We start from the raw sequence: 144,179 nt of genomic DNA, 5'->3' as shown, positions 1-144,179 counted from the left end.
TCACATTAATGAGGGAAATGCTAACTTTTCATCCCTCCTCTTGTGCTATTTTGTCAAGGCTGTCTCACTGAGCTTGTATTATTTAGCTTTAGGTGGTTGGGTTGTGGCAGCTGAGTGACATGAACCCTCGGTGGCCCCTCTTAGAGAGGACATGCTGATTAGGTAATCACCTGTGTACACAAAGCCCGCGCACTCCTCTACCTCCATATCCTCTCTGACAGACACGAGGGGAAGACGCAGTTCTGCTTTCACACCCCTTTTCATCACAGTGCGGTTAACAGCTTTGCTGCAGTCTGCGAGATGGTAAAACATATTTCATGCTGTTTGCACAGAACCACCAGGTGAAGTCTGACACGGCCTATTGTCAAATCGGTGGGGGGAGGGGATGAGATGATGAAAAGTTAATCTTTTAATGCATGCCGGGTTGACGCTTATTACCGGTTTTACTCTGTCAGTTCAAGACGGGATTATGGATACTTGTGTTTTATGGAGTGCAAACACACAAGCTTGTCTTTCTTTCATCTTTTGGTATCGACGCAAGAAAACACGCCATAGCTCATTTATCATAAAGAAGAATTTATCATAGCTCCTGCACACAAGTGTTATCTCAGGGCTGCATGTTGGTCATCCTTAAGCTTACACAGCTAACGTTTGCGGCGGTTCGGTAGGACGACGAGGGTACTGCCTGGACCTGGAGACCTAACGCGGCCCGGACCCGTCACTGCTCTGCAAGTTGATTCAGCGGCATGCTCCTTGCCGAATGAAAGGAGCTGTGGGTGGGTGTGGGTGAGGGTGAGGGGTGCAGCGAGAGACCGGCGGTCCATTCATTAATCACCGAGGTAAACAGGCCATCCAGTGACACCTGGCCGGGTTAATGCCCGAGACCCCGGAGTAATTACCGTTCCCCTCCCCGGCCAGACCAGCCACTCACATGAAAGTTTGTGATTATGAAGGAAATGGGAATTAGCAGGAACATTTCAGGAAAAAAGGCAGTCCCCTGTTTGCTGGTAGCATGCAGGCCCTTCAAGAGAAAATGGAAAGAGGAGGAGAGAGAGAGAGAGAGAAGAAGAAAAGTCAGAGGCGACGGGGGCTGATTGGACTTTTCCCTATGGAGCATGAGGGGGACGGAGAGGCGGAGCGGCCACGGGGTGGGATGGCAGGGGGTCAGGCCCACACCAAATTAGTAGTGTCTGTTACTTGAAACCTTGCTTTCCCCAAATGCTGCAGCGCCCTTCTGGGTTCCCTGTTGAAAATTACCGAGAGGCCATGTCGCAATTAGTGGTTTGTTTCTTTTAGACTGAAATATGGCCATAATTCATAGCTTTCAACCTATTTCATTGGGAAGATGTATTGGTTGGCCAAAGCAAGGAGGTAATTGTAACACATGATATGGCAATTTGTTACCCCGTCGCAGCCATGTACACAAAAGCATTTGCATGGATATGCCGTGCTGGTATTTTAGGGAATAATGCCATTTGTTTCCAATCAGATTGGAAATGAAAACTGTTCCTGTTGGCGGGATTAAGCGTCTATTCATTAGGGAGCTGTAAGGCATAACACTCCGCTGCATTGCTCGGGGTCCAGTTTGGGCCTTTTTTGTATGAAAACGAGTCGGTCGGATCCGAAGTTTCCTCTCCGGCGGATGTTCTCCAGAGCTTTGGTGCAGTCGGGAGAACTGCCCCGCTTTCTGCAAAGTAAACACTTATCTGGAACTACGCACACAGATGTTCTTTTGCTCGGATGTCTTTTCTTTTTTGATGCGCGTCCTCCTTGGCTCTTTCTTTCTAAGAGATTAACAAACTAATCTTCCTGCAATGACTCATTACGCTCCGTATGCAATAATTACGACGTGAGGTAACGATCTAAATGCAAGTGTTTCCACTCATAATGACTCTTTCATTTTCCAGAACATTGACCTGGCTCGACAGCGAGTGGGTCTCTTGCCAAAGTGGATGCAGAACATTAAATCCTCTATTTCCTCCTGTCCCACCAACCCCTTCACCCCCGCCCCCCCCTCCACCTCCCCCCCAAAGCCCCAATCCTGTTCCATTGCTAAATTTACTGTAAAACTTCATACTCCCCACCAAGGTCAAACCTTCTCTCAAATACAGCTCTGGAAATAAGCGTGTTGCTTAACTTCGGCTCTGTGAAGAGACGTCACGTTGTCGATTCGAGTCTGTTGAAACCTGATGAGGGCCCGAAGGAGGCACTGACACTGGACTCCTCCACGTCCCTCTGCTGCATCGCAGCGACCATTACGCAAGCCTTTTAATGACCCTTAATGGTTTAATTGAGCAGGAATCGTGAAACGATACGTGACTTTTCCACGCGTTGACGCTCAGCAGGTCCAAATCCATACTGAGGGGCTTGCGTCCGTCGCCTCCCCTCTGTCGGTCTCACCTTCCAGGATGAACTTCCACGGGCTTCTCGGGTCATTTTGTTCTTCGTCATTTCAAACGGAGGACTTGTGGTGTGAAAAATGCCAACATGTGGTTTTCTAGTTAGTTTCAATGTAGACGTCAAAACTGGTTAGAAAATGTGAGAAAACGAGTTAAATTAAATCACTGATTCAGTCTGATCCAGTAGAAAACAACTCTTATATCTGAATGTGTTCCCAGTTATCAGTTTAGAATAATATTCATAATGATAATTTTATTCATGACGCCCTTTATGTCTCGAAATCTTAATTGTTTAGTCCCTTTTTTATTTTCTATATTTTTTTAATTTGTTGACAGACTATTTTTGTACGCCTTGAAATGTGCCTTTAAAAAATGCGGTATCACACTGGTCAACAGCCAAAAAATTGTTTTCGTATTTTCAACTGCTTTAGGGTCGTTTTGATTAGCAGAATCCAAAAATCTTGTTGGTTTTGCTCAATCAGGTCAACTTTCTGAACTATGGAGCAACATGAGTACCAAAATGCAGGACTTGTTCTAAACATTTGCTGTTTTTATTGTAATTATGTAAAGCACTTTGAAATGCCTTGCTGCTGAAATGTGCTATACAAATAACATTTGATTGATTGATTGATTGATTGATCTGGAGAATCTGATCAATGAGTGATGAGCAGGAGGAGAGACTCCATCAGGACAGAAAAGAGAGAATTTTACACAATGAAGACGGAATGTTCAATTTACATGTATTTATCCTCATAAATGTTTATTATTCACTTTACAGAAATCCAAGTTTGTAACATTTAATTAGTACACTGTATTAGGAAACTTTGTTTTTCTCCTAAAACATTTTTTTGATGAGAAATATTAACAGAAATTAACCGATAAAGTTACAAAAATGTCAGAAATTAGAATAAAAACCTGATTGAGAAAAATTGACTCACTTTTGTATTCAGCTGTGCAAAATAATCCTAACTCAACTCAAAACAGTTGAAAAAAACATAGACAACTTCCAAAAAATATTGAATATTGTTTTGTAACCCAGCGGTATTGTTATCATTATTATTATTATTATTATTATTATTATTGTTGAAATGGTGAGAAGATTAGCGAATATGTTCGTCACTGATTGAGAGTGATCTATTCCTGTGCTTTCTAACAGGCTGGTCTGGCCTGGCGAGCCGATCTGCCTGGCTTCAACCCAAACTTTTGATAAATGGAAAGCGAAGGATTAACGTCCACAATAGAGGGAGGCTTTTTATTTTCCTCCTGAACATGGGAAAAGCTGTGAGCGGTTTGCCTCAAGTGCATCTAAAGTATCAGCACATGTAAAAGTTTGTGCTAGTTTCTGTTGGAAAACACCAGAATCACCAGGCTTACAGTTCAAACATTGCAGAGACGCAGTCTGGGCCCTGGGTTACTCCAGGACAAGTGTCAAACTCGAGGCCCGGGGGCCAAATCTGGCCTGCCGTGGGGTTTGTATGTGGCCCTTGAGACTCTAAATCACATCTTTCTTTTTTCGAAAAACCCCTACAGCACATCTCCAAATTTTATTCTGATTTTTACCGCAATGTTCTTTCTCAAAATGGGCCAAAAACATTGGTTCTAAGTAACAGCTGCCTCAACCTCACTTGATGTCAAGTTATAGTCCGTGACTGAGTAATAAAAAGTCATCTTGTATTAGTGCAAATATTGTACAAGTTCCTTACAAATATTTCTAAATTAGCACCACAAAATCTGTGATTTTGATTGCAGAAAAAAAAAACTATCATAAAATTGGGGATGGTCTGACCAGTGTGAAAATATTTGATTTTAAGAAACACTTACTGAATTCTGAAACAAACAGCTTTTATTGATATTTTAACAGTCTAATTGGTTTTATCAATATATTCTGGCACAACCAGCCCTTTAAGAGCATTCAGATTTTTGATTTGGCCCAAGATGGAAATGTTAATTAAATCCAGCAGCTTGTGAACACATTCCAGATGCTAAAAAAATAAAAAAAGAAGCATGGACAGTGTTGAAGTTAATTTTTCTAATGTGCATACTTACTAAATACTGTGAGGAAAGAACTGCATGCATGTCAGGCCTGACAGGAAGCTGGAGTGAGACACGCTGCATATGAGTTTCATTACAAACTTCAACACCTGCTGAGCTTTTCATTTTGTTTAAAATGCATTAGCTGTACGAAACTGTGCAAAACTGTTTAACGACAATAATACTCAGCTAAATTAAAACTTAGTTTTGTGTGAATGACTAATTCATTCAGTTAGTCAAAATCTGTCTTCTATTTTTACTCGTCTCTGCTTCCTTCCAAAACAGCAACATTTATTTTCTGTCTTAATAGAAACTTAACCCAATAAGTTAAACTTCTAACCATTACGTTTCTCACATAATAGTTAGAAACCTGAGTTTCTAACTATTACGTTTTTACAATAGTTTTATAGTGCCCAGCTTTTAAAAAGTTACTAACTATTAAAGCATAATACAAACTTAATAGTTTCTAACTTTAAATTAGAAACTATCATTGCGATGTTTTCAGTGTCCATGTGATTTCCAACCCCCAACCAAAACATAACAGTCTATAAAGTTCAAATGAAGCTGTTGTGTGTTTCTGCTACACACAAAAACATAAAAAGCAAAAATAGAAATAAAACAATCGTCCGCCTGCAGCGCGGTCCGATGTTTTTAGGCAGGATGTAGCTCTATCTGAGCCAAACGAACTCAAAGCTGGGTGATCCAAAGCCTTTAACAGATATCTGACAGTAATGACGTTTAAATAAATGTCCGCTGTGAGAACAGAGTAATGTTGTGGTTCCTGCAGCACAGTTCTCCACACGCTGGAGGAATTCCCCCACGGCAAGCCGAGCTACTGACTCAGACAGCGGCGGGGCGGCAAAGACACAAGCAGGTGGAGGTGCTTAACACTTTGAATTTCAAATCCTCCTCCTTCTTTTTTTTTGGTTTTGCCATTTAGCATGTTTTTATTTGTTTACAGTTCTTGCTTCAATGACTTTCGGGAGATTTTGTTTGCCGCTAAGTATTTTTAACATGAGTTAATTTGGCATCTGGAACAAATCCCTCTCTCAGACCAACATGATTAAACAACAGAAACAGCTACGTTTACTCCGCATTTTTCTGCCTCCATGCTCCTTAGTTTCTTGTCCTGTTTGAATCTTGATACCACCAATTCAGCGCCTCATCATATTCTGGCCTCCGGTTTGATTTTTGCTTTGAATGCCGTCTCTCTCACTTAAAAAATTTTAAGTGCAACTATGTTCTCCTGTGAAAAGCGAAGCTCTTCATTTTGACGCATTTTACAATTATCTGTATTGTTTCTTTGATTCTTTTTTTTTTTTGAAGACAGATTGGATGACTTTTAAAGAGTCAACATGAAGATCAGATTCCTTAATGAAATACAGATTCAGATTTCATGCCACACAGAACACAATATTCCTGGTGTTTGTCGTTTCTACAGGAAGTGATTTACTCAGATGTGAAAATCAAAGCATCAGAATCACCTGGACGCTCAATCGTTTGTCCTACACGAACTTGATTTGATGTGCTCAGCTTCAGCGATGGCTCTGAAGCAGCGACTCTGCCTCAGAAACTGCACAGCCTTGTACAGCAAATTATCACGATTGTCAATCTTCCATGTCAGGAGAAGCCCTGAAGCGCGGGGTCAGAGGCTGCCACATGCAATCAAAGGAGATCACAAAGTCTCAGGGGGAAATGGAGACATTACCAATCCCAGATGGGATCACTCCGGCACGTGGGGCTAGTCATTACCTGAGCTGTTCGTAGGAGAAGCACAGCAGCAACAAACACGTTGTGAGACCTTCAATAAAAACTGATGTCTACAGTTATAAACAGAGGGGGACTAGAACTAAGGGTGTGCCTTTTGTAAAACTTAGGGATGCATGATATTGAATTTTTGGTCAATATCTGATATGCCAATACACTAAAACTCAACCGATACCAATATTTATTTTCCTATACCTACTTACTGAAACTATATGGCTTTCTCTACTGTGGAATTAAAAAACTGAATTACCTTTGTTAATTCAGCCTGCTGCCAAATGCAAAAGCTAAAAAGGAGGCTGAAAATGATGCAACACTTTGAACTTGCATTATGTTTAGTGTCAAATTTATTCATGACGTGCTCTCTCTAAGACAATGACAACACTCAAACAGTACAAATTTGATTCGGCAGGCGTCATCGTCACTGGTTTGTCATAAAAAAACGCCTTTTATATCGGTGAGTGATTTTGACGAAATGGCCGATGTGGGATATTAAATTTCATAGCTAATGCTGGCCGATACCGACACCATGCTGATAATATCATGCATCCCTAGTAAAAATAATTAAACTTCTTTTTAAAATCTTTGAATTTTATTTTATTTTGAATACCCCCTATCCCTCCCCGCCTTTTTTAAAAAAAAGCTTTTATTGGCTCTAGTGGCCATTTTGAACCCTTCTGATCCCCCCCATTTACCTCGTTATGTGCGCGAGGTGAAGGAGCGTAAGGCGCGCTGAAGTGTATGGGAAAACATCATCGGCGCGCCGCCCCCTCCAGACGGGGTTTTGACGCCCCCTCTGGTGCTGCGCCCCTATGCGTTGCATGCGCTGCATACCCACTTTTTGCGCCACTGTGCGTAGCGTAGTTGATTCTGTGTAGTATCTTGTGCAAAATAACAGGAAGGCAAAAGCTGATTTGGAGGCACGTTGGAAAGTAGTTTGAACTTAGAAAAGTTACATTCTACCAAAGTCAGAATCTGACTTTAGTAGGAATTTTAAAACTCTGATTTCTTGGTTCAGAGAAATGGACCATGTCTTACAGTCCCAACATCTTGTCTCTACTTCCACGATGCTCCACAGAGTATCTTGATACACTGACACCATAATAAAAACAGACACACCATGTTCTTTCGACAAAGCCTTTGAAGATGCCAAAAGCGAGGAATTATCATGTCTTACATTTCATTTCGGGGATCACACATCGATCTTAATGCTCTCCTAGAAGATCGCACTGAGACCACACAAAGACCAGACACATTCTGGTCAATGTTTCTGACGTTCTCTGATGGGTGAAGGGGATCTTAAACACTTAAAGAGATCATTCTCAATGCTGCTACCTGTCTAAATGCCCAAACCCTTTTCTTACTTCGAGAGTGTCAGGTTGTTCATTGTGCTGTAAAACTGTGTTTTGATTAGACTGTTCATTTCTATTGTGACAGGTCATTCAAGTTAAGAAGAATACACCTAATGAAAAGGTTCTATTGACTTGGCCGGGATCCTGGAGGCAGATAACGCACAGTCAGCTTCAGACTAATGGTGCTTGTGTAAAGCTAATGGCCCATGGCTCAGTTCAAACACAGACAGTATTTAAACTAGTTACAAGAAATATCATAAATCTCAGAGGCAGTGGTGGTGGTGCTCTACATTAAATTTATACACCCCTCCTCCCCCCTCATCCCCCAAAATATCTTGTTAGCATTCACCGTGGTAAGCAATTAGCTTGTTATTGGAGCTGTTTACAGAAGTGCTAATGTGAAGGAATTCCCCGGGAAATGGTGAGCACCGCCTGCTCTGGAAATCAGTCAAACGCCTCCTCCTGCTTAAGCAGTCATGTATGGGGCGACTTTTCATGTCGGGCTTGCGGTCTTTGCAGACCTGAAGACAGCGTGCCATGTGGCTTCAGACCGCCTGCTCTGTCCCACAGGGAGAACAGTAAACCAGTCACTGCAATTACAGCTGATCAAGAACATCAACATAAAAAATAGAGCCTGTTGTCCTAACCAAGCAGTGCCAGAAGTTATAGAGTTCCTAAGCTTAATTATGCAAACCACTACACTGTGAAACACACGATGACTAAGACTGGAGCTTTAAAAGGTGAAACATGCATTTGGTGTAAACATCTGCAGCATTGTACCTGCAGATCTGGTGGTATTCTTTGTTTATATATATATATATATATATATATCAGTGACGTGTGGTCAGGGGAGGCAGGTGAGGCAGAGCCTCACCTGTCATCATGGAAAAATAATATAATAAAATCATTTATAAAGATATTTTCACCCTGTGGTTTGTACTATAAAGTACCTATTTTTCATTTAACTTAACCAAATTTGATGATTTTTTTTCTTAAAATTAGCTGAATTTTCGCATTTTCCCATTCAAATGGTTAGAAGCGAAGCCGGTGAGGCAGCAGTGAACTGAGCCTCACCTGGGATTGCGCAACCTCTCGCTAACTACACCGGTTGCTATTCTATGAGAGCATGCTCCTCCTGTCTGTACGTTGCCAATAAATTGGTTAAAAACATTTAATGTATGAATTGATTTTCCATAATTTAGCTTATGTATTTAATGTACTGTGTTTTTATTGTCACCAACTGTGTGTGTATCGTGTTTCGTGTGCTGAGGAGCGATCAGAAACGGCAGAGAACAGATTCGAGGTGAGGCAGGCAGTTCTCTTGCCTCATCGCTGGGGGCGCTCATGATCCCAGACATTGTGACTCCACAACTGCAGAGTAAGACAGTAGCAGCGAGTTAGCCATACAGTAGCTGTGCTGATTCAGAGAGCGAGAATGACGTGGTTTTGAGTTGTACTTTAACTGTTTCTCCCTTTGCTGTTAAGCACAGCACGGAATTAATAATATCTACATGTCTAAGTTTGATTGAGATAACGGAATTATTCTGCGGCGGCGGCGTGGCTAAGCATCACATGTTAAAGAATAGTCTTTTTGCCCTCCAGCATTGTACGCATGCGCGAAATTTCCTTATGTAAACAATAACATGTAGGGGTCTAGATTTGTAAATCCGATTAAAATTAAGTCGGTGCCTCACCAGATATGAACCTCACCGCACGTCACTGGTATATATATATTATATATATATACACATATATCTGCTCTTTAATTCACATTTTTCTTTATTACAATAAAACAAATACACACAGAACTTGGGGCTCTGATTTACAGTATTGTAAAAAAATAACAATAGTACAAAATCTTAGACCTAATTATGCTTCCTTGTTCTTAAACGTAAACCATTACGTTTTCAACAAACCGGCGTTTGTTGAATGAGTGTACTTTCAAAGACATGCCAGCTTTTCCGTAGAATGAATCACCGGTAACACTTTAAATGACAGGGAGTGCATAAGACTGACATGACACTGTCATGAACATGAAGGAGCCTTTATGTCTATGACTGTAAATTGACATTCGCTAAATATTGACACTTTTAATGGAAAGTTGCTCTAAAAGTTGCATTGAAAGTCCATTAAAAGTGCCAACTTTGCTTACCCCTTAGACGCCAAATTACAAGTCCTTCCAGTTTTTCACAAATCTGCAAAATTCACACAAAATCAACAAATCTCCACAATTTGTTCTGATTTTACAGCAAATTTTCTTAAAATTGGTCAAAAACATTGAGTTTAAGTAACTGCTGCCTCAGCTTTACTTGACGTCAAGTTATAATTCATAAATGATATGGCGAGTAATGCAAAGTCACATTTAACGTCATACATTAGCGCAAACATTGTAAAAATTCCTGACAAGCATTTCTAAATTGGTACTACAAAATGTGACATTTTGATCGCAAAATCCATTAAAGCAATCACAAAATGCCGAAGGAACAGCTATTTATTTATATTTTAATAATTTAATTAGTTTTATTAATGTATTATGGCACAACCGGCCCTTTAAGATAAGGCCCAAAATGAAAATGAGTTGACACCCTTGAGCTAAACCATCAGAAATGTAATTTAACACAAATTAGCATTTTTACTACATTCTCTTTATAGAGGATGGAAGGTTCAGTCCTGCTTCTCAAGAATACCAGAACATAGTCCATAGTCATGGTCTGTAACTCAGATATGCGTAACAATATTTCAGCAATAATATTTCAACAACATGGAAGCCCTTGGTTTCCATTACACCTTCTGAAGCACCAGTGAAGAATGTTTTTTTTTCTTCTTTACTGTAACTTGTAAATGTTTTGAATTGTGAGGACAGTCTGCCGAGAAGACGGTTTGTCGAGAAGCCTCAGCATCTCGCGGTGCTTTCCTCTCCTGCTGGGTGGTCTCTCCCCGGCTCCATGCAGAAACTCCATTAGCGGCCGGGTAATTTTGCCCGCGAACTGGAAACATTCTTTACCTTCCAGAGATGTGCTTAATATAGAGCAGTAATAAAACACCTCCAGCCTCTGGCGTGTTGTTTTACCAAATAACATCTAACTGCCCATTACTCCCCATTAAGGCTAATGGCCACGCTAATTAGGATAATTCCATAAAAGGTTCTGTGTTTAGACCAAGCTATGTCTGGAATTAAGTCAATGACAGAAACTGACCACTCTCATATGGACCCAGTGTGGCCTTTCTTTTTTTAAACAAGGCAATTAGTCTGCAGCCTTTTGAATATTACAGTGTTGAGAAGTGCTCTCGCTGCGACTCGGCCTCCGGTTTAGCTGGTTAGGAGGTCATGTTACGCTTCATTTCTCTTCACAATGTAATGCTCAATTTAAAGTGGTTTTAAACAGTAATAATGTTTGTGTAAACAGCAGGAAGTCATGGCAGGCTCTTATTGACGTAATAGCGATGGGAACTCCCATAGCACCACATCGGTTTGTGTCTATTAAAGCTGCAATAATCAATTCTGATCACGGAAAGCCCAATTACAAAACGGACAAATAGACAAGTTTTTCTCGGCACCGGCTTTTCAACTTTTGAGATAATTGCTTGGTTTTCGTTGATTTAAATGTTATCGAATTAAAAGATGACTGCACAACAACACCAACACATGCATCATGAAATAGTTGTCGTGAGGGATTGCTGTAAAGTCAGTGACACAACCCAAGTGATTGCCGTCGCTGCGTGTTCGTACATGAGGAGTGAACGCTGCACTCCTCTGTGCAATCTGCTGGGTGTCCTGAGACAATACTTTAAGCTACGGTAATTTGAATAATTAACTGATCTTATTGCACTGAGATTGAGGATGAATTGGAATGTACAGATGAAACCAGAAGTTTACATACAGAAAGTAAAAAAGACACATCCACTTCTTTTTTCCTCACTTTCTGACGTATGACTGATTTGAAATGGGTTGTTCGTAAGGTGCCTCCAGGAGACATTTTGTTGTGAATTGGTGCTTTATAAATAAACTGAACATGTCCGTGGTGTCCAACACAGTTTCAGCCTGAACCGTTAATCGGCGGCCCGTATAGACGCTTCTCCTTAGCCAGAAGGAGAAGTTCAGACTGGCCCAAAATATCCATTGCGTTTACAGACTTAGGGGACAGATTCTTCACCCGTCTGTCCGAATCACTGCAAAGTATCGACTCTTAAGAGCATCCCTTGAAAGGGAAGAAATATGTATGCGTCGTTTTTTAATAGTGTATAAAAATACAAATTTATAATTCATAATGGCACATTTAAAAGACTCATTGTCGCATAATCTGTCATACTCACCTACCTGTTTTACTGACATTACTGAACGCTACAGCTAAGCTGCTTCAAAGGCCAAATCAGTATGTTGACCAGAAACAACTTTTCTATGAAACCTTGTTTCATACGGGGGGCGGGGACACGGGGATGGACATTATTTAATTAAATTTTTTTGAGGATCTTGACTTATAGCTAATTATATGTGTTTAGCCGCGTGTTTCTTTTAAACTTTCATTTTATTGGCCAAAACCATTTTAAAAAGTGTATGAATAGCCAATTAAGCCTAGTATGTTAATCAGCTCTGAGTCCGCCTGAATACAGCAAAAAAAGGCTCAGATTTAGTCTGTAAACAAGTTTACCCTTTTCTAACAAGAGAAACTGCTATTTACAGGACGGGGTGGTTTCTTCATCACTTCAACTAGTATATTTCGCAACAATAACAATAATAATAGTAATTTTCTCAGAAATTGGTCGTTTTTAATAGCGGCTTTTTGCTTCTTGCTCTGGTTCCCGGTTTTCGCCTGGTGCATCGCACATGCATATGATTTATTGTCTCTGTTGACGTCTAAAACCAATAGAAGGTTTCTGTTTACATCCTGGATAAATTAGTCTTATTACTATTGATTCTGGACAGATCAACTTAAAATGTTCTCCGGCTCTGTAACTAATTCCAAAGAAGTTGCTCTTTTTTTCTGAATGAATCAGAGGAGTAAAATTGGCAGAAGTGAGGCAAAAAAAAAAAAGAAAGCTGCTTAGATCTCCCCCTCCCCTCTTGTTTCATGTAGTTTCCATGAAAACTCTTTGAAATCCTTTAAGCAATCAGGACAATTTTTCTCTAGTTTTACCACACAGCCTCTCCCCAAATGTTTAGAGCAGTTTAACACGGTCCTATCAGGAGTCAGCATAGTGTATTAATTGTATTCTTGTGGGTACAGCTGATTGCCGGTCGGCCACAGCTGCTGATTAACAGCGGCCCGCTGTTGTCCCAGGTGCTCCGTGTTTGGAGAGGGAAGGCTTCCAAAATTAAATACTTCACAGAGGAAGTCTCTGCCTGGGCCAAGGTTGTACAGCCAGACCACATTGAAGCGTTTTCAGTGTGCTTTCACTTCCTCCGCTTTGTGTTGCTAAATGTTAGGATTTGTGTAATGGTGATCAGAGCGAGCAGGGGATACGGGGATGAAGTAATCAAATGAATTAGAGGGCCGGGGCCGGGTCTCTGAGCTGGAACCGGGACACCAGTCAGAACAATTAGCATTGTTGTTATCAGCGTCCGGTGTGGAGAGGGGGGGGACGGAGGGCAGTTTGTTTGGGATCGCCGCGTATTAGCTTTCAGCGAACGACAATAACCTGAACTGTTATCATCTGAGTGAATGGATTAGTGGCCCGTTGTTTAGACTGGATTTGTTGCACAGAACAGACAAAACAGCTGCCACGTGGCAACAGACCCCCATCCACAGAATAACATGGCCGACCGACAGACCGACCGGGAGGTTGTTTTTTTTTTTTAACACAATAATATGTACAAGTTACATAAACAGTAATGGCCGACCGGGAGTCGACGGCGAACGGATGATTTGTGTGACTCTTCAACGGCTATTGCAATCACTTTAAACGAGAAAATTGTTAAACGCTGCTGGCGCCACTCCAGTTAGCCTAATAAAATAAGTGTTATTATCTCTGACTGCAGTTTTGAACTGTGGAATGAGGTAAAAAGAAAAAAAAAAAAAAGCCCAGACCATGTGTGCGTGTATAAATATATGTGCATGTTCAGTAGACCCTAACTAGCCGTGGAGCAGCTAAACGGACTTGATTAGTGCAATTGGAGTATTCAAGAGTGCAGCAGCTGCTTCGATTTGGCCTGATTGCTGTTTGAAAGAAATAGCCAAGAGAGGCACTGTTCTGTCAGGAACTGTTTGGCAGACTCCAGATGCCCCTCCCTACACCTACAACACACTATCATGAGGACACACACACACACATACACACTCTCTCACTCTCTCTCTCTGTCTCTGCATGGACCTCCCACCCTCAAATTTGCACTTCATATTCCTCGGCCTCTTCTTTCAACTCCTGCCATCTGAATATTAGCAGTGTGTCAAACTAACCATGAAATAATGAGAGTAATGTCCCTGACATTAGCGCTATGAGTCATGCTGGCTCTGAGCAACTACAGCAACCAAAATGGCGCCCAGAGGAGGAGAAACTAAGCGGAGGCTTTCGGAGCAGGGATGTTGTTTAAAAAAAAAAAAAAAGAAGAATTAGAAGAAGAAAAAAAACAATAAAAACAATCTTTCCGTTTCAGACAGCAACAGGTATACCAACATTTGGATAAGAAACCTGGCACGGACTGCTTACGTCTCAGTGAGTGAAGCCTAGCTTTTCCCGCCGTTCTCCCGAATCAGTATTTCCCCATAAATTACCGTATTATAAAACGTTAATTAAAAATATAAATAAAAAATGTGCTGCTGTGCCTCTCCACTCTTTGTTCAACCACTAGCCTCGCGAGACGAGAACTGCCACCTGCAGCAGCCTGGGCGGTGGCTTGCTCAAAGTTAGCGCTGACAGCGGGAACGAGCAAGGTGTTGTGTTGAAAAGTGTTTCCTGAACGATGGTGGCATCCATGTTGGTCCTGCAACCAGCTGGTGGCCTGTTTGATTCCCGCTTTGTCTTTGTGACACTTCACCCGCCTGGGCTGCTGCTGGTTTTCAGAGGGCCCAGCAGGTGGCGCTGGTGCATGACAGCTTGGCCTCTGTCAGCCTGTGCAGGGTAGCTGTGGCTACCATCCAGTAGTTAGTCACCATCAGTGTGTGAATGTGTGTAAATGACTGAATGAAGTGTGAAGCGCTTTGTAGGGTTATTATAGTTGACTAAAAAGAAGCAAAATAACTCAAAATGAAATTAAGAAAAAAAAAAGTTAACTTAATTAAATGAAAACAATAATAAATGGGGAAAACTATTCCCAGACAAATTTCTCCTACGGAAGACTTAAGTTATCTCTAACTTAACGGGAACTATGTCATGGATTTACGAAAACACACCGAAAGTCATTACATTTATATTTATCTTCATTCATTTCCGGTGCAGCCTTATTTGAATTACTGTTCCAAGAATTCACACGAATAGTTTTTTTCAGATCCAGTGTTGTCATTTGGCAAAACAAATTCACAATACATTTTGATTATTTTTCTGTCAACCATCCGATTAGGTACATTTTAGGTTTAATAGTTGAGTAAGTAATCTGTAATACATGGAGCTGTGAAAAAGAACAACAAAAATTTGGGAAATTCTAAAAGTAAATGAGAAAAAGTTCAAACAAAATTATTTTAAGCATTTCTAGGTCAAGGCATCTCACGGAAGGCCAACTGTGTAACTTTCCACACCGATTTGTAGCATAATAATTATCTGAAAGTTACAGAACTCGTTGCATTTTACTGTCAGAAATTAGAGCAGTTTAGAGACCAGCAGTTAAAGGTACACGGTACAATTTTTTCTGGTTGGGAACTGTAAAAATCCGAAACTTGGAACTTTGAATTACGTCAAAGTGTAATTTAACAAAAACAGTATTAAAATTAGTCCACCATATGAAATTGTGATCAAATAAACTGTAATTTATGGTTCCAACGTCACAAAATTTGAAATAGTTCCAGTTAAATTCATGCTTTTTTTCCCACCTTTCTTCTTAACAGAGCCTGAAGCAGCTCAGGGCAGATTTCTCTCAGGAACAATCAAATGTCATTTATGCAGAAAGGTAACATAATAACATAAACAACAGTATTTTTGCAGTACTTTATTGACAATTTATTTTCTCACAAGGGAAAAAACCAATTTCACGCTTCAGAACTGACACTAATTCACATTCAGTAAATGCATTACATGTGCTGAGGCTCGTGAATCATACATGCTCATGTAGATTATTCTTGAAAGGAAAAACTCGTGAAAATGTGCAAAAAGGAAAACGGTCCATGTAAATATGAGGTCACTTACAACCTATTAACAGTGACAGGCACTTTTAAGAGGTTACACATTTCTTCCTCTACACTCATTACATACATGTCCAGCACAGGGGGACTTCCCTCCAAATTACATCACTGGAACAAAATTTATTGCATCCTTTCAGTAGTAGCAGTAACACTGCTTAGCAGGGAGAACGCAATGACTATACTTAAATACTTTACTGCTCACTAACAACACTGCAAAAACCAAAATGACTTGGTAAGCCTAGTTTCTACTACAAATATCTTTTACACTTGACATAAAACCAAACTAATTTAAAAGTAACTTTTCAGCAAGATATAGGTGCTTGTTTTAAGTAAATGATTCCTTAATATTAATGAAAAAGTGTTAATTCTGTTGGCAGATTATTTCACTTATAACAAGATGGTATACATAAAATAATCTACCAATTGAAAAATAACTTTTTAATCAATATAAAATAATTATTTGCCTAAAACAAACTCCTATATGTTCTGGAAAAGTTACACTTATATTTTATTTTTGACTTATTTGAGTGTACTAATACATTTCCATTAGAAACTAGTGCAAATGTTACTTGGTAAGTAAACTTGGATTTAATTACCAAGTAACATTTACTTAATTAAGAAAGTTAATCTACTTACTTAAGGAAGTAAATACTTAAATAAGTAAGATTTACTTTCTTACTTTCTTACTTAAATCTTACTTAAGTAAGTAAATCTTACTTAAGTAGTAGAATTACTTACTTAAGTAAATCTACTACTTAAGTAAGATTTAAGTAAGTAAATCATATTTAAGATTTACTTAAATTAAATCTTACTTACTGAAGTAAAATTTACTTACTCATGTAAGTAAGTAAATCTTACTTAAGTAGGTAGGAATTAAGTAAGTAAATTTTACTTAAGATTTACTTACTTAAAGATTGCCAAGTAAGATTTTGTGTTTTTGCAGTGAAGGGCTTGAACTGCCTTTGGCAGATTAAAATTTCCTGAATTTCATGAAGCGAGATAAATGAGAGGAAAATGAAACAAATTAAGCACCGTAGAGCAAAGCAGAAGCTGGCGTGTGGGTGTGAGCGGAAGGTAAACGGGGACAGGACTAAGCGATGTGTGGTGAAGGTTAGTAAAGGCAGAGCGGCGTTGGGAACATCTGAGAGCAATCCCACCCTGTGACACAACCCAGACATAACAGTCTGCTCCAGCACTTGTTACCAGCACATAAACACTTGCTTTCAGCGAGATAGCGGCAGAGGGTGGAGGTGGCGCGGGGCCTGGGACAATCTGTCATTTATCAACTGCTAATTAACTGTTAATTTGCCAACCTTTGGGTTCAAGCATGAAGCCAATTCATCACGGCCAACAAACGGCCGCTCCCATGGGGTGGTCTCGCTTCCTGCTCACACAAACCGTCTGACAGCACCTGCATGAATCATCTGCCTCCTCTTTTTTTGTCCCGACCCACTGTACTCTGGCCGTGAAAGGCGACCCGTCAGCTGGTTTCCCTGCTGAACACGTTCAGAAAATTGATGTTTTGTTTTTTTGGGGTTTTTTTTTAAGTGTGCTGATTATGTCATCATAAACAGTTCACAGATGGATCATGTCACTGTAAGCAAGGAGATAGTTGGCTACAAAACTGATGAGTTGTGCCTGTGCATTTATAAGACACATTTTTATGTTAATAGTTCGCCGCTTTGTGAAAGTATTGAAACTCTTTCACATTTCGGTCGCACTTCAACGTGAACGTGTCACGTATGGATTTTATGTGACGCACCGACACAAAGTAGAACAGGATGAATCGTTACAGCTCTGAAAAACAACTGAGTTCAATTTAAGCTGAAGTGACTTGAGTTCACTTACACTGCACAGCTATTATTGCTTCTGGTGAATTTTTGGTTAAAACATGTTTGTTCTTCATCCAATGGGTAGAGAATCCAGAAATTTTACTTAACCCTTGTGTTTACAAATGGGGTCCAACCGACCCCACACCCGTATCACTTGTATTATTTGCCTCAGTCCTCGCACGCACAAGGGTTAAGTAAAAGAAGCGACACTTCATAAAAAAAATGACTCAAGTAAAAGTAAAAAGTACAAAAGTGTTAGGAGGAAAATATTCCTAAAAGTACTTTTTCCCCAAAAACCCCAGCTCAGGTAAGTAAATGTAATTGAGCTAATTAACTAAACTCATTCCAGTCTGATTTTAGTTAACAATGGAGGGATGTGTGACCGCGTGCCTAACCAGGACATTAAAACAAACATGCACCGACCTTTGTGTGTGTGTGCGTGTGTGTGTTGACAGGATTGGCTGTTAATGGGCAAATGGAAGCGTCTGCCACACCGAGGTGACAGCACATGTCAGGACAGCACAGGAAATACTCTCATAAAGCATCTATGTTGACAACTGAGGCCCGACACCCAAACATGAAGCAGTGTGCCTGGTCAAGTCATGTCTGCTTACGTAAACACACACGCACACATGAATAAACCATGCTAACAGAGGGAAGTTCAACAGGTTTCACAAAAGTCTTCATTCTGCAGGACGGCTGCTGTTAGCAGTCCAAAGCGGGCCAACAGCAAGATCCTCGCAACAAGATGAGATAGATTACACGCAGGTTTGTTGTCCAAATGGCAAATAATTTCCAAAGATGAAACCAATTTTCCAAAGTAATCTGTTTCTGTGCATGCTTCAATTAAACCTAATTATTCCGAAACGGGGACCATAATCCGTTTAAAATACCGCAGTGCTCCAACTGTAAACCCCAGTAAGCCAGACCAACCCGAGGACGGCTAACTGAGATCCTAACTTCCTGACCCAATCACCTCTCGGAACGCTCGCTGGCATCAAGGAACGCCAACGGCAGGAGATAGTAAAGCCCCCAGCCGGGGTCTGCTGCCCCCCCGTCCCTTTTCGCCATCAACCACCTCCACATCGCCAATTAAGGTCAGCCAAGCATGGAAGTTGCAGCCTGGAGCCAAATGAGGTCCTTCTGCAGCAATTTGACTTTCCTGGCCAAAGTCTCCCTGAGGCCCCCCCCTTGAGAAAAGACAGACTGTTTACCAACAGTGTCTGATTGCACATGTGAGGGGAAGGAGCAGCACACCTGTCAGATAGCTCAGACACTGGAAGCCAGTGTGTTTGCTTCTAGGCTTGACTGACGGGGGAAAACCTGGCTGGATACAAAAAGAAACTTGGTGTTTTCATTTTAAAAAAAAGGTGAACTTTATTCCCCGCTGTTCCGGACCTCGCCCGCTTGATTAATGCTCAGCTGAGCAATTAATCCGTTGAATCACTGAAGATTTTCGCAATTGGTAAATAAGCCTTTTTTTTCCGCTTTAGTCAAAGCGGTCATTAAAGCAGGAAGGTTTAGCAGCAGTGAAAACACACAGCACAGCACTCTCATTAGCAAACTCATTTGGATTTTTTTTTTTTTTTGCCTGATTTTGTTCCTTTTTGTTACTTAAATTATTGTTATTTTGGTTCTTAAAACACCCAAATTTCCATTTAACTTTATATTTTGGTCCATCTGATGATGTAATTTTTAATTATTAAATGATTGATAATTTGATCAGTTATTCTGTACTTGAGTCAGATTTTTTGCCAAATAGTTTTTTAATTGGACGTCTACTTTTTACTTTTACTTGAGTGAAAAATATGTTGAAGTAGAGCTACTTTTTGGGTACTCTGCCCCCGTCTGGTAATAACTGCCCACTGTAAGTCTATCTATGGTGAGCTGGGTGCCACCACATATTTTGTAGATCCATACACTCAGATCCAAGACTTTGCTCTACCCATTATCATTTGCACACACAAAAACCTGAACTCCTCGCAAAACTGACAGGTAAAGAACCCAAGTGTACGTGCGTGCGTGCGTGCGTGCGTGCGTGCGTGTGTGTGTGTGTGTGTGTGTGGCCTGAATGATGTGGATTCAAAGTGAAAACGTCCTTATCCTCCTCCTTGATGTCTTCTGGCCTGTTTACAGAACCCCCCACTTTGCTTGGCGCTCACATTGACCCTAATCATAACTGAGCGCTCTGCTCCGCATTACTTTTCTCCAAGCGTTCAGAGCTTCAAATGCTAACTGTTGTAAACATCAAACCCATTAAAAGTTCTTTACATAATCTGAGGCAGGGCGACACGGAGGCAAATCCCTCTGAAGTTTATTTCCTGTAACACATCATTTAGGGCCGAGCGTTCCCAACAGGTCATTAGAATCCCTATAAAAGGACAAAATGCCAAATGTTTGTGCCGCAGGCTGGAAAAAACAGCTTTCAATCTGAGCGCTTTAATTTTAATCATTCGCGCTGCAGTCTTGGAGCCCACGCTCTGAAACCGAAGAAACAGAAAATAAACACGGAACTCTCGGAAAAGAAAACGCAGACAAATATACTCCCTCTTTGTCTCTCTGGCTGAGATTATCCCACGTCCAGTGTTGTGTCCTCAACAACTAACGCAAGAAAATCACACACAAACAGATGTTTGCGTGGCTATCTTTATGGGGACTTTCCATTGACTTCCATTAATTTCTACCACCTAAAACTTACCCTTATCCTAACCCTAACAATAAGCGAAACTAAATACACACCTTAGTCCTAAATCTAACCCCTGACCAAAAACAGCGTTTCCCCTTGTGGTGCCCAGGCTTAGGTCCCCACAAGGAGCAACGGATCCCCACAGCGTAGAATGTGTCAGGAAAATGGTCCCCACAAGGTATTACAAAAGTGCACACACGCACACGCATGCCCACACATACGCACACCACTCAGGTATTAAAAATAAACCAAGCCACATTTCATGTAGGCTTTTAGATGTGTAATACCAATGTTTGATTAGCTTTTTAAAAAGCAAAAACTAGCTAAATGAGCAAGTGCGTGGTTTCTAACTGGGACACTTACCAAACACTATCCGGGGTTTTTACACCTGATAGACCAGTAGACTCGGTTCAATTGGGGGAACAAAATGGCAACATTTGCTGAGCATGTATGTGTCCTCCGCCGTCACACTGCCCTGTGTGAAACAATCCAAACTGATTGAAAATCCAGTTCACCTCGTACTGAAGGAAACAACACAGAAACCTCCGAGCAAGACACAAACGCATCATCCTTTTTCACGAAGTGTAAATGAAAATGGAGTAGCATCCGTCAGATTTTAGCGGTTGTAGCATTTCTCTTCCGTCTGTGAAGCCATTTCTTTATGTAGTGCAAGACTCACTCATTTATTTTGGCTCTGTTGACCCAGAATACACTACGCTGTAGTCCACTTCCTGTTTTTAAGCACATATGTATTTGAACTGAACCAGAGTTCACGTCAACTGAACCGAGACCAAGGCTTGTAGACGGACTAAAGTTTGCTTCAGAGTCCGATTACGCATTTACACCTCCCCTAACAAACCGGGCCTTCTACACAAACAAACTACAGTTCGATTAAAGCGGCCTGGGCAGGGTTGGTGTGAATGCATCGCAAGAAACATGGTCAAACAGTGGAAGCGTGTGTTCTTATCAGCATCAAGAATAAAACAGAACATCTTAGTCTTACTCGTTTGGTAGTGACAAAGACTAATAATTATTCATTTTTATAGGAACAAACGTTCTGTACAGGATTGCGGCTAAATCCATTCTTTTTCTTGAACACAGCTGGATGGATCGAGAGTAGACTGTTGTTCCTGGGAATGTTCTGGATGTTTACAGGTTGTGAAAAGCATTTTTCCCTCCGTGGTCAGGTCTGCAGCGTGAGACATTTGCTGTGAGGGCAATGCGCGGACCCTGTGCAGTTCAGCCTGCACACACACTGTTCACCAGCAGCCCTCTGTGTGTGTGTGTGTGTGTGTGTGTGTGTGTGTGTGTGTGTGTGTGTGTGTGTGTGTGTGTGTTATTACAGCTGTAAGTGTGCCAGCCGGGGGAAATTTGTGTGCAGTTCACCTGAATTAGAAGCACTAACCCAGCCCTCCGTGCTGCATGGCGTAATGGTTTGTTTGTTTTTAGGGTTTTGCTTTTAGCAAATCATTCCTTATTTGTCATTTACTCATGGTCAGGCGGAGTCGCCCCAACAAAACAGAGGCTTGGTGAGGGGGAGAGAAGGGAGACGTCTGGTGTGTGTGTGTTTCTTGGGGAGAAGATTTGCTGAATTCATGGCACGCTCATTCATCAACTTGGATGATGGTAACACCTCCGTCCAGGTTCCCCCCGCTGCTCTCCACACCTTCTGTTTATCTGGCCTGTGTAAAAGCCCCAGCGACAACGGCCTTCAAACAAATGCTGCGGTCTCTCCAAATGAAAGATTTCAAATCCCCAAATATAGCCACCGCATGTAAAGCGTTTCTCCCCAAGCTCAAGTTCATGACAGCACATTGTTTCAGCTGCACACATCGCTCTGTAATCAGCGCTGGTACTCTTCGGCCGGCCACATAAACGAGGCCATGGAGAGGTCTTCAAAGCGTACAACAGGAGGCCTTAGCGCAACAATGTGGCGAACAGCTCTGAGTACTAACGCTGAACGCCTCATTCGACGTCGCAAACTAAAACGGGATATAGTTATTGTTCTTCAGTTTTTCGTTTTTCTGCTTGAAAACACGATTTACTTGTTTCTGTGAGCAACTTAAAACCATTGAAGGGGATCAGTGGAGGCAGAGAAGGTCAAATAAAAATGCTTGGATGTCTATAATTCCCCCAAAAGAGCAAGAAATAACATACCAATAACTGTATGGGGGTGCTATACAGGAGTAGCACTGAGGCCAGATATTGCTTGATGTGCAGCTATGTGAAAGTGATGACGTGTGTGTATGTGCGTGCGTGTGTGTGTGTGAACCGGGTTTTTATATCCTGGTGGGAACCTATTTCTGTCTACAATACGGGGTTGTGGGGACCACAGCTCTGTGTGGGGACGTTTTCTTGATCCCCATCAAGGAAAATGCTGTTTTTGGGATGGAATTTAGGTTTAGGGCTAAAATGTCAATTGACTTTTGGTTAGGTATAGGAATAGGCGTAAGGGTGGGGTAAGCGATAGGCTGTAGAAAATGAGTGGACGTAAAGTCCCTACAAAATACAAAAACACAACTGTGTGTGTGTGCGCATGTGTGGGTTTGGGGGGTACGTTTCTTGTTGGTTTTAAAGGTTTACATAGAGCTGGGCAGCTTCACTGCTCTAAATCAGCCAGTCACACCCCACTGCCTCCCTGTCAGAGGCCTATCTGCTACCACTTACTCAGAAATGCAACAAATTTACTTCTAATTACTTTAAATTTTGTCGTGCTTGTAAACACTTGTGCTCTGACAGTTCATTTATTTTATTTGATTGCTGTCAACTATTTATAGTGGAGGGCAGGGCGGCCTGCATGCAGTTTCTATGTATCATCTGGACTGCGCTGATAAAAAAAAAAGTGACTGCGATGATTATCCTCTGGTTTTAGGGTGTTTATTTACTCACTGAGGTCAAGGAGAATTATGCTGTAATTGACATGCACTCAAGCTTGGGACAGCGTTCCCCACGCTCTATACAACAGGCGATGGAAGGAAACTCTGACTCTTGCTTTAAAACTGTTTGCATCACTGATGAGCGTCTAAAGCCTGTGTCACCATTCTTGATGGTGCCATATGCAAACACACATTGCATGTATGAGACATGTGTCACAAACACACCGCCATGTCCTTCACTGACTAAAAGACAGATGGCGAGTCTGTGGGAGGACAAACTCTCAGCAGACTAGCAGGTTTGTTGTTTCCCCGAGAGTGAATGTCTTAGGAGAAATTCCCAAACACTCTGTTAAATTAGGCCCCTACTTGGAACAAACTGCTTGGAGCACATTTTATTTAGTGGCACCAGAGTAGATAGGGAGCAGAACACAAATCCATTACACACTTTTCAGACAGGTTTTGAAAACCATGCAACCTTTCCCTGCTCCGTCCTCTTCGAATGGTCTGAACCACATGCAAATGTTAACAACAACCTGTGTGATAAGATAAACAAAAAATTAATAAAACAATGATGATTGTTGTATTCATGAAAATTGCCAAACAGCAAAATGAGAGAGAAAATAAAGGTAGTCAAAATTACAAAAACATTGTCAGAGTTTTGATGTCAACGAAATATGAATCAAACTGATGTGAAAAATGTTTTCATGTCAGTAGAATAATTTATAAAAGATATGCAAGCTAAAATTAGCTTAAAAGGTAAAGCTAACAAAAATACTAATGACAGCATTTAGGCTAGCATTAGCATGTTGACCTAAAGTGACATACTTGCAGTGTGGAAAAAACCCCTTGTAAAAGCTGAAATTAGCTAAAATGCTAATGCTAGCTAAAAATGTTATCATTAGCATCTAGGCTAGCACTAGCATGTTGACCATCTGTAACAAATTCCTCATAGTGTGAAAAGAAATATGTACTTAGTAATTTGAAGTTAAATTTAGCAAAAATTAGCTTAAAAATTAATAATTAGATGTAGGCAATCACTAGCATGTGCAGTAGGACACTATGATGTGAAAACAAAAAAAATTAAACAAAACTGATGTATTTGTGACATCAAATGTTTTAAACAATGTGACGTGGAGACAGACATTTTTTCAGTTCAAACCTTCCTGTCACTCAAAATGTAATAATTTTTTTTATATAGATCTGTTATAATTTTGCCATAAATTTGGTCTGTTTGAGATGCATGTCACTTTATCTCAAAATCCTCTTTTTTAAGAAAACAGGCAATGTCAGACGTTTTTTTAATTACATCTCAAGCATATTTCTACATGGTCACAGCTCAGAAACAGATAAATGTACATGCATGAAACAAGGCAAGAGGCATGATTAAAAATATAAATAAAATGACAACAAATTTCTGAAAGCAGATATTAAATAAGTTTTTTGCTTGTATATATCGAGTACAACCAAAATGAAGCTAGACTGATGGCAAGAATGGCTCTTTTAATTGTAAAAGTTGCAGACTGCTGGTCTAGAAGGTGATATATGGTGGCCTGCAAGCTGTAATATCTGCAATGATCAGTGTGAAACAGGTTTGTTTGCCATTTAGCTGAGCTAGAAGAAAGCATTACAGCCAGCAGGCATTTTGACCGCATAATTTCAGCCAGAGAGGCCTACGCTTCCTCTGCTTGCTGTCATTATGCCCTCAGTAAGCCACATAAAGACCCGGCCATCATGTGGAGATCACCGCTCTCCTCGGCGCTCGGCCTGATTGGCAATTATCGAAATAAACCAATGTTCTATATCAGGACTTTTGACTACATAACTACCCTGTTAATATCGGGAGGAAGTGCTGGAGGTCAGGGAGCTCTCAGCCGCTTGACCCCGGGGTCGCAGGAACCTGAGCTACAGAGTGGCACATGGCAGTGAATGAGCGCTAATGGTTTAGATGGTATCTGTTTCACAGGCGGAGAAAGCCAATCTCCCGGGGCAATCTGGAGCGGGGAGGAAAAGCAGAGGCCTGAAAATAAACCCCCACTTGTTTCAGAGGAGCGTGATGCCGTTGCCCGGTTAGTGGGACTGTTGTGCAGGATGATGAATAATCACACCCAGATGACCGTGCCGCAGCTTCAGACGTGCCGTTCGTCCCCTGCACTGCCAGGCACAGAACCGTTTGAAGGAACGAGCTCGAGAATGATTAGGATTGTTTGTTTGGACAGCGCTCCAGCGGCGGCGGTCCGTCACAGGAGCCTCTCCAAACGATTAGGTGAGCGTTTGCTGCAGGCGAGCTAAAAACGGAGCCCCTCATGCGGCCGCTGAGACGTTTGTCGATGCGTGACATGGCTTCTTGTTTCCTTTGAAATACCTCGGTAAACATCGGGCACATCCACGGCAACGACTCCGTGAGTCCACGGAGCGCTTTCAAATGTAATTTCCCTCCTTTTCCAACCAGAGTAAACAGAGTAATTGCACTTGGGAGACTCCCAGTGCTGGCAGACCAGGGTTCATTTTCGCATCCAAAATGAAACCCAAGTCACTTTAACATTAACACAATTCTGCTGCTTATACTAATATGTTTATTGCTTTCCCGCAATTTGCCTGTTAAACAAAAAGGGACATTTTCACTTGGGTGTTTTCATAGCACCATGTATACCACCACAGGTGGGTGGTAACTGATTACATTCACTCAGTTAAATCAAAGGCAACCGGCCTTTTCTTCAGTTTTTTGACGTTTTGAGACATTTACCCAACCTTTGTCATCTTGGAGGATTGTAGTTGAGATAAAATAGGAGAAGATAATCCTCCATTAGTACCCCAAGTGTGAAATTTAAACTGTCATGACAGAAAGTGGACAGTACAAAATAAGAGTAACAGAAATAATAAGCTAAAAAAACAGAATACAAAACAGTACGGTGTAGAAAAGACACCATTAAAGCTAAGCTAGAAATATAAATGCAAAAAAAATTTTATGCAGAAATTAGGGCTGTCAGTATCAACGTGTTAGCACATGCAATTACTTTGAAAATTTTATTTGTTAATATTACATAATGCAGATTAATCCAGCTACCTATCTTCACCTAAAAACATCTCTCCCACAGAGGGTTTCCTAGTTCACAGCGTCTCGTTACGACTCGACACACGGAGAGCAACGAAAGACAGCAAGGCGAAAGTTTTCCACTGGAGCCGACAGCGACAAAGTTTGACATTTTTCCACCTGCTAGCCCGCATCTGCACATCTATGTGTACGAGCTCAAAATTTCACACACACAAATTATGCCGGTTGCTCGGACTGTCGTCTCATCACACAATTTTCATTGGGAAATGGAAGGAGAGCGACGTTACTAAATTAACGATTTAAGCAAATATTACTTTCTGAATATAAAACTCATTTTAAAATTTTTTTTAAATGGGTGGAGAGTTTGCTGCAGGTGCTGCCATAACTTTACCAGATGAGTCAACGTGCTTTATGAAGAGGACAGGTCTGAACTGGAAAGACTGGGAAGAATAAAGGTGCTCCAGTCCCTAGGATGATGGTGACGCGAAAAGGGGAAAATGCGAGTTTGCAGGGCCACACAAGACAAAGCCGGAGCTGACATTCCTGAGTAATTCAGACATCTGTCACATGGCCCGTTTCTCCTTGCCACCTGAGACTCGTTCAAAGCGGACCGGGGCGGCCCGCCCACATCTGTGAATGCTAAGGCGGCCCTGAACGCAGTTAGACTGTAACACTCCGCAGGCATTGTTGTTCAAACTCTGACGTTTAAATTGTGACCCCACTTGGCCTTTGAAGGACCAGAAATGGGGAGAGAAGACGATGAAGTGCTCAGGGAGCAAAAGAATATCTTTGTCTTACAGCAGAGCGTCAGGGAGGAGGCGTTCTCCCAGGCCGAGTTTTTATATCAACCAGCGACACGTTAGTTGTGTTCCCATGTTTTACTCAACCTCAGTGAGCTCATTCAAGATAAATAACAGATTACACACTAATTATAATAAAATAACATCATAACTACTGATAATAATTAGGGAGGTACCGATAAGAAAATTTGGGCCGATATCGATATCCAATATTAACATTGTTGTTTTGGCTGATAACTGATATTTACAGATATTGTATATAAAACTCTGGAATAAATCAAGAAAACACTTAATCTGAACAGTTTCTCTGATTTTATGTTTTATAGGTATATGTTTGAGTAAAATGAACCTTATTCTTTTATTATATGAATTGCTGACAACATGTCTCTGAAATTCCAAGCAACAATTTGGTATTTATTTGCAGAAAATGAGAAATGGTCAAAATAACAAAAAAGATGCAGCGCTTCCAGACCTCAAATACTCCAAAGAAAACAAGTTTGTATTCATTTAGAAACAACAATACTGATGTTTTACCTCAGGAAGAGTTCAGAGATCAATATTTGGTGGGATAACCAGGAGGTTTTCAGTGAGTTCAGTGCAGTGGGCTCTTCATTATTTCCAGAGCTGTATTTCTCAACTGTTTTGACATCTATGGAAAGAAAAAATACCAGAAACAGACGGCAACAAGATAGAAATAATTATCGGTTGTTAATGTTGGCCCAGTTGTATTTATCCGGTTGATACCGATATGTTAAAAATGACTAATATCAGTGAATGCCAATATATCGTGCATCGGTAATAATAATAATTATAAAAAGACTATAAAAAGTTAAATGAAAGATCAACCATACTTTTGTGCATCATTTTTGAAAATTATTCTAATTTAATTCAGTTTATTTACCAATTAACATTTAATGTCATGTCAAGGCACTTTATGAAACAAAAATAATCCAATCACAGAGACAGATTGAAAGTCAAGTACATCTATTCAAATACGATACTAGGTATTAAACATTGCAGTCAAGTTCAATTTATCATTAAATAAACGGAACTGAACTGAAATTGAATGTCTGAGGTTCTTTATTATATCAACAAAGGCCAAACTCAAATACACATAGACTTGTCCTGTACCATTTTATTTTGTTGTGCGTGTGCGTGTGTGTGTGTGTGTGTGTGTGTGTGTGTGTGTGTGTGTGTGTATGCGTGTGTGCGTGTGTGGGTGTGTGGGTGTGTGTGTGTGTGTGTGTGCTTTTGTCTGTAAGACCTTGTGGGGACCATTTTCCTGACACATACTATGTTGTGGGGACCCACTGCTCCTTGTGGGGACTGAAGCCTGGGCACCACAAAGGGAAACACTGTTTTTGGGTCAGATTTAGGACTAAGGTGTGAATTGAGTTTTGGTTACGTTTAGGGTTAGGTATGTAATGGATAGGGTTAGAATAAGGGTAAGGTATAGGCTGTAGAAATGAATGGAAGTCAATGATACAAAGACAGCCACACAAATGTGTGTGTGTGTGTGTGTGTGTGTGTGTGTGTGTGTGTGTGTGTGTGTGTGTGCACACCCATGCTTTTGCTTCATATGATAACGTGTTCAGTGTGACTCGTCCTCAGCACCGGAACACGTTCTGGTGTTGACAGTTAGCTAACAACGACGACCCACTTTGATGCCAAGCACAGTGGAAGCAGGGTCATGACCTTTAGCGGCCTTGCTGCGTCACACACACTCACGCAAATAGACACACGCACGATCATGGAGAAATCTAAATTCCCATGAAGATCACTGCCTGCTTTATTTTTGCGCCATCAACTGTGTCCAGATGTGTTATTAGTGTGGAATTAAAAGGCAGCACCGTGATGAATGCAAGAAATAACTTCCCTATTAGTGTAATGCATCTTAAATTACACAAATGGGGAGTTAATTGACTTATTTAGGTTGGAGATTCAAATTTGAGTCGTTGTGCTGTTCCTAATTTTCTTCCACTCCACGAAGTTATTTCAACATCTGCTGCTAAAACTTTTTCTTCCATCCCAGAGATTAAAACCTGGATGTAATCATGAAGGAAATATAAGAAACGATCAGAATGTCTTTTAAAAGTGTTAGAGGGTGAAAACACAACGGGGCTGTGAGCTGGTTTTATATTTAGAAAAGTTTCTTACTTTGAAAAAAAAAAAAAAGGACTAAGCTTTGTCTTTTCTTAATTTACTTTTACACAGATACAGTCTGGATGGTGGGTTGTGATTTTACAGTCATATTCAATAAAGTAGAGCTTTTGTTCTGTTCAGGATCGATTTTGAGATTTTTGAGACAGTAGTTGTTCCTCAATGTTTTTTAAATTGAGAAATATTGAAAATACCTCAGATTGACACACACCGAAGTAACTTTTTTTTTTTCTTTCCACAATGAAACTGCAAACACCTCTTTAATAACGTGATTGAGCTGCAGTGCTCAAAGTGGTTTATTTATGCCTTTAACAGGCTTTGCTCAAATATTTCTTGGGCTCCATCTAGTGGCCGAGAGTTCTGCCTGTCTGAATTCATGATTGAATTAGGCCAATAGCTTGAGAAATTCTTAGATGATGCGCCATAACAGACATTAGTCTAATAGGGTTACAGTTTTGTTTTGCAACTACCATATATATATAGAGAGAGCTGAAACAATTTTTTTATACAGTGCATTAAAGGACACAATCATATTTTTGCACTGTCTGATGTTAGAAATAATTTTGAAGGAACTACATCAGGAAAGCTCTCATCTATTTACTTAAGTACTAAGTAACTGATCAAATTATCAATCATTTAAAGTTAATTACGTTAACAGATGGACGGAAATATAAAGTTAAGTGGAAATTCTGGTATTTTAAGGACCAAAATGACAATAATTCAAATAAAAATTAAAAATAAAAAAAAAATCAGGGAAAATGAAATTTTTACAAATCAATTTCTTTAAATAAAAAAACAGAATTTTTGGTTAAAACATGTTTGTTCTTCATTCAGTGGGTAGCGAATCCAGACATTTTACTAAAGTTAGAGTATCGATACTTCATGATAAAATTTCTCAAGTAAAAGTACAGCACTGTAAAAATACCCCTAAAAATACTTTTTTCCCCACAAAAAGGCTAATCAAGTAAATATAATTGAGTAAATGTAACTAGTTATTACCCAACTCTGGTTTCTGCCACTCACAGTTTACTGGAACTTTGCCCTTCACAGGTGGGATGGTGTTGCCAGGATTACAAACTTCCCTTGTTTTCCCGCTCAGTGTAACTTATTGCCAGACTAACATTTAATCAGAACACGACCTCAACAGCACAAGGTGTGAGTCTCTGAATCCACTCATAGTCTATGAATCCTACTTTACTCTGTAGGAGAATACCTTCTTCCTCCCCGAGTGACCTTTCACCCCTCGTGGGTACAGGACTTGTTTCACTTTGGATAACGACTCCGTCTTTTCATTTCCAGCTGGCATCTTCAGAAGGTCTTCATCTTTTGTTCTGTTGTTTATTTAGACATTTCACGTCAAAACCCGTTCGTCTCCAGCACACAGAGCCCGTCTCCTTCCTGGACAGTATGATGGATGGATATTCCCATGCTGCTCATCGCTGCCTGTAGCCACGACCTTCAGACATCTGGAAATCGGACTCAGGGACGAACCAGACCTGAAGATCTTTGTAGTTCTGTTATCTTAGCTGATTTCTGCTGACCAAGATGAACCGGTTGTCTCTCCTTCCCGTTTAAATATTGTCACCTTCCTATTTCTTCATCAAGTAGTGATTTAGGGTATTATTTTAGGAAGGTGACAATATGATGTCATCAAACCTGGTATTAAGAAAAACATTTTGAACTCCTCTCAGCTAATTAATTACAGGCCTGTTTCTAAGTTACAGCTATTTAAAAACATCTTACAAAGAACCCCCCCACCCCCTAATTTCTTCAAGATCAATGCAAAATGTTTGGTAAAAACCAATCTGGTTTTCATAAAATGCATTCAACAGATTCCTTTAGCTTTGCTTAAAGGACCCAGTGACACCATGACGGCTGCAATCACTGTGAAAGTTACTGTTTGAGTCTCATTAGGTATTTTAGAAGCCTTTGACATCGTCAGTCCACCGTCTTAATCAGCATACTGTATAGTTTAGTCGAGATCTTTGGAACCATTTTAAGAGCCTTCAGGTTCCATGCAAACCAGATTTAAAAGTAACTTTTTTCTTAAATCCAAGTCAAATCTCAAGAATTTGATCCTAAGTCAGAGTCAAGCTTCAAGTCATTTATTTTGGTGATTTCATTGCGAGTTAGAGACTCTTTTATAAACCACCACGTCAGACTCCAACAGGTCTAACACGTGAGGGAACTCATGGCGGTCTTCCGGGCCCACTTGGAATATCTTCAGAATATCTCCTTAACTTTTATGCAGATGACATCCAGCTGTTCCTTCAACAATTCTCTCAAGTATCTTGCAAAGAAAACAAATTACTCGTCAACTGAACTCTGGGAATACTTAGCATCCGACCACGACCTTTTAGAAAACAGTTCCTGTGATCAGGCAACAGTTCTGACCTCTGAACTAGGGATGCACCGATTTACCTGTGCCGATTTCCTTAATTTTGGAAGATCGGTCGATACTTACGCGTGAAGCCGATCTTATCTACCTCAACAAAGGTCTAAAAATGAACTATATCCTCTTCTGTTCTCTCATTAGAGGTCTGACTGACAGATCGGCTCACCAGGTCATGTCTGCACGTTGGCAGTTATCAATAGTCGCCCCACTGTTGACAACTTTCTTGCTACATTTAACGGCATTTCAGACAAAAAAAAATTGGTATCAGCCAAAATCGGAATCGGCAGGTCAGGGTTTTTAAAGATCGGTAATCATCGATTATCCAGAAAACTGCAATCGGTGACCCACTAGTCGTATGGGAGAATGACATGTCACCAAGTGGCAACAATGTCACTCAGCAACATGTGTGTAAGCTCCTGGAGTTTGAAAATATTCCACATCTTGGGAAAGTGAAGCTCCAAACTCAAACAGAAAATATCAAAATACAAAAAACTTCAAGTAAAAAAAAAAAACAAGAAAAAAACACCTGTAACAGTACTGAGGTGAAACAGCAATAAAGACAGCAAGAACAAGTATGATTCACTGCTGGGGCACAGTGGATGCATTTAATGAGTCAGACATACAAAAATAAATCACGACAAAGCAACACATGTACTGTACAAATTAAAAACCTGAAAGGAAAACAAAAAAAAAGTAATTGCTGAGAGGACGAGAGGAGAGAACGTCCCGGTGGAGACGCGATGGACGCCGCTGCAGGAACACGTGACACGTCTGACGGGACGGGGCGGAGGGCGACCGGCGAGCTCTAAGTGCGACGCCTCCGACACGATCCCCAACATGGAGAAAAAAAATTGTAAAAATTAAAGGTCGTTTCACAACTTTGATGATATATATCCAAAAGCAAAACCTCTTAAGAATTGTACAAGTATAAAAAAGCTACAAACATTAATAAATTACATCACTGACACAGAAACACTTCACAAGGTGCTAGTAAAATAATTCTGAAACCTTCAGGATACTAGAAGTCGGACAAGTGGCTGGTCATAGAAACTTTGTGGGGTATTTTTTTTGTGTGTTTTTTTTTCTCTTTTCTACAGTTTTCTTCTCCTCAAAGCTTCACTTCTCGCTCAAACAGAATCACAATACAGTTAGCTTTGTGTATGTAAGGCCATATGACGATAAACATGTTGGCTAATTCCTTCTGTTGTTTCCCCAGGCAGCACTGATGACCGGAGAGATGGAAAAGGAGGACAATATCGGAAATTCATATACACACATAGATACTTTTCAAATTAAATTATTAAAAAAAAAAAAAAGTTAAAATGTAGAATTAAGTGGGAGGCAAAAAAAAAAAGATACAAAAAGTTAAAAGGCTATGTACAAAGCTACATTCTATACAGTGGAGCCATAAAAAAACAACAACAACACAGAAACAAGTGGGAAGTGTGCTGTGCTGCCTGTGGAAGCAAAGGAAGAGAGAAAGTATCCCCGTGTGACTGCGTCTCTGTCAGGGATGAGGCTTATCGTCGTGTTCCCGCGTCGCGTCCCTGCTCCTCCGCTTCCCCCCCCCCCCCCTCCCTGGTTTCCCTGGTCCGGTCCGGTCCGGTCCGCCGATGTGCATCGTCCTACGTTCACATTGGAGAAACGTCCGGACTCGGTGTGCTTTGTGCTTTACAGTCGTTTTTTTCCGTTATTCTATCTAACGACTCGAACTAGAATAAATAAGTGGCGGCGCTGATAGTGCTCTGCGAACGTTAAGTGTGGACGTGAAGGCATAAATGCTGCTTGGGGTTGGTGCTGATCTGATCCGATCCGATCCGACGCTCCAGGAAGATTCCGTCTCAGTCTGACAATGATAAGCTGCATCCGTGGGTAGGAGCCACCCCCCTCCCCCCTCCCCCAACCCCCCGCATCCCCCAGAAACCCTTCTACCCCGCCGACCCGAAGCACGCATGCAACTCATACACATGCAGGGGATACTTTCGCAAATCTTGGAATGACTGCAACGTACTTCTATTGAGCAACCCCTGATAAAATGACAGCTGTAGTAAAATGAGACATGTTCTCTTAAAAAATATTTATAATAGCTTCTGTACACTTTAATATCTGAAAGTTATAAAGTATAAGTAGAGGCAAAAACCTATCTGAGTGATGTTCTTCTTAGAAATTGAAAAATGCATGATTTTCCTCCGCTCCCGCGTCTTTTCAGTTTGTTTTTGTTTCTTTTTTTCTTAACTCTCCTCTTGTTGGCGTTTTGTTAGCGAGCAGGTTACGAGTCTGGGACGGGGCCCAGTCGGTCAACCGGCCCAGTCTGTCAACGGCCTGCTGCTGCTGCGTGCTACAGGAGGAGCTTTCCATTTCGATGGATCTTTAGGATCTTTCCTAGTCTCTGTTTGGCCGTCGCCATGCCTTTCTTTAGCCGCTTCGCTGTGGAGAGAAGGAGAAACGATGGGAAATGAGTTTGGATCTCCAACAGAATCTTACCAAGTATTTTTAGTCCAGTTTCTAGTGCAAATATCTTAGTGCACTTGAAATAAGAGAAAACTAACTTACAAGTAACTTTTCAACAAGGTTTTAAGTAAATAGTTCCTCAATATTGATGAAAAAAAGTACTAGTTCCATTGGCAGATTAGTTTGTATAACAACATGGGGAAATTGTCTTATAATAAGTGAGATCATCTTGATTTTAGGAGCCAGAACCACCATGGATCGGGTCCGGTTTGAAATCCGCAGCAAACGGAGAATCCAACCTTGACTGAATTCCTCTTCATTTCATTTCTTTTCTGCCTGCAGCTGATAAGATTTTACAATGAACAACTCTGAGTAACTTGCATCTAATTTTCTCTGCACTCATTCGTAGATTATTTACAGATTAATATATTTGCATGTGCATGCTTGTTATTTTATTTATTTATATACAGTAAAAACTGAACATCGCTGTTAGGTATATAAGGTAGATATATATCTATATATGCAGATAATCTGACGCAGGACAGAAAAAGGTTTCGGTGCGGACCTTTGGCGTCTGCGGGGCCCAGTCGGTCCGCCCTGGCGGCGCTGCTGCTGTTGGTGCTCGTGGAGTTGGTGCTGTTGTTGGGAGAGGACACGGACGGCCGCCTCTGGCTGAGGAAGATTCCCGGCGCCATGGGCTGCGGCCCGCCCGGGGACTTGGCGGTGCCGGTGGTGAACTCGTGGTCGGTCAGGCTGCCGTCCTGCGAGTCGGCGTTGTGGTCCGGGGAGCTGCTGTCCTGAGAGTGTTTCGGCTGCTCCTCCACCGCCGCGCTCTTCTTCTTGCTGCTTTTCTTTTTCTTCTTGGTTCTCTGCTGCTCCTCCTGCAGGACACATGACACACGGTTACCGGGGCGACGAGCGTCCGCCTGCTCCGGCGCTCCGGGGTGCCTACCTGGTGAGACAGCTTGGCTGCGGCGGCGGCCAGCCCCGTTTCGATCGAAGCCACGCGGGCTCCTTCTCTCGCCGGTCGCTCGTGCCGAGGAACCGAGGGTCCGACCCGCGCTGCAACCACAGCGCTTTTAGGATTCGGGAGCATGAGTGAGAAGAGTGACTCAGCGCGACGGCGCGGCGCTTACCTGTCGGGCTGTACGGAGTGTCATCGCTGCTTTTCCGCTTTTTGGATCTCGATTTGAAAACGGGATTGTCCTCTTCAGACTCCAACGACGGGTAAACTGAAACCCAAACAGGTCAGCGTGTGACTGGCAGGACAAGCGTGATTCTCTGCTGACGGGACGCCAGCTAAGGTCCGGTCAGTTAATCTTTTAACTAAAAAGTTTACTTTATTTTAAGTTTTCTACACCTCCGTTCTGTTTTTTCTCTACCAATTAGTGCACACAGAACCAACATTACAGACCAGCAACGTAACATTGGTTTGCAACATTACGTTGTTACAGGCCCATGTGATGTTACGTTTGTCAAGACAACAACATCAGCAAACAAAGGAAAAGAAAAAGAAGAACAACAAAAAACAAGACGGTTCCTCGTTCGGTTGTGTTTTCTAACATGGGAGATATTTCCAGCGGTGGCCTGCAGGACAGCTGTTGGCCAGCTGTTGGCCGCTTTCCGCTCTCAGTCAGCTCACGGCACGATCATCCCAATCTAGACTTAAATATCTGATAACTGGTGATCAAGATAAAGAATGGCCTGTTTACAGAGGCAGAGCAGACTGCAGCTCCGGCCCGGCCCCGGGATTACACGGCAGGAATGTTCGTGCTACGAACAACTAATTAGACTCTAATTAGGAGTTCAAAAAGCAAGTAAAACAACAGTTCGCAACGAGTGTTAATGGCTTCTTAACAAGCGCGCTCGGTTCAAACAGCTGCGCTTGGACGGGCTTCACAAAGAAAGCCGGGCGACGCGATGGAGAACATTTGGAAACAACACACAGAAGAATAAACATTAGCTCCCATCATCCACTGCAAATGAAACGTTCTCCGGCTACAAGAGGTAAGAAGTAAAAGAGTCGGGGACCCATTCGTCAGCATCAGCAAAAAAAGAAATAAAAAATTCAACCAGGGAATGTAATTATTTGACCATTTTGCTGTGAAATATCAATTTGACGTCAGAGCTGCTGTCATTCGCTCCACAAACAACACACTGTAAAAACACTAAATCTTACCAAGTCAGTTTTCTCCAGTTGATAGTGCAGATATCTTAGTACACTTGAAATAAGATGAAACTAACAGGTTATTTTTCAGGAAGATATCAGAGTTTGTTTTAAGTCTCTAAGTCTGCGTACACACTGCAGCCTGAAGTGACCCAAGTCCGATTTTTGTCAAATCTTTTTTTTTTTTTGCCGTGGCCGTTTGTACTTCCAAACATATGCGACCTGTATGTGATCTCCAGTGTGAACAGGGCAAACGACCTGAAAGTGTCCTGCATGCGCAGTAAAAGGGAGCAATAACGTCAGTCAGCATTCTCAGTGTTTTGTTAACCGCTATAAAAAGAAGAAGTGCTCAGTGTTTGCAGAAGTAAACATGGATTCTAACAGTGGAGGATCTTATGATTTTGAAGTTGTTGTCCGACCTGAGCAGCTTATTAGCAACTTAACCCCCATTACAGTCAGTCATGATTGTTGGTTTTCTTCCCGTTTGCTCGTATCAGGAAGCAGAATAATGACATTTGTCGAGTATCAGTGATGTTCAGGTCGGATGAATGCGTCCTGGACTTTAGGTCGCATTTGAATCGGACACCCAAGTGGCCTGGGTTGCATTCGAAAAAAAAACTCCAAATCCGACTTGTGTGAGTTGTGTTGTTCAGACTGTCATGAAGAGATCAGATACAGGTTGCATTAAGGCAAAAAAATTGGAATTGGGTCACTTCAGGCTACAGTGTGAACGCAGCCAAATTCCTTAAAATTGATGAAAAAAATTCTAGTTCCATTGACAGATTATTTGACTAAAAAGGTCATTCTTTCAATGTTATAAGTTAGTTTTGTCTCATTTCAAGTGCATTAAAATAGTTGCATTAGAAACTAGACCAAAAATTAGATTTTGTGTTTTTGCAGTGTTTCCTCTCCCTCTACTTCAAACCGTCGTCTCTGGTTTTTCTTCACTCGTGAGAGCAGCGCAGCGCACAGTAGCCAGAGCGGAGTTGATTTTTTTAAAATAAAGCCAACATTTCACCATATTTCAAACTATTTCAGTGAAAAGATGGACATTTTTCTTCTGCTTACCATAGTCTGAATCCTTGAAACACGCATCCATGTGATCCTGCTCGTCGTCGTCGTAGTCCAGGCTCTCGATGCTGCTGCTTTTTCGGGGTTTCTTCGGGAGCCTCTTGGTGGGCCGCTTGCTGTTGCTGCTCCCACCGGCTCCCGCGCCGCTCTTCTTGTACGCCTGCGAGCCGTGTGAGTTGCTCTTCGACTGGCTGTTGCTCCACGGCTGCTCCAGGGTCTCCGAGGAGGACAGGTTGGCCATGGACAGCATGCCCTGGATGGCCTCCTGTGTGCTGGGAGACGCAGGCGGCTGGCTGCAGGGGAATGAGCGCCGAACAGAACAACCCGTTACATGTCAACTGGCATCAAGAAAAATGTCATCTGAAACCAGATGTACACTGTACAAAAAGACAGGCAACCTTCTTTCTTATCGTACATCATAAAATTTGATTAAACTGCCCCCATTTTAGATCTATTACCACGTTTGTTTCTGTTTGTCAAATAGGAGAATAATGAGAGAGAGAGAGAGAGAGAGAGAGAGAGAGAGAGAGAGAGAGAGAGAGAGAGAGAGAGACATGTTTGGTAGATTAAACTGTGATTTGGGTCCAGTGTTGTGGGTTTCCTTTAACAGGCTTGTCACTGTAGTTTGCTGGAATTTTGTCCCATTCCTCCTGATCGGAGTCAGAACTAGCTACTTTCACTCAGTTACATTTATTTGAGTAACTTTATTTGAAAAAAAACACACAAAAAAAACTTTTTGCTTTTACTTGAGTAATTTTATTATGAAGTATTTCTTCTCTTACTTGAGTACAATTTATTTATTCTCTACTCACTGAATGAAAAACAAACATGTTTTAACCAAAAATTCACCAGACACAGACACACGGCACAGCTGCAGTTTTTGTTAAAGTTTCATAAGTTTTATATTGATAGAAACTGATTTAGAAAAAACATAATTCTGCCTGATTTTGTTATTGTTTGTTACTTATATGAATTATTGTCATTTTGGTCCTTAAAATACCATAATATCCACAAAACTTTATATTTTGGTCTGTCTGATGAGGTCATTTTTAAGTATTAAATAATTGATCATTTGAACAGTTACTTGAATAGACTTAATTTTTACTCTTACTTGAAAAATTTCTTAGATGGCTACCTTTTACATTTGCTTGAGTAAAAATATGTTGAAGTAGTGCTAATCTTACTTGAGTACAATTTTTTGGTCCTCTGCCCACCTGTGGTCCCGACGAGGAACCAGAGCAGCACTTTAGGTGTGTAGGCTTCCTCACGCACACACATGCTTGTGTGGCTATCTTTGTGGGGACATTCCATTGACTTCCATTCATTTCTACCCTTACCCTAACCTGGCCGAACAGCTGTACACTAAGACAGAAACATGTAAAAAAATAAAATAACCTACAACCATATAAAACGTACGTGATACGTGTGTTTTACGGTGCCATGCAAGATGGCAGTCTGTCTCTCTTGTTTTGGCAAATAGATTTTTTTCTCATTCTAATGGAACTAGAACAAAAAACCCTTAGTCATAACGGTTACACGTCTTTTTATGCACTGCGTGTAAATATGCGGTTTGAACATGAAGTTGGAATCTGAACATAAACGAAACGGCTTAAGAGGAAAGCCAGTCAGCGACCCACATGACAAATCCACTATCAAACATCCCGATTATACCCGGTAATCGCTTCAGCCCCTGTTCAAAGCACTGAAACTTTCCGAAAAATGAACATATTTCAACAATGTTTTGTTTCTCTCTTTCATTCCTCATTTGTAGCTTTCAGTGTGGTGGAAATAGACCATCAAGAGGTGAAGGGAAACAGCAAACAGAGTGAGGCAGAAGGAAGCGCCTGGAGCCATGGAGGCCTTGATAGATTAGTGTGGGACGGGATGCAAACACTGATTTAACACAAACTGCTGACGGAGTATTTGTAAACCCCCTGTTGCCTTTCAGCTCTGAGAAAAAATGAGAAAACTCAACTTTTTTATTCGATCACAGAGCGGATCGTTTGTTTGTCAGAGACTCGGCCCATTAAAGAGGTCAGAAATTCATTTGCTGAGAAGAAAGCGGGTCTCAGGGGGTCCATTAAGAGATTAATGCCGTGCATGTGATACTGCCCAGGAGAAGGGCGGGGCAAAGGGGGCTTCATGTGAACCTGAGTGAAGCTGCCCCCCAACCCATTCCGCCACCTTCTTGTTGTCAAATATTTGTGCTTCAAAAGGCACAAACATCTTAAAGATATTAATAAATGTTTCCAGAGAAAAATGTTTCTTTGTTGCACAAACGTAGCACAAATGTTTGACATAAAATCTTGTTTGATTTAAGCAAAGATTGGGGGAGGGGGGATTGTTGATCTTTAAACTTTCTTTAATACCTTCAACGCCAAAGTGGCACAAATGAAAATGTTTGCTGCGTAAACGTAGTCGAGTTGATTGACACCAATGTTGTCTGATTTGAAGAAGGTGGGGGAGGAGGCTGGTTGACCTTTCATGACCTCTAGAAACATTTATTGATATCTTTAAAATGACAGCGGCACAAACTTTTGACACCAAATTTGTTTGAAGCTGTGGGAGCATGGAGGAGGGGGGGGGGGATTTCACTAAGGTTAACGAAATTGGTGTCAAACATTTGTGTGGCGTTTGTGCTGTCTTGTGCAGCAAAACTTTTTGTTTGTGCCTCTACAATTTTAAAGATTAATGATAAATGTTTTCAGAGGTCATGAAATGTCACCATATCTTTACGATGATAGCGGACAAACAAAAATCTTTGTTGCACAAACCAGCACAAACGTTTGACACCAATTTTGTTAGATCTGAAGAAGGCGACGGCGCTAGCTTCACTCGGGTTTCATGTGGTCTGTCCTACCTGTTGGTGTTGTAGTCGATCCCGCCCACTTGTTTGCTGGCCTGCAGCAGGTCCAGGATCCCTGCGGCACTTCCGCTCTTCTTCTTCACCTTAGAGTTGCGACTCTTGACCTCAGGCTTGGCCTCCGTGTCTATGTGCAGGGTCTCTTCGTCTGAGGAGTCCACGCTCTGCTGGCGGAGGAAGTGACACAAAGAAGAAACATGTTTACGAGAGAGTTTAACAGGAAGCAGCCCGAGGCAAAAACATGCATTCTGTCTGCCTTTCACAGTAATTGAAGTCTTGTAGGTATCAGAAGAATTGAAGCCAGGGTTTCTGTTTCAGTGAGGTAACTCCGGCTTTTTAAGGACAATCAGCACCAAAACGTCCAGAATCCATGTCCCAACTCAAACGTTCTGAATCAGCCCTAGGATGTCCTTCAACAGATTACTGCTGAGTCCCACTAAAGCGTTAAAGTGGTTTTGCACCCACCAAAGCTTCAGTACCTCTTCTGACATTTGGTCGAAAGCGTCATTCCTGGTGCTGGATGTTCCAGACTGTAAGTCACTCTGGAGTATCAGTTGCACCAGATGATTGCTGATTTGAGCCTTTTAAGGCCAAAAACTGAAATATTCAGACCCCATATAAACCCTGAAAAACCCAGGATGAACTTACATTTTCATCCTGTTCATCCTTTATCTGTTATTCTATCCAGATACAGAGTGAAATATGGGAACATCAGAACTAATTCCTCCATTCAGACCAAACCTACTTCCCCTCAGCGATCCCCACCAAACAGATATTTCACCTTTGAATTGCTCTGGAAGAATTTCTCACACTTTTAATAACATGTTTGCAATCAAGTCACAGATTCTTACATATCAGATGACAGAGATGAGCAGCAGGGGTGTTTTGCAGAAGCAGTTTCAGGTTCTGGTCAGGCATACGTACCTTAGTCACTAAGGGTTGGGACTTTGCCTTTTTGGCTGGCTGAAGGGGTTCTCTGATGTCCGATAAGACTGGGCAAGAAAGAAGAGTTTATTCAGAAATGTCAGAGTAGAACAGGTTCTGATAAACGGTAACACATGTTATTAAACCGTCATAATCAATGCATAACAGACGGGAACGCACTGAAGTCAATGAAGAAAATTTCCACACAGTTTTGTATGAAGTGTCAGAGCACCTTTACTGCACTTTACCTCAATTCCCAGATATTCAAAGGAATTTACGTAATCTGTCTTGAAAGGCCTTTTTACAGTTTAGTGACTCGTGAAATATTATAGCAACCCCTCCTGGTGATTCGTTATTGTTTCTGTCAGCATCATAACACCCATATTCTGCTCAGTGATGAAATCATTAACAAATAGTCCTTTTGCCGATAGTGGTCCTATGTTGAGCAGAGGCAGTTTAAGTGGCTTGCGGGCAGATAGTTCATGAATTTGAGGTTGGCTTTAGACAGGAGATGAATCCGAGGTTTGATTTCTGATCACTGAATTTCTTGTTTTACTGTTTCTTGTTGGTTTTTTGTTGGTGATCCAAACAGGTACTGTCCCATATCGTACTGCTGGAGGAAGGCAGGTGTAGAGCTAAAGTCTGGACCCTGGTCTTAGACCTCTGTTACGCAGAGTGGTGGGTGCTCTGGGAAATCAGAGTCAGGTGGTTTTGATGAAGTTTTGAGCACTAAGGAGAAAAGTAGCAAGCAGAACTCGGTTGTTCATTTTATCCATGAAACACGTTTTTTTTGGGTCGTTAAGGAGAGAAGTACGTAGAGAAAACTGACGATCCATTTCCTCACAAAAGATAAGAAACGTCAGTTCAGGTGACAAAATTTCTGACGAGCCGCCTTGCGTTGATGAGACGAGGCCTCCGATAAAGAATCTTGGCTCTCATTGGGTGCTGAAGGGAGTTGGACGATTTGAGGCCTCAGCAGCTTTGTTTCCAGACATATCAGTATGTTTGGGGACAGTGTGTGTCTGCTGAATTTGTGCTTGTCCTTCTACAATCTGTGCTGGGACAGGGATCTTGTTGTTTGCATTGTCCTGTGGTTGAGATCTTACTGATAATCAAGTCCAGAGTGCGTCCTCTGGACTTGATTACGGTCCTGCTGTTGAATCTTTCCAGCAATGTTGGAAAGTCTTTTCCCTGCTTAACATCGTTCCTGCTAGAAGAGTATTCTTTAAAAAGCCATTTTTACTGGTGAGCAGTCTGCTGTCATTCTCTGCTCCACATCAAGAACTGGTCCACTGACAAAAACGTTTGTTTTCAGCTTTTCAATTGTGCTCATATGATGTTGGAAGTCATTTTTCAGAATTTGTCATTTCTGTTTGGCCAGATGATTAGCTCCAGTGTGTATGATTAGACTAGAATAACATTTCTTCTTTTCCATTTCATAACATTCCCCGAAAATATATGAACGTATGAACCATAAAACATTCTAAGAACTGGTCATATGAGCAGACAGGAGTTTAACTGAGGATAATGGATGATGGGCTAAAACTGGTTCAAGAAAAGCTTTTAAACGTTCACTCACTTTCTGCTTTAACTAGAGTTGGATAGTACATAGTTACATTTAATAGATTACATTTACTTGAGTAACTTTTTTGGAAAAAAAAATAAAAATGAAGGTACTGTTAAGAGTATTTTTACTACGCTGTACTTTTTACTTTTACTTGAAGTATTTCTGCTCTTACTTGAGTAAAATGTCTGGATTCTCTACCCACTAAATGAAGAACAAAAATATTTTAACCAACAATTCATCAGACATAGACACACACCTGATGTTTTTTTTTTATCAAAAGAAACTGATTTAGAAAAATGTTTTGTTGCCTTTTTAAAAAAATTTCTTTTACTGATATGAATTGTCATTTTTATTTCTTAAAATACCCAAATTTCCACTTAACTTTATATTTTGGTCCATCTGATTATGGCATTAAAAAAAACCCTAAATGGTTGATAATTTGATCAGTTACTCTTACCAAATACTTTTTACTATTTGGTAAAAAAGTACTTTTTTTACTCTTACTTGAGTCATTTCTTGGATGGCTACTTTTTACTTTTACTTGAGTGAAAACATGTTGAAGTAGTTCTACTCTTACTTGAGTACAATCTTTGGGAGCTCCTCAAAGCCACCTCTGGCTTTGACTAAGCAATGTCAAGCTGCAGTCAAAGGAACTTTAACTTGCATCAAATTAAGTTTAAGGTACTTAAAGCTGATGCTGTGAAGTGCATTTGTACCCACTATGGTTATTGGCTTAAACAAAAGTGAAACACTACACGCTTAATCTGAAAACACTCACAGGAAAGATCTCTCTTAACGGTGTTCTTTTTCCGCCTGATGGGGAACTCATCTATCTTCAGCTCGCCCTCATCCGAGACGTACTCGTACTCATCTCTCACTGGCTTGGTTTTGTCCTCTTTTAGGTTTTGTAACGATCCGAAAATACTTGAGTTGGTCTGAGGTTTCAGCGTCTTGGAGCTGGAACAGAAACCGCAGGAGAATAAGCTGAGCGAGGCACTGACAGTGAGAAACCCTCCAGTTAGCTTTAATGGATATCGTGCTGATTGCCACATAGCTCCATAATCACCATAATAGACCACATCAGAAGGCCTGACTCTTCAAGCCTAACATAAAGTATTTATTTGGCAGTGGAGGCAACGCCATACGTACCTGGCTAGTTTCCTGTGAGACATAGTAAAGCTGAATCTGTCTTTATTGCCTGACAGCGGTATTCTGTCAAACTTGCACTCCTCCTCCATTTTCAGCAAGGAATCCGGCTTACTGTTCTGTAATGGTCCAATCAAAGTAATACTTAGGGAAGCAGAAGTAATGCAAGTGTACGGTATCAAGTGATAAGACATTCACAGAACGTAACAGCACCAAGTCATTACAGGAACAGCAGTCCAATAAGCTGGGAGGTTTTCTTTACACATTTAAAACAAATTTTAAATCAGAAAATAGTGACCGTTTTAAAAAGTAAGGTAGGGTGCAGCGATTTATGGACGTTGATTTTGGAAGATTGGTGACCGATGCTTAAACGTGAAGCCGATCTTATCTACCTCAGCAAAGGTCTAAAGATCAGCCACTGTCCTCTTCTACTCTCCTGTAAAAGAGGTTTGACTGTTAGCCCCGCCCACCAGGTCATGTCTGCATGTTTGCAGTTAACAACAGTCACCCCACTGTTGCCAACTCGGCAACGTTTTAGCTATATTTAGCAACAATTCGGACAAAAAAAAAAAAATTGGTATCGGCCAAAATAGGAATAGGCAGGTCAGGATTTTTAAAAATTGGTAATCAGCGATCGGCCAGAAAACTGCAATCAGTGCACCGCTACTACTGAGGTATCAGAACTACTTTCAATTCAATTTTATTCAGTTCAAAAATTCAGTTTCACAAAGTTAATTTTCCAAGAAAAAAAATTTTATGTAACGCATTCAATTTGAGAAAACAAATATCCTTTATTACTCCACAGTGGGGAAATTTCTGAAAGTCAAGAGATGAGCAGAATGTCATGTAGGTGAAAAAAAACAGAAACACGAACCAGAACATGGGAGATTATTCCCATCGTTACCATCCCAATATGAAAAGTCCGTGTTTTCTGATATTTTGCTCTCCCTATTCAGGCTGAGATGGTTATTAGGATCAACTGTCTAATTGTCAGTGAAAACAAGCTAACCGCTAACGGTCAGAGTGCTAATGTTCCCAGATGATACATTCAGAACCTTCTGACCTGCTTTGTGCCAATCCAGATGTAGAATGGCAAATCCAAAATGGCAGCCATAAAAAGCTGAGCAGACTCTGTAATCAAGCATCCGCCACCGAGTGTTTAAAACATTAAACATTTCTGCTTCTTTAATTAAAGGCGTGTGACAGCATTGTGTATGCTGAGATTGTAATTCAGGATGCCTTTCTTTCTAATCAGCCCTAACATTCTGGAGACAATTAATAGCTAGCACAAGACGTACACAGGGGCTGTGTCTTTGTTTCTTTGACTTTTTTTTTTTTAACGCGAGTTAAAAGGAAAAGGGTTCTGCAGTAACCTTGGTGAAGACCTAGCGATGATCTCCTCTCCATCTGTAAATGCTTGGCCTGATGCGAAGCAGCGGAGCGGCTAGTGGAGAGGCTGCGAACATTCCTCAGCAGTCTGGCATTACATTTTCCGTGAAACCGAAGCTCTCTAATGTCTTCTGTTTGACGAAATTATACTTTTGTTCCCCCCAAAAAGCTTCCTCCAATTATTCAGCGATGATCACACAACACTTTTTTTTTTTCCATGTGTAAGCACTTAAATGGAAGGTGTTTGGATGTGGACATGGCTTAATTCCATTAAGTAAACTCCGAGAGGGCGGATGATGGACTGCAGAGATGAAATGTAAGACTTGGCTGTATCATCGTTGTTAATTCCTGCTTTGAAGTTTGCAAATTGCTTTTAGATGATTCAGGGTTTTTTCTTTTTTTTTGTCAGTTCATCCTATCGGCTTGCGACTTTTTGGACAAACGTTTGGTTCAGCTTAGAACGAACGGAGATGCTTTTTTACGTTGGCATGGGAAAAGCAGAAATGATAACAAAACATACCTTGTACTTCCATTTGGCTTCCGTCTTGTTTTTGTTTTGTTCTCTGATTTCGAACTTGTCCATGTTGTTCTGCTTTGACGTTTCCTTCTCGGACACACTCAGGACATTTTTAACAACCTGGGAGTTTAAAGCAGAGACACAAAGTTTAACAAAAGTCTCTGCCTTTGGGCAGAGAGCCGGGGTCTCAAACTCATTTTTATATTGGGCCATATCAAAAATCTGAATGTTCTTACAGGGATGGTTGTGCCAGAATGTACTGATAAAACCCATTAATCTGTTAAAATATTAACAAATAGTTGTATTCAGGAATGCTTAAACAAAGCATTCCAGGTTCTTAAATTTAGGTTTGTTTAGACCAGGGGTGTCCAAAGTGCAGCCGATGACCCACACTTTTTAGATATTGCCTGTTTTCTTTAATTAAGGCAATGGTCCGACGCCCTTTTTAGGTTTTGGATATTTAATGATATACATGTTTCATAAAATTTTATTGTTGAGCAGGTAAAACTAAAATATTTTTTGTTGTTGTTTTTGCCAGTTTTGGCCACTTGGGGGGGGAAAAGTTTGGACACCACTGGTTTAGGTTGGAGCTTGAATTTGGAAAAGCAGTTGCAGAGATAGGTCTTCCTGTTACTTCCTGTTAATGCCTGGTATACAGAAGCTCTCTCGGTTTATCGGGGGGGGGGGGGGGGGGGGGGGGGTTATGGCAACAAAGTATCTAAATGCAATCACATTTTTTTTACTCTAAATGTGCTCACCTTTGGCTTCTTTTGCTGGTCCATTTGACTCAAGATCTCCTTGGCGTGAGACTCGAGGGCGGCAAAGCTGGAAGGCTTTGGAGGCGGCGACAGCTCCTTTATCTTTTTCACTTTCTTCTTCTCCCCGTCTTTGACCTTCGAGGGTTTCGGGGCCTTCGGCGCCTTTGGAGGCTTCTGGGATTTGGGGGCTTTTTTCTTGGGTTTTTCTCTGCTGGGAGACGGGATGGTTGCCGGGGAAACGGGCTCGTCGGGCTCGGAGTGGGTAAATGCTGGTTCCTCCACGGGTGCCTTGATGCTCGGCTCGCTTTTAATGGCTTTTGTTGCGTTCTGGGAGAGAGAGTAGAGATACTAAGAGAACTTTGCTGAAGTCAGCAACAACATCTCAGACGTGTTCATCTTACAATCCTTTCGGTTGATGAACACGTCTTTCAGAACAACACAAACTGGGATTAAACATTATTTTTATAGTATTTGTTGACTCAAAGATATTTACGTTTGTCTCAATGAATGAATTAATCTCATGATATATTAAAATGAATTCAATAATTTTCATTTCTTATTCAAGTCTTCAGTCTGGTGCTTTGGTCTCGACCAGCTCTTATTTTGAAGGACAGTTTTGTTCCCAGAGACTTCACAATTCATTTTATATGTTGTTTTGTTTCTTTATTTTGGACAATTAAAATGTCTTCCAGTTGCAGTTTTTAAATGTTCATTAGAATGTAAAGTTTATTGCTCTCTGAGAACGTGTTCCTGCGTTATATTACCTGAAAATGGTCTCCAAACAACAATATTATTCTTTATAAATTCTGGTACAATTTGTCATCCGGCAAAATTTGATACTAAGACCGGCCTAGCGATGTTGCTAAGCAGCAGCAGCCTTTTTCACCACAGGACTTCACAGAAGTAACGTTATAATGTTTGATTTTGATGTGTTAAAGGAGTTTGAGAAGAATGTTTCAGTTTCCTCACTAAAGCCTTGTGTTGCATGCGAAATGAGGCAGAGCGCAGCTAAAGTAAAGACTTCAAATCTTCCCTGATGTCACTCTCTCTCTATAAAGTCAAAGTTACCTCTGACAGCCTGATCTCTTTGGCGAGGTCCTTGATGAGCTGGGAAGGTTTCATGTTCTCTGGTAGCTCATCTTCGTGTTCCAGGAGAGCCTGTTACGAGCAGAAACAAGCAGAGTTGCGGTGACGTGGGAACGCCGGGAACGCCACAAGAGGCCGATGTTTCACTCTCCATACCTGCTTTTTAGTCCACGCTCTGAAGGCTCCGTTGATGATTTTGGCACCATGTATCAGGTACGGAGCTGGCTGCTTATTGGCTTTGTGTAAACCTGTAGATTAAGAACATCATGGTGGGTATGAGGGACTGATACACCAAGTATGTCCCGGAGGACCGAATGCTGCAGATAGAAACTTATTTTATTTTACCAGATGAATGATAAACCCAAACATAACAGATTGTTTATTGTTGATTGGATCAAATAGGATGCACTTTACTTGGAATCTGTCTGTGTGATTAGACTGAATTAACTTTTTTGTAATGTTGTATAGAGCCATGAGAAAGAAAGAAAGCCATCGAGTAACAGAACTTGAACCTCAGAAGATCTATGCAGCACCATCACATTGACTGTAAAGCTATGTTCCAACTGCACTTTAATGCTCGATTCCGATTTTTTTGTGAAATAGGATTTTTTTTTTGGTGCTTCCAGTATATGCGACTTGTATGTGATGTCCAGTGTGAACTGTAAAACAACCTGAAAGTGTAACACACTTTCAGGTAGAGGGCGCAATAACATCACACGTAGAGAGCGTGCTCAACGGTTTGCCAACCACCACAAAGATGGAGCTAATGATTGGGGCGCATCAATTTATCGACACCCGTTTCCTTAATTTTGCAAGATTGGTGATCTACCAGTACTTACATATGAAGCCGATCTTATCCTCCGATTGCATCTACCTCAGCAAAGATCTAAAAATCATCCATTGCCCTCTTCTGCTCTTCCATGAGAGAAGTTAGACCTTCAGCCCCGTGCATGTTTGCACATTTGCAGCATATTTGCAGCTAACTTTTTTGCTATATTTAGTGACATTTAAGACAAAAAAAAAATGGTTTTGGCCAAAATCGGAATCGGCAGGTCAGGCTTTTTAAAGACTGGTGATCGGCCAAAAACTGCAATCAGTGCATCCCTAATTCAAACTTCTCCAGAGGTTTCTCTGTGGCGAAAAAGCTAACCCCATGAGGCTAAAATGAATGACGGTGTGCTAACAGCACAGCTTTGTGGGGTAAAAGTGTCGTGCAGGACCCAGAGAAGCAGCGGAGCTTCGATAAACAGGAAGTCATTACCCCGACAAGGCTGCAAGCATAAACAGTTGGTCCAGGCCAGCTGAGGGGAGCTGGAACACTGGCTTGCAATGAAGCAAGCCATTCTAACAGGGGCCAGGCCTTTTGAAGCTAATCATCTGCTCTCTCTCCCATCCACCGATTTAATGACTGAAACAATATTAGAGCATCCAGCTCGTCATCTGCACAGCAGACACAACGCCATGCTCTGAAAGAAAAACAAAAAGAGCCAAAGAGCCTTTTCCTGACTGTTTGCGTTTTTCTCTGCTTCATGCATTCTTTTGGAAACTTCAAGAGAAAAGAAGCTTTTCTACGAACATGGCCACAAGCTGCTGTAAAAAAAACAAAAAAAAACTACTTCCTGCAGTGATCAAGAGCTCACCTTTGAACCGCTCCAATAAGTGGCGCCCCACATACCAGCACGCCGTCTCAAAGTTGGGGAACGGGGTGAGAGTCTTGACCTTCAACCTCTTCTCGACTTCATACGCTCTGAGGAGAGTAAAGCATGTCTTAACTAAACACCACGCAGGTTATATGCATTAAGCAACAACAACTGCGGGAGGCCAAAGGGAAACTACCAAATGGGGGTAATGCAAAGATGTCTTTTTTTTTTACTCGTGGAAATGATTGTGATGTGGGCTAGTTTCTGGTGCAAACAACTCAGGCAAAACTAACTTATAAGTAACTTTTCAGCAGGATATAGGAGCTTGTTTTAAGTACATAATTCCTTAATATTGATGAAAAAGTGAAAAAAATTACACTGGCAGATTATTTCACTTACAACAAGAAATTTTTCCCATGTTAGATGGAGAAAGAAAATAATCAAACACTTTCTTGGAGGTTCTATGAGGGGGTTATGATTTCTTTAGGGGGTGCAACAGCACCCTCTAGTGCCTCCGTGGCGTCACCACAGGACAGCTGTCAGCTAATCTAAACAAATGCAGCAGTAAGGAGGGAGATATGAAGAGTTCTTGTGTTTTAATCTGACATCAGAATTTTGGGACTATCTACAGGCCGTGTCTTCAGTTCCTCATGAACATGAAGCTGTAATGACACATTGTTCACACTTTTACTGTCAAGAGAGTCAAAAAGCAATTCCACCTCCTTGGCTCTAGAGTCGTCTCAGACCAAACAAACAAATGTTGGCCTTGTTCATAAGCTTTATGTCATGTCTGTGTTGAGCGTGCGGCGTAAGACAGAACGCCAAACCTCATCTGCATCTCCACACTCAGGTTGTGGACGAAGTGTCCGGAGAAAGCCAGGCAGTCGACTGGAGTCAGCACCGCATTGATCCATCCTGAAGAAACGACACAATCAATCAGACATTTCTAAAGACTGAGCCCGGTACCGGTGATGAGAACAAAAGAATACGCCTGCTTGGATTTAATTTACTGTCAAATAGTCAAAGAATGAATCTTTTGGGGATGTACAATATTGGATTTTTGATCGATATCCGATATGCCAATATATTAAAACTCATTTGGCCAATGACCTTTAACCAATGCTGATATTTTTTCCCAGACCTACTTACTGAAACTATATGGCTTTCTCTACTGTGGAATTAAAATACTGAATTATCTTTGTCAATTTAACCTGATGCAAATGCAAAAGCTAAAAAGGAGGCTGAAAATGATGTAACACTTTGAACTTACATTATGTTTAATGTCAAATTTATTCATGACATCTGCTCTCTCTGAGACAATGACATCACTCAAACAGTGCAAATTTGTAAATCTTCACAAAAACTAAACTCAAGCTGTTCACAAGCAACAAGTGAAAAGCACATCAGTCATGCATTAATACTTATGATGCACGACGTTCTGCTGTGCTGCAGACATCCTGTCACTGATTTGTCATACAAGAACAATGCCTTTTATATCGGTGAATTATTTTGACAGAATGGCTGATATCCGATATAGTTTACAGCTAATATCAGGCGATACCGATAATCTCGTGCACCCCTGGAATCTTCTTGAGCATATTTCATGATTCTGAAGCAAGTTTTTAGAAGGGGTTTCAGCACATGTGCTATTAAAGTTACTCCACACCAGTTCTTCTCACTTCCTGAGCGGAGTGAGATGGACTCTGACCTGACGGGACGAACAGCGTCTGTCCTTGCTTCAGGGTGCATTTGTAACACTTGTCCACCTGGTCGGCGAAGAACATCTCTCCGTGATTGGACGACGACCTCCAGCGCTCGTACAGAGACAGGTTGGCCGAGGTGGGCTTGATGAGGAAGAAGATCTTCTCTCCCTGCGGACATGAGTACGTTTTCAGCATCATGGGCTGTGGTTGCACTGAGGAAGGGTTGAGTGACCGCTCCACGGCCCGACCGCCACCCACCTTCAGGACGTGGTACCACACCGAGGCTCCGCCACATTCGATGTGGAAGTCGGTGTAGCTGTCTTTGACGCAGATGAGGCAGTATTTGGTGACCTTCGGCTTCCCGAGCAGGGCGTCGTCAGGCCAGTAGTTTTCTACCCAGGACAGCCGCCGTACAATCTGCGGGCTCTCCACTACGGAGCTCATTCTGGGTGGAGAGGGGGAGGGAAAAAATGGCTTTCAATTTGGAAGACAACGTTTCCTGTTTTCAAACGTCTCAGTCGAGACAGCGAGCCGTTACCTGGTGTCTGAGAACTCGAGGTTGATGACGTTCAAAACCTTCTTCCTGTTTGTGCTGTAGTAATAGTCAACAAACTCTTTGAGCTTCATCTGGCTGTCGGTCTGTTTGGTGACGTCCACCACGTCCACGGGGACGTCTGGACCTGAGACAGCAGGACAGGACGCGATAAAACACAGAACCTTCAGATGAGGTCAACATGTCATGAAGTCAGTGTAGCCGAACGCATCTCTGTCGGGATTCTGTCACTACCACCCAAACAAATGCTCCCCCTGTTGGAGAACACATGACACTGCATGCAGGTCAGATTCCCAGCTCCGTGTTTGGAACTTTTGCTTTCCTTCATTGGTTTTATCCATACTCCTGCTGCTCTGTAAACAATTCAACTTTATATAGTTTCCAAAAGCAAGCAAAAAAAAAACTAACGTTTCATTTGACAGTTCAGCAGAATGAACACATACGAATAAGTCATTCAGATAACTATTGTTGTTATAGATACATCTGAATCAGCAGAATAAAATTCTGCTTTAAAGTTAAATGAATAATGTTATAATTACTCATGCACCTCTATGGCATAATTCTATCATTAAATATTGTTACAGTTATTTAAAATAAAAATGTAACTCTTACATGAACTCCAGAGGCACATGGAGTTTATGTGCCTCTGGACACATGAACTTAATTTAATTTGTCCTGTTAAATTAATTGTATGTGTCATGTGAAACATGTTGCTAATAAGACAGCAGAATTTCACTAAGTTGTTTCAAATTATGTCAACAGGTGGTGGTAGCCATGTTTGGAACTAAACATGAGGAAATAATAAATAAATAAATAAAATAATAATAATAATAGAAATCCATACATTTACAGCCAGAGAGTCACATACACTGCACTAAAAGGAAAGAATCAACTTTTTATATCTATTTTTAGGTTGTATAATAAAGAAGGACAGAAAAATTTTCTTCTATGGGATGTCAATATTTGTGGAAAATTATATAATAAAGTACATGATTTCCAACCTTATGAAATGAAAAAATGGATCTAAAATAGTATTATTGGTACTTTTAGTATCATTCTGAGCATTCAATGTAATTATTTAATATATAAAAAAGCAACTAGAAATCAAAAATGTGCATTTGCTGTTAAATCCAGATTTAAAAACAGTGGCTTATTCTTTATCATATTTAGCTGATGTTATTATCATGGAAGGTCTAAAGAGCCACATTGGCCCCAGAGCCGCAGCGTGAAGAGCCCTGGTTTAAAGTAAGTACATATTAAAATTGAACAGATTATGTGTTGTACCATCTTAATGGTAAAATATTGAGTTCCTATCAGGTGCTTTTACATTTCCTCACAGGCCAGTGGCGGTGCTGGCGCTACCGGGGACCTTTAGTTAGGCTGTTGGAATTTCTTCCTACCAACGTATTTCTCCACATCGCTGATGTAAAAGGTTGGGGGAGGCATGGACATGCCCAGACCGTCCTTCTTTTGAACCAGGATGGGTTCGTTGAAGCCGTTCTCCTCCAGGTAGTCCAGGGTCAGCTGACTGCTGCTCAGTTTCACCACGATGTCGTCAGCACTGGAAGAGAGAGGAGCTTGGTTTTACTGTGACCAGCTGGACCCAGATTGGCACCATAACAACGCCACAGCAGGGCCTGAAGGGTGGACCACAGCACCCCCATGTGGAGGCAGCTGGAAGTGGTGAGACACATGCTGAAAAATGACCATCTATCCATATCCATTAATTCATCCTTGTGTGGTTTCTCCATGCAGATATCTCTACAACAACAACAGATATCTCCAATTGTTCTGTCTGCAGAAGTTCTTCAGAGAACAACCAGCATCATGGAGACCCATGAACCCAGACCAAGGACTGCAGGATCGTTCCCACCAGTCTTGTTCAGTCCTCTTCACTAGTTTGTTTGTCTGGAAGGTCCGGTTCATTTGGGGAGGTGTGAATGTGTAATCAAAATCTGATTTGTATATAAAAAAAAAACTCTTGTCTGCCTAAACTCTTTGGTCTCAGTTTGGATGAAGCAAACTGTGGTGTGGTTCGAATGCATATGTGAACGCCAAGCGGACCGGAGACCGCTCCAAAAGCAAAACGCAAACTACAGTGCCAGGGCATTGTGGGTAAAATACAACCAAAACAAACAAGCTAGTCTGGCACTAGCTGAACAAATGGCTCTTGGTCTTCAGCCAACAACAAAAGAGACATTCTTCAACCTAAAATCTAGGTCATATAAAAAATCTTAATGTTCTTAAAGGGCCAGTTGTGCTAGAAAGTATTAATAAAACCCCTTAAACTGTTAAAATATCAATAAGTAGCTGTTTGTTTCAGCAATCAGTAGTTGTTTCTTAAACTTAAATAATACTGAACATTTTTTCACCCTGGTCAATCCATCCAGGATTTCATGATTTATTTTGGTGGGGGTTTTTTTTACTATCAAAATCACAAATTTTGTGATTCTAATTTACAAATATTTGTAAGAAAGTTTTACTATATTTGCGCTAATGTGTGACATTACATGCAACTTTTTATTTAAAAACAGTCACGGACTATAACTTGACTATAACTTGGCTGAGGCAACAGCCACTTAAATCCAATGTTTATGTCAAATTTGGAGAAACATTTTCAGTAAAAAATCCTTTTAAAAATGTGGGAATTTGTTGATTTTGCGGATTTGTGAAAAACTGGAGGGATTTATTGATGTAATTTGGAGTTTAAAAAGCTACAGCGTTCCAGATTTGGCTCCCGGGCCCCCGGTGTTTTACACATGTGCTGTAGATGTTCAAAGTTGGTGAAGTGGAACCCCAAATGACCTGCAGTCCTTGCGGCTCTACAGGTGGGTTCTACTGACCCAGCAGGCCTGGATACACACTGACCGTCCCACCTGTCAGACTTTCATTTGTAAGATCCATTAAAGTTTCAAAGTATGAAAACATCTGCAGGGAACTACGTATGATGGTTGTGCTCATTAGGAACCCGCTTCCCCCAAATAGCAACCCTCAACTCAGTGTGATATACAGCTTCACGCTAGCATTTCCAGTGAGGTTTTCTTGAAATTCGCCACCAAACATCAAAAACAGTCGTTCAGTGTTAAGGTGGAGCGAACATTGAGTGACCTGTTCTCGAAACCAATCAACGGGACGGAGAGGTTTTCACCTGGGGAACGTTCGACTGCGCAGCTCCTTGATGAAAACCTGGCTGCCGTTCTGAACCGCCCGGATGTCTGTGCTTTGCCCCGTGTCGTGTTTGCTCCAGTTCTTTTTCTTTTTCACTGAAAAGTCAGAAGCAAGAAGAAATAATAAAGACTGCACGATGTGTATACATTTAAAAAAGCATTTTCTCATTTTTAGTCTTAAAACGTCGAGTCAATAAACGCCTGTCTTATTAAAAGTTTAAAGCCATTAAAACGGAGGCCCACAGTGCCACCCAGTGGCCTACCGAATCAGTGCTGTTACTCACATGTGGATTTGCCGTGGGTCTTCTCACAGTTTGGGCAGTGATAGATGTCGATGTCCGGAGCATCGTCTTCATCCACCCCAACACAGCTGAAAGCAGAACGGCGGCATGGCTTATTGTCAACAAACACAGACGACAGCAGAGACACTCTGACCTCTGCCATGTGTGTTGTAGCTTCCAGTTGGTGGAACAAGCAGGACATGTTGAGTTACAGCAGCAGCAGCAGAAAATAACAGCGATAGGTCCAAGTATTAGACAGCAGGGCTCTTGTTTGTTGAAGATGTAATGGCTGCCGTGTCGTCATGGCCCTGGATATTCACTGGAGGTGGTACAAACTCCAAATAAAAACAAACAACCCCCCGCCCCCCAATCAAAACCGGGGAAGCACAGCACCAACCTTTTTTACTACTCCTTCTCAACTGACATAATCTAAATGTTCTCTCCACTAGAGGGCGCTGATGAGCGGCAGCAGATTCACATAGTTACCAAACTCAACTAGTCACATAACAGATGTGGGCAGAGTGCCCATAAATTGTACTCAAGTAAGAATAGCACTACTTCAGAGTATTTTACTCAAGTAAAAGTAAAAAGCAGCCATCCAAATAATAAAAAGTTATTTGATAACAAGAACTGAGTAACTGATCAAATTATGAATCATTTAATATTTAAAAATTACATCATCACATGGACCAAAACATTAAGTGGAAATTTTGGAATTTTAAGTACAAAAATGACAATAATTCACATGAATAACAAAAAATAACAAAATCAGGCTTTTTTTTTTCCAAATCAGTTTTTTTTTCTCCAATAGAAAACTTATGGAACTTTAACAAAAACTGCAGCTGTGTTCACCAGACACTTTCTGTGTCTGGTGAATTTTTGGTTAAAACATGTTTGTTTTTCATTCAGTGAGTAGAGCATCCAGAAATTTTACTCAAGTAGGAGTAGAAATACTTCATAATAAAACATCAAATGTACAGCGCAGTAAAAACACTCCCAAAAATTATTATTTTTTAATTACTCAAGTAAATGTAATTGAGTAAATGTAACTGGTTACTACACAAATCTGCAGGGTTGAAGTTCTTCTGGACGAAGCAGCTCAAACTGGACCAGTCGGTCAGAGTGCTAACAGCGGCTAACTGAACGATGTTTTCTGTCCGGCTTGATTTAAACTGATGGAGTCGATGAAAAGAGCAGCGCATCTGACCACCATCCTGGACTGACCTCATTTCCCCCAAGGTCACGGTGAGAAGACTTCTTCCAACCACAGGTCAGGAAACTCTTCCTGATCCCAACCTCACTGAAAGTCACTTCAAACCATTCTAATCTACCTTTCAGGGTGTCAGAGTAAATAATACCCCACTACCTGTCATCCAATGTATGGAAACTTATCAACTTTCAATTATTACTGATTATTTGCGTGAATAATTGACGTATTAATCATGCTGTTTATGTTGAAGTTGTCTCCACAAATCCTGAAAACGTTTGTTTTGTAGACCTTAGCTCACTCGTTCTGTTTCTTCCAATAATTTGACTGTTGTTAATGGAGCATGGAGGATTCTACGCAGCCAGCAGGAGAAAAGTGTCATCTGACAGATTATTAGGTAATCCAGAAACTAACTGAGTTTATTACCACAGCTGATTTAAAGTGAAGTCATTCCTTCAGGCGCTCCTCTGCTTCTCTTTCTGCCGGCGCCACCATACTGCATGTCAGAGACTCTAAGCAGATTTTACCACTTGTTCATCTCATCGGCCGAACAAAAGAGTTTTCTATAAATTGGGCAAAGGAAAAATAAATTTTTCAGAGACGGACTGATCACGTTCAGCTCTTAATCACACGTGTTAGAGTTAGGAATTAAACTCCAGGAAACAGAATCAAACACACTCAAATTTCTTGTCACAATTTTTTGGTTGTTGTTGTTTCTTGGAAGTGTGTGTGTGTGTGTGTGGGGGGACGAAAAAGTCAAACTTTTACTGATATGGACCTCATTATTTAATTTTCCTTTGGCATCAATAAACTACTTTTAGAATTTGATTTAAGTATGAATCAGTTTGATAACTCTGCACCAGTACAGCACACTGAATCACACCGACAGCTTCACAAGCTCGGTCAAACACGTAAAAACTATTTTCATTTGCTCAGTCAGTGCAATTAGGAGTAGAACAGCCAACGTACAATAAACAATAAAGAAACTGAAACTGACAAATATTGTTTGACAAATGCTTCCAAAGAATTTCTCTGTAGAGAATTTTTTGTAAGTTTGCAGACGGTGATGCAGTGAGGTTTTCAGGCCACGGACTTCCCATTAGAGAGGCACCAATCTGATAATAATATACTTTTTCAGTAGCTATCCGATATTTTAAAAATTCCAGATCGGTTACCAGTGACAACCTGCCTGATGCATAAGGACAGACCTGTTGAATCTTTTGCTATTCTTTGTGCTTTATTATTTATCCCACGTTATATTTAGAATTCTTAATTGCACTTTCTGAGCGATTGGAAAAAATTTATTTGCACATGTTTGCCCAAGGTAATCAAGCTATTGTTTATGCTGAAAGAACACAAACGAAATTTTCCAGCAAAATACATTTGTAGCAAACAATCTGCTAGTGGGGTGCGAAGTACGACCCAATCAGACGCCTGTAAACACACAGAGATCCTCTCAGACAGCGGCAAAGGCCAGAATCTCAACATAAACTTCATATTCTCTGTTTTAAAACAACTATGAAAACATGTTTCTCTGTCCGAGGAGTGAAAATGTGAAACAATCTCAGCGGAAGTCCAAACATAACTCAGTTTAAAAAGTTTAGATATTTCACTGGAACTATATTTAGCTCAGACTCTTGACTTATTTAGAGGCCATGTGTTTTGTAATGTATTTTTTAAATGCATGTATTTGAACACTAACATATCTTTGTCTCTACTCTCTCAGCTATTCCTCAATCTGCGTCCTGCAAACGCACCGGAGGACGGACACAACGGACAGGATTACTACCCAGCTTTAAAATCGAATTGTTACAGAATGTTTCCAGTAGTGATGTGCTGATTCTGAAATATCAAGACCTTTATGCTTTACGATCAATTCTCAAATCCAAGTATCAACACTTTCAACACTTAATGTAGCCGAACAAGAGCACGTTAGAAAGTGACTAAATTATTGAGATCTTGCCTAAATGACACAGGGTTGATGGGGAACTACTTTTTCTTCCGCCTGGTAAAAGTGTAGTACATAAGGACATAATGTCAGTTCTTAAAAATTACACAAGGATTTATATCAGTAGGGTTATTACTTTACTAATTTTTCTCTTTTTTTTGAGTTTGCAACAACATTTTCACATATGTTGCAAAAATCTTGTCTGATTTTTGCTGTAGTTAAAATAGCAGCTTCAGGAAATGGCCCTGCTATCTCAATGTACTAGACTAAAATGAATAAATTAGAGTGAAGACTTGTGCTCTTCTTAGGAAGCTATGACTTGAAATAATTTTTTTTTTCTTTAGATATAAAAGGCAAGTTAAATGTTTTAGCACAAAGTATCGGATCGGATCGATATCGCTGATACCAAGGTTAATTTTTCTCAGTATTGGATCGGAAAGGAAATTGATGGACTCGAACGACACTAGTTTCTGGTGTTTTGTGGTCAACAAGCCTGACGCCTGTAAGCATGTTGACCAAAGCTGACTGGTCGCACAAAGGGAAGTCTGAACAACGCAGGAGTCACACCGTCTCTGGTCTAACAGCGACGACACGAACAAACTCAAAGACTTAATAGAAATCAGACATGATGACTTCGAGACGTGATGTTTTAGTGCATGCCTGAAGGAAATGCAAAGCTCTCCGTCCTGTTGGCAACAAGTCGTTTCGCGCCATCCTGCACCTCGAAACTTGACCGAGACAACATGAGGAAAGGAAGGAAGGAGAGGAGGCTGGAATCAGGCGGCCTCCTCCACGCATGACCTCATCCAAATAAAACAAGAAAACCAGACGCTCGCTACATCATCATAAAGAGAGCGTTACCACATCTCAACGTAATAAAAAAAACATTCACAGATCCCTGCTAGCACCAATTTGTTTTCCACTGAGCTGGGTTACCACTACTCCCTTCACTCTGTCCTGGTGAACCGGCTGTCTGCTGACGGACATTTTCCTGCCTTTCTTTTCCCGCAGCACCTTTAACAAACGAACATAGCAAACCATTTCTTTTGAAAGGGAGTTGATCTGCAACACCAAAAGTCAGTGGCAGACAACAGAGGCGACATTCTTTCACCAGCATCAGACGTCTTCCTGTGTTTGTGGCTGAAGTCAAAGGCGGTAATCATTCTGTCTTGTGTCCAGGGTTTGTAAATATGATATTACACTTTAAAAAAAAAAAAAAAAGAAGAAACAAACTACTCACAAAAATGACCTACAATATCTGTCCAAGAACCACATCATTACCAGACCTATAATAAATCAAAAGACAGAAAAAAAAAAAAGATGAATGGAGGGACCGAAGAAGCGAAGTGACTTTTTGTGTTGGTTTAGTTTAGTGTTTCTAGTAGGTGAACTCTTCCCAAATCAGGCAAATGTTCCTTTATGCGCTGCTTTACAGCCTGTCTTCACTCACAGGCAGCTGACACATTAGAAAACCGAGCCAGCATCTCAGTTACAAGCTTATTTACTAATTACTAGGATAATGATAAGCTGCCTCCAGCTACGGATTTATTTCGCTTCTGTTCTATATAAAATACCAACAGAAACGTTCACGCTTTGGACCGTTTAATTTTTCAGTCTCCGTGCAGCGAAACCCACATGTCCTTAGAGGAACTTGAAGTCCTGGAAGCCGGGACACTCTGAGGTCCAGTTGTAGCTCAGAGCGTCACAGTCTGACCTCAGACTATCTGAGAAGATTCCTAAACTGTTTTTAATATTTGCCTTCTATAAATAAAAACCCCTCAATATCTCTAACCATTAGCTGAGGCATCCTTAACTTGAACCTAGATAAACAATTGATTAGAATAAGGAGTCAATACGTCAGACCACGCCCACTTTATGTCTGGCTGGATCGGCAGCAGACTGAACTTTTACAGCACAGAGGAACCGCTTCAAACTCTGTTCATGTTCGCATGTTTCTTATCTAAAGTAGATACACAGAAAATAAGCCTTCCAGGTGGAAAGCAGGTTGCAGTACTTGGCAGGAACACAGGGACAAACAAGCAAGACATGCAGGGCCGACACAAAGCTATATGGGGGCCTTGGGCAGAATTTGATTTAGGGGCCCCACTTCCCGCTAAGAACATCAGCGATTAGGTGGAATCTCCCAGATTCCACTAAATCTCAGCCATTTTAATTGGCCGAGCTTCAAAGTGACCAATAATTATTGTAGTTTGCTGAGGTATATTTGTGAACAAACTAAGCTTAAACACAAAGATTAAACTCATAGAATTAGATTTGCACTTTTACAAAGTAAAATTGTCAACTTCTTTCGATCTTAAAGTTACATGTTAAACAATTTAAAATACTTCAATGTATCCATACTGAAACCATTAAATCAAGTTTAACAGCACTGACAGTGACAATAAACAACTGTTAAAATTCTAGATCGATGGTCTGTGTTTTTAAATCTACATTTTAACGCAGCATGCTAATGTGCTAATGGTTGAGCCAAACTGATTAAATCAGTTCTCGTGATGAAAATTGCGCCGTTTTGTTTCCGGCCTCATGTGATCTGACACACTGGCTAACTTTTCGCACCCCCCTCTCCATACTATTATGTTATTGGTCTGAATTTCATTGGTGTGTTTATTTATGTGGAAAACCTCATTACTCAACTTCCATGAGCTGCTGTTCAGACTGACAGTGGCATGCTGGGCCGACCGCGTAGGGCCCTTTAACATGGTGTGGCCCCCCGTTCTTACCACCAGGTTTAATGACACTCACAGCAGGAAAGCTTATAGTTCAATTATGAATGCTGTTAATTATAATGAAATATACTTTTGAATCAGATTTCTTTTTAAGTGATCAACAAGTTAGAGCAGGGGTGTCGAACTCGTTTTTATTTTGAGCCATATCAAAAATCTGGATGTTCTTAAAGGGCCGGTTGAGCCAGAATGTACTGACAAAACCCTTAAACTGCTAAAATATCGACATATAGTTGTTTGTTTCAACATTCAGTGTTTCTTAAAATGAAATATTATTGGACATCTTTTCACACTGATCAGTCCATCCAGGATTTTGTGATTGTTTTTGTGTTGTTGTTTTTTGCAATCAAAATTACTGATTTTGTGGCGCTAATTTAGAAACATCCATCCATCCATCCATCCATCCATCCATCCATCCTTCCTTCCTTCCTTCCTTCCTTCCTTCCTTCCTTCCTTCCTTCCTTCCTTCCTTCCTTCCTTCCTTCCTTCCTTCCTTCCTTCCTTCCTTCCTTCCTTCCTTCCTTCCTTCCTTCCTTCCTTCCTTCCTTCCTTCCTTCCTTCCTTCCTTCCTTCCTTCCTTCCTTCCTTCCTTCCTTCCTTCCTTCCTTCTTAGTGGGGTCTGGAGGTGCTGGTGCCTATCTCCAGCTAACATTCCAGGCGAGAGGCGGAGTCACCCTGGTCTGTCGCATAATTTTGAAATATCCGTAAGGAATTTTTTTTACCATATTTGCGCTAATGTATGACGTTAATGTGACTTTTAATTCATCGCGTATCGGTCACGGATTATAAATTGACATCAAGCAAGGCTGAGGCAGCTGCCACTTAGATCCAATGTTTTGAGAAAAAAAAACTAAATCAGAAACAAATGTGAGAATCTGTTGATTTTGTGTGAATTTTGAACATTTGTGATAAAACTGGAGGGACTTATTGATGTAATTTGCAGTTTAGAGGGGTCACAAAAAAGAGCTACTCTTTCTGTATTTTTCTTTTACTTCACTTTGGGTATATCTTTGTTTAATACATGATATTTGAAGGAATCTTTGTTTTCTTGTAGTTCACTTTAAACACATTCTCTAATCAGACAACGTGTGCTGTAACGCCCATAGATCTGACAGAGGGTGTACTTTCTTTTGACCGTGACAACATGCTAAGGGACTTTAGCATCAGGATAATGTTACAAACAAGCTTGGTTCAGACAAAACTACTCTGTTAAAGCCAGTATTACTAGTAGGATGTAATTGAGTTGAAGAGAAATATCAACATTGCTGTCCAAGCGCATTTTCTGCGTAGGCCAATCTTCTCCGGCCCAAACAAACAAACGTGGAGGCGTGGCGGTTTTTTTCAATGCGAGATTGTGGGTTTTGGAATGACTTCGGATGGCTTTAATCTAAAAATATTCTTACTTTTACCTAAATAGACAACATACAGCTCTGGAAAAAATTAAGAGACATTTTAAAATGATCAGTTTCTCTGATTTTACTTTTTTTAGGTAACTGTTTGAGTAAAATGAACATTGTTCTTTTATTACTGACAACATGTCTCCAAAATTCCAAGCAAAAAAATGTGCATTTATTTGCAGAAAACGAGAAATGGTCTTTCACACCTCAAGTAATAGAAAGAAAACAAGTTTATGTTCATTTAGAAACAACAATACTGATGTTTTAACTCAGGAAGAGTTCAGAAATCAAGATTTGGTGGAATAACCAGGAGGTTTTTAGTGGGTTCAGGGCGGTGGGCTCTTCATTTTTTCCAGAGTTGCATATTATTGATTGGGATGAGTCACACACTCAATTACAAATCACAATAGATGCATTTATTCTCAATGGAGAATGTAGTAATTATAAATGTCTAGCCGTGTAACAAGAGTCACTAGGGTGGCTGCTGCCTCGCGAGTACAATCCCATTAAATTAAATCCAATTACCTTTATGTTAAATATGTCAATTGCTTGGTTTACTTCAGTAGCTCCTTTATTGTTTACTGTATTTTAGTCTAAATATTCAAGTGTCTCTGTTGGGGTTTTTTATCACTACTTGACTGCGTTTCTCACTGGCTGTTGGAAACACGTTTGTAGCTGGGTCAATGATCAGTTCTCACTACCTGTCCAGATCCAACTCAAACAACCCTGACTGAGAAAGGCCAAGGCTGAGCTCTCGAAATTTTTTTGGGGGGGCCAATCACTGTCAAGTCACAGAGTTTGGAAAGTAGCAACATGCGACTCAGATCTAAATATACGATGGATGGAGCAGAACGCAGCCCATCAGAGGAACAGGTGACCCTATCAGTGCAGCAGCCATATTGAATTTTGAGGTTTGGGTTTGGAGGGAAATCCCTGACTTGCTGAGCCAAAATTCAGACTTTGTTACATTAAAACCGAGTCATAAATCCAGAATTCTGACTACTGAATAAAAATATGTATCCTTCCTTTGGATGAACTGAAACTGAAATGTCGTTCAAATTGATTGCGATGACAGAAATAGTTATTGAGAACCGTCATCTGTTATCAACAACAGCATTGACACTCAAAATGTCTATAAACTGTTTTTTTTCTTAACTATTAAAAACAACAAAAGAAGTTTTTTTAAAAAGCAGCAGCTTTATGAAGAAATACTCAGTCTGTTTGAAAAGATGTAATCCAGCAAAAAAAAAAACACCTGTTTCCCCCAAAATACTCCGACTTTATTCCCTCTGACAATAGGCTAATACTGTCAGAGTGTGTTTAACAATGTCATATTGCATATTTAGTTTATTTTGTCCAACTGTCCTAAACCTGATGTTACAGGCTATATAATAAAGCAGTATATGCTTATAACACCACCATATGAGTGCATAGATTTTGTGTTAGATAGGTGTTAGTTTCCAGTCAAGGTGAGGTTTGTTCCTTTTAAACTCTACGCTTTTTCAGAATAACACACTGGTTCCCTGTGGATTGTGTTCTTATGCTGCTGGAGCTGTGGATCCACTCACAGTGACTAAAAACACACAAATCTCTAAAGGGCTCATGTACAGTATGCTAGCTTCTAACATACTGTATTTGAATGGGCATTATAACACAGGTTTGCTGGAAACATGAGCATTCAGTTTTTTTCATAACCTGCATCTAATTTATATCTCAGCATGATTCCTCTGAATGCAGGTACTTGTTGAGTTTCTGCTGATGCCTGACTGCAGGTCATGGCTCTTCCTCTGCGTTTAACTCACAGATGAAGCCCCAGGCATGCAGGCAGCCCAGCGAGTCAGGGAAGCATTAAGGGGTTAACATTCAGGCGCGTAAATACTGTCCATCGCTCCGTAGGGCTTCTTCACTCAAACAAACGCTTTTAACAAATGATCTAATTAAAGTAAGACGCCCCAGACTGTAGCCGAACGGTGTGAATTACACGCAGACCACCGCTGACGTTCGGACGGGGCAGCTTGTGAATATAAAAAAAGAAGTGAGGCAAATAAAGCCATATGTTGACAAGGATTCTGCGGAGATCGTAGCGACTCCTGGTACAACGGAAGATGAGCGTAGGATCCGATTTGCGCTCCACTCGGTCAGGCAGCGCGGCGGCCAGCCATAAGCCCACAGTACCGGAGGCTCCAGCCGCTTCCATTACTGTTAACAACAACTGCACTTTCTCTCCCTGCTGACGGGTCAGAATTCCATAAACATGGGCTATTGTCAGCCATGGCTGGCGCCTGGCAGGAAGACTCTGCTGCGGGGCTCTGAGCTCGGTCTCGGGTCGTGATTTCCAAACCACGCTCCGCTTGAACAGCGAGTGAAAACCGACAGACCGCTCCATATGTGGCAGCATTTAACAACAATATGGCTGATAAATAAAAAGGGAGTGTGGTAGCGGCGGAGGGAAAAGTGGAAAACGAGACCCACAAGAACGGCGACTCCGCCGAGGCTTCCTCCGCTGCTGTCCGCTCCTGACAAGGGGAAGGCAGAGTTTAGTTTGGGGATACGGGAGGATGTCAAACAGCTCACGGGAGACATGAGCAGACGAAGCCCCTCACTCCATAATATTATTTTCCGAAGTATGTTTTTGATTCCCGGGAATCCGTTTCGTTATATTTTGCGAAAAAATGTCACAACCCCGGTCGGCTATATTTAACTCCGCCTTCTTCTTCTTCTCCAAGCGGCCTCTCTTCAGATGTAGACGGGCGACTGAGAGCCACAAAGCTGTCAAAACGCAGCCGAGTCTTCGCCATTTTTGTTTGTTCCCCCCATAAAATGCAAACCGCCACAGAAAGCAGCTCGACGAGCAATCTGGCCTTACCTGCCGTGAAACCAGTCCTTGCAAGCATCGCACTCGATCATAAACTGGGTCACGTCGTAAGGTAATCTGCAGATGCAATACACTGGTACAGTCGCCATGTTCAATTCACAACTACGTCGGGATAGACTGGGGGGGCTGCAGGAGGAACAACGTCCTGCAAACAATATGATCCAATATGATCTTCCCCAGAAAAAAAGCCAGGGGCAGTCCCGCCGGACACATGAAGCTAAGCTCGCTGCTCCATCACCGCCGCAGCCGTGTTTGCGTTTGCGGAGCGGGCGGGCGAAGCGACGGAGGCTCGTCTTAGGTGGTTTTCCTGAAATGCATTCTTTTTATTATTATTATAACTATATGTGCATGCCCCCTGCTGACTGCGCGGCACCGAGGCGCTCGCAGCGGGAGCCGGAGGGGGAGAAAAAAAATGTAGGCTCGGCGTCTTTGCGCGGAGTTAAATAAATAAGTGGGAAAGTTACGTCAGAAAAGCGGTTCTGGATTTGATGAATGAGTTTTAGGATCAATCAGCAGGAGCAGAAAGGCTGAAGGAGCGCAGAGGACATTGATGCTCGGCGGCGGCGCCCAGCTGCTAATCTTTGGTCATTAAATGAAATATGGAAAATTGAGGGCAAATAAATTACATTTGTCTTAATTTTCTAAAACAAATGAAAATGGTCTTTGAATTATATAATCCAATTACACGTTGTATATATACATCTATGTGTATATATAGATAGATTTATACATATGTAATATAATATGTATATTACATATAATATAAATTACATATTATACATATATATATATATATATAAACGGGTGGCAGAAGAGAGGGGAAATGGTACAGGGGTTGAGGGAGAGTACACACACTGGTTGACTTGGAATCGTAACACTCACAAATAACTAGACATGAGGAACATAATAACATAAGAAATGACTGAAGCAAAGGAAAACATAAAACACTGCTGATCTACTCAAAGAATATAAACCAAGGAAGACAGAACTAATAAACAAAACCAAAACACACGAACAACCCAAGTTACTGACAGTTTTCAAGTGTGTGTGTGTGTGTGTGTGTTCCTGTGTGTGTGTGTAGGTATGTGTAGGTATGTGTGTGTGTCGGAAGGGGATACGTAGGAAATTCTTTGCAGATTTCTGATGCGGTCTTCAAGTTCACATTGTTTGTGTTCTCCACATATTCCATACTGCTGAGCTAGCTTGTTAGCTGGTTGGAAGAGTTCTTCATCCCTCTGCTTTGAATTTATTGCCATCAACCGTAGTCGAGGTATTGTATGAAGACTTTGAAAGTGTGTTGAACAGGAATGGTTGCTTTGAATGTATCTGGCGGTATCAGGTACAATTGTTCAATGTCTGGTATGTCATGTGTCGTTGAGGTCCTCAATAGAGGATAGTAGGTCCTCTATTGATGGGACTATTTTTTTCATCAGGTTTTTAGCGTGTTGTTGAACTTGACTGCATATGCTGACAATTCAATGTTCAATCAGGAAGATGTAAACAGTTTCCATGAATTCCTCTAACCTCTATGTGGTTTCCACATTGCTGCTTACACTCTGGTCACGTCGACACACCTGTTATATCAGGTCGCCACGCCTCCCCTTCACCAGGTTTGTTGAGAAATCTAAAAATTCAAAGCATAATAATCCCCTAGCTGCATACAGGTTTCTGTGAGGCAAAGCAAATCAATGCGATTATTACCCATCAGATCATTATCAAATAAAGTCTCTAAAGAGAGAGGCCTTCAGAAAACCCTATTTAATTTCTCTATTGTGTTGTTCAGAAAAATCTTTTTTGGGATATTTGATTTTGTCAAGGGGTAACAGGTGGAAAACAGCACAGATGTTCCTTCCTGGGTTTTCGGTGCTTCTCTATATAAATTCAGTCAGATTCTTAGAAAGAGGAGCTGCTCCATCCAGAGCAAATACCAGACCAGGTGTCTGCCAATGATCTTATCTATAATCTACGGATAGAGAAAGAAAGTACTGAGAAATCCTCTCTTAGAAATTCCAGCTTTCGTGGAATGATGAAGTTGTGCATCATTAACGGTAGGGGGCAGCATTTCCTCATTAAACTGACGTACGTGAGGCGCAGTGCTGTGAGGGGCTGCGTAATGCTGCGAACCTGACCACCTGTTGATGGAGTGGTGTCTCACCGGTATTGTGTCCAGTCATGCTAAAACCTTTTTTTTTCTAAGTTTATTTGAAAGTGATAAGACAGGAAAGTAGATAGAGAGAGAAGACGTGCAACTAAGGTCACCAGGGAAATGAACCTGCAATGACCAGGTCAAGGACTAAGGTCTCCCTCTGCGGAATGTACTTAACCTCTCGGCCACCACAGCACCCTAGTAATGTGCACACCTTATATATATTTATGTATTTATTTATTTATTTATTTAACATTTGTCTACTTGTATTCCAAGTAGATTTTGAATTCGTTTTGTTAGTAAATGAATTCACAATCTTAAGAATTATTATTTCCACTGCTGACTGTTAAACTTTGTAATGTCTGTCCTCTGCTCTGACAGAATATCAGCTTCTAGCCCAGATTCTGCCAGACGGTTCCTCTTTTCTTAGAGCTGCCAGTTCATCACAGATCACAGGATTTTGTTTCTCCGCCCGCTTTCAGACAGCAGCCAACAGGTTGTCACTGCAATTCAGATCCACAAACCTTATCGATACACAAATCTGCCTGTGTGATTACACAGTAGCTATATGCTGCTGGATGTAGAAACTGGATCCGTTTGTCTTGAAGTGATATTTTGTTGATGACTGGCACTGTGCAAGTAATAGAATCGATTCTAATGGTTTTACTGTTGTTTTTGAGCTGAAGCTACAACAGAAGCAGGTTTTCATGCTAGGTCTAAGGTTCGGTGTGTTAAAAAGGACAAAATGATTCATAAGTTTGACTTGTTATGGAAAGGTTAGCATTTGTGGACTGTTAGGATGCCGAGTCAAAACATCATGAAAATGCCACAGAAAACTGATGTCACTTTGTGTCTTTTGGGAAAGACACTTCACCCGCCTTGCCTGCTGCTGGTCTTTAGAGGGTTTTTAGAGGCCAGGCTGGTGCATGTCAGCCTGGCCTCTGTCAGACTGCCAGGACAATGTGTGTGTGAATGGCTGAATGTAGTGTGAAGTGTTTTGGGGTCTTCTGGACTTCACAAAATCCTGAAGACCCCAACATTAAAGCTGACTAACATTAGGTTTTCAGTGTTCAGTCATAACGTCAGTGAAAATTAAACGTATTTCAGTTTTTGACATTAAACTTTATGAATGTCGAAGGTGTTTTGCACAGAAAATTTACAGAAGGCAGGATGTATCAAACATTTACCTCGGAGATGACATTTTCTTCAAATAGAAATAATAAAAAAAGAATACACAAAAACCGACAAAGCACATTCACAGAAGAAAAAAATGAATTAGAATAGCAAAACCAAATTTTAACCCTATACTGAAATTGCATTTGAAAATCAGAGACATCACATTCCAGTACGCCAAATGTGCAACAAAGTTATCCGTGCTCATTACAAAGATAACTTCTTCACTCGTCCATGTTTAATATTGGAAACGCCTGCATTTGTGATTAAACCCAACATTTATCAAAAGCTGTCTAGGCAGTCACTGAAATGGAAACAAACACGGGCTGGCGGACAATACGTTTGCCTTTGCTCTACAAACAAATTAGTTTGGAGCCCCCGCTCAGAGGTCGAGCGATATCCGATATTGCTGTGCTATCTGGGCTAGTTCCTTAGCAAAGTCTTGGACTTCCAGCAGGGCCTGCTTTTCTGGGTAGTGCACAGCGGCCTTCTTGGTGGCCACGGCCAGCTGCTTCAGGAGAGCACACAGGTGGTTGCTCTTACACAGGAGGCTTTTGCAGGACCCTCGACGTTGGGCCTCCCTGCAAAGAGTGTCCAACAGTCTCTGGCCCACCATGATGACCAGCTTACTTTGTGAGATGAACTTCTCCGGCGGCTGGTTATTTTGAAGGCTTTCCACAAACCCTCCAATAGCCTTTTGAAGAGCTCCAAAGTAAAGCCGGCAGTGCTCCGACAAGGAGGCTGGCTGCTGTTCTTCTGTGCTGCTGCTGGAGTCAGACAAGTTACGCATATCCTCAACCTGAGAAGAAAAGACGTATATTTTTCTCATATTTCTTTAACATTCACATAAGAGCATTTTTTTCTTATTTCCAACTTTGGTCCGGCAAAAGGTATGGCCTTTTGACTGAAAAATTAATAATCAGCTATAAAATAGGAAATAAACCATCCATCTATTATCCAACACTCTTCCCTTGTTGGGTTAGGAGGGGGGCGATTGCCAATGGGAGAGAGGCAGGGTACGACATCGCAGGGCTACAGAGAAACAAGCAATCATACACACACACCTGAGGAGAATTTAGAGAGACCAATCAACCCGACAGTCATGTTTTAGGACTGTGGGAAGAAACCGGAGTACCCACAGAAAACCCATGCATGCACAGGGAGAACATGCAAACTCCATGCACTAAGACCCCGGGCTAGCACGGCACCAGTGCTACCAACTGCACAGCCCGGAAAAAAGCTATATAAACCAGTGATTCTTGAGAATAAGGACAAAACAGGTCCTATGGATAAAGCACAACATTTGAATAAAATATACACAAAATATAATTTTTTCAAATATCTGACTAAACTAACCTGGGTCGTGTGAGCACAACAATGTATATTTTCCAGGTATTTGCTGAATATTTTTTTATTTTAAACATTGTAGTCAGTGGATGATGCCTGTAAAAGCCCTTGTCCAGGAGTAGAACTCATTATAATAGTTTAAAACAAAGAAATACTAAAATTATATATTATGACAATTAAGTATAAGTAGTCACATAAATAATTATAAAGGTATCAATAAATTGGATTAAAAATCTTTTTTATATATTTTCCAACTCCATTGAAATTTGTCCCTAGTTTTTGTCAAACTAGGGACAAATTAAAAGAATGTAAAAAAAAAAATCAAGCATTATTGGGGGGCACCAGAACTTCTGACGACCCCATGACCACTTCCTTTCTCTTCCTTTGCTAAGAGGGCTACTTAGCTCTGGTTAGCTTAAGTTATTCTTTAATTTTTTCTTCTTTTTATTCCTAAGTTGCTTGTCACAACCATGATGTGTCAACACCATAACTGACAATTTACAAAACCTATGACATTTTGTGAAATAAAGGCTTAATTTTGGTATACTGTAAAGATTTCATGGACCTGATGAGCTACAACATGGCCTCCTTCAGAATAAAATCATATAAATTGAGGTAGTTTGGCTTTTTGTCAACTCCGTCAGATGTCAACTCCAGAGTTTTTGTGACTCTTTCAGTGAAATTGTTGACAAATCTCACTTAAATGTGCAATTAATTCATTTTAATGTATTCTACATACATTGCATTACTTCACATGTACCAAGTTTTTCATTTTACTCACTAGTTTGTCACCACCTTCAGTTCTGTGTCAATTCCGTCATGCGGTGTCAACTCCGTCAGATGGACTTTTGTTGTTTTTTGTTTTAAATAATACTTATTTTGTTTCTTGAGAAGCATTTGTCTGCAAAATGAGTAAAAATATCACTATTAGGGTCATTAAAAATTTGTTTTTATTTATTTTTGTCAGATGGTGATGACAAAGTTCTAGGTCAGGTCGATTAAAAATGTTTTTGCTTTTTTTATTTAAATGTTGCAATTGGGAGCCTGTACCTTACCATCTTTACATTTCCAAAATATTATTTGTCATATTTGCATACATAAGGTTGAGAAATAACAAAAAAAATAAATTATGGGAAAATTAAAACCCATTTTGTCCCTATTCTCAAGAATCACTGAAACACAATAATAAGTAACATCTGCAGTCAAAGAAAAGATGATGGGTGGGCAGTTTTAAGAACAATTGAAAGCTTAGTGTTAAAGTTTGAGTAAGGTTTGGGAACCTATGTTGTTGGGGCATCTGCCTCCAGCCAATTCGTCTTGGAAGAGGGGAAGAACAAAGAGCGAGTCAAACACTTTAATGAATGGCGGACCACATGAAATAGCTAACTTTGTGAGACCAGGAGCCAGGTCTGAGTGGAGCTCATAGAGTAATGACAGGAGGTTTAGTTGGCTCTTAGGATGAGAAGGTTTCAGGTCTGAAAAGCAATAGGAAGCCCTTCCTACTTTACCCTTCTCACATAGGTGATATGTGAGTGAGGTGGCAGGCGAGGGTGCGGGCCTGGGCTCGCCATTTCCCCAAATGAAAATCTGCCTCTAGAGCCGTCACTGGCAAGTTAAGGAGCTGTGAGCGGAGCTGGAATCAACACCTGGGAATCAAACTGGGAACAACTGTGTTGAGGAGGACATCTGTGTACAATGTGCCTGCTCTGCCACTGAGCCATGTGATGCTCCATGTGCAAAGCATTTTTATTCAAACCTCTGTGCTTGGCATAGGATGTACCTGAGAAATACCATTTTCAAGCACAAACGGTGTTCAAAAGTATAATGAATGTCAAAGATCAATTTGGTTGATCACATAAATTATCAAAAAAATGCATTGGAGTTTGTGTTTGTGATTTTAGAAAATATGGGGAAAAAAAGTGAGATATAAACTTTTCTAAGGCATAGTGCTATTCATTAAACTTATCTTGTACACAAGTTGTAGGCAGGCATCTGATAAAAGATGAAATGCATAAAACAAAAAGAGTTGCTTCGTCACATACCTGTTTAGAGGCTGGTGAGATGTTTTCTTTTGGATCTTGAAGTATTTCTTCTGGCTTCCTTTCTTCAATTTTTCTCTAAGAAAAATGGAAAAAGTATTTACTCGAGCAATTGTACTTTGAGTTTTCCTTGAAAATTTATGACGTTGAACAGCCATAACCAGCTTTGTATTATGTGCATTGACAAAAAGAAAAAACTTAGAATTTTTCACCTGTAGCTCTACGTAGTCATTGTCCTCTTCTTGCGATTCTTGTCTTTCTTCTGTTTTGTCAGGACTTTTCTTGGTCTGTGGTGGACTTCTGTTACTCACAGGTTCTTGGTCTTTTTGAGGAGTTTTAAAAAGAAGCTTACTGTTCGCATAGATGATGGACACTAGGCGCTTGACGTCGTCAGGTACAGTGCGTGCCACCATCACGAAACGATCAAGCTGGTCAGGGTTCTGAGTCTGGCCTGCGTCCTGACAGAGTGTATCGAGGGGCCAGCCAGCTGTGTTCAGAGAGCTCGCCGTTTGTTGTAGGATCACACCAGAATCTTCTACAATGGACAGCTGTTTGTAGAGCCTGGTTTGCAGGTTAATATCAGTTAAACGATAAGCATTGCCCTTAATATCAAGGGCAAAGTTGAGAAAGCATGTCACAGTTGATACGATTGTCTCTGTTGCTTCCTTGATTTCTTTCAGGTGTTTCTCCAAATGGTTTTTACACCTCCAGTTGCTGCTTACGAAGTCCATGAGCTGGGGCATAGCCCCGCAAACAGAATCTTGAAGCTCAAGGAGTTTTCGGCAAGCTTCTTCCTGGCTGAGTGTCACTTCTCGAAGAGGCTCAGGGGACGATGAGCTTAAGGCTAGAGAGTCACAAGAGCTGTTGGAAGAGCTGGAGGCCGTGCTGATTCTTTGATTAAGTACTGCAGAGAGACTTGATCTGAATTGCTCGTTTTCTGGTACCATTGCCTTCCTGCTTCCCGGGAGGTCATGAAAAGTCGTACAAGCCAAAAAGTTCCTCATCCGCTGTAGACGCACCCTTTTCAGTTCCAGAATATTGTTTGGGTCACCCCTTCTCTCAAGGGATTTATGATCTCCTAGAGGATCACACACCACTTGAGGGAGAGGGTCTTCTTTGGGTGGAACATCATATAATGACTCCTCTGTTGGCTGCTGAGTTGGAGGTTTGTTTGAGAGTGGGGTACGGCGGAATGTTTTAGGGGGACATGGCTTGTCAGCAATGCTGGGTTTTGGCGTATCATAAATTGAGGAGTTTGGATTTGTTTTTGGAGCAGGTATAGTGTCATAGAGCTGCCTGCAAGTAGCTCTGGGTGGCAAGGTGTCATAAGTGCCTTGGGGAAAACTTTGCTTCTCAGAACCTGCCGGTACGTCATAGATCCACTCATGTTTGGGGGGATGAGGAAGAGTGCTGAATCCACTGGGAATTTTATGTTGGTATTCTGTGCCTGAGGGAATAGGGAAGTCATAGTTTGGGTCCTGAGCCAGAGGTGGTGGAACTGCATACACCTTTAATAAAAACAACAACAACAATTTAAGTGGTGACTGTAGCTTTGTGGGTAGAGTAATCGTCTTGTGATTGGAAGGTTGTAGGTTTGATTCTAGCTTCCTCCTGCCATGTCGATGTGCCCCTGGCATTGCCTACCGATCTACGTATCTGTGTATAAACGTGAGTGAATGTGACTAGTGGTCAAAATGATTGGAAAAGTGCTATACAAGTTCAGTCCATTTACCATTCAGAGCATTTCTTTGCCAATCAGAACACATTGTCCAAACTATAGTCTATTTACATGCAGGCATATGAGAACGGAAAAGTTGCATGTTGATCTGATTACCAAAGGCACTCCCATCAATTGGTCAGAATTAAGAACAACTATCTCATACAATTTGAAATTGTGAACCTACAAGAGATGAACTCATAAGTGAAACTTCTTGAACGTGACTGATGGTGAGATAGCATTTCAACGACGGAACACTGCTAAAAAAGAATCTTGTTTTAATCATTTCTGAAGACATTTGAAACTTACATAAGAGTCTGTTTGACTGTTGCTCCTTAAACTCTCTGGGGTGTCGGAAATGTTCTCCGGCTCTGAAACTGAAGCAAGAAAGTTTGTCTTTGGGATTTGGCTTGGAGGTGATGATTTCTGAAAAGGAAAGATCATAAGCCCATTATGTTATCTGACTGAACCTCACCCAGATGACAATATTTTAAAAAAAGAGAGAGAGAGGAAAAAAAAGACCAATTTTGATCAATGAGTGTGCTTACAACTAAAAGAGAAGTTTGTCTTGCTTGGGACGGCACATCGTAGAGTTCCCTTTTTGGGCTGGAAGCGAGGCTGGAGAATGGAGGCTGCAGACATAATGGCATGTCTTTAGTGCAGAGCAAGAGTGCCTTGATCAAAGCTGCAGCTACCTCACTGACCTCTGCATTAAACACATTTATGGGGACAGTGTTTTTCTCTGAAGCCTGTTGAGAAGCCCATTATGCATACACTTGGCCAATTAACGCAGCTTTGTAATAGAAACCATGCTGCTCAGTGGATATTAGGTGGCTACTGTCGAGGGGAACACCACTACCCTGAAGCAGAAGAGGAAATCATGAACACATGGGTGTATTTCTTCCCAATAACCTGCACCCGTACAAATTTGTGTGTGTTTCTGAGGTCCCAGGCAGTAGGGATTGCTGTTTGCAGTTAAAAGTGTCTGAAGTTCATGTCTGTTTGTCTTTTATAGGCCCATAAAGACCATGTTGCTGCATGCCTGTCCTGACAGCGTGCCCCTTGGTCCCCCATATGTAAGCTCTTTTGACAGCAGGAGTTTTCACAGCTTTGCATTTCTCCCCAACAGTGTACATTTCCAATTATGCAGGTTTTACTCTCCCAGAGGAGGACAAGGTTTGATTTTACACCAAAATACCTCGTACAACGGTTGACTCCTTATTTAAACTGCACAAAAATGAAAAGTCTGTACCTTCTTCAGGCCCGGTCCGTTTGTCTCCTGCCTCGATGCTGACGGGATTTGGCCGCGTGAAGCTACTGAAGGCGAAGACGGGACTTTGCCGATCATGTCCATACGTTCGTAGGTGATGGTGCTTATGGGTCGGGGTGGGCTCGGGATCTGGTAGATGTTTTGGACGTTGACGTGACTTTTAGCTTTATTCATAGCAAGGTTTTCCACGTCGTGCCTTAGGGGCCCTGCCGCAGTCGCGGTCTGTGGCAGGAGCTCCAGTCGGTTTGCGGGGGCCAGCCCACATCGGCCAGACAGGGAACACTTCCACCATCCGCTGGTGTCTGACACATTTTGCTCCATCACCATGACGATGTCGCCCTTTCTGAAGGCAAGTTCGTCCGCACACTCCGCGACGTTGTCGTACAGAGCCTTGGCAAATTTACTCTGGAACGCAGAACAGAGAGTTTGGAGATGAGGACGATAAATCAGACAGTATGTTAAAAATATACAACCCACTGTCAAAAGCAAAATGGTTCTCTCTCTTGCAAAACGTAAGATTTCACTTGTGTTAGTCATCACAGGATAATGAAAGGTGTTTCTTGTCACTATGGAGATAGATCTTTAGGAAGGGATTTGTCAGTATGATAAATCATACTGATATATGCTCCAGTCTGTATCTACATTCTTCAGAAGATTCTTCTATAAAATACGGAAAAATAGTCAACTGAAAGTCTGTTGAGGCTAAAAGACAAAGTAGCTTCCACTATGCAGGAGGACTGGAATGTTTTTACTCTGCCGGAGTGCTGGATATTTAGTAAATATTAAATTGGGATATAATTGTTAAATATTGCAATGCAAATATAGACTACATTTAATCCTTTTTTTATTATTATTTTTTAATCACGGTAACAATACCACCATGTTGAGCTTTGGCATCTATGGTCACCAATAGATGCCAAAGCTCAACATGGTGGTATTGTTACCGTGATAAAAATAATAAAATAATTATTAATTATAAAAATAATTATAAATAATTATAAATTATAAATAATTATAATAATTATAATTATAATATATTATAATATATTATATATATTATAATTATAAATAATTATAAATTATAAAAATAATTATTCACGTGGGTAAAAGACAGTGAAAGTCTCTCCGACTGGACAAATACAGGTTAGCAGAGTTTGAATGTATTGCACCTAAAATATGAAGCGTCAATACTTTGTGAATAATGGTAGACTAAAATTGCAGGTTAGCCACAGGATTATGGGAATTACCAGAGATGGGTAGTAATTAGTTATATTTACTCAATTACATTTACTCGAGTAACGTTTTTGAAAATAAATAAATAAAAAATAATAACTTTCAGGAGTATTTTTATTATGCTTTTTAAAGTTTTTTATTGAATGAAACTGATTTGGAAAAAATGTCTTTTGCCTAATTTTGTTATTTGTTACTTATTTGAATTATTGTCATTTTGGTCCTTCAAATACCAAAATTTTCACTTAAGTTTATATTTTGGTCTGTCTGATGATGTAATTCCTTAATATTAAATGATTTATAATTTGGCCAGTTACTCAGTACTTGTTACCAAATACTTTTTTACTCTTCCTTCAGTAATTTATTGGACAGCTAATTTTTTTTACTTTTACTTGAGTAAAAATGACGTAGGCGTAGTGCTTCTCTAACTTAAGTACAACTTTTTGGGTCCTCTGCCCACATGTCTCATGTGGTCTGCTGCACCCCAATGTGCTTCCTGGCATGACAAGTCCCACTTCACAGCTTTCATGACCAAAAAGTGCAGCACCTCACGTCATCTACACCTTTTCACTGCTACCAACACTTCGCCCTGAATCTGAAGACGGCACCACTCACAACAGAGGATTTGTACCTTTTTTAACCCTCAGGGGTCTTTCCATCATCTACAACAGTAAACACCACAAGAGACCCCATATCGGGACCCTGTTGAGACCATATACCAGATGTTGTTGTAAATGAAATACTTTTGGTTTTAAATGACCCAACGTTCTCTGTATTTTCACTTCCTGTTTGTGCTTTCTACAGAAAGATAAATGAAAACCACGTTTCTGTACAGTTCCTCTGGCAAGCTGTGCAAAGCGGGAGCCCGTTTTGCTCATCGTGTCCCAAGCCCAAGGCGAACCGCCGCTGCTTTGTCAGAATGCATCCCTTCCTCGCCCACTGCGCTCCCCCGTCATGCTACGCGCCCATGCCACATCCTGCGCATAGGAAATTGAACCCTGACCAGGCAACAGGAAGTGTAGCAACGGTGACATCCTCTTTTGCTGTGATGGCTCTTGTGGTGAGAAAGCTGTGAGGGAGACAAAGCTTTTGTGGGGGGAAGATAACATATTTCTAAACTAAAACCACAAAGCCTGATGAGTTCACAAGCCAACACTCGGCGGTCAGATGTGTTGCATGGGTGTATGCGCTGCTAGCCTTACTGATTCACACCGACGTATCAGCGTAGTCGAATCTTAGCGAGCATTTCTGTGAAGATGTGTGCGATAAAACATTTTAGTTTTTCGCAATCAAAATGTCATCCTGCACGGTGGCTGGTTCCATTGAGTGTAGGTGGTTAATGAAAGTACCCTGCAAGCATGCGGTGGCAACTACCTTTGAGCAAGGTCTTGCCCGCAGCAGAGTTTGACTCCGACGATAAGACAATGGGTGCAGGCCGTCTTCCTGTGTGGACGTTGAGAAAATGGAGGGATAAATTCTAAATACTCGACAAATCGAGAAGGTGTAGAGTCTACAAAGGGACGTTTTCACATGTTGCAGGGAAGTATTTGAGACATACAATGTTTAAAACCGTAACAATCTGTTGTTGGTTAGTTTGACGCACAAAGACAGCGAAACACACATCTAAGAAATCCACACGCTTCCAGACGCAGCAGTCACAAAATCTCATCGAGTATCTTTGGTCCACTTTCCAGTGCAAACATCTTGGTAAACTTGAAATAAGACAAAATAACTTATGAGTAACTTTTCGGGAAGATATAGGAGCTTGTTTTCTGTAAATAATTGTTTAGTATTGATGGAAACGTTCCAGTTTCATTGGCAGATTATTTCACTTACAACATGGAAAATATCTTGCTATGAAGTCAAATAATCTGCCAGTGGAACTAGAAATTTTCCATCAATGTTGAGGAAGTGTTGACTTACAACAAGCTCTGAGAAATTATTTGTTTTGTCTTATTTAAAGTTTACCAAGATATTTGCGCTAGAAACTAGACCAAAATTATTAGGTAAGATTTTTGTGTCTTTGCAGTGCGTGGATAATCCTGGAATCAACTACAAACAGATTGGTTTACCAGAAAGGCCTTTATTACAGCCAACCAAACCCATCTGTAGAAAAATTGATGTTAAACTGATTAATAACTCACTTCAAATTTATGACTTGAACCATGCAGTGGTACGGGCATTTCTATATTGCCCACTGGTGGCCAACTAGAAATGCCACCAGTGGGCGGCATCAGTAGGGCTTAAATGTCACAGTTTATCAGCTGGATCTGACACTCCCACACCTTTTCAACCCACCTCGCTCTATCTGTCTGTTATTGAGTGGTCAGCCTCACACATGTGAAGAAGTGTGACACGGAGCCAGGGATAAATAAAGGCAGCAGGCCTCACCCGGCCCTTCCTGCAACAAAGAGGCCTTTCACCATCAGACATCGACACACTCGGCACCTGTTGCGATGCCAGCCTGCGCAGCGCGCTCACCACATCAGACCTCGATGCAAAACACACACACGCACACACACACCCACACTGGCTTTCTAATCCTTTGGGTTATGCTACAGACATGCAGAGATGACCGGCCCTTTAAGGCTTCCCTTCTACCTTCACTCTGGAAAACAGATTGTTGGTCGTTCCGTGACCGTTACGTGCTTTCGCTACATCCTCATTGTCTGATGGTTATGCTATTTGCGACCCGTTCTGTCATGGTACATGTGTGTATAGAAAACAATAAAATAGGTAGTTTCATTCATAGCACTTCCACCATTGCCTGGTCTTCTGTTTGCCAATTGAATTCCTCATTTCAAAATCGTTCAAACCACATGCTGACCTTTGAAATGCTCGGAGTTCAGCTGGATTGTCCTGAGGACACTCCTCCCTCCCCCCACACGGCCTTGTGTTGGCCGTGTGTCTGTGCGCTGACCACTGCTTTTCAGTAACAATGTCAGCTTCAGCTGTGACTCTGGGATTCCTGCACGCGCCTGCCTGTTCGGATCAGCCGCACAGACAGCTGGGCCCAGAGCCCCTCACAGGCCCAGCTGCCTCTGCCCGTCCCCCTGCCGGACCTAAGACAGTGTTCGAAGGTGGAGTTCGTTCCGTTTGTCCATTCAACCTGTTGAAAGCTCACAGAAATCAGCAGCACAACTAACAGGCCTTAAACACCGACTGACAGAGGCTTCAACATGAAAGATTTCCCCCGTCTACAACTTATCTGCTGTGACTTTCGAGTAGTCTGACACGACAGGTTAAGTGAACAAGTTTTGCTCCAAATGTTGCTAAATTTATTAGCCAAATTTAGCAACATTTGAGTAGAGCAAGGAATTGATTGGACGAGAGGAAAGGATCTTTTAGCAATATATTCAGAAAAAAAGAGACTGCAGCAGGGCTATACACTGCAAAAACACAAAATCTTACCAAGTATTTTTGGTCTAGTTTCTAGTGCAAACGTCTTAATACACTTGGAATAAGATAAAACCACTTACAAGTAGCTTCTCAGCAAGATATAGGAGCTTGTTTTAATTTAGTAAGTCTTTTATATTGATGAGAAAGTTCTAGTTCCATTGGCTGATTATTTCACTTATATCACGGGGAAAAATGTCTTGTTTTAAGTGAAATAATCTGCCAAAGGAACTAGTACTTTCTCATAAATATAAAAGACTTCTTAAATTAAAACAAGCACTAAAATCAAGAGAAAAATCCCTGGCAATATTTTGTGTTTTTGCAGTGTGATACCTTGCATCGTCATCATTAGAAATATGACCTGGTTCCTGGATTAGAAAATACCACAAGAAATGTTGAGAGCAACCAGTCTCCAAACTTTTCTGTAGCATGAAATTCAAGTTTTCCCTCTCTGTAAATTAGAGAGTAACAAACTCGACAATGAATCAGTGTCTTTGATCTTTTCTGTTTCAGCTGCGGCTCCAGCAGAGCTGAGCGAAGACAAATGTCCGCCGCGGCGGACCGGCTGCTCAACTGCTCACAAGCCGCCGGGACCAATTCATCTATGACTTAATACTGACCCAAAGTTAACACACGTCACCCATGAGTTTGGCAACGCCGCCTTTGAGTCACGTAGCACTGCACAAACACGGTTGTAGAACTCTGACAGAAGTGAGGAACGGAGCAGTCATTGTTTCTGAACGTGAGAGAAGATGCGTAAAGCCAAAGGGAAACGATTTGTCAAGTTTCTTGTGTTCTTAAGTTGCAGGTTGATTTATGGTTATGATTAGCGCTGCTTAAAAATGTTGCATTATGTGATGTGATGCGGCGTTGTTGAGTAGTACCAGCTCAACAACAATATGGATGCTGCTGTCGAGGGGTTCTGTTGTCATGTGTCCTCCATCTCTACCGGTTTCCTGTCTGATTTCTGGGAATTATGAAGGAACCATGTCGAGAGGATCCATCTGAGAATATTGAAGAAATTTTTTTTCATAAAAAAATTAAAAAAAGAAAGCGCTATTTTAGCGTTTTCTATTTTACGCACGTCGGCCCTATTTTTATATTAGGCTCTATCTCAGGAAACATTTCAAATGTTTCCATTCCTAGGGAGCAGGACGATCACTGGTGGCGCAGCCCCTCCAACCTCCACTTCCTGTGTGATCAGGAAGTCATCAGCGTTCTGTGTAAGTTAATGCAAACATGAGAGCAGCTTACAGGTTCTGAAAACAGCGTTGGCCCAAACTGCAGCTGCGTTGTTTGTTGCTGCTTTTTACGGTTCTTAAAAGTCTCACTTGAGGAATTCTGAACCGTCCCTTTAAATTATATGATGGCATTCCCGGTTGCCATGACAAATGAACCAAAATACCTGAACCCTCAGGGTCAGCCTTCTATTTAAACAGAGGCGCTAACGTCAGACCAGGCCACGGTGTGGGAACAACACCTTCTTCTCTCTGACCTTTGGTCCTTTGACAGACAAGTCGCGACCCCGGCGTCGGGTCAGCACCTCATCCATCATCCCTCCAGACGTTCAACAGAGGCTGAACAATGGAGACCACTTCCTGTCTGAGTGAACGATGACTGGAACATAGGGATTCAGCGATCCTCCCGGCCAAAGGTGAAACATTAGATTTCCCATAATTCTATGGGGGACAAAGCTCTGGTCAAAAACACAGAAACGGTTTTGTTTGAAGCGCAGGGAATCCGTTTCTCCTCCACATTTCACAACAGACATCACCCCAGCTTTCACGGGAACGATGTTTGTCAACGTTCTCCCCTGACCCCCCGAACTCAAACGGTGGACGAGCGACTCACTCGTGTTGCTCCGGCATTTCCTGTGTGTTGGAGTTCGTGGGAACAAAGTGAAAGACATAAACCCGGGACCATCTCTGCTTGGAAAATCCTCCTGGAAGCTTTCGATGGACTGTCGACATTCCACAGTGAGAGCCATCATCCCGCAGACAGAACATCCTGACTGTTTCCTCTGTGCCTCCAGTAGCTCACGTCAAGATTGGTTCGTCTTGGAAAACGTACGGCAACGTTTACCGTAGGCCGACTGGCTCGTGTCCAATTCAGGGAGACGCAGTTTTGCGTCTTTGAGATGGACGACTTCAACCTAAACCCGGTTGAGCTTCAATCCTTTGGTGTAGTTTAGCTTAAGACTGAAACGGAGTGAAACCATTTGAGACACGCAGCTAAAACATCCTTTAACCAGTTCAGGATGTTTGGAATGTATTCGTACATAAATATCCAAAGCTAACAGTGGCAGCAATGAGAATCTGTACACCGTTCCGATGATTAAGCAACATACATCTTTGCAGGAGTTTTAAGAACAAAGGTATTGGCTACAATCACTGGAGGAGACTTCACCTCAAACCAGCGGCTAAGTGGCTGAGTCTTGGGTACAGCTGGATGCATCAAAAAAACACTCAAAATTGGTTTTGGAGTTGTTGAGAATAAATAATTTTGTGTTTTCCGTCTACCTCTTTCAGCTAGTTGCTAAGCTAAACCTAAAGGATATGACATGTTAGGAAATGCAAATGAGAGCTAAGGGTAAAGGATGACACACTAAACGCTCTCTTTAGGCTTAGCTTAGATAGAGGCGAACGAAGCAGGTCACAAACTGTTCTTGGTTGCCATTTTGTCCTGCTAACTCCAAAAGGAAGCACGAGAAATGGACCAGCTGTATTTTGGTATTAATAAATGGAATTCATGAATTTCAACCTCATACATCAACAACTCAGCATGGAGAACAGATAATTCTCCACAGAGTGAATAAAAAAAGGTTTCTAGAACAAGCAGCTTGACAGGAAACCAGATAAAGCTGACACTTAAATCACCACGCATGATGTTAGAAGCGTACGTCCAGCAGCAGCAGCAGCGGTCAGAGTGAGCAGAAATAACGCAGTACGCGACGCAACAAGTGGGACAAGCTGGGGACACCCTAGGGGGGGACACTCAGGACACTCTGCGGGACGCCTGAGGTGTTGGACCGCCTGAGCTCTTCCAAACAGCGGCGCGGCTGCTGCTTATCTCACTGCTCACACTCCGGCTTCTTTTCACCCGTCATTTCCTCACACTCGTCCTGCGCGCTTGAGTTGTCATGGAGAACACAGCAGAAGACGCAGCTGCTGCTATGTTGTCATTTCACGTGCGTCGTTCACACAACACTCGTCATTCCTCCTTCGGATCATTTTGGGGGGGGGGGATGAGTTCAAGCCGCTTCGCTCTTTTTCATGCACTGTAAAAGCACAACATTTCTCCAAGTATTTTTGCTCTAGTTTCTAGTGCAAATATCTTAGTACACTTGCAATAAAACAAAAATAACTTGCAAATGTAACTTTTCAAGAAGATATACTGTAGGAGCTTGTTTTAAGTAAATAATGCCTTAATATTGATGAAAAGGTTTTAGTTCCTTTGGCAGATTGTCAAGTTAAAACAAGACATTTTTCCCATGATAAAAGTTAAATAAACTGCCAATGGAACTTGCACATTTTTATAAAATCAATATTAATTTAATCAATTAGTGACTTAAAACAAGTTACTATATTTTGCTGAGAAGTTGCTTATAAAAATACTTGTTTTTGTGTTTTTGCAATGTGATTTGGTCTTCCAGTACACACACACACACACACACACACACACACACACACACACACACACACACACACACACACACACACACACACACACACACACACACACACACACACACACACACGCACAGGTGGCTTCACTGCAGTTCACTAATAAATGGGCTGATGAGACATGAGTAAAATAAAAAAATAAAAAGATGAATATGTGGATGCAAACTTCACAGCAGCTACTAAAATCTGCTGCTTCTGCATCGCAGCACCCTGCGCGCATAAAGCTTGAGAGAGAAAAGGTATATATTTCACTTTGCATCATTCTTCATAAAGTCAGCCAACTAATGAATAATCATGAATAGTAGCAGTAGCAAACAAAGGACGTGAGCATAAAGATCAATCTGATGGATAAGAGAGAAAAATAAAAAAAACAGCAGATCCAAAAGTTAAGAAGTTCTGATGTTCGGTTCCACGTTCTTGGTATTTATCAGTGAACAGCCAGGTGCCCGTCAGGCTGAACGCTGCTGGATCTCTGCTCCCACTGTCCTTTACTTGTGCCTCAGTTTGCCGAAAGCAAACTGACAAACAAATTGAAGAAGCGCAGCGGCAAACTGAAGATGAGCAGCATTAATAATAACTGCATACATGGATCAGAGGTTCACACCTCCAGAAAAGATATGAACACATTAGTGTTTATGTCCTTCACTGATCTACCAAACAAGGGAGAGACTCTTCACGACGGATGGCTCGCCTCCTCCTCCTCCTCATTGGTTAAAGGAAGTCAAACTTTCATATTGTAAAATTAATCACTTTTTTAAAAATGTCGCCATTACCGGGGATGATATAGAGCAGGGTAGTTGAATTCATCTTCATTTTGGATCAAATCAAAGATCTGAATGTTATTAATGTGCCAGAATGTATTATAAAACCCATTAAACTGTCAAAATATCAATAAATAATTTCTTTTTTTTTTTCTTGCCGTCTGTATCAAGCCTGACCGTTATTGAACTGGATCTTGAACCGAATTTAGAGCCAAGTCAACTTTGCTCATTAGTTGTGAAAAAAAAAACCCAACAAAACAGCAGGCGACTCCATTATAAGGAAGAGGGTTAGGGCCACTGGAAAAAAATAAATAAAATAAGATAAAAATAAAACAGTTCTGACTTTAATCTCAGAATTCTGAGATTAAAGTCAGAACTGTTTTATTTTTATTTTTTTACAGTGGCCCTATTCCTCTTCCGTACCATTATCTTAACGCAGAGATCATGGAGTTAAAAACCGTCATGATGCTGCCATGACCAGCTTCTGCTACCGGACAGTTCAGGCAGCAGCAGCACATGAGACTTCCTGAAATAGTCCTCATGAAACTGAAAAAAGACCGACTCCGATTCCAAATAACCCTCAGAACGGAAGTTCCATCAGTTCAGTCAAGTTACTCATCAGCCAAAGCAGTCTATTTTCATAGAGTGGGTGATGATGATGATGATGTTAAGTTCGGTTGAATAGAGAGGCTCGGCAAAGGGGAATTATCAGAGTGATGCATTTCCTTTTCGCACTACAGTGAGATCACAGCGCTTCACGTTAACTGGGATATTTAGGAACGGATCCTTCAGTTCTGGAACCACGGATCACTTCTTCTCTTACTGGGGGGGGGAACTTTGAATTCTTCTCCCAGATGTTGCCGACTGCCCAGCTCCTCCTGGGACCTGCCGTCCGACCTCAGAAATATTAAAAACTGTTTTCATTTCTGCAATTTCTAACGAATGGAAGCTGAAGCAGCGGTTCATAGAAACACGCTGACTAGATATCAGAGGGGCTGCCTGCAGATTTTCAGTCGTATATTAGGAGTTCAACCTAAAAAGAAAAAGAGGGAAGACAGGCTGACAGGAACAGAACCCGCAGCCGGTGAGGAACCGGAAGGTTTGGACCGCCGGTTCTGATCCGGGATCAGCCGCTGTCGGGTTTCAGCCTTGCACGCAGAAAACACACACCAAGTCCCAGCAGCTCAGTCCAACATCCCAGCAACAACACACCAAGTTCTGGACCCAGCAAACACATCCTCCCGGCTAAAGCTGCACCAGACCGCCTCAGGGTGAGGAAAAAGAAAAAGCCCTGCAGGACTCACCATGGTTGATCTGCAGTGTGTCTGTCCACAGAGCGTCTTCACTGGACCATCTCAGCAGGACGGAGTGAGCTGCCTGGCGGAGCTCCTCGTTGGGTCTGAGCTGTCAGAGCCCGGCTGGGGCGGAGCTCCTGTCACAGAGCCAGACCATTTCCTGCAGCTCCAATTGGTCACGCAGCAACTCCTCCCTCCGCTCCCCCCCTCCCCCCACTTAATGGGGGAGAGGAGGAGGTGGGGACTTTCTACCCTGGACTTCAGAGAAGCTTTGTTAAGGAGAACTATGCTAATTTCTACAAGTTTACTTTTCCAACTAACTCCAGAAATGTTTTTTTTTTTTTGTCAGTTTCTCAAATTCTTCCCAAGGTGTGACGGATTTCTGAAGATACTGAATACGGGTGGAGGTGGTGGGTGGGCTGTTTGTAGCTGAACATTCTTGTTGGTTTTCTCAGGGTTGCCAGGACAACGTGGACGTAGCGTCTGGGAGAACTGGGCTGCTGGTTGGAGGGATGAAAAATAATAATCGCACTGTAAACAAAAAAAACTAAATCTTGCCAAGTAATTTTGTTCTACTTTCAAGAGCAAATATTTTAGTATGCTTGAAATAAGACAAAACTAACTTACAAGTAACTTTTCAACAAATAAAGGAACTCGTTTTGAGTAAATAGTTCCTTAATGCTGATGAATAAGTGCTAGTTCCATTGGCAGATTATTTAAGACATTCACTTAAGACATTTAAGGAATGACCTTAAAACAAGTTCCTGTATCTTGTTGAAAGGTTATTTTAAAGTTAGTTTTATTTCAAGTGTACCAAGATATTTACACTACAAACAGGACCAAAGTTACTTGGTAAGGTTTTGTTTTCACAGTGCAGAGCATTCTCCAAAGTGCTCCTCATATTTTAAGAAACTAAATCCTTTTAGAGCAGGCAGGTCACTCAAGTGAGTGAGTGGTGTGTGTGTGTGTGTGTGTGTGTGTGTGTGTGTATTGTGTGTTTTGGTGCACACTTTTTGCAGCAACTGTGTTCTTAAAATATCTGCAGGATATCACTATAGCTGTGGTTAGGAGCTCTAAACTGACTTTTTAACCAACAAACTGATAAGCAGAACTTCTTGATTTTTTTGTTTTGTTTTTATTTTAAAAAAATCAAAATTACAAACAAAATTAAGTAAAATACATTTAAAAAACAGAAAAGAAAGTGAAGCAAATGTACAGGTCATCGGGCAAACAAAAACATTGACACAGCTGATGTTTCCTGCTTCCTACTTTCAGTTTAAACGCCGACGCTCAGCGGATCGCTCTGTAGGGAAGCGGTGGCCAGTCGTTTTACTCTTGAGGTTTAGCGATTACGAATGCTGCCGCTTTTCTCTAGAAATGTTCCAACAAAGGCCACTCCCCGTTTTTCAAATGAACTCTAAGTGAAATAGTTGGCAGCTCGGAGCACCGGGCACCGCCGAGGCTCAGTCTGTGGTGGCGCGGCGGTACCAGAAGCGGGCCCTGAAGTCGTCGCTGCAGGTCATGAAGCCCGGGTTGGTGGGCGAATGGACAATGCAGCGGACGATGTTGTTGTGGCCCAGGGAGAGCAGGTTCTTCCTCTCCGCTGTTCTAGAGTCCCAGCAGCAGAGACTGATGGTCCGCTCGTCGGGCAGCAGCACGTAATCCTCTGTGTGGTTGAACACACCTTGCGTGCGATGCATCTGACGACCGCTCAGCCCCGCCCCTGAAACACAAAACGCCACACGTACCCATCAGGCGCCATTCTGGCTAAATCCAGGGCTCAAGTCCGTCCAGTCCAGTTCACCGCAGGGTTTCCCCCAGTGTATCATCAGCCTGGCGGGCCTCCAGGCTTAACTTGTGTCCCCACCAGGCTAAGCAATGTTTGACTAAGACTTTATAGTTGGTGTTTAGTTAATAAAGTAGTTTAGTTAATAAATTCTTCCAATAACACGCAATTACCTAAAGGTAAAGGTAATTTTCTTTATATATGACATTTCGACCAACAAGGCAATACAAAGTGCTTTACAGGAATTAAAAGGAAGAACGAACAAAATAAACCAAAGGAAAGGGCAAAAGAAGAAAAAGAATCTAATGTTGATCTATAGTATGTAACCTTTCTTCGCTTCAGACGTTAGTAGAGTTGCCAAAGAACTGTTTCCCGTAGACCAACCACACGCGTCAAGTTCGAGAAACAAAAAACAGGTAATCACATCGTTTCCCAATTTTAAAGGCTAGGAAATATCATCTAATCCTTCCTAAAAGACTAGGAATTTAAATTTAATTCACAAAGCTGGATTTAGAAATGTTGACAGTCTTTTGCAAATATCTCAGTTGAACAAAGGGTCTAAATCCTCAAAAACATAAAAGATGCTAAATACAATTCCAAGTGTGAACTTATATCTATAGACTTCTGTAGAAGTCAATAAATAGCATTATACTACACACTTCAATATGGTGAAACAGAAAATGTTGAACCTTTTCATTTTTTTTTAACAGTTCTTGTATGCCGATGACTCACTACTCTATTGTTGTTCTTCCTTTTTTGCCCACAGCCTAAGTTCAGGACTTTAGACCCAGAGAACTGCTACAAAGAACCAATGAATATTAATTATTTGATACCAATTATTAAGTGTGTAAATTTGCCAAAATTTTACAACTCAGTCCATTCATGTTTATTACATTGTTCCGTAAACAAGATGTCTGAACAAAACAGTCCAAATGTCTCCTGGATGAATATATTGGACAGCATAACTTGTTGGACTGACGCATTTCAGATGAGAAAATGTTGCATGTTACCCGACCTCAATAGAAAGCCATTATTGTATGTCCAACATTTTACATCTAAATGCTGATACAGGTGAAATTTTGATGGTCTGAATTTATTTGACTGCATGTTTTATTTCTGTCAAGTCATGCTAAATAAAAAGTACATTAATTAATCATGTGCATAATTGCATTTGGTTAAATTCTTAAAGTAATCATATTTTTACTCATGCACCATGTTAGAGTTCGTTTCTACTATTTGCAGCATTCTGAGATTGTCCTCCCTATCCAAGTAAAATTAGTACTGCATGATGTCCTTAAAATCAATTAAACTGAATGCAATCGGACCCGTCAGAATCTAATCGATTCAAGTCCGGTACTCTTTTTCTCTCGGTTTTGCTTAAATTTCCAAATTTGAACGCTAAATGAGGCCTGGAGAGTCTGAGATTGAACTTGCATTTTTAGTTTCTCAGAGCATTAACCAAATACTTGAATTTAATTCAATTGTCTATATATATATATATATATATATATATATATATATATATATATATATATATAAGCACCTGTCCACAAAATTCTCAAGGCTTCTCCAGATTTCATTTTATGCAACCTAATACAAGTTAAAATAAATTTCAATTAGGTAAAAACAAAAAAGTTAAAAACTTTTCAATTCAGAATCCCTGTTTCTGCTAAAAGTAGAGCCTGTAAAGGTTTCAGTTGTGTACCTAAAACAACTTCATTTGGACTTTTATGAATGTATAGTAAATATACATTGACAGGAGCATGTCAGATTAAGGTCACCACATGTTTAGCGTATTCATTTGCCTGCAGCCTAGTATAGAGGTTACATTACAAGCTTTACAAAAGCAAAGCTAAGAAAACTAGATCTGCAATACCAAGTGCCTGAATTCAGAAATTTCTGTTTTACATATTAAAGAATTTTAAATAGGCCAGAACAGACAAGAGGAAGTGTTCACTTGAGAAAAAAAAATGTGTGGGCATACAGTGGCCTCAGTAAATAAGAAAAGATTTACTGAGGGTTGGTTTATCAATAAGCTAAACCAACCCCGGGATTCAGATCTGCCATTAGATCTGAAATTTATTTCCAATATCAACGTCTTTTTAAACGCATGCTGTAGTTCCGTCTCTTCTTGTCTAGATACATTTGTTTTAAACCCAAGAGAATGGATTTTTTTTGGTAAAGTGATTTTTCATCAATTCATAGCTAAGAAAGAGTAGAAGGTAAAGTTTCAGTTTGACTTTTCTCTAGTGTATAAATAAAACACACAGAAACCATGATAATCTCGCAACTACGAGGTCTGAAATGATTTTACCGTCATCTGCTGCAAGTGGTTACAGACCTTCACTCCACATAAAACATCACCACCAATGTACTCTTCTGCGAAAACAACACACACATCCTGTGTGTGTGACTGCTAGTCAGAGGTGGGCACAGTACCCAAAAAGAGTAGCACTACTTCAACATATTTTTAATCCGTCCGAGAAATGACTCAAATGTAGAAAAGTATTTGGTGAAAAGTCTACTCAGGTAAAGAGTAACTGATCAAATTATCAATCATTTAATATTCAAAAATTACATCATCAGACGGACAAAATATAAAGTTGAGTGGAAATGTTATTCTGAGAATGAAAATGTCAATTTATACAAGTAACAAAAAAGAACAAAATCGGGCAAACTTAACTTTTTCCAAATCAGTTTCTTTCAACAAAAAAACTTCTGAAACTAACAAAATCATCAGCTGTGTGTGTGTGTCTGGTTAATTTTTGGTTAAAACATGTTTGTTGTTCAACTAAGACAGAGATACTTCATAATAAAATTACTCAAGTAAAAATATTTCCACATGCAGCGTGAAGTGAACTCAGTGCAGTGATCGGACTCTCCCATTATCAATGCATAATCTTGGTGAAAATGAAAGCGACGAAGGATGGAAATAAATCTTTGACATTGCGGAGGCTTCAGGGAATGAATGATGTAAGCAACGTTCTAGACCATGTGACCTTATTTTTGGTGGCAACCTTTTTTTTTTGAGCCAGGCAGTTATTGTTATTCATGTAAATCATTTGGTTTCTGATGTAAAAAAGACATTTAATTCAAACAAAACGGCATGGCAAAATTGATTGATCTACACCTAAATAAAAGACAAAACTATTGGCGTAGTTCCTCAAAAAAGAACATAGAAATGAACAAATTCTGTTTTTTGTTGTTTTTTTTTTGTTTTTTTGAAATCGGGAAGAGAACATTTTTTTATTTTGTCAATATGATCAAAACCGTAGATAAAAAACAACTGTGGAATTCTGCTTAAAAAGTGTACATGTACTGTAATATTGTGTAAAAAAGGGCTGAACTTTAAAACTTCCATAAAATCAATCAGAATACTACAGGCTTTTCAAAATCTATTTAATAGAACTAAAAGGGCTAAAATGACCTGGTTTTGGGGCTGGAATAATAAATCAATAATATACAGGTCCTTCTCAAAAAATTAGCATATTGTGATAAAGTTCATTATTTTCCATAATGTAATGATAAAAATGTAACTGTCATATATTTTAGATTCATTGCACACCAACTGAAACATTTCAGGTCTTTTATTGTTTTAATACTGGTGATTTTGGCATACAGCTCATGAAAACCCAAAATCCCTGTCTCAAAAAATTAGCATATTTCATCCGACCAATAAAAGAAATGAGTTTTAATACCAAAAATGTCAACCTTCAAATAATTATGTTCAGTTATGCACTCAATACTTGGTCAGGAATCCTTTTGCAGCCTTCAAGGTGGCATGGAGGCCATCAGCCTGTGGCTCTGCTGAGGTGTTATGGAGCCCAGGATGTTTCGATGGCGGCTTTAAGCTCATCCAGAGTTTTGGGTCTTGTGTGTCTCAACTTTCTCTTCACAATATCCCACAGATTCTCTATGGGGTTCAGGTCAGGAGAGTTGGCAGGCCAATTGAGCACAGTAACACCATGGTCAGTAATACCAGTGGTTTTCTCACTGTGAGCAGGTTCCAGGTTGTGCTGAAAAATGAAATCTTCATCTCCATAAAGGTTTTCAGCAGATGGAAGCATGAAGTTCTCCAAAACCTCCTGATAGCTGCTGCATTGACCCTGCCCTTGATAAAACACAGTGGACCAACACCAGCAGCTGACATGGCTCCCCAGACCATCACTGACTGTGGCTACTCGACACTGGACTTCTGGCATTTTGGCATTTCCTTCTCCCCAGTCTTCCTCCAGACTCTGGCACCTTGATTTCTGAATGACATGCAAAATTTGCTTTCATCCGAAAAAAGTACTTTGGACCACTGAGCAACAGTCCAGTGCTGCTTCTCTGTAGCCCAGGTCAGGCGCTTCTGCCGCCGTTTCTGGTTCAAAAGTGGCTTGACCTTTGACCTGGGGAATGCAGCACCTGTAGCCCATTTCCTGCACATGCCTGTGCACGGTGGCTCTGGATGTTTCTACTCCAGACTCAGTCCACTGCTTCTGCAGGTCCCCAAGGTCTGGAATCAGCCCTTCTCCTCAATCCTCCTCAGGGTCCGGTCACCTCTTCTCGTTGTGCAGCGTTTTCTGCCACACTTTTTCCTTCCCACTGAGGTGCCTTGATACAGCACTCTGAAAACAGCCTATTCGTTCAGAAATTTCTTTCTATGTCTTACCCTCTTGCTTGAGGGTGTCAATGATGGCCTTCTGGACAGCAGTCAGGTCGGCAGTCTTACCCATGATTGCGGTTTTGAGTAATGAACCAGGCTGGGAGTTTTTAAAAGCCCCAGGAATCTTTTGCAGGTGTTTAGAGTTACTTTGTTGATTCAGATGATTGCTGCTTGTACAGAGAACCTTTTTATGATATGCAAATTTTTTGAGACAGGGATTTTGGGTTTTCATGAGCTGTATGCCAAAATCATCAGTATTAAAACAATAAAAGACCTGAAATATTCCAGTTGGTGTGCAATGAATATAAAATATATGAGTTTAATTTCTATCATTACATTATGGAAAATAATTAACTTTATCACAATATGCTAATTTTTTGAGAAGGACCTGTACATCATGATAGACGTGATCAATAACAACAGATCATACGTCAGAATTTTCAATCATTTCACTGAACTCTGATCCAGAACCGCACAGCATTCTGGGGAATGGAGGCAGAGAAAGTGCTTTAGCTGCTCAAACTAACAGAAAACTAAGCCAGCTAGGTGGCATAAACTAACTTACTCACTCACTCTTTGGTTACCTAGCAACAACCTTGAGTAACTCACACAGCAGCAGTTCCAGTTTCACCACCTGCCTCATAACTGCTTAAAAATAAAATACATAAATACATTTGAAAAATGTGAATGGCTGAATGTAGTGTGAAAAGTGCTTTGGAGTTCTCTGCACTTGATAAAGAACTGTACAAAAATATCAGAGCTTCAGTCTGATCTAAAAGCAGAAGGCGCCTGGAACTCTTCTCATTTCTGCTCACCTTGTAGTGAAATTATCCACCTGCTGCCAACAACAAGCTGAGCTTAAAAACCTGCAAACATATTCCTTGAGATGTTTTTTTTTTTTTTTAAATCTTTTCCAATTAGTCAGTTTCACATCTCCCTTCTTATTCTGTCTGTTGGCGTGTCAAGGCTGCTCTGGAGCAGCAGCGACACCAGGAGGCAGAGGTCGGCATCACAACGCAACACTTCCTCTTCCGTAATTGCAGCACAAAGTAAAACCCTCCAAGTTGACAGCGGCCACCGTTGCGCTACAAAATAAGAGTTCATGACCAGTGAAGATCCTGCTTACTTAATCATAAAGCGTTCAGGTTTATCAGTTAAAAGTGTTCCATCTGTCAGAAATTCTGACTAACTTAACACTTCGTTACTCAGAACAGACAGAAGTCCCCTCCAGTTGCAACACACCGTTCCTCAGCAAGTCATGTTAGTGAAATCTGCCTTTTAATTGATGCTGTGAAGTTCCTTCATTTCATAACATGAGTGTTTTCTAGAAAAGTTATCAGAAAACATTAAACCGGAGTTATCTGCCTTCTACAGAATTTAAGCCTGAAGCTAAAAACTGCTTTGAAGAATTCTGTGTAGAACATTTACAGACACGGTTTTTAATCTTAAATGCAAAACGTATTTATTTTTTGGACAGTTTTGGCTTAATTACTGCTCTGAGGGTGTTTTTCTTTCAGCAAATGGCTTTTTTAGCCAATTTACTCCAGTTAGCAATTAATTAACTACTAAACTAGTTAAATATAAAAAATTTTACTGGATGATAAATTGTCCCAAACATTATTGCGATAAACGATGATATTGTTGTTTTGAGCAATGTTATAGTAACAATGTAAGAACACATTCTGAAAGATCAATAAACTTTCATTTATAATTTGCATTTAACACTGAAACTGGAAGACAATTTAAATACTGAAAATAAACAAAACAACAAATAAAATGAATTATAAAGTCTCTCTATACTAAATTGTCCTTCAGAAAATGGGACAGTTGAGACGAAAGCACCAGACTGAAGACTTTTGTTATTCAGTTTTTGGAAAAAAAAAAAAAAAAAAAAAGAAAAGAATGATAAAATATGCAAATTGAAATTACTGTGTTGGATTTAATTTATTAGGCAATTAATTGATTTATTGTTTATTGTGACAAGCCTAGCAATCTGTTGCTGTCCTCTCTTCTTGAAGTCTGTGTCTCCTCCTGCAGTGTGCGCCGTTTGGATTTTAGTACTGTTGCTAAAATTGTTGAACTGGATGATAAAAGTTTTTAGTCTGGTGTTTTGGTCTCAACTAGTGTTTCATGTAAAGGACAATTTTATTTACAGAGACTTCATAATTCATTTTATTTATCGCTTTTGTTTTATTTATTTTGGATATTTAAAATATTTTCCAGTTCCAGTGTTAAATACTCATCAGAATTTAAAGTTTATTGATCTCTTTCAGAATGCGTTCTTGCATTATTATTTTGCTATTATTACCATTATATGACTTTAAAACGATCTCAAAACAACAATATCACTATTTTTCTCAATAACTTGTGGGACAATTTATCGACCAGCAGAATTCATAATTGTGACATTCCTCCCTGAGCGTTCGGACGTTCCTTACCTGTGTACTTGACCAGGGTTCGACCGGTGGAGATCTCCCACAGTTTGGCCACGGAGTCTTTCCCACTGGACAGGATGTACTTGGAGTTCTTGGAGAAGATGGCGGAGCACACCTCTGCTCCATCGTGCGCCTTCTCAAAGGTGGTGACGCAGCGGTTGGAGATGCCGTCCCACAGCTTGATGCTGCCGTCCTTGCTGCAGGTGACGTAGCTGTTGGCGGTGGGGTTGTAGCTGACGCCGCTGATTGTGTCCGTGTGCTGGTCCAGTGGGTTGCAGGAAACAAAGCACTGGAAAGTGTTGACATCGTAGAGGCGCAGCGTAGGGTGCTGCGTTCCCACCAGCAGGAAGTCCCCGGAGGGGTGGAAGGAGATGGAACGCAGCATTTCTGCTTCCTGTTGGGCGGCGGATTAAAGACAGGTCAGCACACGTTCAGAAACAAAGCCGAGGCGAGTCATTTTAGCAACTCAAAATGTGTTATTGCGACAGGCCTTGTAGCAAAACGGAATGTAAAATACTTAAAGAACTACAGATACTTTTGCACAGGAGTGAATGTAAATATTTCATGTCAAAGCAACAGGCACATGGACAAAAGTAGCAGGACATTTCCCAAATGGCCGTTCTGACCACTGAGACAATCAAATACATACAATTACCTGGATATATTTAAAAGCTCTTTTAGCGGAGGGCTTGGAGTAGTCGAACAGTTTCAGGGTGTAATCTCTTGAGCCAGATGCTAGAATCTGTTCACTCGGATGGAAGGCCAGGCAGGTGACTTCATCCACATGGTCATAAAGCGTACGGATGACAGGATGGTTCTCCATGTTCTGCTGCGCCGTCTCGTTCATCATAACCTAAGAGCAGCACAGCGTTAGTGGAGCAACCGAGAATCTAACCCGTCCCCCGCTCTCAGCCTGCCTCACCTCGATGGGCATGGCACTCTTAGCCAGCATGCGCTCCGTGTCCAGAATCTTGATGGAGGCGTCAGCTGAGCCTGTGGCGATCAGCTGGCCGTCCCGGCTGTATGTGGCCACGCGACAAGGACCCTTGTGGGACGTGACGTAGCAGGTCTCGTACTCTGACGCCTCCGGGGACATCGTCTGGACATCCGCGTCAAACTCTAGGTCAATGCCAACACCAGGTGCTACTGTGTCCGAGCGGCCGATGGCATACTGGACGGCACTGTCGTCGTTCTCCAACCCTGTGACAAGAGTCCAGGCTGTACAGTTAGTCTTAGGCAGAGTTGGGTAGAAACTAGTTACATTTACTCAATTACATTTACTTCAGTAACTTTTTTTTAAAAGTTATTTTAGTAGTATTTTTACTTGAGTCATTTTATTATAAAGTATTGCTACTGTTACGCGAGTAAAATTTCTTGATTCTTTACCCACTGAATAAAAAACAAAACATGTTTTAACCAAAAATTCACCAGACAGCCAGCTGCAGTTTTTATTAAATTTTCATAAGTTTTTCATTGACAGGAACTGATTTAGAAATTTTCTTATGCCTGTTATTTTTTTGTAACTTATATGAATTATTGTAATTTCTGTCTTTAAAATATCAAAATTTCCATTTAACGATATATTTTGGTCTGTCTGATGATGTAATGTTTAAATATTAAATGATTGATCGGTTACAGGTACTTTAGTAGACGTTTTACCAAATTATTTTTCACTCTTACTTGAATAACTTTTTACCTTCACTTGAGTAAAAAATATGTTGAAGTAGTGCCACTTTTAATTGAGTACAGCTTTTGGGTTTTCTGCCCTCCTCTGGGCAAAAAACCCAAAAGGACCAAACTGCCGTCACTATGATGAAAGCTGGGCCAGATCTGCTCTTACCAATCTTTGCCAGCTGCATCAGCTGCTCAGAAGGCGACACGACGCTCTGCGGCTTCACCTCATTGATAAGATTGTTGGCAATGTTGGTGTAGCCGTCGTGGAGCAGCTGGCTGATGATGAGCCTGTACAGGTGCTGTCGGTCCCTCAGAGTCGGCTTAGGACGATACATTTTGGCTCACTGCTGCAAAGTAGATGGCTGACACAAAACAGAGAAAGTCAGTAACTATGTCTGCATTAATATTGCAACCTTTATCCTGCACATCGGGTGAACAGACTGTATGAGGCAGAGTCAATGATGCTCCTGTATATTTCTGCAGCTAACATTAGCCTGGATGCTACTGCTAACACCGAGGAAAACAACCGTCGGCTAATTGAAATAAGGCTTCAGTCTGACTAAGCGTCCGGCTTTATTAGAACCACAATGTAACAACTGACGTAAGAAGCTTAAAGTATGTCTAAAAGTTCTTCTTACAATTAAAACTTGAAGAATATCCCCAACTGTAAGTGAAGTAAAAACAGCGCTCCTGGACTCAAACGTGTGTTACGTCCGACGTAAGAGTCGTGCTTACGTCACGAAAAGCTTTTTTCTTCTTCTTTATTATGGTGGATAGCAAGGAACTTTATGTTGCATACCGCCACCTACTGTACATGAATGTATAGCAACCGTACCTCACATCCATTATATTAATCCATCCATATTTTCTAATTTTGCAATATAAAGATAAATAGATAATGCTTTCCTTAAACTATAAATATCCTCTATGGTTACTTCAGTTCTGAATATTCCTGGACCCTTAATTATTTTTACTATTATTATTATTATTATTATTATTATTATTATTATTGTTGTTATGTTTGTTGTGTGTGTGTGTGTGTGTGTGTGTGTGTGTGTGTGTGTGTGGAGGTAGAGAGCAATATACATATTTGTTGGCAGTATTCATTTTTCTGATTTATCTGTTTCTGTCGTTACCACATTACAGTTACCTTCACTTGATCTCTTTCATGTCTGAAAGAGGGAACTTAGCTGTGTGTGTTTTTATTTCAGTTTAGTTTGCTTTTATCTCTCGTTTATCACTCTTTTTGTTGTATTTGTATTCATTGTTATAATGATGAAGTATTACTGCTGTCTCATTTCCTTTTGTCAACTTGTAATGCAGAAGATGTAAATCAGTGAGAGACAGAAGAATGTAACTGTGTGAAAAGCGTCACTGTTGTTAAAAATAAATAAAAACTAAGTTCAAAGAAGAAATTCTCAGAATTCATTGAGTCTCCTTAAGCAATTCAATAGCAACTCTTTCTTTCTTTCTTTCTCTTTCCTTCTTTCTTTTTTTATTAAAAACTGTAGAATTTTCATTCCTTTACTTGGGACTTTAAAGCCTTCCATATTCCAACAGGAAGTCCAGACAGAATTATTAAATATTACAAATTGTATAACATTCAGCACTGTAATTTCACTATTTCCCAATTAATTATTTCTAACCAAACTCAACCATTTACAGCAAACCTTTCTTATCAATAGTGAAGCATGTTGCATTTGCGATGGCAGACTGTGTGGAATGGATGGATGAAAGGATCAATCTTAGCCCGTCATTAGCAAATAGTATGAATTTGCTACTGCGATGTAACATTTGCTTGCTTGTTGTTTTATTGCTTTAATTATGTAAAGCACTTTGAATTTCTTTGTTGTGGAAATGTGCCATACAAATAAAACTGCCTTGCCTGTAAACATTACGGCTCAAACAGTACATTGAATAAATGCACAAATGACTTGCCATAATCAGAGAAACGTTAGGCCGTGTGTGAATAAATAAATCAGTCACAGCCTGTCAGAAACACAAAGCATAACTGATAATGCATCTGTCGCTATTATGTAAATTGTGCAATCGGAAGAATTACAGATATTTTCCATGTCTTCCTTCTTTACATTCATGTTGTTGATCGTCTTCACAGTCCTCAAGCTTGTAAGTTATCTGCATATAAAAAAATAACCCGAAGAGAAGCTTCCAGACGAATAAACCTGCGAAGTGATATTGAGTTCATCAACTCTCTGTAGTATTACTACAGCTGGCCTTATGCCGGTACATACAGCAGAGATGCTTCACGTGGATTTACATCCAATTTCTCAAACAACGCAGAACTTTAGTAACCACAAGCCGATGACTTGAGAAAGAAACATATGTTGTTCGTTTCTAGTTGCTGCTCACTGTTAGTGGTAAAGACTGGCTTGTAAAGCCTTGTATCCTAGCAACTTAAGCAACATGGCCAGAAAACAATAAGTCAGCAACACGAGACCCCGAGTGAATGTTTTCATATCTGTCTCCGTTAAAGGATTCCTGCGAGAAAGATCAAATGCCATGACTGTAACATCTGAGGAACACGTGCCTGGAGCCATGCCCCCTCCCTGCTGGGCTCGGGGAGGATGGCAGAAAACATGGTAGGAGGTATCCTGTTGCCATGTCAACAGAAAGCATGCTCTTGCATGGACCAGCCTGCAGTTGCCTTGGAGACCAAGTGAAGTCTGTTGCAGTGCAATGTTTGTTTGCTTTCAGCCGATATTCTTTATTAATTTTACAAAGTACACATGTGAAGTAACAACATTTCACTTGTCGCGTTCCCGACATACAAGGAACCTCTTTGTTCAAAGATCTTAAAGGGATAAAGAGGCATGGTCTGAGAGGCCAGAGTGACCGATTGCTCAGCTTAGACGGCCAGCCAGCAGAGTCCTGCAGGTTCTAAACTTCTTCCGTTTACCAATTATGGAGGCAGCTGAGACTGGGACACTCAAAGCAGCCGAAACAGTCAGGACGGTCTTGTGCCTCAAGGCAGTCTTGACTCAGAGGTCTACTAAGGTTCCCTACTAAGGCTTGTGCTGTACTTTGATTGACAAAGGTCGTGAATGGTTAAAACGCTCAAGAACAAGATCTGTTAAAAACTGCTAGGTTAAAGTTACTTGACTGAAGGAACTTCCCACATGATCCCATGGAGATCAATGACCTTTAGAAATGATGCTGTCTGGGTGTTACCATGTTCCTGATTGGTTCTCTCACATAATCAATCAATCAATCAATCAATCAATCAATCAATCAATCAATCAATCAATCAATCAATCAATCAATCAATCAATCAATCAATCAATCAGTCCGTCCGTTCTCTCTGCTTATCCAGATTTGGGGCACATGTAGCAGCTAGTGCATGAGATTAATTGACAGCATTAAGACACTCCTCTTGGTTCTGATTGGTTGATTTTGGTTGGGACGACTCGGGAGCGGTGCATTTCTTCAGTAGCAGCACAGGCAGGAGGTGGAGGAGACTGATCATTTCAAATATTCTCTGTCTTGTAGCATCCCGTCATAACATGGTGACAGTTTTAACAAATATGTAAAAAAGTTATATATAGTCCGTTCATGATTGGGCCAATGTGCTTGAATAGGCTTTTATAGTGGCGCGATGAAAATCACATCGTTTTGTTCTCCGCCTCCTGCAGTCCATGCCTTCTTGTCGCAATGCTCTTGGCAAACGTAAGATGTGTGTCGTTGTGTTTATTGCGTCGCTTTTTTCAACATCATTTAACAAAAACATTGCAGAATCAAACAACCCGAGTGTATATCACTCAACAAAATTGGTCACAATGGACCGGTTTCAGCTCCAAGTCTTCCCGTCTTCAGAGTTTCTGCCTTTCCTTTCCGGCAGTTCGGATTTTAACTTAACTAGGCTTTTTTTATTTGGCTCTTTCATAGATAAAATGAGTTCCATAAAAGGCTGGAGTAGGGGCCGCACAGTGGCGCAGTTGGTAGAGCTGTTGCCTTGCAGCAAGAAGGTTCTGGGTTCGATTCCCGGGGTCTTTCTGCATGGAGTTTGCATGTTCTCCCTGTGCGTTGCGTGGGTTTTCTCCGGGTACCCCGGTTTCCTCCCACAGTCCAAAAACATGACTGTCAGGTTAATTGGCCTCTCCAAATTGCTCTTAGGTGTGAGTGTGTGTGTGCATGGTTGTGTGTCCTGTGTGTCTCTGTGTTGCCCTGCGACAGACTGGCGACCTGTCCAGGGTGTACCCCGCCTCTCGCCCGAAACGTTGGCTGGAGATGGGCACCAGCACCCCTCCCGACCCCACTGAGGGAAAAAGGGTGCAAGAAAATGGATGGATGGATGGATGGAAAAGGCTGGAGTAAAGCTGCTTCAAAAAAATAAAAAATACACACACAAACACACACATTTCATAATCTGTTTGCATATGATCACTTGCTCCACAATCATCCTTACTCACTAAACCGGCAGCAGATTAACGAATAAGACTGCCAGCGTAAATAACAAATCCATTTAAACAAAAGCCTGCCTCTTTGAGCATGTGCAAAGTTAACCACTAAACCCCCTACCCCCTGTGGTTTTGTGGTTAGAGGTGGATCATTTTAACGCTTTAACCCATCCAATTGTTCTCTGTCAGAAAGGATGAGAACTGCACATGTGCAGCCACATCGACATGAGCTGCACCTCACTCCTCTGTCTGTGTCGGTGTGTGAGATTCTGTGCGTGGGTGGAAGTCAGTGGGTGGGAGAGTGAGCATGCGAGGCAGATAGAAGTCAGGTACTGCCTCAAACTGCTCATGGGAAAAGTCAGCCGCCGAAAGGGTAAGTTTGCTTTTGTTGCAGCACTTCCTCCGCCGGCAGCACCCGCTTTCATTTCACTGCAAACACTTTTGTTTTAATGATCCTCGCGGTCCAGCTGATCTCTTAGTGCAGTCTCTGACTTCAACTTATCCTCCGGAAGTCTTTGTTTGACAGCCAGCACACCCACCCAGCACTCTCCTCCTTTCTGCTATACCAGCTTGCATCTTCTCTGTCTCTCTCTCTCGCTCGCTCTCTCTTTCCCTCTCGCTCTCATTTGCATGTCTTCCGCTTCCTCATCACAAGAAACGGTTCTTGTCACGGAGCTGAGAGAAGATGAGATTGGACAGGAACGTGAAGCAAGCGGTTGCAGTCAGAATGAGGCTGTGTAGAGGGCTCTGTCACCAGTCAGGGTGGTGAGTAAACTCTACCTAAATGTTTCCTGCACTTTTTTTATCTGTACTCTTCTGAGTTACCACTCAGTGAGGTACTACATGTACTGTTGTTTGTTTTGTTCCTGCTTACGCTGCCTGACAGCAGCATAGATGGGCTTTCTTCCATTCCTTCTGTGTTTCCTTCCTAATTGTATTCGTTTTAGCAGATTAAAAGTCCATATTTTTACTTTCATTTGACAAATACTGGCTAATGTTTGGCTGAGCTGGCAGAGCGTAGGAGAGTGTGAGATGATTGTAAAATAATTCCACAAATAAAACCAAGATTCAAAGTCACAGTAGAGATAGAAGCAAAACAAAACAAAACAAAACAAAAAAATATATATTTTCAATGCTTCGCTTCTGTTTCAGCTACACGGCTACAGCCCTTTAAACAATACGAGGTGATTTACATGGTGATAAGGAAGTGAAAGCACATTCGGCTCCACATCTGCATACTGTGACTAATGACAGAAAGCGAAGTCTGTGCACACAAGGCTTTTTGTTCAATGTGATCAGAAGTAAACTTCCCTCTGTACACAACACCACACAAGTCTTCATGCAGTGTGGGCGTGCTTATGCTTCACAGCCAACAAAAGACTGAGCTCCATGCCAACTGTACCTCTGTGGGTTTTAAACCCGCCACACTGGAACAAAAAGAAAATGTCATTCGCTTCTCCTAATATACCCTTTGATGCTTCCCATGTGGGAGATACGTACGCGTTGATAAAATCAGAAATGCATCAGCCAGTCTGCAGACTGGAGCAGTCAGCTAACGTTAGTAGCTAATGTTTTGATTGGGCGGCTTAAGGTTTCTTAATGTCCGACAGAGTATTGGATTGTTCCACATCCCCACCTTCAATATGTTTACTTCATGTTTTCCCTCTCTTCTCAACTTGTCTCTCGTTGGATTCCTTCCCATCTGCACTTACAGACCCACATGCCTGCGCGCCCCTCTGCAATCATGGTTACCATTACTCATCACCAGAGTGATGTAATTAGCAAATGGATGTACTTTTGCTTGGGGTGCTGCAGGATGGCTGGACACGTGTGGCAAATATTTATTCCTAGATTTTATCATAATGTGAAATGAAGACTGGCTTTGCCGTCTGACCTGAAGGATTCTGCATATCTGTCTTCATTAGCTGCTTTGTCACATTGCACTGCTGCTTTCTTCACTTTGAGACTTAAAGCAGTCTGCTTGAATAAACTCACCAGCCCTTTTGAGCAAAAAGGCAAAGGAAAAGACTTAAAAACAAATGTCTTTATCTTTCAGGTAATTAGAGACCCGACGCTGGTACATCACGACAGTTGCAGTGTTGCCATGGAGACCGGAAAGCCGACACTATCGAGTGTTCCGGTGCACACCGGCTCTTTCAGAGCACAGGCAGAGAAAAGGATGGACATCCAAACACCTCTAACGGCTGTTTACATCCAGACAGTTCCTGCCGTGCCGATGCAGCCGTACCTTCAACCTCCTGCAGATGCGCGAGAGACAAATGCACTCCATCTGGCCATGCCACCGCTCTACTCCAAAGAGACGCTTCCCTTCCTGACTCTGCATCTCGCCGGTGGACTGCAGCCTCAAATGGGACTGAGCGCAGCTGCTGCTCCAGCTGCAGCTCCAGCTCCAGCTCCAGCTCCGACTCCTGCAGCCAAACCCAAGTCTGCGGGCAAACATGTGTGTCCTCACTGCGGACGTGACTGCATGAAGCCCAGCGTCCTGGAGAAGCACCTCCGCTGCCACACCGGGGAGCGACCTTACCCCTGCACCACCTGTGGAGTGTCTTTCAAGACTCAGAGCAACCTCTACAAACACAGACGAACTCAGGCACATGCCCGACAATCATCCGAGTCAGAGCAGAGCAACCTGGGCAGTCTGGACAGCATGTCCAGCTCGAGAGAGACTTGTTCCTCCAGTTTGTCTCTTGATGAGCAGTGTGAAGACTTGGGCAGCGAGGAGAAGCATGCTACGCTAAGTGCTGCTGAGAGCCCGACTCCTGCTGTTCGGACTCAAAGTTCCGAACAGAGAGAGACAAGCCCAATGGTTTCCAGCGCAGAAACAAATGGGAGTGACAAACTGACAGTTGCGGGGGATAAACAGAAGACAGAAAATACAAAAGAATCTCTGACCATCAGTCGGCATCTCCAGCTTCAGAGACAGGAAGCCACCCTGTTCTCCAAACAGTGGGAGAGATCTGTGTCCAGAGGGAAATCCCAGAGTCATGAAAGTACAGACTCTGGCTTCAGCGAGAGCAGTGACCACTACCCAAGTCCCAGCAGTGTCTTACCTGAGCACAGTGTGGATTCCCTCTCTAAACCTAGCAGGGAACATCTTGAAGAAACCGAGAACACACATTTATGTTCAGAACAAGGCCACGGTGGACGAGACGAAAAAGACTCAGCAAGGGAGCAGGTGCATAAGAGGCTAGAGGAACGGATATCCAAGCTGATTTCGGACAACTCGGCTGTTGTGGAGGATAAACACCTTGAAAATGTCAGACCAAGAAAAACTGTTTTGTCAAAGCAGGGCAGCATTGACCTTCCCATGCCATACACCTACAAGGACTCCTTCCACTTTGACATGAAGATTAACCCGGCCCAGAATACTGGGATGCAGAGACACACCAAGTCTGGTTTATTCAACTCTGTGCCAACTCAGTGCTCCTCTACCACAGAGCATGCCCCCTTAACGCGCAGCAGCTCACTCCCTTTCAGCGTTACCCTTCTGCAGCCCGAGAGAAGCAGCCCAACCTCCTCCAGTCAAAGTGATTATGCAACAGACATCCGCAGGGGTAGCTCTGGCCAGATCAACCCAACAGGTTTATTGAAGAAGCCTGTGAACCAGCACTCGTCTTCTCACCGCCCACTGGTTCGGCAGACAGCCGTAGACTGCAACCACACAACAGACAGCCTCCACACAACTTCATCTGTGGAGGAGGCATGCACCGGCAGTCTCAGCTGCGACAGAGATGCCAGTGACATTATTGGAGAGCCAAGCAGCAGAAAGTTCCGGAGGAAGAAAGCACAGAAGTTTGCTTACAACAAGTGGTACATGTATGGGGGTGGAACATTTAAAAAGCTCTATGATCCTGACAAAAGTGGTGATTCCACTGCTCTCAAAGGCAGGAAATGTTTGACAAACCTGGTTCATGAGGCAGCTCAGGGTGTACAGAAAAGGGTCTCCATGGTTCAAAAGGAAACAGTAACAAGATCGGGCTCAACGGTAAACTTCTCAACCAGCAATGCAACAGCAGGTCATCTCTCTGCCAATCTCTCCCTTGTCTCTTCTGTGGATCTAAATGTAGAAACACGTCACCTTCATTCAACAAATAGTTCTGCTAAGGCTCCACTTACAAGACATTTGTCTCTGTCAGTATTGCCTTTATCTGCTACCAGATCTGTGCCTGTCCACAAAACGGAGTGTGTCAATCTAACAGAGGCAGGGAGATTAGGGAATGTTCCAAAACATTCTGACTCCATGACAGAGCTTTGTGAAGCCCACACTCCATCTGACAGGAAGAAGCAGAAAATTGGTGAAAAAATAATTTCCCCTCTGGAGATGGAGACTACGCCAAACACACTGACTCAGCACCCTGTGTCTGACACTGCGAGCACACCTCCGCAGGGTACAGATCTTACTTATGTCCAAGATGAAAAAATCACAAATTCTCCTGGGCTCAAAGGAACCCTCTTTTTGCCATGCTTACTCAATGCAAATGTTTCCCAGATTAGCACTTCGGCAGCTACTTCAGTCTCTGTTGCTGCAAAGAGCAGCTTCCTCCCCAAGTATCAGTTGAAGTTACCCAATGCCCTTGAATCTGGTCCTGCATCCTTACCACAAGCTCAAAGTAAACCAAAGGGAACAGATGACTGTAGTCCGACTCCCAGCAACCAAATCTTAGTGACGTCTTATGAAAACATATCTAAAAACACTTTAGAGTCCATTCAAACACAAGACCACCTTGCCTTGGCTCGCATGGTTACAAGTGTGTGTCAGGTTAAAACTTCACAACACACCCACAGTTTGTCTTCTAATGTATCTGTTATGCAAAGGCAGTTTGCAGCAACCACAATAACCACAAGCTGCTTTCAAGATTATTCGAGTGGATTATGCAGCGCTTTGTTGCATTGTTCGAAAACTGCAACTGATTCTATGCATAAACATTTACCCAGACCTCTTGCAACTGCAGCTCCATGCATGTCTTTGCCCACAGGAAATAGTCAGACATCCGCTGCCACCATCACAGGTCTTTCGCATCATCTGTCTAACCACGGATCCAGCCCTTTTTTGGGAGACAGGCAATTGTCAACAGCATCGATCCTGGCAAGCCCCGCAAACAAAGCAGATGTTGACTCTAATGCCTCAGTTGTACGTTGTCGCATTGTGCCGTTGGACCAGCAAGCTCAAAATGTTTTTCATGTACACACAGCAGACCTCCATATCTGTCTTCAAATCATATCAGATGAGCAGATGGCTCTTATTGCACCCCAAATTGAACGTCAGTCTGGCCCTAGTCTGTCACAGTTACGTGAAATTGAAGTCATGACCCCAGAAGGTGCCCTGAGTAAGACTCAAACTTCTGACTCAATGAAAATTAACAATGTCACAGAAGTAGAAGAACAACCAAAAGATTCAAAGGAGGGTGTCAGACAGGAGCATTTATCTAGACTTAACTCAGAGAGAGCATCACCCCCACAGTCTGTGCAGCCGGTGAAAGAAAAAACTGAACACAGTGATGCCTGCAGAACTGCATCATCAACCAAATCTTTCCCTCCTCAACCACCATCCCGGCACTCGCACAATAATGGCCATTTAATCACAGTCACACAGACCCGAAATTCTGAAGGCAGTATTATGGCAACCTCTGCTTCAGTCAGAGGTGAAAACTCAGGAAGGAACCACACTTCACAGGCTAAACAAGTTCTATTTCCAAACACTTGTGCTGAGGAGAAATTTTTATCCACTAAGAGGGTCAATCCAACTGGAATGGCCTCACAAATGCTTACAGGTCAACAGAAAATTTGTGAGAGATCATTTTCCACCAGTCCAGCAAATCAGAGCAACATGAAAATCGAACCTCTGGACAAAAGCCAACAGAAAGCGAAACATCCAGGAGGCTTGTGTAACGCAAATGTATTGAATAGTCATGGAGGAGCTTTGGTGTGCAAAATCAGTAGGACAGAGAGTGGAGAGTTCCTCAAACAAGCCAACAGCAACACAGGCATTGATGCATCAGTCTCTCAACTTTCCAACAGTAACCCCAATGTGGTAAGAGAGCTCAACCCACAAGCATTTGTCTTTCACAGTCATCAAATGGAACCTACAAAATCCACAAGTCAGAGTTCAATCAAGCATGCAAACTTGCAACTGAGCAGAGTGGAACTTTCAGACAATTCCTCTTCTTCAATGGAATATTGTCCTCAGGAAATACAGAATGTAATTAGAAGAGAACATTCAGAAAAATCTGCGGGTCAGTTTAACTTACAGCCTGCTTCTGTTGACATGAAAAGATCTGGAGACGTTACAAGCTTCCAGAGCTCCACCACAGGTATGAATTACAGCTTACTTATGTTAAGCATCTGAGTGTTATGTCTTACATAATGCAGGGATATGTCACTGAATTATTTCTATATTCAAGTGCACTGATAACTACAGCAGAGCAAACAACTTACTGCAAGTGTGTGTGTATCCATCACTTACCATTACAAACACAAATTTTGAAGATAGTTAGGCCACGTTCACACTGTAACCTGAATCCTATTTATTATGAAATCTGATTTTTTTTTTCCGCGTGGTCGTTCACACTTGAAAATATATGCGACTTGTATGTGATCTCCAGTCTGAACTACAAAAGTGTCCCGCATGCGCAGTAGAGGGCATAATAACGTCACACATAGAGAGCGTGCTCAGTTTTGTCAGAAATAAAAAAAGAAAAAAAAAGAAGTGCTCAGTGTTTGCAGATGTAAACGTGGATGCTAATCTTACGATTTTAAAGTTGTAAGACCGGAGCCAGCACATTAAAAACTTAATCCTCATCCGCCATGGTTGTTGTTTTTCTTCCGACTTGCGCGCGTATCAGTAAGCAGAGTAGTGACGTGACGTCTGTCCAGTATCAATGACGTTCAGGTCGGAGGAATGCGACCTGGACGCTGTAGAGGACAGGTAGTGTGGGTCGAATTTGAAAAAAAAAAAAAAAAAAAAAAAAAAAACTGATCTGTGCTGTTCAAATTGACATGAAAAGATCAGAAATAGGTCGCATTAAATAAAAAAAAAGAAAAGAAAAAAAATCGGGTTTGGGTCAAGTTAGGCTGCCGTATGAGCGTAGCCTTCCTCTCCAAATTAAATGAATTCTGATTAAAGAAGCAGATCGTTTGAAAAGAAACCTCATTTTTCTGTTGGATATATGGGAGCAGAAATTAAAAAAGGCTTCATTTACCTGAAATATTGGAAACGTTAAAATTAAACAATAAAAATAAACAAACAAACAAACAAACAAACAAACAAACAAACAAACAAACAAATAAATAAATAAATAAATAAATAAATAAATAAATAAATAAATAAAACATTTAATAGGAGGCACAGGTGTGTCAGGTAAAAGTTACGAACGCATCACCAGTGTTAAAATAATGACTTTCATCTAGATTTTGCTCACATGGCGCATCTGTTTAGTAAAAATGAGTAAACTTATTTGTTGAGCAAAATAATCAGGGACGGGTCAAAGGGAAGACGCTCAGTGATTATTCTCGTCCGTCATGGTGGATCTGACTGAGTCTGATGAATTTTCTGCCATTGTTTTGTTTAGTATCTGTAAAGCTGGTGTCCAGCAGGACGCAAACAGCACAGGAGTTCTGTACATTACCACACTGATGATTTCAGTCCCTGAAAAAATGTAGGTAGAGGCCGCATTCCAACACAAGGTGGCAGCACAATCTAATGACTTTTTCTGGTTCCTGAATTCCAGGAACTAGAAAAATCACGTCGTTTTTTTTTTTGTTTTTTTTTTTACTCAAACATTAAAATGTTTGTCAGGGATTCAGACTGCAGGCGGAAACAATCAAAAGCAGCTTTTGCTTGCTTTTTTCCTGTAATTAAAAGACGGTGGATTGCCGCCAGGATCCCCAGGGCTAACACTCTGGTCCTTATGTTTCATCACAGAATATATGAGTTTGTGTTTGTCTTCCCAGGCTCCAGTAGTTGCTGAAGTTCTCACATTTCTCTTGTAGGCAGGACGTTACAAAAAAATGTCAAGGGTAGAGGACCTTTCAGATAGGCCCGTCGCAATAAACAACAAATCTATAAATCGATTAATCGCATGATAAATTAAAACAAGCACAGTAATTTCCATTTGCATGATTTATTGTTTTTCTTTCTCTTTCTCCCAAAAGCTGAATGACAAAAGTCTTGAGTTTGGTGATTTGGTCTCAACTAGACCTTTTTTCTGAAGGTCAATTTTGTTTACAGAAACTTCATAATTTATTGCATTTGTCGTTTCTGTTGTTCTTTTTTTATTATTATTTATTTTGGATATTTAACATGTCTTCCAGTTCCAGTGCTAAATGTTCATCAGAATTTAAAGCTTATAGTTTTCTGGGGAACCTACAAAATACATAGAAGCAAATTCTTGATTACTTTGCATTTCTAACGTATAAGAATCGTAAAAAGGTGCCTCGTTTTGGGTTCGCATGAGGTCGTGAGGTTGTGTATGTGTGCAGTTTAAAGTCTAGTATGTGTGCAAAGGTGATCCAGAGCTCAGAGCACCGACTCTGTGTCGTGAATAGTTGTCCACACGCTCAGGATGCATCTGGTGTATCCAGATGTGTCCTGAGCATCTGGATGCAGTTGCTCGTTGGGATAGGCCACAACGAGCAACTATGACCGAATGAGATAATTTATTTTTCATCGTGTTGTGAACCCTGATCCTTACCTGAAGCCTTCAAGCAGTAAAACTTGAACCTTAAAAAAAAAAACAAACCCAAAAAACAACTTCTTTATGTCTGTTTTTGTTGCCTGAGGGATCACGGAGGGAGCACAGACTGGTCTGGACTCACAGGAGCACAGCGAGATACCTCTGCAGCCAGACAGCACGGATCACTGGAGACCAAAGCAGAGCCAGGGGGAGCCAGAGAGAAAACACCAACGCTTGGGAGAGCAGGGAAACGACGGGTTGACAAAATCAGACAAAGGACCAGAGACTTACAGCAGACATGTGGCTGCAGCAGACATGAGCAGGCGTAAGGTGAGAAGGAAAATCACTGCCTATGTGTTGAATGTTAACTGTACGTCCTATTTTTCATTATTATTATTTTGGTGCTTGAATCAAGCATAAACGCACTCTCTTAGAAGAAGTCTAGACAAGGTTTGTGTTCAAAATGTACTAATTGCTTAGAGTTTAAAGGTCAAAAGGTCAACCAGTTCCCCCACTTTTACTTAATCAAAATGACCTTTTCAATTTTCATTAATATCTTCAAAGCCAAAGCAGCACAAAACAAAACAAAATTGCTGCATAAACCAGCAAAAAAGTGTGTTTGTTTGGGGGAGAGGGGGGGTCAGGGATGCTGGTTGACCTTTCATGACCTCTATAAACATTTCTTAATATATTTAAAGTGATAGCTGCACAAACAAAATTTTTTGCTGCACAAACGTAGCACACATTTTTGACACCAAATTTTGTCTGATTTGAAGAAGGTGGAAGGGGGCAACTTCACTCAGGTATTAAATAGTTATGTATTTAAAAACTGTATGGATGTTTTTTCCCCCTTTGGTTCCACTGTATGATTTAATATACAAAATAAAAAAAAAACAACAACAAAAAAAAAACAAGTTTATAAGATGACTTCTTCCAGTTTGGAATTCTTCCTGTGGATTTTATTGTTTTAATTACAGCTTCAGCTGCAGTCGTCCACAAATCATTCACATATTTAGAAGGCTGCTATCTGAGGACGGTGTCGGAGCAGACGGCTTCTTATGAAAGTGTTGCAGCACAATAGACACATGATCCTGCCCATGTGTAGAAAGTAGTAAAATGAATTACACAAGACGACTCTTTAGTAAACAGTTTAGTCGCAGAACCGCACACAGGGGCAAGTTGATTTATGCCCCCTGAAGGCATCCAGTAATTCCTTATATCAATAATATGGGGGGGCAACAGGCAACTAAACCAGGATATCAAAATTCTTGAGATTGCTTTATAAACTTCAAGTTAAAAAAAAAAACATGCTGGAAGAAAAGCGTGTCTGCAAATTAATTTAATTCTCTTTCAGATTATTTCTATAAATCGTCTTCACTAATATTTGGTTTGTATACAGAAGAAAGAGAATAGCGGACGACTGACCTGGGGGCCTGTGATCACTTTGGGTGGATGGTTGTTTTGTCTGAATAGTCCAGGAAAAGTCACCAGATCTTGTTATACATGCCTGGCCAGAACCTGCAAGAGAGTATGTAATATTTTGAAGTTTCACACGTGTCAAGACCTCCTTGAGCCAGCCAAGGTGTGGAGGAGGTTGAACATTTTTCCATTTGAATATTTGTGAAGCCAAATATGCATCAATTTGCTGTTGATGCATATTTGGCAGTTTAAGTGGGGGAGTGTTGAATAAAACGAAACGAGGATTAGGAATAAGGTCATCTTTCACCGCCGTTGCGAGAGTGTCAAATATTTGGCTCTAGACATGTCAATAACGGCTGGATACACTTTCGGCAGCAAAGCACTGGAGTGGTATACTCTGAAAAGAACCTTGATTGTGTTCAATTGAGCCTTGTATATATGGAGGAAATTTGAACCAATTTAAGAATTAGATCCCACTGACTGTCTGGGATCTCTTCAAGGTCCATTTAAGATAAACAATCGGAGCTGTATCAGGGGAGTCGATGAGGCTATATTTAAGGAAACAAAAAAGTATCTCTGAGCAGAGTCCTGAGTGAGCAAGGAGTCAAGCAGTGACCCTGGAAGACATTTAGCAAATTAAGGTTGGTGGATTTGACAAACAGTCTAGTTTAAAGGAAGCATGAAAAGGGGAAAGTGGTAAAAGACTTTTCTCTGTAAAGGTCATTGACCTTAACTTGGCCAATATTGGAAGTAAGGTTGGAGAGGAACGGAGCGGGGAACATGAGATTTTTAAAATTTTTTTATTTGAGCTTCAGTAGGAGGTTCCTGCAAGCTGTAGTGTTCACAAAACTGAGTTCAAATGTTTAAGGAATTGGTGACCGCAGGGTTTGGTGAAATGTTCTGGCTCTTGAAGGGAAGTGGTGCCATACTCACAAAGAACGAGGTATAGTCCAAGTTTGTCGTTTATTGAACATTCAGAAACTACAGTGGCTTTGATGAGCCACAGCAAAGATAAACAAAGTTAAAACAACTTGAACAGATGATCAACTCTAAACCACTCGCACCTTTTTACTCTCCGTCTCTCTGTCATTTAAGCACACCCGTTGCCATGGCAACCTCCTGCGCTCCACAAGCCGACCAGAGATCACGTTAAAAACATAACAGTCTTTTATGATATTAGGTTTTCAGGCTTGATATTTATTTTGCGATCATTAATAAGCCTCCCTAAACACAGAGGTGGTTGATTAGTTAATTTTAAACTCCTGCTCTGTTATTTTGGTAATGGAACCGAAACGCACAGAATTACGCAACACCTTGTTGCCAGTTCAATTCCCGGCCTGGCGACCTTTGCAGGGGGGCCCAATCTAATATTTTGTCAGGAGGCCCAAAATTCCTGGCGACGCCTCTGGTTCCAGCTGTCGGCAGAAACTCAGAAGTGAAGTTAAAAGCTGAATGAAGCTTCATATCAGACAAAGGAGTCTGAAAACAAAGAATCAAAAGAACTCTGTGAAAAAGGGGAGTTTTAAAGACAGCACTCATCTTTCAGAGAAGCAAACAACTAACTGCAGTGCATTATGGGTAAAAGTGGCAGACAAGTTTGTAGTTCCCATCTGATTGAACAATTCCAGCTCTTGGCAGGGCTCAGAAGTGAGCATAAAAGCTGAACCAAGTTTCATGTCAGAAAAACTGACTTATAAAATAAAGAAATAAAAACATAAACAAACGTGATGGAAAAAGGGACTCCATAATCAAAATTCCAATCTTCAGAATAAGATACAAGCAATAATCCTGCATCCAGTGGAAGTGAGATGAAGAAATAAAATAAAATATGACCATCCTTCTTATCCTTTTCAAAGAAAGTAAAGCAAGTAATTAAAATGTTTTGAAAATAAAATAAAATACTGACCTTTTATTTATTGGATGCAGTTTTTATATTTTAGTTTATATAAACTTGCATTTTAGAACAATGCAAGAACATAAATTAACCATATATTTGTTTAAAACTGTGCATGTAAAGCTCAGTTTGATTAACCATCTGTAACAACAATAAAGAGATTTGGTAAAACACAATGGGCACCGAGGTAAGGTCAGTGTCTGGCAAAAAACAAGTTCCTGCAAGGAGGAGTCCTAATGTTACCGCTTGGGAAATTCACACCACACTTTCTCAACAACTAAAACACGACAAAAACAATATAACAGCAGAACTAGCATGGCCTAGATTAAACATATTTCAATATATATGCAAAAAAGAAAACCATATAAACATATTTTATAAAATGCATAAATATATGCAAGTATGTGTCAGTTATGACATCACTCTCTCTGTGATGTCATAATAGCATTCTCTTGTTATGACATCATAAACAGTCTTAAGTACTTGAACTTTTTCCCAAGAGATCATTCAGTGGAGCATTGAAGAAAGAGTGGCAACTAGTAAAACTTTTATGATGGAGGATCCAGAATTTGTTGAAGAACTTGAGAAATTTTATATAAAGACTCAAAGAAGGAGGTTGCGAGGTTTAAATGCAGAGGAATTACTGACTGAAATGGCGGAACTAATGAAGAAAATTAAAAGATTTTATAATTTGGACGAGTCAGAAGAAGATGAGATATTGGAGGCTGTGATGGAACATCTGAGGCCAGGAGTGAGGCAGCAGCAGCAGCAGCAGCAGCAGCAGCGTCCACCCTGGAGTATGTGGACTTTCTTGTCTGATTGTGGGGAGTCTTTAATGAGCGGCTTCGGTTTTGGCTTGGGTGTTGGTACAGCTGCAAGCATTGTTCTGGCTGTGTGTTGCAAACTCCTTTCCCAAACACTCTTGTGAATATGGATGGTGCTTGCAGAACCTGGCTCTTGGGACGTGGAGTGTCTCCTCTCTGGGAGAGATTGGGAGAGGGGTTCCTGCCTCAGTGGAGGAGTTTAAGTATCTGGAGATCTCGTTCACAAATGAGGGAAAATGGGAGCGGGAGATCGACAGGTGGATTGGGGCAGCGTCTGCTGGTCCGTCGTGGTGAAGAGAGAGCTGAGTCAAACAGCGAAGCTCTCGATTTACCAGTCGATCTTTGTTCCCACCTCATCTGCGGTCATGAGCTGTGGGTCATGACTGAAAGAACGAGGTCCCAGATACAAGCGGCCGAAATGAGTTTTCTCCGCAGGGTGTCTGGGTTCTCCCTTAGAGATAGGGCGAGAAGCTCGGTCATCCGGGAGGAACTCAAAGTAGAGCTGCTGCTTCTCTCGTCAGGATGCCTTCTGGACGCCTCCCTGGTGAGGTGTTCCAGGCACGTCCCACCGGGAGGAGGCCCCAAGGAAGACCCAGGACACTCTGGAGGGACTATGTCTCTCGGCTGGCCTGGGAACGCCTTGGGATTCCCCCCGAGGAGCTGGAAGAAGTGGCTGGGGAGAGGGAAGTCTGGGCCTCCCTTCTGAAGCTGCTGCTCCATGACCCAGAAACAATAGAGGAAAATGGATGGATGGACAAAGGTTTTTGTTATCATGCAGATTCTAAGGGCTCGACATGTAAGAGGATGAGGAGGTTCTACAAACAACTCTACGGATGATTCTTCACTTTCACTTGTTTTGCATGACCCCTGGAGGGGGTCATGGAGAGTGAACAACTCTGTTTAATTCCCTGAAATTGATTCACTTACCTGGAGATTACATTGTTTCTTCGGTGGAAACTGAAATCCTGGGTACGCCTCGCTGTCTTCCTGCCAAAAAGGAGGACAAAGGTTACTTATCTGACAAGATTAATACAAACATGATAAAAGAAGAGACTAAATATATTCCTCAAAGTGAGGTCATCACCTGGGGCCTTGGGACTTTCTGTTTGGACGTCGTCTACTGGGTCTTTTGGACCTTCTTTCCTGCAATGAAGAGACAAAAAGACATTACTCACCTGGTATGTATTTCTTCTTTTTGTAATGGACAACCAGGTTGTTTACTTGTGATTTGGGGTTTTTGTTTGGTTACCTGCAGCATCTCCTGAATTGGATGGTTCATTTGCAGGTACTGGTTATAAAAAGTTTTATATACTTTGATTGTAATGTGGGCGGGCTGCACAGTGGTGCAGTTGGTAGCACTGTTGCCTGGCAACAAGAAGGGTTCAATTCTCGGCCCTGGAAGACTCCATGTCTTTCTGCATGGAGTTTGCATGTTCTCCCTGTACATGCATGGGTTCTCTCCGGGTACTCCGGCTTCCTCCCATAGTCCAAAAGCATGACTGTCAGGGCTAATTGGTTTCTCTAAAGTCTCCCTAGGTGTGTGTGCATAGTTTTTTGTCCTGTGTCACTGACAGACTGGTGACCTGGCCTCCTGCCTGGAATGTTAAGTCTCATCAACTTGTTGTTTGTACTCATTGAGTCCATGCAACAACTGAAATAAAATAAAAAAGGAAACTATTTGAAAGTGGTGAGGATTTCGGCTGGTAAAAAGTTTAACATTTTAACATGTCCAGACACTACGCCATTTCTACGGAAGCAAACAGTACAACTATGTCAAGTAATGACAGTCTTGTGTATAGTTAGTACATTGCTGCTGTTGTATGCAGAAAAAAACAAATACATTTTGCTGACAATATCTTGGGTGAGTTTAGGAATATTGTTTACCGTGGAAAAGTCTTGACCAAATACATTATTAACATAGAACTTTTAATGTCAACACATTTTTTCATTTATGTTGCCGCATGTTACACAGAGCGGCTTGTAATGTGGGACTCACCTACCGGTCCGAGATAAATCTGTTCTCCTTTCTCTTCTTTGGGCCTTTTCCCGTTTGCAAAGAAACTTTCCAAAGACATCTGATCTGTTTCTTACTCATTTTGCTGCTTGTGGACTCAATGTTGGCATGCAAGTAACCAGACTTCCAATGATTCACTTCCTGCTAAAGAGCCCCCTGGTGATTGAAGAAAAATCCACATATAAACAGCTTATAGTTTGGAAAATACCATAAATGAAAAAAAATCTGAATGCTCTCTGGTATTGTTCAGGGGGCCGGACCAAATGTGGAGGCGGGCCGGATCCGGCCCGCGGGCCGTAGTTTGGGGACTCTTGTTCTATAGAGTATTTTTATGTTTAATTTACTGGGGTCATCGCAGCTGAACTAACGGGCGCCCGTGAGAAGAAGAGCGACCGCAGTTCTACTTACCTGAGGCATAAAGCTACTGTACAGGAACTGCTGCAATTTGTTCTTATGTACAGATTCATTAATATACCGTTAGTTATCAGCTATGAAATTAAACTGTTCTGGAAGTTGTTGGAAAATAATATGATTATGTTCAGAAGTGAAATTAGTTTTAAATTCTTGGGAGTACTATGACAAAAGTATAGTATATATACACAAAAGTATATAAAAATATAAATTCCCTTCTCACCCTCCGCGGGTGGTCTGTTTCATCCGCTGAGCTCGGGTCCTCTACCAGAGGCCTGGGAGCTTGAGGGTTCTGCGCAGTATCTTGGCTGTGCTTAGAACTGCACATTTCTGGACTGAGATGTCTGATGTTGTTCCTGGGATCTGTTTGAGCCACTGCTCCAGTTTGGGGGTGACTGCCCCGAGGGCCCCAATGACCACAGGCACCACTTTGGTCTTCACCTTCCAGGTCTTTTCCAGTTCCTCCCTGAGGCCCTGGTATTTCTCCAATTTCTCATGCTCCTTTTTCCTGATGTTGTAGTCACTTGGTATTGCTACATCCACCACAACGGCTTTCCTCTGTTCTTTATCCACCACCACAATGTCCGGTTGGTTCGCCATTACCATCTTGTCTGTCTGGATCTGGAAGTCCCACAGGATCTTAGCTCGGTCATTCTCCACCACTTTTGGGGGTGTTCCCCACTTTGATCTCGGGGCTTCCAGTCCATATTCTGCACAGATGTTCCTGTACACTATGCCCACCACTTGTTTATGTCGTTCCATGTACGCTTTCCCTGCCAGCATCTTGCACCCTGCTATTATGTGCTGGATTGTCTCAGGGGCCTCCTTGCACAACCTACACCTTGGGTCTTGTCTGGTGTGGTAGATCTGAGCCTCTATTGCTCTGGTGTTTAGGGCCTGTTTCTGGGCGGCCAGGATGAGTGCCTCTGTGCTGTCCTTGAGTCCAGCTTTCTCCAGCCATTGGTAGGTTTTCCTGACATCAGCCACTTCAGTTATTTTTCGGTGGTACATCCCATGTAGGGGCTTGTCCTCCCATGATGGTACTTCCAGCACCTTGTCTTCTGTTCCCCATTGCCTGATATATATATATATATATATATATATATATATATATATATATATATATATATATATAAACTGCTTCTTTGTGTGATTTGGAACGCGGTTTAATTTTTTTGCGAAGCGATAAAAGCTGGTAGCTCTTGAATTGCTACAAAATGGAGATATATTTCCCTCAGCCTATTGACTGGCAATGTTGACACCTTGAGATGTCATGAGACCTAAATTCTGAACATCATGGCATGGAGTCATCCCAGTTTTCCATGTCTGGCATATAACCATTCAGTTTAGCTTTTAAACTGGTTCTATTGATCCTGTGTCCAGACAGAGGGAACATCAGTAGCCCAGCATCATGACCTGTTTGTTCTGAAGATCCTGCAGCTTCCACTTCTCTTCCTAACATGGCGCCTCCTCACCCTGACTCTCAAAATTAAATTAATTTAATTACACATATATGTTTCACTGAATAATTATAATTATTGCGGTAGAAGTTATTTGTTTGTTAAATACTTAATGAAACATATTTACCATGTTTGATGTTTGTGTGGATGACCTATACTCACAGATGAAGGAGATAATTAGTCCAACTTTGTCGTTTTTTGAATGTTCCGAAATTACAGCGGCTGTGATGCACCAAGGCAAAGGCGCATGTAATGGTAAAATACAGACACAAGGTTAAAATAGCCCTTTTACCAGGGATGAAGCACACCCGTTGCCATGGCAACTGCCACGAGCCGAGCAGGGACTTCATTAAAAACATAACATTCAGTTCGTTACAATATTAGGTTTTCAGGCTTGATATTTATTTTGTGATCATTAATAAGCCTCTCATGAACACAGCGGTGGTTGATTAGTTAATTTTAAACTCCTGCTCTGCTAGTTTTTTTTTTTTAATGGAGCCGAAACGCACAGAATTGCGCAACACCTTGTTGAAACAATAATTACTGAGGTTATTATTGTTGTGGGGTTAGAGTTAGCTAACATGTTAGCTTCCTAACATGGCACCTCCTCACCCTGACTCTCATACTGATAGGAGGAACCACAGAGCTCTGTTAGGTTAAAGCTCATCTTCTGAAGTTGGGATATGTTTCCTCCAACAGGTTCCAGAGGAATCACCTCAAACCAGATGTTGGACTGGATTTTATTTCACTGTCATTTGTGAATGTTAGCTCCTCATTTTCAACAGTGGAGCTATAAAGGTTGAAAAAGGTTAATATTTTGGAGAAAGTCTCATCAACATCAATATTTCCACTAAATAAGAGGTAAAAAACAAAATTGTTTGATAAAGGAAAATCCTCTCAGACTCTGAGCCTGACAGCACCAAACTATTTTTTTATATTAGACAATTAATTTAATTGTTAAATACTTAATGAAACATATTTACCCCTATTTGATGTTTGTTGTATTCACAAAGAACGAGGTAATTAGTCCAAGTTTGTCGTTTATTTAATGTTCAGAAATTACAGGCTGTAATGAGCCACAGCAAAGGTAAAACAACCTGAACAGATGATCAACTCTAAACCACTCGCACCTTTTTACTCTCCGTCTCTCTCTGTCATTTAAGCACACCCGTTGACATGGCAACCTCCTGCGCTCCACAAGCCGACAAGAGATTATGTTAAAAACACAACATTCAGTCCGTTACGATATTAGGTTTGCAGGCTTAATATTTATTTTTATATCATTAATAAACGCTCCCTGAACACAGCGGGGGTTGATTAGTTAATTTTAAACTCCTGTTCTGCTCGTTACTTTGGTAATGGAACCGAAACGCACAGAATTACGCAACACCTTGTTGAAACAATAATCACTGAGATTATTATTTTTGTTGTGTCATTAATTTGAACATGTTTTGTTGATTTTTGTTGATTTCTTTAATAAAGTTACAAACGTTTTAAGGAGCCAGAGGAGGACGTGCTGGTCTCAGCCTCCTGGCAGCGTTCAATTTGTCACCTAAAACCGAGATCGACTCAAAACTTTCCGCGATCCACGTATTGCACCGCTGCTCTAACAAAGCACGGACAGTTCAGAAACAATATGAAATGGGAAACAAAAATTATTAACTGATTAAGTCATGTTTTAGATTGTTCTTGAAAAACTAATCAGTCACGGCTAATTAGTGGGCGCAGTAGCGGCTGCACAGTTTAACCCACTGATTTTTTACAGCAGACAGCCGCTCCCCTCTCTTGTAGGTACTGCTTACCCCCACCAAATCTTTTAGGAGTACGCAGTACCCTGCCGTACCCCCTTACTTTCACCCCTGGTCTTGAGTAATAAGGACCAGGGTTCCCGCTGTAGTTTCTAGGAGCTGTTCAGCGATGAGGATCTGTGGAAGAATAAGGAATAGTTAAATTCACTTAGAACGATCATTTTAAATTACTCAGAGGGGGTCAGTACTTACAGAGGATCTTGTGACGAGTTGCGGTAGAGTCGGGGTCTTCCTGAAGGTTTCAACTGCACACTTCACTGCTGCAATTACTGGGGAAAAGATGCTACCTGGGCACCCCATGGTGTTCTTGTTAGAGGCTAATTCCTTTCTATTCTTTTGTTCCAGGGAGAAGAAACAAACCTTCATGTGGATACCTCTAAAATCTCCTGTCTGTCAGAACAACATTTAGAGTCTCTTTCCCAGAAGAACTCCTGTATGTCCGAGTGCCCTCCACCCAACCTTCATCAAGCCCCAAACACTTCACATAACTCTGACACTCCTGCTAACAGCATTCATTCCAGCCTTTTGAGCTCTCCACCACTGGAAATCAACCATTTCTATTCACCACAGAAGACCTGGGACAGAGGCATCGTCCTCTACAACCAGCAAATGCAGGTCTCGCGTGAATCAGATCTGAGCCAGGATGCTCCGATTCCGATTTCCACATCAGAAACACAGAGTGTCTTTTTATGTGCTGAGCCCACCCTGCAGTCATTCTCAAGTCAAGATCAAACAAAAAGCCCCATCGGTTTTTCAGCTCAGGAAGGCTGTACAGCCGCCGGTAACTACAGCTGTGATGTTTTCACAGGAGAGAGTAAAAACAACTCTTGCGTCTTACCAGATTTTAGAACATTGTCCTCTTCGTACTTCAGCCATGTTCCCAAAGTGTGCAGAGGTACTGGTGAGATGACCGGGGACATCCAAATGCTGCCAGACAACCAGATTACTGAATCTCCGTCTCAGCCATTTTTGTTTCTGGAACCTGAAAAGAAGCAGGATGCCATGTACTCACTGAATGACTTCACAGGCCAGAGCTCTAACTCTGGGAGGCCTGACATTGCCAGCAAATACCAGTCCGTTTTCATGATTGGGTCCTTTCATGGCTACCAGTCTTCAGACTGTCTGCCCAGTGGAGTAAGGCCTGTTCCAAGCTTTCAAGACAACACAGAAGATACCAGCAGCAGTGACGATGAAGGAAAACTCATCATTGAGCTCTAGTAAAACATGAAAAAAACTTATTTTACAGACCATTTTTTTCTGCTGTATATTTTTATGAGGCAAACTACTCAGGAGGGAAAAATAAGAAGAGTGGATGATTTAATTTAGTGGTAAATGAAACAGGACTGCACATATGGATTTTTTTATATGGCTTTTGTATAGGTGCAAATATTTTGTATGACTGTAAAAGCAATATTGTGGTAATACTGCAAAGAGTAAATTAAGCTGCGATTCCAAACATATTACTTCATGGTAACTCAGGTGGTTTTGAATGCCTCCTCACCTTCATGAATCTAATGAAGGTGAGGAGGCAAATCCTCCCCATGGATTTCTGACAGCAACCAACATAGCTGCAGCACATGTAAATGGTAAATGGCCCATACGCTTAATCAAGGACCCCAAAGCGATTCACACTGCATTCAGTCATTCACCCGTTCACACCCACATTCACACGCTGAAATTTTACTACATATGTAAAACACCTAGGGATACACCGAATGTAGTTTACTGGCTGATTCCCGATCTTTTAAACCCTGATCTGCCGATTCCGATTTTGGCCGATACCAATTTCTTTTTGTCTGAAATGAACCTAACTATAGCAAGAAAGTCGCAGAGTTGGCAACAGACTAATGTTCATTTCAAACTTTCAGACATGACCTGGTGGGCCGGTCGGTCAGTTAAACATCTCTCACAGGAGAACAGAAGAGGACAATGTTGATTCTCAGGCCTTTTCTGAGGCCTAAAAGAGGTAGATAACATCATCTTCACACATAAGTATCGGCCGATCACCGTTCTCCCAAAATTAAGGGAACTGGCCAGTAAATTGGTGCAGCCCTAAAAACAAAGCATCCTAAAACTTGAAAGTACAAGATACTGATTAGCAGTTCTGATAACGGCTGATTTGGCACATATAAGTACCAGCCACTATTTGTCAACACATCCCATAAAATAGGAAATATAATATGAGCTTGTATTGCTAAAAGTAGCAATACAAGCATCACAAGAGTTAGCCAGTCCTTCTGGTTGTCAGATGTGCAAGTAGAGCTTGCTAAGCTGTGACAACGTTTGAGCTCCCACTTCTGAGCCAAACCAATCAATCTAACCTAAAGATTTTAAGTTTAAGTCCTTGTTAAATACTGACCTGTTCAGAATAAAACTTGCCTCTCACTTCTGCTGCCAGGGCAGGCTAAGCATCACATTTTGAAGTTTAAAACCACAGGATCTGATTTGAACCAATCGCTAATGTTTGGCCGTGATGTATGTAATGCACCTGGCTTGATGGAGCTTGCCAGAAATTACGTGCGCTGTACACAACCCCATGAGGAGTAAGGTCTTCACATCTTTGCCAGTAATAAAATGTCTTAAACGTTCCTCTTGTTCTGGCTTCAATTGCTCAACATTTGGAAGTGTGGCCAACACTTTGTTTGCATCCCCCTGCCGTGGCCAAACTACAAACACAAACAGACTGCATTTCTCTTTTTTCTTCTTTTTTTTTTGGCTCTTATGGCCTTTATTTGAAAGAGAGAGAGGGCAGGGCCACCTATGGCAGCCACGTTGAGGACTAAGACCATATTATGGGGGGTGCTGCGCCCCCATAAAAACAGCAGAGTCACTGTACCCTACTCCTAACCCTGTTCTCTCATTTGATTGGTTGAAATTCAATCCAAGAAATCAAACTCAATTTGAGAAATCCCAGATGGAGGCCTGAAGGGAGATGAGAATCAAATTATGTACTTAACCCAGATATTAAGAGCAATTAAACTTAATAGATAGGCTAGCTTTAATCTAACAAGAACAAATTATGTTGGTAAAGTTAGAGGCAGCTGTGGGGCCTCTGAATATGCAGCCATTCTCTGTTATGAACATATAAATAGATTTGTTTCAGATCAGCTTCACTTACTTGGACTAGAAATGATTGCATGTCTCTTTGAAATCAAGATGTATTACCTTTTCTAACTCAATCCACTGTCTTTACCTCTGCCCACACACTCCACACACACCCAGCACCTATAAAATCAATCTGTCTCTACCTTCCCACAGTGACACCCACTTATTAGTGAATTCTATTACAGTCCCAGACAACACCTGCTTGTGTGAATCACGTCCACATGCTGCCAAATATCTGCGAAGTTAATCTTCACTGCCAATCAGAGAAGAAGAAGGTGGCTGGAGGGCCTCAGTCCCTGTCCAAGTGTCAGTCTCAGAATGAGTCAGCAGGTAAAATAAAACCACTAACAACAGGAAGAGTGTGTATGTGTAACATTCCTAAAGTCGGATCACAGCTTTTGCTCGTATTGATTTGCTTTTTTTCCCCCTCTGTCAGTTGTCATAAAACGTTTCGCACCTGATGGGGGAATTTAGGGGGGAACTCTGTTTCATTACCAGTGCATCTGCTTAGGCTTGTTTAATTCCAAATGTTAACAGAGGTCATTATTATTAGCGACATGGAAGAAACAGTAAATCAGCCCGGTAAAACTTTTCTTGTTTTTGACGCGTTTCATTTTGTTTTGGTTCCTGAAGTTTTAATATGTTTCAGATAACTTGTTGGTCTTAATTTTAGGTTTTTAGTGAGTTTTTGGAACTGCTGAATTCATGACTAGAGTAGGAATTTGATGAACGAAGTTTGAATTTACTGTGGATTTCTCCAGTTCACACAGAATTATTTATACAGCATCAATAGCGTAGACAGGATACCAGAACTACATCTTAGCATGTTGGATCTCCAGCATAATTCTGACTGCGCATTTGACCACTATTATTGGTAGAATTGGAAAAATTCATTCAAACTGACCAGACCTGGTTTTTAAATAAGATCAAGTTTTCATTTGGTCAAATTGGTGTGGTCAAATTTCCATCCAAAATGATTTTAAAAGTTCTGAGGTAAGTTAACCAATGCACCTACATTAAAATTATGACTGGCTATTTAGGGGAAAAAAAACCTCCCAGTTTAACTAAGACCAAATTCTTCTTTGTAGAATGAATAAAAATTGCATTGTACGTAGTTACACTGAAAAAGGTGGTTTAATACAGCAAACCATTATGTGCAGAAGCAAGGCCTTCAATTCAGGAAGGGGAGAAACATGGATAACATGTATGGAAGCAACGTTTCTTATTACTTGCAAATGTGAATTAGGTTATATCCAAGTGGCATAAATTCAAAACACTTTGAATACCTCCTAGTTACTAACAATTCCTTTGTTTCACATAAAACAAGTATTTATCCCTGGCCAAGAATTTTTATGACCATACTGAAGGGAGGTTACATGAAACACATGTGGGAATTCTGGATGACCAAATGACAGATCACAGATGTAAAAAAAAAAAAAAAAAAAGCGCCAGCTGTTAGTGGGAAAGTTCCCAACATCATTCAGATTCTGAACAGATCTCAATGAAGGAAAGCAGGGTTCATCAACCACGTTCTCCCTAACAGCAGCCACAGTCAAATTCTGCACTACTGGTTTTACTGACACTGTGCTGTCCCAACAAATTTATTCATTCATATGTTTGAAACATCTCTCCTGCATTTTACACAAAAAGTGTCATAAATTACGGGGTGAAGAGGTGAGGTAGACACGGTGGACCCAGGTTGAAATGAGAGAAATGATATTTAATGATGAGTGACAAAAATCACAATCCAGGCAGCACAGGAGAGCAACAGCAATGACTTACACACCGGTAGCACTGGCATAGACACGACTTACGACAGAATAGACAAGGATCCAACAAGGAGCAGGGGAACACAGGTAGGATTAAATACACAAGGAAGGTAATTAGGGGAAACAAGGGACACCTGACAATCCTAAATAAACACACAAAAAAATAAAAACCTCGCAAAAAGAGGGATTCATAATTGGGAAGACCTGTATGTAATGTAAACTAAAAGTTGAAAGAATTTAGTTTATTATTGTTTTTTTACCCAACATTATCTTTATTGGGTTTTTAGCAATGCTTCCAATAACATGCAGGGCAGGGTGTGCTCTCACATCAAAGGAAATGTCAAGGGTAGTTAAATTATTGTCCAACATTCAACTTGTCTTTCCTTGTTTTATATTCTTTTGACAAAATATATCAACTTTCTAGTTTAAATTTATCCCCAGTAGTATGTGAATATTCAAACCTAATGTTAACTACTGTGTTAAATGACCTCTGTGTGAAAGCTTTTGGGGGCCCTCTTGTCTCTCTATAAAGTAGGAGGGGTAATAGTGTGGTTTGGGTTTTAGTGTTATTTATGGTGAACATTTCAATTTATTTCTTCTTTTGTTTTGTAAAATGAAGTCGTGGTTTCACTATTAGAAGGAGAAAGCATGTCATTAGGGTTTATCTTATGAAGCTCTTTATGAGAGCAAATTAGTTTGAATTTATTGTCGATCTTCTCTAATTCACCAAAGTCAACATTATGTGTACAGGTTCAAATATTACCATGACAACCCCGCTTAAATGTTACTCAAATTTTACCCCAGCAACACTGGGTTTGTAGTTATCAAGAAGTTTTAGATCAATATATCTGGTGGAACCATGCTAACACCGCCATGTTTCCCAGCGTTGTGAGGCTTGAAAGTCTCCCATTGGTTCCTCCAAATATAAGGGTGAGGCAAAGCTGTGCGAGTTTAAATGGAATGGGATTACAAAATGTCTTCTCACACAACAAAACATCAGATACAAAATGTTATCAGAACAAAGTTTGCAGCTCGATTTTTCAAGTGACTCATGAGTAAAAGTTGCCATGTCACCCCAGGATGCCTGTCTGCAGTCATGCTGCGGTGATGACTGTAGACAGGATGTGACTAAACAGGAGCAAAGCCTGGTCAAAACCTGGAGTAGCAGGTGGTCCCAACAGGAAGCCTCTATGGGTGAACTTCAGCTGAAGCTCCATAGGGAGGAACAGGGTGAAGGTGTGAGTGAACATGGTGTCCTTCAGAGCAAGCTGTGGTGAATTTCAGGATACTGTGAACAAGTTGAAACTACGGGACACGGACAGATGGATAAAAGCCATAACCGAGTCAGAAGAAATGACAATGGTGTTAAAAATTTGCTTCGCTCATATTCATACTTGCGTCACAACTTATAGTGTACGGTGTAATTGACTTTAACTCTGACTAGATAGACTTGGTTATGTTCCAAGTTCCATGCTCGTCTTGATTCTACATTCATTTGCTCCATAAAAGATTGTCAGTCACCTTCCAAAAACTCCCAGTTCAGACGTTTTGGACCATACCTGTCAAGATTTTGATTTGAGGATACGGGAAATGTCGTAGTCGGGGGGACACTAATGTAACATAACAGTGGAGGGAGGGGAAGTAATACATGATGTTTATGGGAAAGTACTAATACGGGAGCACGGTGGGAAAGGGGGGTAAAAAACAATAGTTCCCCATGAGACTTGACAGACTTAGTGCAGACTTACTCCAACAACCAGTCTTCTAGTGTTCTCTTAAAGATACATCTGCACCAAATAAATATGAAAATTGTTTTTGGACATTTTTGTGAACTTATAAAGAAAAAAAAACACAATATTTGATCTATTGTGGGAAGTGATGCATCTACGAGGAATCCACTGTGTCTGGCTGTAGGACAAACTGTGATCTGACTGATAGCCCTTTGCTCAACTCTCGATTGAATATATTTTATTCCTTTGCCTGAATTTGTCTTTTAGTTATTGGTGTACGACGTGGGGTCATGGTGGGATGCCCATTTCAAATATACCAGCACAGAGTCACTGACATACTCATTGTCAGTGGTTTGCAGAAGTCTACCAAATCAGCCTGTTCTTTCTGTGTTGATTAATTATGTGGTGGTGGAGACAACGTAGGCCTTTTGGGTTAGAATACAATGATAAAAGCTGCATAACTTTGGTTCACAAAGACATAAAACAACATAATTCCCAGGAGAGTGGGTGGGGTATTGAACAGTCTACAGTAAATAAAAAAGGGAAGCTTTGAAGGCACTTCAAGTGCAACACCACTGATGGTTGCTTGGTGCAGATCCTAAAACCATCCAGCTGCTCTTCAGAGTCCAAACACAAACAGGTTAACTTCTGAAATACTGAGTCAAAACACCACATGATAGAGATAGTTTGATTTATTCGACTGCATTGAAGTTTCTTCTGATAAATACAGTGATGATCAAACAGACGTGTCAAAAGCTTTTTAGAGTTTGGGAGTATTTCAATAACACATGTGGCATGAGTGACTTCTGGCACTTTCAGCTGTCTGAAGATTTATGGGGAGGTGAAATGAAAAACATTTGAATAAAGTCAGACGTCAGCTGAGAGGTTCAAATGAATATTAAAACAAAAGAAACAGCGAGAGCGGGAGAAAAAAATCAAGAGACAGAGGGACTTTTATAACAGCCGAAAGAAACAAAGTTACTTGATTGCACTATTTATGCCTGGTAAATAAGTAATACCTCCCTTTAAGTCATAGAAATGCTTTAGCACACCTATCAGTTTCTTCCATGCAGTTCTTTGCTACTTTTGAACGTCCTCATTTGCTTATGTCATCTCCATCATAATGAACCATACTTCTGAATGCTATCAAACTTAACTTTCTTGTTTTATTGGTTGAGTCAGTGCATACAGACATGGTGACCAGGTTGTTTGCGCATTTCTTTACCCTGAAAATGTCTCCCAAACAGAACAATTTCTCTCTCAGCTTTTACTGATAAAGGAGGAATGGATGAAGTGATATTTAACCAGCGATGATCTGTCCTCAGTGTGTCCCTTAATTCAGATCCAATGTGTACTGAAATATTGTTTACAGCTGCGTTCAGATTTCGGATGGCTGAGTAAATACTGTATACATCTGTCTTGAGCATTTTCAGACACTTTCACTCAGATCTGACCTTTTGTACATTCAAAACCATTTCCAGAGTGAACCATCATGATGAAGACATGATGTTAGGATTTTACATTTTGATGACTCTTACATGAATGCTTGTTCTCCATAAATGGGTTGTCCATTTTGAGTGGGTGACTCACTTTGGGAAGTTATCAAAATATTACCAAAATGTCTGATGTGAAAAAAAATGCACCAAAAAACCAAAAACCTGCAAGTCTTATAAACACAGGTAATAAAGCAACAATCTCAAAACAAAATCCTTAAACTAGTTAATGTTCCAATCAGCAAGGAATTATTGACTTAAAACAAGCTCCTATATCTTGCTGAAAATTTGCTTATAAGTTCATTTTGTCTTATTTAAAGTGTAATAAGATATTTGCACTACAAACTAGATCAAAAGAACTGGGTAAGATAGATTTAGTGTTTTTGCAGGGTGCAGCAGTAAAATCCAGATATAAGCAGCTGCAACACAACAGTACTAGCAAAACCTTTTCTGAAAACCTGTCATCCAGGATTTGTCTGGATTGATTTGGATTTTAAAAGTATTTTTAAAATTAATCTTAACATTTAAACACTGAAGTATTAGTGAAATGTTCCATATGAAAAAACAAACGACTTTTCACAACTTGCTAATTTGGGGAGTAGTCGACATCGCTTGATAATGTGATTTTATGTACTTTTTTTTGTTGTTATTTGTTTGTTTGATTATTTTCTTATTTTGAAAATCCCGGCAGGAAGCATGAGTGATCCTGCGGTAGCTTGTCACAGCAGGTCATAAAGCAGAGCCGAACAGAGCAGCAGCAGCGAAGCTCCTGGCCGGTCACAGGTTGATATCTGGGGACGATCAGCAGGAGCCTTCAGTCAGTGTGTCTGGACCTCCACGACCTTTGACCTCTCCAAATTTTTTCAGTTTCTATTGATTCGTGTGTGATGGCTGACTGTCTGTCGGTTGACTTGGGAATTTTGTTCATTATAGTGGTGACGGCATCTTTAACCAATGGTAAGATAAGATTATTATTATTAGTAGTAGTAGTAGTAGTAGTAGTAGTAGTAGTAATAGTAGTAGCAGTAGTAGTAGTAGTATTAATTATTATTATAAACTCACGGAGTGGTAATGAAGGAACTTAAACTCAGAAAAAAACAATGCTGGTTCAGTAGGAAATTATCAGTAGATGATGTTGTGATTGGCTGTTTTTTTTATTTGTTCTTTTCATCTGTTATTACAACCGGACTGATGGAACATTTCTGGACCCTGAACCTCACCCTCTCTAAAAACATTAAACATTGTGTTCTCGAAAGTCCACAGATGTGGATTTCAGTTTGAAGATTGTATGTAGATTTTCTGTGGTGATAGAAAAGTGTCATGGGTTGTTTGAGTTAGTTTTGTTTATTCCGTTTCTTAGTCTCTTTATTTGATCAGATCAGTCTTGTTTCTGTTTTATCATGTTTCTTAGATTTAGTTATTCTTTAGTGTTAGAGTTATTCCCTAGACCCCCATGTCTCTCTCTCTCTCTCTCTCTCTCTCTCTCTCTCTCTCTGCCTTCTGCTGTCTCCCCTCACACCTGGGTAGCAGGTGTGAGGGGAACCAGCATTCAGTATCCCAGTACTTAAGCACCTCTTCTCCTCTTACTTGGTTCTTCCCACTACTTCCCTGTTATATCCTGTTATTTCCCCCCGTCTCTTCCATGTATTCCCTGCTGGATTTTTCCTTGGATTTACAGCTTTTGTTCTGCTCTGGCTCCCTGTGCTCCCCCGTGATTTTTCTAAGTTTGTCCATCATTTTATCTTTAAACATCCTCCTTTCATTCAACGTCTCTGCCTTTCTGCATTTGGGTCTGCTTCAAAAACCGCACATCATGACAAAAATACCTGCGCTCCTGCGGTCTGAGCCGTAGCGTGTCTGTTGAGTCCACACAGAATACGTTTCGTGTCATCCTGCAGGTACGTTATCTGTGAGCCAGAGGCAGGATGTGTCAGCAGAGGTCAGCCTGAGCGACCCCGCGCATCAGGTCGTCATCCTCTCTGGTTCTGAAGCTCAGGACCGCCCTGCCCGTGACCCGCTGACTGCCAGGAGGGGGCGCACCAAGAGGTGCACGTGTTACACCTACAAAGACAAAGAATGTGTGTACTACTGCCACCTGGACATCATCTGGATCAACACACCAGAGTAAGAGTCTGTTTTAAGAAGCTTCCCATCTGACCAGCAGTTCACCGCGAAAACACAAAATCCTAAGTCATTTTGGTCCAGTTTCTAGTGTAAATATCGTAGTACACCTAAAATAAGAAAAAATAACTTAGAAGTAAATGACTCCTTAATATTGATGAAGAAGTGCTAGTTCCATCTTATCACATGGGAAAAATATCTTATAAGTGAAATAATCTGCCAATAATCTGAATTTTCAGTCATGTTTTCTTGGACCAAAGAGTTAGGAATGTATGAAACATGTTTTTACTGAGGCTCTTTAAAGGTGTACTTATGTGCGATTTTAAATTGACATTTGTGACTGTACACAAAATAGACCAAGGTGTGTCTGCGAATTTATTGCAAGAGCATGCAAAAGACAAATGCATGTCCCCTAGGGGGCTCTGTAATATTTGGAGGAAAAATGGGAAAGCATAGGCTGTTTGAGCGTGTGCAGCTGAACCTCATCCAGTGAATCTCCGCAAAAAATCTTTGGGATCTGGTAGGAGAGGTCGTTGTTCCCATGGATCCGTCAACTTTACCTGAGAATTCCTGACTTTTCCGACTCATGCTTCATGATTCTTCTATGCTTTTCTGGGTAAACGTTTTATAGACGTTCTATATTTTGATCTTCAGCCCACTAAATGGTAATTGGATTGTACTAGTATATCGCTTTATCAAGTCTGAACACCCCCAAAGCGCCTTACTCTACATCCAGTTATTCACCGTTTAAAAAAAAAAGAAACAAAAAACGGCCACATGCTGTGTGATTAATTACACGGCAATTAAACAGACATCTTTAATGCATAAATCTAAACCAATGCAGACTTTACGCTTGAAGCCTCTGTGGTTTTCATCTGTGAATCCATACCAAAGAGACAACAGCAGCAGCAACAAGAGGTGACTGAAAACTTTAAATCCTGATCTGTGCCATCTGGGAGGCTCTATAGACTCTGATCTCTCTCTCAACTTCCTGGCCTTTTTCTCTAAGTACCTTCAGGTTCTTGGGTGGATCGGACCCTTTTTCTGTTTTCACTACTTTTTTTTTTTTTTTTTTTGTTTTGTGCTGCCAGCGTTAAATAGAAACCAGAGATCTGACGGTAGATCCAGTTTTTCAGAGTTCTGGATCGCTGGAGCAGGTCTTTCTCACTTCAGACGTCTGGATGGGGTGGTGGGTGGAGCGTAGAGGAGAGAAGGGGTGGTGACATGGACTCATCTGTCTCCTGTCAGTTTGGACTGAAGTGAGACCACCAGACCAGCCCAGTTTAGTTTTCAGATCCAGTAGCATCTTTAGGCTTCACATCCATACGGGGAGCTTTGTTTCACGGCAACACAGATGATGATGATTGATTTTGGTGATGATGATGATGATGATGGGGATGAGGATGATGATGATGATGATGCATCTTCAGAATTTCTCTTTCTTTAGACCCCAGGATCTGACCAAACTGTCTCTTTGGTTCATGTTGAACAGTCGGACACATCGATTGTAGTTTTCCTCTCGATTACTGATCTTTAAAAAACCGACACCGATTTTTAAAATTTTTTTGTCTCAATTGTTGCCAAATATAGCTAAAATATTGTGAGTTGGCAACAGTGGGGTGAATATTGTTAACAGCAAACACGCAGACATGACCTGGTGAGGCTGGTCACTAAAATCTCTCTCACAGCAGAGCAGAGCAGGAGAGTCGTTGATATTTAAACCTTTGCTGAGGTAGATAAGATTGGCTTCACATGTAAGTACCGGTCGATCACAGATCTCGCCAAATGAAGGAAATTGGCGCCAATAAGTCGGCGGAACCCTTAATTATTGTCCATCAGGCCACATCAGCTTTATGTACATGAAGGAAAACTTCCTACTCTATTTTCTTCTGGAGAAGATGTGAATCAGACGAGAGGCCATCTGTCTCCTGTAGTTCGTACGGCGCTGCTCTTCCTCACATCTGTCACTGGCATTTCTCTGCTCTGCCTGACGATGGAACAGCTGTAGTTAAAGATGCACAGCACACATGGGAGGGTGTGAGAAGGTGAACATATCTGGGAAGACGAAAATAAATTACCTGCGCTTTTACGTCCCTTAGGGAAGAGCTCCTAAAGTACATGCAGCTGTGAGCGGTTAGCTAACCTTTTGACTTCACTCCTCTTCATTGTACATTGGTGTCTCTCTTTTTTTATTACATGGTGAAAAAGTTTACTCCTCTGAAATTTCAGAGCAAGTTGATACTGCAACTCTTCTCTGTGGCTGTCGGTTTTAGTCTTTTATTGGAACTGCTGTCATATGAACAACTATTGAAAGAGCTTTAAAGAGAGAGTGTTAACCCCGCTCCCAACAGGTCAGACTGAAGGGTCAGGTGCCAAGAAGTTCTTACAGATATTGCATACCAACAGCAGGTGACCACAGCGTCATCACTATTACTGTTGTTTGTTGGAGACAGATGAAAGGGATTCTTTCGGTCCTCCTTAATAAATCATAGAAATCACAGAATTATTTGCTGGGATGCACTGCACTCATGTAAATGATCCAGATAATTTTTTTGGCCTAAAACTCTGAGGTGGGGAATGAAAGCTTTGCAACAGCTGTTGGCAGCACAAAGGTAACGTACGCCAGAGATTCAGAGAGGACATGTTCACCAGGGAAAGGGACTGCTTTAATGCACTCTGCTAATGAGCAGAGGAGTACCCAGAAAGTGAACTCAAGTAAAAGTAGAACTACTTCAACATATTTTTATTCAAGTAAAAGTAAAACGTAGCCATGCAAGAAATTACTCAAGTAAGACTAAGAATGTATTTGGAAAAAAGTCTATGCAAGTACTGAATCAGACAGACCAAAATTTAAAGGTAAGTGGAGATTTTTGTATTTTAAGGACCAAATTGGCAATAATTCAAATAAGTAACAAAAAAAATAACAAAATCAGGAAAAAGGAAAATTTCTCAAATCAGTTTTCTTCAATAAAAAAAACTGCAGGTGTGTGTCTGTGTCAGGTGAATTTTTGGTTAAGACATGTTTGCTCATTACTCAAGTAAAACTAAAAAGTGCAGCGTAGTAAAAATATTCCTAAAAATACATTTTAAAAAAAGTTACTCAACTCAATGTAACTTGTTACTATCCAACTCATCATAGCGTTGACAGCCCCGCCCTCCAGGTCATGTCTGCATGTTTGCAGTTAACAATACTCACCCCACTGTTGCCAACTCAGCAACTTTCTTGCGATATTTAACAACATTTCAGATAAAAAAAATTGGTATTGGCCAAAATCGGAATCAGCAATCAGCCAGAAAACTGCAGTCGATGTATCTCTAATAGGAAGGTTTTGCAGTTTTGATTTGACTCTGACAGAGAATCTGTGGGGAGGAGACAAGCTGAAAGATGCTCAGCTATTATGAGAACTGTTTGTTTGCTGTACTGGCACTAATTATCGAGAATGGTATAAATAAAAAAGCTAAAAATAAATCAAATGTCATTATCTTTTTAAAATAGATTCTCTTTCTATATTGTTCATTATCTTTTCATAGATGCCTGTATAATCTCTTTTCAACAGAGGGATCTGCCAGGCGTATGAATAATTCTGGGCCTGACAGAGCAGTGTTTATGACGCGTCCTTGTTAGGAATGTCATGTTGAGTCGAGGAGGTCGGGTTTTATGGTGCGCTGTAGGGTGATTATAGGATGTTCTGTCATGATGCCATCAGAACCAGCAGCATCCGTCCAACATTCCAGCAAAACCATTAAGAGCCCAAAAAAGGTAAAGAACCCGTTTGAGTTTTCCCAACCTGAGCGTCAGTGTAGAAGCATCTCATTATTGTGTCACTATAAACATATGATTCAGTTAATCATCCTCCCTGAAGTGAACATGACTGTTTAACCACATGTTATCTGTCTCCGTTCCCCTGGAAACAGATGCTCTTACGGCACATCTCCATTTATCAAAGCAGTTTTGACCAGTAAACATTGTTTTTGAGCCGCCTCATAATTCAGGTCAGCAGGTCTCTGATCGGCTGCCAGCAGAAACAATTAGCAGTGCACCGATTGCACTTTTCTGCCCGATTACATTATGCCGATCTTTAAAAAGCCTGACCTGCTGATTTCGATTTTGGCGAATTTGTTTTGTCTCAAATGTCGCTAAATATGGCAAGAAAGTCACTGAGTATGCAACAGTGAGGTGACTATTGTTAACTGAAACATGCAGACATGACCTGGTGGGGAGGCTAACAGTCAAACCTCCCTCACTGCAGAGCAGAAAAGGACGGCGGTTCATTGTTAGACCTTTGCTGAGGTAGATAAGATCAGAGGATGCGATCGGCTTCATGTGTAAGTATCAGCCGATCACAGATCTCACAAAATCAAGGAACTCGGCACCAATAAATCAGTGTGCCCTGGAAAGAATGTAAGTTTTTAAAAACTATCCCAAAAACGTTAGCAAATAGTGGAAACTATGCTGTGTACAATGCACTCACCTCCTCACAGTCTCTGATGGGCGTTGCCAAAATGAACAGAGAGAAGATGAGAGTCAGGGAGCTTGTGTTGCTCCACCAGTAATCCAGGTTTTCATTTGCAGTAAATCTCTGTCTGACTGTGTTTTTAGTCCTAAGTTAGGGAGGTCAGGGTCAACACTGTGGGGTTTATGGTCTTTATGAGCTCATACCGCCCCACACAAAATGCCGACCTGAGCGGTTGCCCATGTCGCCCATATCAGAAACGATCCCTGCACAAAGACACTTGTTGACATAGAAATGTTCCACTGATTCCATTGGCAGGCACACGGTCCCGTACGGCATGGCCAGCTCCCCAGGCTCTTTGCGTACGAAGCGCTCCGTCCGGACGGCTCAGAGCAGCAGGAGCAGCAGGAGCAGCGGAGCCTCCAGGCGGTGTGCATGCACGCTGCATACTGACTCCGAGTGCAGCCGCTTCTGCACAAACAGGTAACTGGATTTCCCCACTGGGGACAATGAAGGACATTTCTCTAACAATGCTGCCTTCAGGAAAATTAAAGGTGTGTGTTGGCTGACTAGGACTAGCATTGGTTTTAGCTGTGAAGTTGTCAACATAACTCACTAAATCTTATTATTGCCTGATGTATAAAAGAAAAAGATATGCAGTTCTTTGCTACTAATTGTCAACTCTACCACAACTAGACAATAAGGTCAGGGAAAAGTTTTAATTAAATAAAAAATACCTAGAGAGAGAGAAGTAGGTCAGTTATGCTAGCTTGACTTTGACAACCGTAACATGAAGATGTGCTGCAGAATTCTGTGTTTCGGTTCAGTTAACAAGCAGCAGCTGCGACAGTTGAGCACGTGATTAAATTAGCTAATCAACCACCGCTGTGTTAGCTTGACTAACGGCAGCAGTAGCTAATCTACTAAGTGTTCTGTTCTTTGTGTGGGTAATGTTTGAGTGTTTTTTTTGGTATTGAATCCTGATGCATGGCGCTATTGTCAGATGCTATGGCAACAAGTTTGTGTGTAGTGTTGCCCAGCGACATAGAGAGAGCACTGGTAGCCGACACAAAGAGCTAGTTTAGGTTAGTGCAATAAAGAAGATGGTTGCATACTGTGAATTAAAAGAGAAGATGTGCCTCTAAGTGTATTTTGTTTGACTTCAGGCAGAAGAGGAGACCCCCTGCTTACACCTAACGCAAAAAAGAGGACGCCCCCGTTCCGTAGAGGAGACAGGGAGTGGACTCTGAAATGAACAGACCTATCTTTAGTCTCTAAGTACGGGAGAAAATCTGTTGTTGCCGTGTAGATGAAAGGGTGAGGACATGGGCAAAGAGGAAAAACCTGAAAGTGAGAGTTTCCAGCCGGGGTTTCTGTCCCTTCTGCCTCTCTCTGTCTCTCTCTGGCTGCACTGTGTCACAGCAGTGGAGTTTGGTTTATCCACCTGTAACTGTGTTTCACACGGCTCATCATTCCAGGATGTCGCATGTAATCTCTTTATCTTATGGATGTGTGTGAAAGCATGTGTGATGTTTATAAAGGGTGAAGAACAGGAGGAACGTCAGCAGCTCATTTTCACTTATAACCTGAGTTTGTTTTTTTTTTTTCAATAAAATGTATTTTCAGGAGCCTTTAAGGTATTTAGAACTGAACACACATTATGTACGTATAAAATGACATATGTTGTGATTCCTGTTGACATTGTCTGTCTCAGAGAACCCGGTTTTGTAAAGAACAGGTTGTCATGGTGATGTATCCATATTATCATGATCTTTCTCATAGTCAGTGGTAACTGTTTCTCTCAAACGGGAGTGTCTATTACTTTTCGTTAAGGGTCACGACTGAAAAAGTGATTTGTTGACGATACACTCCACACCAAAACAATGCAAGGTGAGCTTGAAAACACACCTGATTGCCTTTCACTCGACAGTGTGCAAGTGTTTCTGCAGTTTGCAGAAACTGCAGTTTCTGCAGTTTGTAAATAAGAACTTCTTCTCAGTAGCTCACCTGGATTAACAAAGGTTGAATGAAACCGTCAGCGGAGAACAACTGGAGGAAACATGGAAGACCAAATATGTCAAATGTATCACCACATGTCTGGTCAGCACCACCAGAAGGTTAAATCAGTTCCATTTGGTGCTCGGTGGTTTTGTGTATATTCTATTTATTTTGTACTTTAACAGATAGGCTTTGTATTGTCTATTATTTTGCATTAAAAACTGGACAAATGAATTTAACAAGCATTTGTTTTTACTTAATTTCCTAATAAGAGATGCCTTTCTTTTGTACAATTTTTTTAGACAAGTGGCCTGTTGGGCAGTGCTCAGCTCAAACTGGATGAGATATTTCAACATGGTTTTATTTTTTAGATGAAATGACCAGTTGCCTTCCTTGTTAGCGAGGGCGATTTACCGTTCTGCTTGTGATGATTTTTTTAGTCTTCAAACGAAATAAAAGAAGAAAAAACAAGTCTTTGCCCTTTTTTTATTATTATTAAAATACTACATTCCCAGTAAGGATTTTTTGTTGTTTGGCGTAGGGTGAAAGGAAATGATTCATTATTCATATGCAACTTCTGACAAGAAAATTTTTTTCTTCTTCTTTTAATGGAGCATATCCAGCTCCTTTAAAACAAATCGAATTGACATAATATGTAAAAAGAAAAACAAAAGATTTTGTTGATTTCCTGTTATGTGTAATTGCATATGTACTGTACCGGCTTCATTTTAGTGGCTTACACGTTAGTGGCTCATCTCACTACAGATAGAGCAAAAAACCAAGGAGACTTTTCACTGCAGTTAGCAGCAAATGTGAACATTTTGTTTGGAAAAGATGCAGCGGTGCAGTTGGTGAGAAGGTTCTGGGCTCCTGCATGGAGTCCACATGTTCTCTGTGTTGAGCCGACACATTTGTCATTTGGGAATCTGACATGCTGCCACAACCAGGCTCCACAGAGGGGATGGTGTGTTTGTGGTGATGTGCAGTGTTTGCCAAACATGGCGTCTTATCTGACAAACGGAAAGCTGCATTTTGTTTTCTTCGGCCCAAAGAACTTTCTTCCGCTTGAAGTCTAGCACTGGCCTTTTGTCATAGTTGGAAAACATTTTGCTGTTCGACGCGGAGCATCAACCAATCAGACAGACTCCGCTAAGTGACATAGTGACCTGTGGATGCTGTCCGGCCAGAAGATGCAGGCGGGCACCAATGTGGTCAGCAGGTCGCCAAACTGGGCTCAGGAAATAGAGCCAAAAGTGGAACTCACCAAACTCTCAAAACGTTTGAATTATCTGCTGAATTCAAACACGACGCCCTACGATGAACATCCTCTTGCTTTCAGTAAATGAAACCAAGACACTCTTTCAATATTTCATCCACCATTGTTCAAAGTGACCGGGAAGAGGAAAAACAAAAAAAAGGCAAAAGTCAAGAGTTTCCTCCAATATCAGCTGCTGAAGCTTCTAACTCCTTCAGCGTAGTCATGGTGACCTGGTGTCCTTCTAGCAGGACAGATTTACTCATCACCCACATCCCTCTCCATTTCTTGATGATGGATCTGACTGAAGTGATGTTCAGTGTATATACTGAACATCAGTGTAAATATCAAATTCTATTGGTTATGTTTGACTTATAAAAGTAATAAAAAGGTAAAACATCAAAGGGGGTGAATATTTTTTTATAGGAACTGCATGCATCCAGCAATCTGTCTTTTCATTTTGCGTGTCATCCGGATGGAGAAGAGATTCCCAAACTTTCCTCCTCTGAGCAATCTCTTTCTTTTTTCCAAGCGAACACTGAGGAATGTCCATAATGATGAGAAACAAAATCTCCCCTGAAGCTATCTTCAAAAATAATAATAATAATATACAGCTTTAATAAGCTGAAGGGAAAAAAAAAGAAAAATCACTATAAATCACTATAAAACATAAAATAGACAGCTAAAAGATAGTCGACAAAATAAACTAAAAGTAGCCTTAAAAATAGAAATGGTACAATAAATAAAAAAACGATTTTTGTAAAAAGAGATCAAACAGTTAAAAGAACATTTGAAATTGCACAAAAAGCAATGAAAGAAAAATTATGTTCTGTCAATATTTTTTTGTCTGGGGTTAGTGTACTTCTAGTGACAATATGGAGTTTAGCGTATTATTAATTTCCAAAAGGCACCGCAGGTTCAGCAGTTAATATCAGAACAAAGCTGGTGTAGAAACAAGACGTCTGTCTGTGTCTGTGTCTCGCACAAAATATGTTTGTCCGTTTTTCACTGAGGTTAAATTGCATAGAGTATCCAGACATTTTACTCATGTATTAATAGTTCATAATAATTAAGTAAAAGTCAAACATGCAGCGCAGTAAAACTACTACTCCTAAAAGTTATTGTTTTAGAAATTTTACAACAGTTGTTAACGTTAATTTGTGAGTTCAAAGTGCGATGCTTAGCAAAGGATTGTGTTTAAAAATAACAATGGATAAGTGACTTAAGACCCGGTCGCTGGAAAGAAAACCTGAAGGTACCGGTGGAAAGTTTATCAGGGTTTTTGTCAGAACTTTTGTTTTTAAATACTATTAATATATATACTTAATTCTGAATGCGATATGACGGTAAGGAGGCGGTTAACAGCGCTGCGCCTCAGGCCCAGACTGACAGGTTACATAACACATATTTATGTTGGGCTATATACCGACTGAAAGAATGAAAGATGTTTGTTTTTGCCAAAGCAACTCAAGTCTATTTTTCTTTCATTGTACTTCTAAATTACAAAAAGCCCTAAAACGTTATTAGTGCAGCACACAATACTCGTAGTGAAGAAACCTTTTGATTTCTATGTGTTTTTTATCATTGGAAATCTTAGACACTTTTTAGAATCTGCAAATAACGAAAAATGCCAGGAGTAGACTTGTTTATGGTTTTATTACGACCAGTCACATTTACACAACAGCGACCCCTTCACATAGGAGGAACAAAGACAATGAAGTAAGTTACTAATATGTTCATTTCAGGTTGTATATATCACAATGTTCTGTTTTTGTGGGGCCAATTTGAAGCTAGGTGGTCTGTGAGTGTTTGTTAAATGGGGTAAGTGGTCCTCAGCCTGAAACAGTTTGAGAAACACTGATCTTCTACGGTCTTCTGAATAAGTGGCAAAAAAATTTGAGTTGTGGAATAAGTGCATCATGGCACCAGCCCAAAGCGGTAAATAGTTCAAGAGCACGGCTTTAGACCCAGAGCAGACAGGCTTGTCATTCCACAAGGCTTTTTGTGAGCAGGGCCAACAGGAGGGACCAGACAGATCATAAAGGCAGCATTAAGGGGAGCTAAAGCCAGAGGAAAGCCGGGATCCACAGAAGTTAAGCACCTGCTGAAAACCCCACAGACCAATCAGAAAAACCCTGACCAGGAGGCTAAACAAGGACCATGACCGATTCATGGACATTCTCTGTCATCCATTTTGTAAGGAAAATGCTGTATTCCTTGATTTTCGTAGTTATTCAGTTTTACTCACCATAAAGCAACCTTGAGAAAAACTGCCTGAAGACATAAAAAAAAAAAAAGCCCACGCATGGCAGCTTGTTCTCATTTGTTCCTTCAGCCCAGGGTCTGTTGCTCACCGTGGTTCTGGGTTTTAAAACTATTTAAAACATGCTTATTTTATCGCAGACTGAGCATGCGGTTGGGTTACCGGGCGCTGATTGAGTCATATGTGGTTGCTGACATCTCTGCAGAGTGTCAATCATAAGAAAACCTTTTGTTGTCACTAAGTTTTTGCTGTGGTTGGAATGCTGCCTGATTCCACTTGTCCTCGTTCCGTCTTAATTCGGTGTCAACTTATTAAGAAAATCTCACTTTTCAAAAAGCATTGAAACCATTGATTGGAGCAAATACCCACTTTATGTGTGTGTGTGTAGAAGGTGTCAGAGAAATAAGACAAAAAATAACTTATAAGTAACTTTTAGGGAAGATATAGGAGCTTGTTTTAAGTAAATAATTATTTATTATTGATGAAAAAGTTCCATTGGTATGCTATTTTACTTATAACATGAGGAAAATGTTCTGTTATGAGTGAAATAATGTACCAATGGAACTAGCACTTTTTCATCAATATTAAGGAATTAATAACTTAAAACAAGCTCCTTTATGTTGCTGAAAAATGACTTGTAAGTTAGTTTTATCTTGCTTCAGGTGTACTAAAATATCTGCACTAGAAACTAGAGTAAAAATACCTGGTAGGACTTATTGTTTTTGCCATGTTTACAGCAGTGTAGACTGTGTGTACTCTGCCAAATTACATTAACATGAGAAGATGCTCAATATTATTTAACTGAAAGAAATACTCATCAAATGCAGAGCCAACTACTTTTTCATGGTTTTCACAGTTTAATACGTAGTTTAATCAAAGAAATGTTGCCACATTTGGCCCCTCCAATACATTCTCGATCTTGATGTTGCCCAAAATAAATATACATTTTTAAAGCCGTGCTCTGAATCAACCAGATTTGATGTAAACTCTTGACCACTTAACCTTATCTATCACCTTAAAACACTAGTGCTAAAGTGCAGTAATGGTGACCAGATTAGATGATATTCACCTTTGATTTTGATCAATAGATGCTGGTTTTGTGTGTGTCTTCCTGTTTTGCTCTGATTGTGTGGTCGGGGGTGAGAGGGTTTGCGGTTTCCAGTAAGGATTCACTTTGTGAGGTCGACCTCACAGGAGCCAGCAGCTCCCTTCAGAATCAGCACTCAGCTTTCTGATTTAGTTTGACTGAGAATCGGATCCAGAGGAGAAATGATAAAACTCAGCGAAATGAAGGCCAAACAAAAACTTCACTCAGTCTAAACGGTTTTGGATGTGAGCTTTTCTTGAAGCCTTCGAGTAGATCACAGAGGAAAAACTGATGTGAAAAAATAAACAGATGGAAAAAACATATAACTACATGTCTGAGTTAAAACTTCTCTTCTTTTCATCATCATATGATTGACATTCATGGAATCATTTCAGTATTAACGTTTTTTTTTTTTTTTTTGCTTGAACGTTTCCATATGTTCGATTTCTACGGCTTTCCCTGCTATATTGTTGATTTATGTTGTTTGATTCTCTGTGCTGTGATAATGGAAAATAAAGAAACTCCTTCTGTGCAGTCAGTGAAACGCTGTGTCTGCTGCAGCCCCGACATGAACCTGTTCAACCCGACGGACCCACCAGTGGGTCCAGCTGCTACGTGACCTCGGCTCGCTCTGTAAACAAAGGCTCCACGTGCCTTTAACATTTTTTCTTTATTATTATCCGCTAAAAGAGGCTTTAATCTTTCAAAAACTATTCCGCATAAAGGTTTTGCCCAAAATGTTAAGATTTTAGAGCTATTTAAAAACAGCTGATGAGATTTAAAGGTCCTCGGGCGATGACGCAACTGCCCGGAAAACACCCGATCAGCTGATCATCACGGCCATTTTGTGGCTTCACGAGACAGTGGAAAGACTCTCAGAGTATGGCACAAGATGTCGGCTATGCAAAATCATGACGTATTTTCCGGAACCCGGTCTAAATGTATGCGTAATTCGTGCGCTCTCCGTGCGTAAGCAGGTGTTGTATACGGGAGTCTGAGCACGTGGAGTTATCTCGGTTCCGTGAGTTCAGTTTTGATTTATTTATGATAAATCGATCATAGCAGCAGAAACTGGACGATTTAGAGGCTTTTGAAGGCTTTTGAACAACGGTTTTTCGATTTGCTACGAGTGGAGCTAAATCTTGGAAAAATTATCTCAATGGCGCGGAGGAAAATGTCCGATGTGGAGGTGCTAGAAGAACTATTTCGGAGCGATGTTGAGCTGGAAGACTCTTCTGATAGCTGGCGGGATTCGGACGAGGAGGAAGAGGAAGAGCCGGACACAGCTGACAGACTTGATCTCGGTGATGTGTAAGTTTCCCCCCGCAATTTCACACAAAATATTTGATGTTTTGGTTCTATTTATTTATTTATTTATTTATTTATTTATTTATTTATTTATTTATTTATTTATTTATCTGTGATTATATGCTTGTAATAATGGCAGGAAGTAAAACCATGTGGTTATTTGTTTATTTATGTTTTACTAAAATATGTTTAATTTTACTAGTAAGGATTTTATGTTTACTTTGGTTCATTACTTTGTAATAAACCTCTAATTCTTCAAATACTTTATTTTTATTTGTAGTCAAGTGGAAGCCGAGCCATCAAGCTCAGGTGGAGCTGAACCTCCCCCCACCTCTGGCAATAAGAGAAAAACACCACTGTACTGTCCCAAATGCAACGTTGCCCTATGTCTTCAGCCAGACAGGAATTGCTTTGAGGACTACCACAAAAACGTGTAGTTTGTGGTCTTTTTTAAATTTTTGAACTTGTTTTTTTTTTTGGTGGTGATGGTGGTGGTGGATTTTCAAAATTGTTTATTTGCTCTTTTAAATTACTTCAAAAAGTATTTTTGACTGTTTTATCTTGTTTCAATAAAAGTTTTCTATTTGGAGTCAAAGAAAGAGCTTTCAGGTCATCATTATTATACATATTACACTGTGCACAATGGTACATTTTGCATATAAATGGGGTAAATGTCATGACCAATGGTTATATTATATGTAGAAAGTGTCATTAGATGGTAATAAGCTATTAAATTTAACAAACCCCCAGTATTGATGTAAAAAACACATTTGGCACAGTTTGGTGACATTTTTGGATAAATGTGCCAAAATGGCCTCTCCGCCTAAGAAATTTATCACTAATACCATTCTAAAGTAAATATGATTCATCTGATTGAGTCCAAATTTGGTATACTTTTACACAACATTTAGATTTAAAAGTCTGTACTACTTTTTTGTGCTATAAATAATATTTTGGTAGTGTTTTGCAATGTTTATTTCAAAGAAAATTTAGGCGAGGTTCAAAAAATGCAAAATATTTTGTATTTTGTCCCTAATATTTCAGGCAGGGTAAAAGCTACAATGGTGCTGACACCAGAAAACCATTCTATGACATCTTACCTTTACAGAGGTACCAAAAGTTTCTTATTAAATCTAATAGCTGTGAGGCTATAAGTGATTTACTTTTGTGTGTTTTTTGTCAGGCGGAAATTTATTTATACCCCTTAGTGTATAAGAGGAGCCACCATCTTTGCTCAGCATGTTAATCAGTCAATCAATTATACAATTATTGTATATGGAATAACCTTTAATATTCCGATTTTGTGCCAAAGATTTTAATCTGAATTCTAATGTCAGGTTTACCTAAATAAATAACTGATATTAACAAAAAAACCAACACATTTTTATTCCTCAAAAATAGAAGCTTTAAACCTTCATAAATGACCTAAAAAAGTGGGAAAATGTTCTGTTTTGCCTTTTTTTTTTTCAAACGTGCTATGCAAAATGTTATTTTTTTCCCCCACTAGCTATAGCTAAGCTCTTATTTTGTTCCCCCAAAATTCAGAGGTTTACTTCACTTGGGGTGTTCTCGTTTGTCTGTGCTCATGGTCGACGGAAAAGTTCTCCTTCTGATGAAGGCTCCATGAAGCTTCTGTTTGTGCAGGTGTGACTGCACAGTGGAGAAATGTGTCACGACTCCAGGGTCAGCTAAATTTTCAGGACAGTCCTCGACAGTCAAAATAGTTTTGATTTGTCTTTTTGGAGGCTTCTTAAAAATTCCAGACCCAAACTTGACCCCCATCTTTTTCCCCGGCAACAGTTGCGTATTTCAAAGTCTTCTGTATATAGGACTGAAAACTGGATCTGGTTTTACTAAACAGTAGGAAGTAATAATAATAATAATAATAATAATAATAATCAATTTAATTTGTACTGCTCTTTTCATTAGCAAAAATCTCAAAGTGCTAGTACAGTACAACTAAAATCAAAGATAAAATCAGCATCATAAAAATCATGTGGAAGCAGAATAGGCTTAGAAAAGTCTTTAAGCCTCTTTTGAAGTCAACCCGTGGTTGCGGAGCTCTCAAGTAGTCCGGGAGAGAGTTCCAGAGACGGGGGGCAGCCACAGCGAATGCCTGATCTCCCATGGTTCTTAATCTGGATCAAGGACAGTGGAGGAAGTTGCATTCTTGTGATCGTAGAGATCTGGTGGATGAATGTGGAATGAGAAGGTCCTTCAGATAATCCGGTCAGATTCCGTTTAAACACTGATGAGTAATGAGAGCAATTTTAAACTGAATTCTGTAGGTGACAGGAAGCCAATGAAGATCATGGAGAATAGATGTAATATGGTCAGATTTACGGGCTCTCAACAGAATCCTGGCTGCACTGTTTTGAATGCATTGAAGCTTCTGAAGGTGTTTTCTATGGTTTCCAATGAACAGAGAGTTGCAGTAGTCGAGCCTGGAGGAGACAAAGGCATGGACGAGAGTCTCGGCATCAGAGAAAGAGAGAGATGGACGAATTTTGGTTATATTACGAAGATGAAAGAAACAGATTTTAAACAGATGCTTAATGTGATTTTCAAATGTAAGATGAGAATCCATTCTAACTCCAAGATGTGTAACAGTGGTGGAAAGGAGGATGTCTTGTCCAGAAAAGAAAATGCTCGTCAAAGTTGAAGACTGAACCTGGTGAGGTGTGCCAATCAATATGGCCTCAGTTTTGGAGCAGTTTAACTGAAGAAAATTCTGATTCATCCACGTCCTCATCTCTTCCAGGCAGGTAGTGAAGGCAGTGAGTGAAAATGGTGGTGATGATGCTCCAGTTCTAATGTAAAGTTGTATATCGTCAGCAAGCAATGAAAGGAGATGTTGGGCCGATTAATGATTTGACCCAAAGCCAGCATGTAAAGGGAAAATAGCAGGGGCCCTAGGACTGACCCTTGTGGGAAACAGAGACAGCCTTGGACTTGGCCTTACCAAGGCTAAGACATTCCAGTCGATT

At 41.0% G+C, this 144,179-nt stretch overlaps 5 protein-coding genes across 10 annotated transcripts; 2 read left to right on the top strand and 3 right to left on the bottom strand.

Moving 5' to 3' along the window:
* Window positions 1-32,190: 32,190 nt before the first annotated feature.
* Window positions 32,191-65,485, bottom strand: phf2 (PHD finger protein 2). Of its 2 annotated transcripts, none has more exons than XM_008410375.3 (22): window positions 65,063-65,485; window positions 54,904-54,989; window positions 54,601-54,715; window positions 52,853-53,013; window positions 51,438-51,579; window positions 51,158-51,344; window positions 50,905-51,067; window positions 50,024-50,111; window positions 49,197-49,303; window positions 47,713-47,804; window positions 47,539-47,628; window positions 46,471-46,797; window positions 45,716-45,832; window positions 43,810-43,925; window positions 43,439-43,617; window positions 41,094-41,161; window positions 40,167-40,336; window positions 37,304-37,599; window positions 35,205-35,300; window positions 35,021-35,130; window positions 34,634-34,949; window positions 32,191-34,044 (listed from the first exon to the last, which is right to left on the bottom strand). In XM_008410375.3, exons 1-22 carry the CDS (start codon window positions 65,158-65,160, stop codon window positions 33,956-33,958), a joined length of 3,213 nt encoding a protein of 1,070 aa, XP_008408597.1. In that variant the 5' UTR covers window positions 65,161-65,485; the 3' UTR covers window positions 32,191-33,955. The 2 variants fall into 2 exon arrangements, with proteins under 2 accessions (XP_008408597.1, XP_008408598.1); XM_008410376.3 differs by having other exon boundaries at window positions 40,167-40,333.
* A 2,833-nt stretch (window positions 65,486-68,318) lies between these two features.
* Window positions 68,319-85,285, bottom strand: cass4 (Cas scaffold protein family member 4). Its single transcript, XM_008410379.3, is given in 10 exon segments — window positions 68,319-69,189; window positions 71,780-71,854; window positions 71,989-73,284; window positions 73,803-73,919; window positions 74,042-74,125; window positions 74,746-75,168; window positions 85,138-85,161; window positions 85,163-85,205; window positions 85,207-85,246; window positions 85,249-85,285. Coding segments are annotated over 10 exon segments (2,556 nt in total). The 3' UTR covers window positions 68,319-68,772.
* Window positions 85,286-86,240: 955 nt separating this feature from the next.
* Window positions 86,241-106,673, bottom strand: cstf1 (cleavage stimulation factor, 3' pre-RNA, subunit 1). Of its 3 annotated transcripts, none has more exons than XM_008410382.3 (6): window positions 106,571-106,673; window positions 95,838-96,033; window positions 94,920-95,197; window positions 94,653-94,850; window positions 94,001-94,391; window positions 86,241-86,851 (listed from the first exon to the last, which is right to left on the bottom strand). In XM_008410382.3, exons 2-6 carry the CDS (start codon window positions 96,004-96,006, stop codon window positions 86,592-86,594), a joined length of 1,296 nt encoding a protein of 431 aa, XP_008408604.1. In that variant the 5' UTR covers window positions 96,007-96,033; window positions 106,571-106,673; the 3' UTR covers window positions 86,241-86,591. The 3 variants fall into 3 exon arrangements, with proteins under 3 accessions (XP_008408604.1, XP_081463557.1, XP_008408603.1); XM_081607431.1 differs by lacking the exon at window positions 106,571-106,673 and adding an exon at window positions 96,310-96,438 and having other exon boundaries at window positions 95,838-96,018; XM_008410381.3 differs by lacking the exon at window positions 106,571-106,673 and adding an exon at window positions 96,310-96,436.
* On the top strand, window positions 100,222-121,197 carry znf831 (zinc finger protein 831). Of its 3 annotated transcripts, none has more exons than XM_017304889.2 (4): window positions 100,222-100,459; window positions 102,143-106,418; window positions 108,886-109,109; window positions 118,955-121,197. In XM_017304889.2, the coding sequence occupies exons 2-4, from the start codon at window positions 102,191-102,193 to the stop codon at window positions 119,825-119,827; spliced, it is 5,325 nt and encodes a 1,774-aa protein (XP_017160378.2). In that variant the 5' UTR covers window positions 100,222-100,459; window positions 102,143-102,190; the 3' UTR covers window positions 119,828-121,197. The 3 variants fall into 3 exon arrangements, with proteins under 3 accessions (XP_017160378.2, XP_008408602.2, XP_081463556.1); XM_008410380.3 differs by lacking the exon at window positions 100,222-100,459 and adding an exon at window positions 100,466-100,851; XM_081607430.1 differs by lacking the exons at window positions 100,222-100,459; window positions 102,143-106,418; window positions 108,886-109,109 and adding an exon at window positions 113,867-114,094.
* Window positions 121,198-121,345: 148 nt separating this feature from the next.
* On the top strand, window positions 121,346-135,513 carry LOC103465492 (endothelin-3). Its single transcript, XM_008410383.3, has 4 exons — window positions 121,346-127,663; window positions 128,605-128,830; window positions 133,600-133,764; window positions 134,448-135,513. Exons 1-4 carry the CDS (start codon window positions 127,594-127,596, stop codon window positions 134,476-134,478), a joined length of 492 nt encoding a protein of 163 aa, XP_008408605.1. The 5' UTR covers window positions 121,346-127,593; the 3' UTR covers window positions 134,479-135,513.
* Window positions 135,514-144,179: the final 8,666 nt, after the last annotated feature.

The sequence above is a fragment of the Poecilia reticulata genome, chromosome 5 (assembly GCF_904066995.2).
Source record: "Poecilia reticulata chromosome 5, P_reticulata-male-v2, whole genome shotgun sequence".
Taxonomy (NCBI): Eukaryota; Metazoa; Chordata; class Actinopteri; order Cyprinodontiformes; family Poeciliidae; genus Poecilia; species Poecilia reticulata.
Note: the sequence above shows the minus strand (reverse complement) of the source record. Positions and strands in the feature narration are given on the sequence as shown.

Bases quoted from the DNA above. Each gene is read 5' to 3' on its own strand.
- phf2 (XM_008410375.3), bottom strand. From the start codon at position 65,160: ATGGCGACTGTACCAGTGTATTGCATCTGCAGATTACCTTACGACGTG. The intron at 43,618-43,809 runs GTACGTATGGCG...TTTCTGTTCCAG, and splicing joins TCTCACAGGAAACTAGCCAG to CTCCAAGACGCTGAAACCTC. The intron at 35,131-35,204 runs GTAAGCGCCGCG...CTGTGGTTGCAG, and splicing joins CACTCCGTACAGCCCGACAG to CGCGGGTCGGACCCTCGGTT.
- cstf1 (XM_008410382.3), bottom strand. From the start codon at position 96,006: ATGTATCGTCCTAAGCCGACTCTGAGGGACCGACAGCACCTGTACAGG. The intron at 94,851-94,919 runs GTGAGGCAGGCT...TGCTGCTCTTAG, and splicing joins AGAGTGCCATGCCCATCGAG to GTTATGATGAACGAGACGGC. The intron at 94,392-94,652 runs GTAATTGTATGT...GCCGCCCAACAG, and splicing joins GAGCTTTTAAATATATCCAG to GAAGCAGAAATGCTGCGTTC.
- znf831 (XM_017304889.2), top strand. From the start codon at position 102,191: ATGGAGACCGGAAAGCCGACACTATCGAGTGTTCCGGTGCACACCGGC. The intron at 106,419-108,885 runs GTATGAATTACA...TTGTTGCCTGAG, and splicing joins CTTCCAGAGCTCCACCACAG to GGATCACGGAGGGAGCACAG. The intron at 109,110-118,954 runs GTGAGAAGGAAA...CTTTTGTTCCAG, and splicing joins CAGACATGAGCAGGCGTAAG to GGAGAAGAAACAAACCTTCA.
- LOC103465492 (XM_008410383.3), top strand. From the start codon at position 127,594: ATGGCTGACTGTCTGTCGGTTGACTTGGGAATTTTGTTCATTATAGTG. The intron at 128,831-133,599 runs GTAAGAGTCTGT...TTCCATTGGCAG, and splicing joins ATCTGGATCAACACACCAGA to GCACACGGTCCCGTACGGCA. The intron at 133,765-134,447 runs GTAACTGGATTT...GTTTGACTTCAG, and splicing joins AGCCGCTTCTGCACAAACAG to GCAGAAGAGGAGACCCCCTG.